The following is a 116306-nucleotide window of genomic DNA, read 5'->3' on the forward strand; positions in this document are numbered from 1 at the left end:
TGAACCAATACTGATACCTGTTCATTAGCTAAAGCACATACTTATTAGGATTTTTTTGGTTTTCACCTAATGTCCTTTTTATGTCCCAGGATCCTGTTCAGGATACCATCTTACAGTTAGTAGTTTTAACTCTAGGTTTAGACTCATCTTGGTTCTGATGGTTTCTCAGGTTTTCCTTATTTTTGATGAAATAAGGAAAGTTTTTAAAAAGTATTGGTATTTTGTGGAATGTCCCTTCATTGGGATTTGTTTGATATTTTTCTCATGACTTGACTGGAATTCCATTATTTTTGGGAAGAAGACCACAGAAGTAAAATGCCATTTTCATCGTATCATATCAAGGATACATGCTATTAACATGACTTACCATTGTTGATATTGATCTTGATCACTTGGCTGACATAGTATTTATCAGATTTCTCCACTATAAAGTTACTCTTTTTTTCCCTCTTCCCCATACTATATTCTTTGGTATCACAAGTTTTATAGGCATCAACCAATAAACCTCTTATACTTCTGTCTTGACATTGGCTTCAGGAGGATCTGAACAGGCACAACTGGTTTCAGTAGTGATCCAATGAAGCAACTAGTAAGAAATCACGATCCTTTGCTTAGTTACTGAAACTGATCCAGTTTTTTTTTTTTTTTTTTTTTTTTTTTTTTTTTTAATTTATGATAGTCACACAGAGAGAGAAAGAGAGGCAGAGACACAGGCAGAGGGAGAAGCAGGCTCCATGCACCGGGAGCCCGATGTGGGATTCGATCCCGGGTCTCCAGGATCGCACCCTGGGCCAAAGGCAGGCACTAAACCGCTGCGCCACCCAGGGATCCCCTGATCCAGTTTTCAAATGGGACTGAAGAGGTGGCTGAGTTCCTAGGAAGCTACTAGCAGGTATTTAAAGTACTTTCCAGAAGGAACCCACAGACATTTACTTGAATGAATATATATTTGAAAGGCGGAATAGCCACACATTTGGGAAAGAGTTGGACACATGGTCTGAGTTGACATTGAACCAAAGTGTCATCGTGGGGTCAAATTCAAGCAGGACCACAGGGCATGAGTGAGCTACATTAGCAGATAACCTACCATTTCACCCACCACAGTGATAGCACCCCGACTCAGTTCATGCTTGTAACTATACTGAGGGGGCTCCTATACCTCTAGGTACCTTTTAAAAACCAGATGTTAATTTATCATTCACTTGGCCCAAAATCTGAGGGCAAGCTGAAAATGGACAGTGATTACATGATAGCCTTGAAAGGCAGCAGTAAGAGAAAATCCTCAGGGTGGGGCTTTGAGCAGTGTTCCTGACTATCCACTTTGCATGGAAGCACATGTGGCTTGAGCTAAGAGTCAATATGGACACATGGGCAGTAGCAAATGTCTAGCCACAGGCTAGGAGTTTGACAGGAAAAGGATTGAAAGGTCAGAAATAAGAGGGTCTGGGGCAGAGGCATGTGAATGGAAGTAAGAGAGTGGGAATGGCATGCAGAAATTTTTTTACAGATTATTGCCCACCAGAGGCATCAAATAACAAAACAGACGAAGTAAATCATCAGTTGACATTAGCTAGGCTTTGTCCCTTGCCCACCCAGAATTAACATGATGGGCAAAGGGGGTGCATGATGCTACACATAATGCAGTTGCATGGACTTCATCACCGTTGATCAGCTACCTCTGTATGTAGAGTCTACCAAAAATGGAGATGAATCCCGAGTCCCTAACATAGTACATGGTTTGAGAAGACCAACTGGCACTTGGTGGCAAGCTGACTACCTTGGGCTCCTTCCACTCTGGGAAAGCCAGTGGTTTATTCTCATTGAAATCAACACCAATTTTGACATCTTTTTCCTGGGTATGGATGTGACTCTCCTGCCCTTAGACTTTAGCCAACACCACTGTGTGTGGGATTCTTGAGTGTCTGATCCACAGGAAGAGAACACTACACGAGCCAGCATCCCATCTGATGTCTCACTTCAATGATGAGGTCTATCAGATCTGCTCAGTATCAATAGTATTCCTCAGATTTTAAATATTTTTAGACATCTTGGCTAATACCACCCATAATCAATCCTTCACTCGGGTGGTACGTTGATTTGGAGTGGTCCTGTGTTTTTGGCAATTCCTTCTGCTAGGGAAGAGAAAGACTGCGGTGTCCAGTGTCTTCCACTGTGCCTTAGTCCACCACCTCTATGGAGCGTTGCGGAAGGGGTTCGTGGCTACGCTGCCTCTTGCACGTCCTGTCCCCTCCGGAGTCACCAAGCCTATGTGACTGTATCTAGTTCCCTCCCCAGCGCTGTGTGTTGTTCCTTGTGAACATTCTGCACTCATTCTTGCTCTGCTCCAGCCTCCCTTTGTGTCATGTCGGTTCCATCCAGCACTATAGTTCATCGCTATGGGGAGTTGAGGAACCTAGAGAGAACCCAACAATCTTTACCTTCATCTGGTTTTAAGAAATAACATCTGATCCTTGACCATTTAAATGAAGGAATCGAGATAGCACTAGATCACTAATATTTCGTCAATATTTATTGACTGAGTGTACTGACTCTTTCACACTTTCTCAAACCCTTACCTAAACCAAGGGCAAGTATATGCTACACACAGTATAGTATGGACACTTGCTGGAGATAATCCCACTAGGGCCAGGAACATTTCGACAGTCCCAGAGTTTTACAATGCAGAATAGAATATACAGTACTTTAAGGAGTGAACCAAATGCTCATTTACCACTCAAAAGACTATTTGGGTCAGAATATCCTGATCAAAATATATTCCTGAAACTCAGTGTTCATGGAAACTGAGTTAAGAGTAATTTTCCCTAACACCTCTGGGATTCATGCTAATCATCCCTTATGCAAGGAGTCAACCTGTAATTTGTGTAATAAAGATAAAAGTAAGTATTCTAAGGACACAGGGTGTATGGTTCTCGGAGAGCTAGAGATAATACCAAGAACCAAGAAGATAATACCAAGAAGTTTTGTTTTAGGAAACAAAACTTTAAAAGACACTGTATTCCTTTGACCACATGATGCTATGAAGGGACCTCTATATATTGATTTTAATGCCATTATTTTCAGACTAATGGACATTTTAATTAAAATAACTTTATAGTAAGAATGTCCTTTCAATTGAATCAGTTACAGAATCCAACTCAAAATAAGAATGAAAGGAAAAAGGAAAACTTATTGGATGGAAATAGGATATATTCTAGGAAAAAAAACAACACGTGTGAAAAGTTGGGATAAAGCTAGGTATCAAGGACTACAGATTTAAACTGCTTGTTTGTATTAATTCATTCTTTCCATGTAGTCTGCTAAACAGCCTCAGAGCTTTACATTTTAAAACTTTCACCAACACGGAGAACCTGTCTTGAATGTCTGTCTGGGTCTCAAGCAAAAAACTATGATGGTGCTCACCTGTGTGGTCAGCAGACCTTCCTCAAACAAAGGAGATAGAATCACAATAACAAAATGACTGTGGATATAAAAAGTGAGGGAAGAAGGGTAGGAAAGAAAATGGGAGAACAATTTTTTTTTTTTTTTTGGGAGAACAATTTTTTAGAAAAATGTGAACTTAAGGAAATAAATAACATATAGAATACATCCGTGATTTACACATGTCCAGGGTGGAAATAAGCCAAGAGGAGAACTTCTCAACCAGGCACTGGGGATATTTTGGACAGGAGAACTCTGCTGTGGCTCTGTCCTAGGCATCGTGAGACTGTTACCAGTATTCATGGCCTCTTCCCACTACATACCAGCAGCACCTTCCTGGTCACGACTTCCACAATGTTTCCAGATTTTGCCAAACGTCCCTGGAAGGGAGGTTTCTGCCCCCAGTTAAGAACCACTGGCTTATTGCAATCATATTCCATAAAATTACCTGGAGCATATCTTGAAGAGTAAAGTTAGATGAGTAGAAGTTAGATGTACAGATATAGAAGTTAGTCATAGTGGGGACGGAATATGGTATCATGAAGAATCGATACTTTTAAAGGCATCAGAATGTCCAGAAAATAATTTTTCATTCCTAGGTTGTAACATTTCACAAATCCAAAGTCAGTCTTCTCATTTTAAAAAGGGAAGCATGGGCAGCCCGGTGGCTCAGCGGTTTAGCGCCGCCTTCAGCCCAGGGCGTGATCCTGGAGACCCGGGACCGGGACCGAGTCCCACATCAGGCTCCCTGAATGGAGCCTGCCTCTCCCTCTGCCTGTGTCTCTGCTTCTCTCTCCTCTCTGTGTATTCTCATGAATAAATAAATAAAATCTTTAAAAAAAATAAAAATAAAAAGGGAAGCAATACCAACTCCGCAGAGTGGCTTTGGGGCACATCATTACATAATGATGTGAAAGCACATTGGATGCTATTTAGTAGTATATAAATATCAGAAAATACTACTAAATAAAAGCACTGTAGAGAACCAACCCTTTCCTCTACCTAAGGCTTTTTCTCAGAAAAGAAGTTGACACAGAAATTATATATATGTAGGGCTTTTTTGTATAATTCTCATCTTGCCCCTTTTAAGAAGACACTTTCAATGTAATAAAGTTAGCAAACATGGAGTTTATACCATTTGTTGTATGCTATGTTAGGTATCTTTATTCAGGTCATTTATTAGTATACAAATGGAAAGTAGTTTATGTTGTTAATTTATGAACTTTTGCTATCATATTAAATAACCACAAGTAAATAACCTCTTTAAATTTTTATTTTATTTTACCACATAAATTTGGAAGCAGCCAAATTGCTCAATAACAAATAATTAAACTTTTGACATTTATTTGTCCTTGGTGGCAACAAATTATACAGCCTAGTAAAGAATTAGAACAAGGCTTTAATAAAATATTAAACATGAAGTAGAAATAAGAATTTGCCTCCTAACAGTATGTGCCAGTACCAGTGAAACTATTTCAAACACACACAATACAAATACACATAATGATATTCAATGCCTTGATACCACATGGTCAGTATCATCACCACCATCATCACCACTATCAGTAACTATAAATAGTAATTAATTGATTTTAAATAGAAAAAAAATAACACTCATAATAGTGATGACAAAAACAAGAAAGCCAAAGGTTATTAAATGGTTATCTTAAGTTGGAATGGTTCTATGCACTTACATGTATAATCTTAATACTTAAGAAACTTATTAACCCTCTTAAGAAATATTTAAAACACAGAGATAGAAACATTCACACAATGGAAATTCCTTCCTTTATAAGGATAACACAGTTAAATCTTAAGACTCATTAGACTGGTCAAATCTTTTGTAGTATTTCTATCATCACGTCTTTACCTATTCTTAGTGTCTAAGAGCTTGCCTTATAATAATTACTATAAAATACAAGTTTTTTGTTTGTTTCTATGTTTTCCAAATTTAAATTTGTTGAAGAAGAAAGAGAATAAAAGGTATCCCAGTAGCGGTTTATATTCTTTTTTGTTAAAGCTCAGTATTTTATTTTTTGCTTATATTGTTTTTTGTATTATGCTTTTGGCCTATGACGGTGGTAAATCTTACTGCTCCTCCACCTTGTCCTCCTCATCCTCCTCCTCCTCATCCTCCTCTTCCTCTTCTTTATCTCCTTCCTCTTCCTTCACTTCCTCTTTCTTCTTTTCCTTGTCTTCTTCCTTCACCTTCCGTAACTTTTCTGGCTGTACCTCAACTACTTCAGAGGCAAACATTATCTCTTCTTCCAACAATATATTTGGAAACCGAGACTGTATTATTAAAACAACTGTGATACATATTGTAAAACACAGCATTCTCAGAAAGAAAATAAATAAGCACAGTGGATCACACACAATTGGCCGGGGAACTTCCCATCTGGGGTACCAAAATCGATAATCTGTAAATAAAGAAGCAGGACTGAAAGCTGGATTTCACATAAAGTAGTTAAGTCGTCCAAGAAATAAAGGACAGCAATACATACATACGGATTGGTCACGATCTGCGTTACCTAAAAAGAAAAAGAAAGTCCATAAGGAATTACGTGAAATTCCTTCTTTCTCTAGAGATAAGATTATTTTTCTAAAAATAATGACAGCATTCTCCCAGTCCTCAGGTATCCAGGTGCCATCTTTGATAGGCCCCTTGCAACCAGTAGCCCATCATAAAATACAGTATATTCTCTTTCAGTAAAAGTCAGCCTCGTCTGCTAGAGAAAACAGAAATATAGGAACGAGGACATGTTGATCCCATTACTAAGTCACCTTGTAGGACGCACTTCACTTCTGTCCATTAAAGATTCTTTCCAGCTTCAATATCCTAGGGTCTTATAGCATCTCTTACTTACATCTCTCTTCCTACCAGATCACTCCAAATAAATATTCTGATTTACCTCACTTTACTCTTTAATTCTTATTTTCAGGAGCTTTTACTTGCCCTTCACTTCCTAGAGGGCAAAGCTAAGTCTGGAGCCTGGTCTTGTTCCTGCTCTCCAGCCCGATGCTATCGTAATACCTGCCAGGAAATACATTTCCTTTCCTCCACATGCTGGGTGGGGAAGATCAGACCATCCTCCCCGGTGCGGTCAGGAGGGAGGCCAGAGGACAAATGCGTCCTTACCCACAGGGAACCCCACGGCAACCAGAGGCTTTGTCTTGCGAGAAAATTCAGAGGTCATTCTTCAGACCATGCTAGAGGTGAACTGACCTGTTGGATCTTTTTTTTTTTTTTTTTTTTTTTTTTTTTGACCTGTTGGATCTTTGAGGATATTTGAGCCTTTTGTGCCTGGTCTTATTTTACTTCATATTTTATGCAAGGATTTCTACTTTAGCCCTCCTTAAAAAAAAAAATCTTTTACCTCATTGTCTGCATTTTCTCTACTTCATTCCATGTATGTGTATCAACTTAGTTGAGCAATGATGTAAATAGCAAGTTTCTTCTTTGTGTTTTCCTTCGTTTGTCATCACTATTCTTCACTGATTACACTCTTCTTTTACTTTTGCACTTGATTGGATATTTAAGTACATTTAAATATACTTACATCTCTACTGTTTGATTTATCAGCTTTCAATATTTTTTGGCCCCTGGCTATGGAAATTAAGCACATTTCTCTCTCTCTCTCTTCTTTTCCCCAATTTTATTAATTATATCATTTACATATTGCTAAAATTTATTATATTTACATTTTGTTTTGTAACTGTAGCCTTCAGAAGTTAGTCTTTGTCTATTAAGTCTCAATGCTTATGGATAGTTTTTTTCAGAGCAGTTTTTCATTTTCCATTCATCTCTTCTTTTTGGTGAAAGCCAACCTCTTGCTTTGTGAGAATTATGTGCCACAAATTTGTGTTTCCACAATATTCGCCTATCTGCTTGTACTTGAATAATAAGTTTGGCTGAATTTACATAAGCATTAAGGACAATATGGGAATCACTCCACTATCTCTTGACACTGACTGTTATTGTGGAAAAGTCTGACACCAGCCAAAGTGTGCAGGACTGCCAACTGCCCACGCAGCACTCTACCCCACTGGTGTCAAGTTGATTCTGCGTTGCAGACCTGAAGCTGGAGCGAACTCCCTTTCTGTGAATCCCTTCCTCTGAATAGCTTCAAGTGAGAGTTTGCCAAAAACAGGAATGCAAGTGAAATTTGGGAGATTTAAGAGAAGTGGAAACCATTATTCTTCAGGGGTGAGTGGTCGCCAGACACAGAGGGGCAGACACACAGGCAGAGGGAGAAGCAGGCTCCCTGCGGGGACACCCCCCCCCAATGTGGGCCGATCCCCGGGACCCCAGGGTCACAACCTGAGCCAAAAGCAGACGCTCAACCACCGAGCCCCCCAGGAGTCCCTGGTATGGATGTTTTTATGTTTATTTTCTTTATCTTACTGCATAGAAGATCTGTGCATTTGTCAAATCTGCTACATTGAGTACAAATTACTCCTTGTTTATAAGGCCTTCTTGACAGAGATCCTCTACAAAAAAGCAAAAAACAGTTAGTTAGAAATTTTTAGTTAGGTTATAAAGGAGATTTAACTAAGAAAATGGACTCTAGGAAGTACTGATATTAGAGATATAATCTTCTCCTTTTATCCCCAAAGAAAATAGTCCCTTCTGAAATGAATTCCCATGTCCTTGAAACAAAGTCTCTAATTTAAATGAGTGAGTTTTAAAGCTACTTTCATTTTAGTTTGTAGCAAAATTTTCCTTCCACAATGATGTTACAGAATGGTTTATAATTAATTGCTTTCTCCTTGGTACAAATGTATTAAAAGTTCTAGAGAAATGATATATTAATTTTCTGAAGACTATGCAAAATCCTGAAATGCCTATTGTCCCAAAGACCCAGCTGCATGACTTACTAGAGGTCTGCCCTAAAAATATGTAAATAGAAAAACATGCAAATAAATTTAAATGGGATTTTACAAATTTTGTTTAATCTGTTGTACAAAACAGAAGAAAGACGTGAGAAATTATTATTATATCAATTGCCCAGAGCTACATAAGAAAAAAAGGCCAAAGTAGATACAAATTGGGAAGCTTATATGAAGGATTTAGGTTAAGGAAGAAGGAAAACAAACAGGGAAATTATAATTTTGAGTGAAAAAAGGGTCATTAATCCTGGTCATTTAAATAGGAATGCTTATTTGCTCAGTGTGTAGTTGGAAACTCTAAAAACTAATGTTAGGTACATAAACCCCTGGTTAGGTCACTCTGGGCCATTTGGAAGGAGGGTGAACACTAAGAAATAAATATTCACAAACTTGCATATCAAATTTCTGAGTCATATTGTATCTAGAATGACTTTGGAAAGGCAAAAAAATTTATCTATATATCTATATCAAAATAAATAAATACACATCACGTGAGAATACAATGGGTCCTCTTTTCCAAAGATTTGAATTTCATATCACTATTTATATCATATAGTCAGAAATGCCAGACTAATACTCTCATGCACACCGATCTTCCTCTTGTTCTGAGTCTGTAAGAAGTTTAACCTAAATGGGGCCCCTGGGGGGCTCAGTGGCTGAGCACCTGCCTTCAGCTCAGGGTGTGACCCAGGGTCCTGGGGGATCGAGTCCCCTGCCGGGCTCCCTGCAGGGAGGCTGCTTCTCCCTCTGCCTGTGTCTCTGCCTCTCTCTGTGTCTCTCATGAATAAATAACATCTTTTTAAAAAAAGTTTAACCTAAATCAAGTTAACTCTGAATCTACAGTACAATTCCACACCTGTAATTGGAATTATTGGGCTGGATGACGAGAAAACAACAGTTAAGCACCTATAACCAGCAATGTCCATTGACATTTCACAGCCACCCTGGCAGTACCTGAAGACACAGACAAATTTCTCTATTTTTAGAGAAATGGGCATTTTAGGCATTTGCTTTTTCCAAGAAGCAGCCCAGTGGTTGGCTGAGACCAAGTCAAGAGTGAACAGTCCTCTAGAACATTCTCTAGACTCATCTCTGTCCATACCTTCAGTGTATTACCACCTGGAGGACGTGTGTCCAGGTCCTGGATAAGGATGTGTTACCTGGTAGGCCTCGTGGGCAACTATACCCATGTCCAAACCCAAGTCCATTAGAAGACCATTATTCACATTTTACAATAGAGCTATACTGTTTCAGACAGAACACAATCCCGGTGGTGACTGAAACTGTCTCTGCCTACGCTAGACTCATACCTGCCACCAGCTTGCTCGTGAAGGAGGTAATCCAGCTCCATGGATTGATAATCTGTAGGCAAATTCTTCTCTTCAAAGTTTTCCCTGTGCAAACCCATCTCGTCTAAACATTGTCCAAAGAACAAGGGCAGAGCACATCAGATAGATGCTCTGATAGATTTTCTTTCCCATCATCAATATTTATTGAGCATTTAGTGCTAGTGCACTAGCACAATAGAACATACAGAAAACATTGTCCCTGCTCTTGAGGAGCTTACACTCTAAAAGAAAATAAATTACATCTCTTTTAAAATGGTATTTTTGTTTGATGTTTTCTGCAAGGTACTGAGGAAACAGTCTGTAGGGTGAGCTTTGGGAATAACTTAGCCCCATCATTATTTAAAGAGAGGAAGAGGAAGGATTTTAAAGGCAGACAATGACAGACCATTCAGGAAGGGTAGGGCTCCATGTCACACACCCAGAATAACCAGAGCACCTGAAGCAGCTCCCTGCACTGTCACTACTTCCATATACCATTGAGGAAAACCACAGCACTGGCTTCTGGCTCATGTCCGAACATCTGTAGGTTTCCCAAGAAGACTTAAAGATCTATCCCAGTGGGCTGGAGAAAAATACAATGTGGTGAGCATCAAGGAAGATTATCTTTTAACAATCCTACCTGGCTCCCCATCTGATACAGCTCCTGTATCTGTCTTTGCTAAAACCCCATGACTACTTCCTGGACCTATTTAATATCAAGGAAAGCATGAATCCTGTTTTTTTTTTTGCTTCAAATTATCCCTGTATGTGCAAAGCACCTTACATTAAAAAAAATTTTTTTTAAAGATTGATGTCTTTATTTTAGACAGAGAACACAAGCTGGGGGAGGGGAGAGGGAAAGGGAGAGAATCTCCAACAGACTCCCCACTGAGCACAGCAACCGACACAGGGCCTATGACCCAGAGATCGTGACCTGAATGGAAACCAAGAGTTGGATACTTAACCGACTAAGACACTAAGGTGCCCCAAAGCTACCTTATTTTTTATTGCTTTTGGTAAAACTCAGTCACATCTCCTTCCTTCACTTTCACATCTTGCACCTATAGGTCTAGGGACCACAGTTAAATACCAGTAAAGCTCCTTTGAGATGGATATTATTTAGCTGCACCATCTTCTAATTCTCCCCAAGATACCATCTTCCTTCATTTTTTTCCTTTTTTTTTTAATAAAGATTTTATTTATTTATTCATGAGAGACACAGAGAGAGAGACCAGCAGAGACACAGGCAGAAGGAGAAGCAGGCTCCGTGCAGGGAGCCCGACGTGGGACTTGATCCGGGTCTCCAGGATCAGACCCTGGGCTGAAGGCGGTGCTAAACCGCTGAGCCACCTGGGCTGCCCAAAATATTTATTTATTCTAGAGAGTGAGAGAGCATGTGTGCAGGTGACAGGAGAGGCAGAGGGAGGGAATCTTCAAGCAGACCCCTCGCTGAGCATGGACCCCAATATGAGGCTGGATCCCATGACACGGAGGTCATGATCCCAGTTGAAATCAAGATCCTGACCCTTAAGGTCTGAACCACCCAGCTGTCCCTCCTCTCTCCCATTACTTAATAAATGACCTGCAAATCCTGTTATTCATTGCCTTCTGAAAATGTCTTATATATTTTTCTGATCTCAATCCAGATATCCTTTGTTGATGTTAAGTAAAAGCAGTGCATGTACAATACTTTAAGGAGATGGTGGAAAGGAGGAAGCAGAAAGGGGCAACCTTAAAGGGGAAAAATGTCTCCATCCTCCACTTTCCCTCTGTCTCCCCAAAGATAGCTTCTGTTTAACAGTTCATGATTTCTACCAGAAGCAAGTTTTTTGTTTTTTTTTTTAATAAAAGTTTCTCAGTACTTCTCTATATGATAGACTCCTAGCTGTCAAGCTAAATATCTCTAAAAATACAGGAATAACAGTATTTTAGCTTGGTACATTGATGGCTAGCCTTGCTGAGTTTCCCAACTTCCCTTGCAACTTCCATGTGGCCACGTGATCCATTTTACATCGGAAACAGCAGTTTATGCACACCAATTCCCACTTTAAGAAATGGCCATGCACCCACACGTTTCTCTTCCCTGACTGTGAGCCTAAGCTAGCCCTTACCTGCCACCTGGACTTGATCTGCGGACAAAGATCCTGCCTCCCAGGAGTGGGGAGGCAGCGAAAAGTGTCCCTGAAAGAACAGTGGCGCAGAGCTACCCACCTCACTGGACTCTTACTGACTCCACTTCTCTCTTACTGAATCACTCAATTTTCTGGTAGCACTAGCTGCTATAACAAAAAGACCCAATCTTATTTATTATTGTTCTGCATCTTACTTTTTCATCTTAACAAGTGAGACTGGTACATAAAGACCAGTATTTTTCATGGTTACACAATAATGCATTGTAAATTGATTGCTCAGTCTGCTATTACTGGAGTCATTAGTTTTTTAAATTTTTTTATTTTATTTATTTTATTTTTTTATGATAGTCACACACACACAGAGAGAGAGAGGCAGAGACATAGGCAGAGGGAGAAGCAGGCTCCATGCACTGGGAGCCCGACGTGGGATTCGATCCTGGGTCTCCAGGATCGCGCCCTGGGCCAAAGGCAGGCGCCAAACCACTGCATCACCCAGGGATCCCTCATTAGTTTTTTTTTTTTTTTTTTTATTTGTTTCATGCTATTAAAACATGCTAAGATGGGTATTCTCGTATATATATCTTGGCCAGTTTTTATGAAGATATTAATAAGATATAATTCTGATAAGGAGATTACAAGATCAAAAGGTAAGTATAGCTTAAATTTCGTTATTCTGTCCTATTCAGGAAAATTGTACCAATTTATTGCCCCATCGCACGTGCAGAGTATCAGTTATGCTTTTCTATGCTTGTCTCAGACAGATGAGTGAAAAGTAGTAACTTATTTTTGTTTTTACTTGAATTACTTCAATTATGAGATTGAATATCTCTTCATAGGATTAATGACTTTTTTCTCTTCAGTAAATGACGTCTTCATATCTTTTGCAAATTATTCTTTTGGGTTCTCTTTTTCTTTATTGTTTGTAAGAATTCTTTGTAAATTAAGGAGATGAACTCTGTCATATATTCCACAAATATATTTTCCAGTATATTATTTTTTCTTTGGCTATATCTATGGTATTTCTTTAGCCACAAATTCATTTTAAATTTTTATATAATCAAGTGAATATATACTTCTTGATTTTTATGTTCTGCTTGGTGAAGCAACTTAACATCAACAAACGCTGGTATTTCCTTTGCTCAGAAAATAACATGGTCTTTGCTTAGATTCTGCTTCTCTGGCTATTGTTTCAAGAATTCCCTCAGAGAGAAAACCAAAGTAAATATAGAGTTCTCAGTAAGTCCTTTTCTATTTGCAAAGATCATAGCTCTGCATTGATTATTTTGTAATGACTAAAAGCAATATTCTTATATGTTTTGCCTGGTCTTTATAGTCATTTTCATCAGGAGACTAATTCTTATACTAGATTACATAATATCCAAAAGCAAAGTGGATCAAATATTTAAAAGTTAAAAACATAAAGAATTACTGGAAAAAAATGTTGAATAATAATACTTTGAGAAGCCTTGCTTGAGGATGACACGCACTTCAAAACCTATGGAAAAAAAATACTGGTACTTTTTCTAATAACAAAATAATTCTTTTTGCAAAATTATATTATAAATAAAGTCAAAGTGAAACATCAAACTGGGAAAATATTTATAAATGACATTGCATGAAAGAATGAATTTTCTTGCTACCTGAACACTCTTACAACTACAAAAAAAAAAAAAAATCCAACAACTTAAGAGAAAAATCGTGAATGTATAGAAACAGGTCCCTGAAACTTACAAAACGATATCTAAACTCATGTAAAATAGGAGATTAAAATTAAAAATATACTGAACTCATAGCAGAATGTTTGAAAATATATTATGTTAGTAAGAGAACTGAAAAGCAATCATATGAGAGGTCATGTGTTAATGTAAAGAATTGTTATTAGAAAAGTAGTATAACTAAGGGGCACCCGGGTGGTGCAGTTGATTAAGCCTCCAACTCTTGGTTTCAGCTCAGGTCATGATCTCAGTATGGTGGGATGGAGCCCTCCATCAGGCTCTGCGCTCAGTACCAAGTCTGCAAGAGTTTCTCTCTCCCTCTCCCTCTGCCCTCACCTCCCCACAACACACTCTATAAAAAATAGAGTATAAAAATAAATAAATGTTTAAAAAAACAGTATGACTAAGATGAATAGATAGTACTAGCTATCCAAATTAAAAGTATATATCCTCTTTAACCTAGTAATTCCATGACTATAAGATCATGTTAGTATGATACTAACTCATGTGAGAACCACAGGTCTACCTGGATAATTATTACTTGAGATAAAGCTAATAAAATATTCTAAATGTACATGAAAAGGAGAGCACTGTTTATTATTTTATTTTTAAAAATTTTTTTAAAGATTTATTTTATTTTATAGAGAAAGAAAGAGAGCATGGGGGAGAGGGGCAGAAAGAGAAGAAGAAACCGCTGAACCACCCGGGGATCCCCTTAAAGTGTTCTTTTCAAAACAGAGATAAGATTATGTCACTCACTTGCTTTAGAACTTTCCATTGGCTTGGCCACTACTTGAAATAAATTCCAAAGTCTTAACACGGCCTATGGTATGTTGTTTGGTGAGGCTGTTGCCTAATTTTCTACCTCAGCTCCTACCTCTAATCAGTTATTCATTTCTTAAACATGCTTAACGCATTCTAAGCTCAAAGGTTTTTTTTTATACATGCTCTTCTATCTGAAATATTTAGTCATTATCACACCAAATGCCACTTTCTCTTATAACTACCCTATCTCTATTCCATACTTGTTATTCCCAATATGCCTATCTTGCTTTAAGTATTATGGCGTATTTTGTTACCTACTTAAATATTATTTATTTATTGTTTGTCTCCCTTCCAAGACTACAAACTAAATAGGGTCACCCATTTTTGGTCTTGTTGGTAGACATAGATCAATGCCTTGTACAGAGTTGCTGAGTGCATAAATGAAGATAGTGCCCCAGAGGAACCTCCTTCCTCTCTTACATCAGTACCAGGTTCTCTGAATTTTCAATACCAGTCAACAGTTAACTTTGAAAAGTTTCAGTACAAAGGTATTGTTCCGATGCTTTCAGTTTGTAGGAATGAAAGGAGGCCTAAAAAGTTTTATGTCTACATCCTGAACTTGTTTTGCATGACTACGTTCAAGGTCACAAAACTTCTATCACGGAAAGGATTTCTGAGGCTAATTTGATTGACATCATAGTTCTCTTATTTTCCCTATCCAGAGGAATACAATCAGTAATCAGTAATCGATGGGATTTGTTTTTTCTTTGTGGTTTAGTCCCAGAGCATTTTATTTGGCAGAAATTCTTAATCCTAGTATGTAGTCAATTTTTTACTGTTTTCCTGGGATCCCTGGGTGGTGCAGCGGTTTAGCGCCTGCCTTTGGCCCAGGGCGCGATCCTGGAGACCCAGGATCGAATCCCACGTCGGGCTCCCGGTGCATGGAGCCTGCTTCTCCCTCTGCCTATGTCTCTGTCTCTCTCTCTCTGTGTGTGACTATCCTAAATAAATAAAAAAAATTAAAAAAAAAAGATTTAATTTTTTACTGTTTTCCTGACATGGTGATTAGGATATTTTCTCATTTGGTTGGACATTAAAAAAAATATTTTATTTATTTATTCATGAGAGACAGAGAGAGAGAGAGACAGAGACACACCAGAGGGAGAAGCAGGTTCCATGTCGGGAGCCCGACGCGGGACTCGATCCTAGGACTCCAAGATCACGCCCTGGGCCAAAGGCAGATGCTCAATCGCTGAGCCACCCAGGCGTCCCTGATTGGACATTTTAATAATATTACTGACAGTATCATCTTGACCTATAAGAAAACTTCAGACTTTCCAACAAAATTCTTCAGAGATGGAGGCTATTCTGGAAGGTAGTTATTTCCTGTCATAGGAAGGTATTCAGGTGTAAGGTAAATAATCACATGGTAAGTAAGTGGAAAGAATTCAATTTTCTTCAAAAGAAGACTCCTGAAGTACTCTTGCCAATTTGAGATATTTGGATTTTTTATATGAGACTAGCCTCAAATAGTAACACAACTTGCAAAGGATGGTCAATTAAGTGTCTTTCAGTTACAAAGCTGATGCACTCCTAAAACAACTCTCACAACATACATTTCAACACATCTAACCTTATTTTTCTTTGACTTTTATTATAAATATGGAAATAAACTATTTTGGAAAATAATTTAAATTCTATGCTACTTAGGCTAGATATTGTGAAATGACACTAAAGTTAAAATTCTTTTAGGCAGTAATACTTGGCTAGTTTGTATGTTAAATCAATATACCCAATAGAACTGAAAATATTTCAATTTAAAATCCTTAATATCTTATATTTAATTCTTTTACAGTTCACAAAGGCTACATTGAAAGACTATATAGAAGACTATATTGAAAGTTAGGAAAAGTTAACCTTGAAAAATTCCCAATTTATTTTTACATTCTTTTTAAAATTTAAGGTAACTTACCCTGGTGCATAGTTGCATATGAAAATTACTGCATATCTAATATGTCCAATCTTTGTACATGGAGTTACGGCACAACCAATTTTGTAAGATGTGTCCCAAACAACCTAAAATACAATTTTCCAAAAAACCCCAAATTTGATTCTAAACATTTACTCAGTCATACTATAAACTATAATATATTCAATTCACAAAGAACCTTTAACCAAACAATTTAAGGAATATGAAGTATTCTTTATTTGGATGCAAGTAGAGAATTGTCACAGATTTCGGGAAGCATTTCCCAAATTGTATTTAGAGAAATATTTGGCAGTTTCTGCCTTAGGATAAAGAGTTTGAGAAACACTGATCCAAAGAATTTTGGAGCCAAAGGAAGGCACACTTGCTGAATCAGTTTCCAAACTCCTGTTGAAGCTGAGAGCTCTAGGTTATTGGGAGAGAGGAAGAGGAAAAAGAAAGGAGAAAAAGATTTGGAAGCCTGGAAGTTGTAACTAGAAAGGAGAAAAATGACATCAAGATTATAAAAGAGAAGGATAAGCAATACAAAAATAAAGGTAGTTGAATGCAATTAGCATTTTTCTTTTTTGTTGAGGAAATTCCATTATAAAATAAAATAAGCGTCTGGACCTGCAATTTTAAAAAAATGAATAAAAAAGCTGGTTTCTATAAAAAGAAAAACAGGTCTTGAATTGGAGTGGCAATATAATAATCATTAAAGATATTCCAGAAAATTCTCTGTATGGCTTTAGTATTTCTAATACTTCTACATAAAACAGTACTTGTATTGTCTTGTTGACATCTGTGGAAGAGAAAAACAGTTTCTGGCTTCCTTTTCTCTTTATTCCAACCTTCAGTAGTTTTAAAAGTGTGATTCTTAAAGAAATAGAGTGATACAGTAAAAGAATAGAGAATAGAATGTCTGCAACAGTTGAAATGGAGTTAAGCAGGTCAAATATGGGAAAACAAAAAGGTCTAGGATACCAAAATTAAAGAGTAAAAATTACCAGAGGAATTGATCATGAAGTAGACTTGGTTAATTTACTGGGATTATTAAAATCATATTCAGTAGACTTGGTTAATTTACTGGGATTATTAAAATCATATTAAGGAATCTGGCTTTGATATGAGTAAAACAATGGAGAGCCACTATAACTTCCCAGAAGAACTAATCAAATGTCTTGAAACACAACTCATTCAATGGAATTTGAACACAAGATTTCAGTATGAAGAAGATCACAAGATTTTAAGTTCTGCATAAAATATGACATCATAGTCTATTGATTGAAAAATAATCATCTCTTAAATCAGCTTGGAAGTTCATCCAATAATTTCTTGATTCCTGATAACAAGTATTTATAGAAGACCAAAATGCTTTGTTCTTGCCGTGAATAAGACAAGCTCTCTGTACCAGTGGAGTATCATATATAAATAGGTGATTATAAATAATATGTGAAATAATAAGTGTATGTAGAGGAAATAACAAGTGGCTCAGTATTGTTGGAGTATAAAGTGTAAAGGTGGATTGTTAGGAGACAGGAAAATAATGCTATTAATTTTCACGTAAAATGTTTTAATCAGTTATATCATAGTATGTGTACTAATCTGTGCAAAAAATATCAAATCTTTTACTTATGTTTATAATTTAAAAATAATTTTTATTTTCTGGTTTCTTCCTTTTCCAGAATGTGTTACTTTTAGAATAGCACCTATCATTTCTGGGTATAGAGATGAAATTTATTACATTTATTTACTTTAAAGATTTTATTTATTTATTCATGAGAGACACAGAGAGAGGCAGAGACACAGGCAGAGGGAGAAGCAGGCTCCCTGCGGGGAGCCCGATGCGGACTCGATCACGACCCCAGGATCACGACCTGAGCTGAAAGTAGATGCTCTACTCCTGAGCCAGCCAGGGGCCCTGAGATTTATTACATTTAAAGGAATGGTTTAACTGTATGCCTCATGTAATACATGGAATCATAGACATTTTGAAGATCTAGGACTGATTAGAATTTTGATTCCATTAGAGGTAATAACTTTGCCATTTAAGTTTATTTATAATATTGAAACATAATAAAAAGCTTGGTAGTAAAGTAATTAAGGAGTCTATTGAATTAATATAAATATTAGATACCTGTTTATAATGAGAACAGTCACTAGAGCAACTGTCATTTTCAAAATGGTACTTTTTTCTCTCTTCATACCAACTTCTGATAGCAATACTTGCAGTGAATTCATTTTCAGGTCCAATCCATATATTTTCACCAATACCATTAAATTTAGGATGGGCCATTTTTAGTTCATCTAAGTGAGTATTATGTTCAGGCACACATTTTTTCCCCCATGCTCTAGCAGTCCGTGACAAAGCTACATCCCAAGTCTGAAAAAAAAGAACGCAAAAAGTAAAGAAAACAAATTAATAATAATTTATTATTATTAAAACGGCGCCCCGGGGCCCATGTTTTTTTTTCTGAACTATTTTCCTTGAGTTCTTATTTGATTTAAGGAAAACAATTCTAACTTTGTGCTTATGGGTCTTGTTTGTGGAATTTCCATGGGAGAAAATGTTTTTGATTAATCATAAATGAAGTAACCATTTCCTGAGGCAAAGGACTATCTATATAATTGTAATTTAAAAATCAGATTGCTAGATGATGCAAATGGTTATAATACTCTTACATGTAGTCTTCAGAATATACACTTCTAATCTTATTCCTTTTATACAGAGTAATATAATAATTTAAAATATTCATCTAAAACCGTTTATTGAATACTAAGTATATGTAAACTATTGTAATGTGGGGAATAAAATGCAAAGTCATGAATAAATTTTGTCTTCTATAGTTTATAAATATAAAATTTTAATACATAGTGGTACTTGGTAAATACTATAAAAGAGGCACATGTAAAGTTCTATGGATAGTCTCAGAAAGTAAAAAAAAAAAAAAAAAATCACAAGATACTGTTCCCTGGCTAGCTATCTGGAAATATCCAGAAAAGTGTAATTTTATCATTATTTAGACTCATTAAGTTCACTGTTTACTTAAGGACAAGAACAAAAATACACATAGATAAATCAGCAAAATAGTTGTAAAATCAACATGCTTTGTACATGTTACAGTGTATCTGAAAACCAATACTAAGATTTTCTTGGCATTTTCTCAATTTCATAGATTACACATAATTATAGAATATTAGAAAATAAATATCCCTTTAGAATACTAATCGTTAAAAAAATAACTTTTGTATACATGTCTCTCTCTATACACATACAAACAAGACCTAAATGGGCATGTTTTAGGTCGGGATTGCATGATTCAGTCTTTGCAGCCCTGCAATCAGACCACACACGAGGTAGTCGGCCTCCACTTGGCAGTTTTCCCCTGGAGACTGTCCATTCGGCCCAGACTTCACAAGGTCAACAGCAGCATTCAGGGGCAGCGCTTAGTAAACGTCCCAGCCCAGCCTCAACGACCTTTACGTGGATTTAGACCCACGCGGAAAGCGCGGTCCCGGCGATCCATCAGCCTCAGGGTAGCAGCCCCGGGGTCAGGGTCGTGGGGCCGCGGGGGTGGGGGGGCGCGAGCTGGACGTGGTTCTGCCTTAGAGCCCCGCCCCGGGGCCCAGGTTAGAGCCTCACCACGAAGCACTAAGAGCCTCACCATGAAGCGCAAGTTAGAGCCTCGGGGGAGGACGTTGCCCCGGAGCTCATTGTGCAGGTTCACGTACTCATTGATAAAGTATACGTCCTCTTCGTGAGGCAGCTTCGCGTCCAGACGGGAAGGCAGCAGCAGCAGCCCCAGCGCCCAGAGCCACACGGTCAGGAGGCCCCCTCGCCTCGGCAGCAGCGACCGGCCGCGCCACCCCCACGGCGGGGGCCTCAGGGCCTCCATTGTCCGCCGGGCGAGCAGGCCACTGCGCATGCGCCCGGGCCGCCTCTGCGCTTGCGCCTGCCCACGGGCCCCACGACGCATGCGCTCGCCGGGTTCTGTCTGAGGAGCCGAGGGAGCGGCGGAAACGGAAGTCAAGGGTCGGTGACCCGGTGTGCAGCGCTGTGTCTGCGGAGCTGCGGGAGGGGGGCGGGGAGGCCGGGTGTGCAGAGCTGGGAGAGGGAGGCGGGGAGGCCGGGTGTGCAGGCCTACGAGAGAGGTAAGGGACTACAGGCCTTTCACTCATGTAGGTAACTATTATCCCGAGTTGATTTCTGGCGCCACATGACGTGTCATCGTTTGTCGATGAGCCACTGGTACCCTGGATGTCAACTGCTGCGTAAGGAACGTGCCTGAGGAACCTGTGAATCCCGCAGTGGGGTGAGCGGAGCATCATTCCTCTGTGATATGGATAAAAGTTGTTGATCTTATTCTTTTCTTCCCTCTTGAGTTGAAAATTTAGTGTAGGACGCATCCTTTATTATCCTCATGAACAAAAGTATTTCCCCTTTAATTTGGGCTTCCTCCCTGAGATTTTCTCCCAGCGTTTTAATAATCTTTTGTGAGGAACCATAGAATAAATGGAAGAGTGGGAGGCTCAGCTTTTAGAATCATCAAATTCTGGTAAGATTAAAGTAGTTCTCTTTCATCTCATCAGCACTGTATAGATAGCTTGGATAGCAGAATTCGTCATCCTCGACGACTTGTCTTATTCACGGTCTCATCTAGGTAAGAATTAGGTTTTTGGGTTTTTTGTTTTTTAAATTTCTGTCAGGCAAAGTGGCTAATGTCTTAGTGGGTTTTGGTTTGGTCTTTTTGCCTTCAAACATTTTGCTAAAGAAAACTTACCATCAGAAATGCAAGTCCATCAAATGCATTGCCATCAAGAAATGCACAAAGTAAAAGCACATGGTCGTTTTGGGGTACATGTTCACATATAAAATTGTACTTATTAGCATTAAAGGGGTATTTGAAATCACTAACACTGGGATAGAATTTTGCTACAAAGAAAGCATTGCAACTGGTTGGTTAAAATATTTTTTTTAAAAAGTGCTTGAAAAAATCATGGGGCTCCTGGGTGGCTCAGTCAGTTCACCTGCCTTGGGCTCAGGTCGTGAGCTCAAGAATCCTGGGATAGAGCCTGGAGTGGGGGCTCCCTGCTGCGGGGCAGTCTGCGTCTCCCTCTGTCTCCCCCACCGCCCCCTCCCACTCTTTCAAATGAAATATTTTTAAAAATATTATGAGGTATAGAGGCACTTGGGTGGCTCAGTGGGTTAAGCCTCTGAGTCTTCGTTTTTGCTCAGGTCATGATCTCAGGTGGTGAGATCTAGCCTCACCTGGAGCTACCTACTCAGTGGGGAGTCTGCTTGAGATTCTCTTCCTCTCCCTCTCCCTCTCCCCCTCCTAGCTTGTGCTCCCACCCTTTCTCTCTAAAATAAATCAATAAATCTTCAAAAAAAATTATGATGTACACAATTGAAAGCAGTAGAGCTCACAAGATAATTTCATTCATGGCATCAGACTTTTAATAAATACTTATTACCAGGCAATGTGTTAGATAGTTGAGAGAGACCTAGACTCTGCTTCCAAATAGACTGTAGTTTAGAGAACTAGCAAACTGCTAACTCTTATACCATGTGATAAAAACAACCAAAATGCTATTGAGCATGTATAGGACAGTGAACACCCCTTTTAAGGACCATGGAAGCCTTTCTAGAGAATGTGACCTCAAGAAAGTGAAGCGTACAGGTGACAGAGCAGACTCTAAACAAAAAAGAAAAAAGGATGTGAATATGCCAGGAGATCTGAAAAGGTTAAAAGGTGTTTTAGCACCAGCAGAGCATATTATAGGGATGATGGTGGCAAGTGGTATAAGATGGAATTCCTTTATTATGTTTGTACTGTTAGATTCTGAAAATTGCTGTATCAAAGCACAAGGTAAATAGTATAATGCAATCTTAGGAAGAAATTTTAATTCCATTGCTGGACACCATACTTAGTCATAAGTATTTCTTTAGGACCTCCCATGTGTTTCAGTCCATGAGAGGTGTTAGTCTATCTACATAAAGCTTTTAGTTAAAGGTGACATAGACAAGTCATCAAATAATGCAGAGTAGCACATGCTATTTTTAAAAAGAGTTTATTTTTTTTGAGAAAAAGAAAGCGAGCATGAGCAGGGGGAGGGGCAGAAAGAGAGGGAGAAGGAGAAATGGGCTCCGTACTGAGTGTGGAGCCGGACACTGGCTAGATCTCAGGACCCCGAGATCATGACCCCAGCTGAAGTCAGATGCTCAACCTACTAAGCCACCTTGATGCCCCAGTGCATCGATGCCCTCGATGCCCTATTTCTAGTTTATATTAAAAATTCTTATGTGTCAGGCACTACTTATTTTACTTTTGATTTTTTTACTGCAGTAAAATACACATTAATATGAAATTTACCATTTTAACCATTTTTAGTGTAAAATTCAGTGGCAGTTGCATTCACAGTATTGTAGAATTGTCACGACTGTTTGCATAAGTGACACCATTGTAAATGCTTGGAAAATATTAACTCATTTAAATCATAAACACCTTAAGAAACAGACACTATGATTATCTCTGTTTTACAGATGGAAAACTCAGAAAAAGAAGTCACATAATTTGTCTAAAGTCACCAGCTAGTATGAGGTAGAGCTAGTTTTTGAACCCAAGTGACTAAAATGGAAGTACAGAGAAAGAGCATGTGAAGGCATCTGGTTTGGTTTGTGTAGGAAGAGGTTGGATTTGCTGAAAAGGTTCTGCAAATATTCAGTTCTTGAGATATGTCACTGAATTGGTCCACGTCATGTACTTCATAAAGAAACATTTAAAATGCATTACTTTGTAAAATATATTTATTTATTTTTAAAAGATTTTATTTATTTATTCATGAGAGACACAGAGAGAAGCAGAGACACGGGCAGAGGGAGAAGCAGGCCTCATGCAGGGAGCTTGACGTGGGACTCGATCCCGGGTCTTCAGGATCAGGCCCTGGGCTGAAGGCGGCGCTAAACCGCTGAGCCACCTGGGCTGCCCTTGTCAAGTATATTTAAAAAAAAAATTTTTTTAAAGAAGCATGTAATATTTGAGGATTATTTAATCATTGTTTAACTTTTTATGTATTAAAAATCATAGATTCTATGTCAGTACTGTAGGGCCCAAGAGCAGGCTGCCTCAAGATGTGCCACTTTGGCATGAAGACTATTTTGAGTTAAAAAGCAATCAAAAGGGATCCCTGGGTGGCGCAGCGGTTTGGCGCCTGCCTTTGGCCCAGGGCGCGATCCTGGAGACCCGGGATCGAATCCCACGTCGGGCTCCCGGTGCATGGAGCCTGCTTCTCCCTCCGCCTGTGTCTCTGCCTCTCTCTCTCTCTGTGACTATCATAAATAAATTAAAAAAAAAAAAAACTTTAAAAAAAAAAAAAAAAGCAATCAAAACCCAGCAGATTCAGGAAAAACTCTTTACCACCCCACAACTAGGAGGTATCTAAAAATAGTGTAGACAGAAGACTGCTCCAGGAAGAGAATTACTGCCATAGATTAGTAAGATTATCACATTATAATACGAACTAGTTTTAATGGAGAGGGAGGGACGTAGCAAGGTCTCCTTGGTCAGTCTTCTATGTTGTCCCATTGTTCCTGAAAGGGCCAGCAAACATTTATCAAACATTTACTCTTTTTCATTGTCCTGCGAATTGCATTCCTTCTCTTTGAGATCCCAGATTTCTGTCTCCTTCAGCTTAGTTCGGAATGACATATATACCTCATTTTGCTTGACTGTCTTTGGAATTTCCATATCTGTTTAGATTCCCCATACATGAAAAATTAAGTTTGTCTCCTCTTGAAAGACTATCCAGTGGGGAAAAAAACAATCTCTTCAATAAATGGTGCTTGGAAAATTGGGCAGCCACGTGCAAAAGAATTAAGCTGGACCATTCTCTTACACCATATACAAAGATAAAGTCAAGGGGGATCCCCAGGTGGCTCAGCGGCTTAGCGCCTGCCTTTGGCCCAGGGCACAATCCTGGAGTCCTGGGATCGAGTCCCACGTCGGGCTCCTGTCATGGAGCCTGCTTCTCCCTCTGCCTGTGTCTCTCTGCCTCTCTCTTTCTCTCTCTCTGTGTCTATCATAAATAAATAAATCTTAAAAAAAAAAAAAAAAGATAAAATCAAAATGGGAGAAAGTCAAAATGTGAGACAAGAATCCATCAAAATCCTAGAGGAGACCACAGGCAACACCCTGTTTGAACTTGGCCACAGCAACTTCTTGCAAGAGGCATCCAGGAAGGCAGGGGAAACAAAAGCAAAAATGAACTATTGGGACTTGATCAAGATAAAAAGCTTCTGCACAGCTAAAGAAACAGTCAACAAAACTAAAAGACAACCTACAGAATGGGAGACGGTATTTGCAAATGACCAATCAGATAAAGGGCTAGTTTCCAAGATCTATAAAAGAACTTATCAAACTTAACGGCAAAGAAACAAACAATCCAATCATGAAATGGGCAAAAGCCATGAACAGAGATCTCACAGAGGAAGACCTAGACGTGGCCAACAAGCACATGAGAAAATGCTGTGCATCATTTGCCATCAGGGAAATACAAATCCAAACCACCATGAGATACCACCTCACACCAGTGAGAATGGGGAAAGTTAACAAGACGGGAAACAACAAATGTTGGAGAGGATGTGGAGAAAGGGAACCCTCTTGCACTGATGGTGGGAATGTGAACTGGTGCAGCCACTCTGGAAAACTGTGTGGAGGTTCCTCAAAGAGTTAAAAATAGATCTGCCTTACAACCCAGCAATTGCACTGCTGGGGATTTACCCCAAAGATACAAATGTAGGGAAACGCCGGGCACCTGCACCCCCATGTTTCTAGCAGCAATGTCCACAGTAGCTCCTGTGGAAGGAGCCTCGGTGTCCATCAACAGAAGAATAAAGAAGATGTGGTCTATGTGTACAATGGAATATTCCTCAGCCATTAGAAACGACAAATACCCACCACTTGCTTCGACGTGGATGAACTGGAGGGTATTATGCTGAGTGAAGTAGGTCAATCAGAGAAGGACAAAAATTATATGGTTTTATTCATATGGGGAATGTAAAAAATAGTGAAAGGGATTAAAGGGGAAAGGAGAGAAATGAGTGGGAAATATCAGGGAGGGAGACAGAGCATTGGCAAGTGGCATTTGGCTTTCCTGAGGAAAAATGGGAATTGTACAGGGAGTGATGATTATGGGATTTGTTTTTTTCTTTTGCTGCCATGTATGAACTTGCATAGATTTAATTCCAGAATATATTACCTGGTTTTGACTAAGGCAACCATTACAAAATGATCATATGTCTTGCTGACAGGAAATTGCAGATTAATTATAGTTGTAAAGACACAAGTACAAACAAACAGCAGCAGTTGATTCTTACCATCTTCTTGGCATAAACCTCTCTTTAGCACTTATTTTTTTTAGTTTATTATTATGTCACCTCTTTCAGGTTCAATTTTTGTGTATTTAAAATATATATTGCTCTATGAGAAGTATACATAATACATGTAATTAAATGACACATGTATACTTTTGATTCACGTATAGGGTCACCAGCTTCTGGATTTGTTAGGGAATGCCCTGTTATTGTGTTTAGTGTGCTTTTCTATGTCCTGGAAAACTCCTCAGTCCCAGGCAAACCAGGACTGTTGACCACCCTACAATATATATATTTTTTTATGGTCGGGATGCATAATCAAAAAACTATAGAGACTACGGTTTAAACCATCTGTTCATGATCCTTCCCAGGGGGTAAGAATGAGATAAACCTGGCCCAGATAAGACTGATACATCTGATCACTTTACCTCCAAGTGATTAACCAAATTTGTGGAAATTTCAAACATAGCCTAGTAAGACGAGAGGATCCCCCCCAAAACAATGCATTGTTTAAATCCTGAGTTAACTGCCCTTAGTGATTTGAAAAGGCCAAACCCAGAGCAGTTTGTGTCGGAATTGCAAACTGAATGAAATAGGAGGGTTACTTAAGATCTCTCTTGTTTTTACAAGATCTTCTCAGAGTAAAAGAATTGCTAGTAATGTCAGGCCTCCCAACATGCCCTAGGAAGAGTCTGTTATTTATGATCATAGGAATAGAAAAGACAACCCCCTGACCCAGAAGTTTTTCTTCTTGCCAATGAGGGGACCCTACAAAATAAGGCCGAGGTAGGCACTTCACCCACCTAGCCTCCTCCATTCACAACTTCAGCAGAGAGAATTCTGTAAATAGAGACCCCCTTTTCTGAGAACTACAACTACGTGAGAGTTCCCACAGTAGTGCCGATTTAAAATGCTGAGAAAGGGATCCCTGGGTGGCGCAGCGGTTTGGCGCCTGCCTTTGGCCCAGGGCGCGATCCTGGAGACCTGGGATTGAATCCCACATCGGGCTCCCAGTGCATGGAGTCTGCTTCTCCCTCTGCCTATGTCTCTGCCTCTCTCTCTTTCTCTCTCTGTGACTATCATAAATAAATAAAAATTTAAAAAAATAAAAAAAAAATAAAAAAAAAGGCTGAGAAATATTTCTTCAAAATCAGAGGATAGAATCCTATAAAAATTCATTTTTTATGTGTTCTGTAGAATTTAAGTTAATCTGATTTAAGGAAACATGCTTTTGGATGAATAAGGTGTCTGAAGAAGATAAGGAGGTGATTATATTAAAAATCAGGATATTTTAATTATTCATGAAAAAGTGTGATTTAAAAAAATCTTGTGAAGACAACACAATAGTAAAAAATACAAAGTGTATGTATATATGTGTCAGTTTACCTTTAGCCTGTTTCAAACTGCAAGCTAAGGAGTAATGAATTATGGATTTGAATTTTTTTAAATATTTTATTTATTCATGATAGAGAGAGAGAGAGGCAGAGACATAGGCAGAGGGAGAAGCAGGCTCCATGCAGGGAGCCCGACATGGGATTCGATCCCTGGTCTCCAGGATCGCGCCCTGGGCCAAAGGCAGGCGCTAAACTGCTGCGCCACCCAGGGATCCCTGGATTTGAATTTTTACAGTGCAATAGTTAAATAGCAATAGTTTACTAAAAATATAACAGTTCCACATACATGACGGCACATAGTGTGATGGTTAATTTTATGTGTCACTGTAGCTAGACTATGGTGGCAAGTGTTTTATGAAACACTAATCTAGCTTTTGTTGTGAAGGTGTTTAGATATTGTTAAATTTACCATCAGTTGACTTCAAGGCAGATTGCCCTCCATAATGCAGGTGGGTTGCATCTAATCAGTTGAAGGCATTTGGAGCAAAGACTGCCATTTCCTGAAGAAGGAAATCCGAATGCAAAATAGAAATGCCGCCTCATTTCCAAGACTGCAAACTCAAGGCTGCAACAGCAATTCTTACTTGAATCTCTACCCTGCCAGATGCAGACTTGCCAGCTTACAACTGTGTGAGCCAGTTCCTTAAAACCTCCTCTCTCTCTGTCTCTGTCTGTGTCTCTCTTTTTGTTGGTGCTTTTCTGGAGAATCCTGACTGATAAAAACAGATTTGAAATATAAAATCACTTGGCTTTTTTTTTTTTTTTTTTTTAAAGAATAGCAACAATCATCCAGCTATTGTGGACATTCTTAGGTATTTGGCAATATAAACAAAACAACTCTTATTCATGAAAAAATACATTTAGGGGCACCTGGGGGGCTCCATCAGTTAAGTGTCCGACTCTTGGCCCTACTCAGGGTCATGAGATCAAGCCCTGCGTCAGACCCTGTGCTGAGCATGGAGCCTGCTTAAGATTCTCTCCCTCTGCCCCTCCCCTGTTTGCTCTCTCTCTTATAAAAAAAACTCTGTTTAAAAATACATTTTAAGGGCAGCCTGAGTGGCTCAGTGGTTTAGCGCCGCCTTCAGCCCAGGGCCTGATCCTGGAGACCCAGGGTCGAGTCCCGTGTCAGGCTCCCTGCATGGAGCCTGCTTCTCTCTCTGCCTGCGTCTCTACCTCTCTCTCTGTAGCTGTCATGACTAAATAAATCTTTAAAAAGTACATTTAAAATGGTTTTTAATATTTATAGCTGAGGAAGTTGGTGATTATTTTAGTTGAGAAGCAAAAGATCTACGTAGTTTAGCCCATGGAAGTCAACAATTCAACATAACTGATTGTTAAAACTGAATTGAATAATGTGGGTTTTTGTTTTTGTTTTTTGTCTTCAGATGAAAGAAATGCCAGAATTGGCTGGCTCTCTGGTTTGTAGAGGTGTTGACTATACTACAGTTGTATAGGTTTTAAAAGTCATACCATCTGTATCCTGTTATTTTATACACAGCACATTTTAAAATAAAATTTCCTAATAGAGGGGACGCCTGGGTGGCTCAGTGGTTTAGCACCTGCCTCAGCCCAGGGTGTGATCCTGGAGACCCGGGATCGAGTTCCGCGTCGGGCTCCCTGCATGGAGCCTGTTTCTCCCTCCTTCTCTCTCTCTCTCATGAATAAATGAGGTCTTTAAGGAAAGAAGAAAAAAAAAAATCCCCTAAAAGAGCATACATTTACCTTTCAAAGATTTAAAATTTAATTGATTTCCCTTTTGGTTTAATCTGTTCCCATCCATTTCCTCAACTGTTGACATGACATTACACGATATCCAAAACTTTCCTTAATAATAACATTTTACCTCTGAATAATGTTGATGGTTTCCATAAAGGAACCTGTGGCATATAAGGAAAATATCCAGTATCTGAAATGTTCTTTATGTCTACTGTAACTAAAATATCAATCTAGAAAATTAGAGAATGAGACTCTATTTTTTTTTTTGACATTTTATTTATTTATTTGACAGAGAGGGAGAGAGAGAGTGCGCACAAGCAGGGGAGCGGCGGGCATGGGGGGAGAAGCAGCCCAGGGCCCTCAGCAGGGACCCGTTCAGGGCTCCGGCCCAGGCCCTGGGATCACCACCGAGCCAAGGCCTGAGCTTAACCTTAACCGGCTGAGCCACCCTGAGACCCCGAGTGTGAGACTCTTGATACAATGTAAAATTATAGTTAAAAAAAGAAAACAAACCTTAATTTTTTTTCCTTTTTTTTACTGCTACCCTCCTGTACTATAATACACCTTTTGTTAAAATCAGATATTAAATTTAAATAATAGACAAGAGTGAAGAAGCTTTAAGAATTAAACCAATGAAAAAAAAAAAAAAGAATTAAACCAATGAGAGTTACGTTTAGCAATAAACTATTTGTTTATTGTCATGCCTTAGAACTTTTCTGTATGTAAATGGTAATTAAAATAGTCTCAGAAGAACCAATACTAGGCACAGTGGATTACATGATATGTGCTGAGGCGCCATCCCCTGTGGATTCCAATCTGGATATTCTGACAATAAAACACAACAGTTAGAAGCTCCCCAAAGTTACAAGGGGAGGAAGTAATTGAATCAATATTGAGATAGTTTGACACTTACTTTCAGATTTTTCAAGTTTTTTATTTCCTAAGGTAGACAAAAAAATTATAGAATTAAAGGCATTCGCTTGCTTTTCTGGCTTTCTAAATAAGATAATAAACTTAGGAAACTTAGTTTGGCTTTAAACTTGGTTTAACTTAAGAAAATGAAAGCTTCCTCCCCAAATCCCACAGCGGCTTAACGATCTTCCAATGCCCCTGCCAACGAAGTCACGTCACCAGGTATTCCTAAGGCAGCTTTTATGCTAAAGGCAAAAAAGCCTAAAGTTGACAGAACTATACGGGGTAGTTAACGTTGCGGTGGCCCCGTGCCATCCCGCTTAAATTCCCTGGAAGACGACGTATTGCCTCGTGTCGACTCTGGGACTCGTATCTCATGCATCTCTGGTGTGGCTCCTGCTTCAAATTTTGCTCTGTGTCCTTCCCTCATCAATTTTTTTCCCCTCTATTTAGCACGATCCTGCCGTTTGTTAGGAATTCATTTGTTTAACTTCTCTCATTCATTTATGCCCTTTTTGAGTGTTGTACTCTGTATTGAACATAATTCTAGGCTTCCGGTAAATAGATATCAGGAGAAAATAGAGCTTCCTTACAGAAAAGTAGGGGGAGGAAATCTATCATTAATTTGCTCTCATCTCTCAGAAAATAAGTCAACAAAACTAAAAATTGGCTTTATATAAACAATAATCAACATAAAAAAAATACAAATCGAAAGTCATAGGATTTAATTAAGTGGAACATACCAGAGCAAAGTTGTTAATTCTTTCCAAGTTTATGTATAGATTCAGTGTAATCCCAACCAAAATTCCACAGTCTTCTGTGAATTAATAAGCTTATCCTAATGTTAATTTGCAAGAGCAAAGGTCGAGGAAGAGCCAGGTAATTTCTGAACAATTTAGAAAAGAAACAAGTTGGGAGAACAGCGGTCAGGTAGCAAAGCTTATTGCAGCCTTTGCCGCTTGCACGCGGCCTTGGAGACCCGCGGTGATAACTGTTTGAATCTTGGGGTGGAGAAGCTCGTGACGGACAAAGTCCTCATTAAATAAAACTAGAAAATCCAGACAAAGTAAAACAAAACAATGTTTAGGGCCTCCGAGATTTGCTAGGGCGACAAAGACCGAAGGGTCAGGACTTAAGAGCTGGGGAGCCACAGAGAATGGGCTGCGATTAGGAAAGCTGTTTTTTCCCTGGAGCCGTTTGTTCATCTTGGGCCCAGGTCTGGGACTGAAAATCTGGGCTTTGCTCAGGCAGGGGCTGATTTTTGGGAAACAGAAACCATTGGAGCTTTTGTTGGCCCTGTAGGACTAGAGAGAGAAAATTGGAGAATTGAGCATTTCAAGATCCTGGTAAAAAGTCAAGGTGGTGGAAGGAGCCCACCTGATGGCCATTTTGTACTCAAAGTATTTGTTTGATTTTGAAGCTGTGAGGAACGGGAGGCTAAAATCCTAGGCTGAAGGCTTCTGGAAAGCAAAGCAGATTTTTTTCCCAGTAATTTCAGAGTGCTGAACCTATAACGATTAGAATTCAGAACCCATTACGGAAAGGCAATGGGGAATGCCCAAGTTTCTCAGTGGAAAGCCCTGGAGTCTGAGCCCTTGGAACAGAGACAGAGGCGGACATGTCTTGCACGAGTCCTAATCCACTGTTGACGAAGCTGCGTTTGGATCAAGGCGAACAGCAGCCCTGACGCTAGCTGCTCAGCAGGAAAAGCCAGGACTCTGCATTTTTGTTCTCTGCATGTTAAGATGTTTGATGGAAACTCACTAGCACACACCACGTGTTTGGGCGACGTGCGAGGCTTAACACAAGAACTGTTAGTGTTATTGCAGTGAGCTGGATTGGCTACCTCTACTAGACAGTCGCTCTGCGTGTCATTGGGACTCAGTGGCAGTCGCATGTAGCGGGAGCTCGGTTGGGGGTGAAGCAGGGATGAGCTCTCCTGCTCTGAGGCCTTTCTCCAGCGACCTCTTCAGCAGGAGACCCTGGGCCTGGAATTCTGGGGCTCCCAACTGAGCAAGAGCGCAGCTGCCGAGCTAGCAAAGCAGAGGCGGGGATGGGCCCAGCATCAAGGCCTCGTTTAAGAGCATGGAAATAGTGTCCACAGTTTTGGGAGGAGCAGCATATGTGTGAAGGAGGGGAGGACTCATTAATGCCGGCTTTGAAGATCATTCACCACACCCAGAACCACCGCAGGTTACCAAAACCAAGAGGAAACAAAACAATCTTGAAACCAGGAACAGACCCAGAGGTGACCGAGATGCTGGGGATTTTAGGAGGAAGTCGGAGTGTTAAGGCTGGTGATCATGGAGCTCAGTGTGTCAAAGGGAGGATAAGGACACCAGTGGTAGCGGAGAGAAGCGGAAGTCACACTGGCCATACCTGGGCTTACTGGCCCGGGAATAGGGCCTTATTTTTCCTTTAATTGGAGTGAGAAGCAATTGAGGAATTGTAAGAAAAGGATTTGACCTGGATTTTCCTTTTATAAAACAGTTTGGAGGAGGAAGAGAAGTGGGAGATTACTGGCTCAGGTGAGAAATGACAGGGGCTTGGATACCGGGAGGGAAGGGGAAGTAGAGAAAATAAAGTCTACCATTGTTATTTGTATGACCCTTTAACTAGAAAACATTTAGTTTGCAGACTGGAGATATACAATGAATTTATTTTTTAAACTGCTTTGAATGAAATTTAAAATTGGACCATACTTCTAATTCATTGTGTAACTGAAGTATAATATGAATATGGAAGTATGCACGCCTCGTAAATGGAAAGACTGATGAATTATTACAAAGTGAACACATGAAAAAAAACAAAACAAAAAAAGCAAAGTGAACACATGCAGGAAAAAGTAGCACAGATCTAGAAGGTCCCTGTGTCCTTTCCTATTTGACGAACTCCTCTTTGCTCTCTAAAAGTAACCACTAGCCCGACTCCAAACACAAATTAGTTTTGCATGATATTTGAACCTTATATAAATGAAATCATTTATCATGCATTCATTTTGTGTCTGTCCTCTTTCATGGCACCAAATCTTCCTTTTTTTTTTATTTTTAAAATTTTTCACATCATCTCCTCTCTTCACCTATTTCACTGAAAATTCTTTTCTAATCAAAAATTTATTCACTTACCTTTAAAAAAATCTTTTCTGAGAACCAAAAGACTGATAATGGAAGGGAAACATATTAGCTTTAAATCACAATTAATTTGGATGTTGATTAATGTATTACTTCTGCATGAAATATTTTGATAAAAACTAATAAGTGGAGGTGATTGGAAGCAAATACAAATAAGAAATGTTTCAATGAACAGTTACTTTGAGTATAGTAGCAAACTAGGTCATGGTTGTACCTTATTTCTGTTCTTTAGCTGGAGAGGAAAAATAATCAGTGAAGAAGGGGGGGACAATCTGAGTTTAAATATGATCATTTATGACAAATGATTTATATCATCATATAGCAGCAATCAAATATTGTCAATAATTCCTTAAACATTTCATGATCCGAATTTTAAAATATTAAATATTAAATATTTAAAATTTATGGAAATTGCTCTCTAAATAGAATGTCGTGATAACTTTTTTTTTTTCTTTTTTGCTTACGGCAGAGATTGTTTGTGCAAGTTTCTTCTTCGGTACACAAAGAGCAGGGTACTCCTCTAGTGTAAGGGGGCCTATTCGGATAATTTCCTCTGTAAGAAAAGAATTTTTGATTAGCCACATGGCTATTAATATCTCTAATTTTGTGCATGAAATTATGCAAATTGTTTTGGTCACTCACTCATGAATAACGACTTTTGTTCTAATTTTATGCTCCTTTCTTTTGTGAAAAGAAACCGTTAAAACTGTTTACAAGATGTCCCTAATCCACATGGCAGTTATGCTCTTGAATATTCTATAGAATACAAATTAGATGTGAACCCAGGGTAATTATGCAGGCTGACAGCCACAGAGCTTTTGCTGTAAACACTATGATTATCTCTTGATTTGGTAAATACAATAAATAAAATTTAAATTGCAGGTGGAAACATAGGCTTTATTTCAACACCAAGGTTCTTATCTAGTTCTATTTGGTGATGTATCAAAAAGGTTTCGCAGCTATTATGCCTGCTTTTCAATAAAATAAGTTGATGCATTTTAACCTGTTTACCCCCATCTCTGTATCTGTGGAAACTTAAAAAGTGTTACTTACCTAGAGTACACAAAGAAAAACGTTAGTAATATAAGTAGTATTCCATTAAAAAATATGCCACAATGATTTATCTATTCATTTGTTGATGGACGTTGGGGTTATTCCAAATAAAGTTACTGTGGACATTTTGAACATTCATATACATTTCCTTGTATAAAAGAAATGAATAGATCATCTGGTAGTCTGGTAGGTACATATTTGACTTTTTAAGTAACTACCACACAGGTTTTTTTTTTTTTTTTTTAATTTATGACAGTCACACACACAGAGAGAGAGAGAGAGAGAGAGAGAGAGAGAGAGGCAGAGACACAGGCAGAGGGAGAAGCAGGCTCCATGCACCGGGAGCCCGATGTGGGATTCGATCCCGGGTCTCCAGGATCGCGCCCTGGGCCAAAGGCAGGCGCCAAACCGCTGCGCCACCCAGGGATCCCAACCACACAGGTTTTACAAAGTAGTTGTAATACTTTATATTTCTACCATCAGTGTTGAGAATTTGAGTTGCTTCACTTCCTTGTCAGGACTCGGATTGGCCAGTCTTTGGCCATTCTAATTGCGTAGTGGTATTTATTGTGGTTTTAATTTGTGTTTCCCTAATGATTAATGACGTTGAGCATTTTTTCATGTGCTTACTTGCCATCTGCATATCTTCTTTGTTAATCTTTTATCCACCTAAAAACAATTGAGTTTTAAGTTTTTCTAATACTGAATTGTGAGAGTTCATCCTGTATTCTCCTGTATTGCCATATGGCTTATTTTTGAGAAAGAGTCGTCTAATATATTAGCTATGAAGAAGACTCTTCCTGCCCGTGGCGTGTCTTTTCATTCTCTTACCAGGGTCTTTGAATAGCATTGATTTTAAATTTTAATGGAATCCAACTTATCCATTTGTTCTTTTATGGATCATGGTTTTGATATGGTAGCTAAAAAAAATCTTTGGCTATTTTCAGGTCACAAAGGTTTCGTCTGTGTTTTCTTCCAACAGTTTTACAGTTTGGTGTTTACATTTAGGTTTATGATCCATTTTGAGTTAATTATTATAGGTTGTGTGTTGTTTAGATCTGAGTTTACTTTTGTTTTTTATATATGAATGACAAACAGTACTAGCACCACTTACTAAAAAATCTTTTTTTTTCCACTGCATTGCCTTTGTGCATTTTTAGAAAATTAGTTGGACATACGTAAATCACTGTGTATGGGTTTATTTTTGGACTCCACATTCTGTTCCACTGATCTATTTGTTTACAAATATTACTTTACATCAATTGTTGTGATTATTCTAGCTTTCATAATTCTTGAAAACAATAATGTTAGTTCTTCCGGGGGGTGGCTCAGTTGGTTAAGCGTCTGCCTTTGGCTCAAGGCATGATCTCAGGGCCCTGGGATTGGGCCTCACCCGGGAGTTGGCTTCTCCCTCTCCCTCTGCTCCTCCCCCTATTCTCTTTCTCTCTCTCTCAAACAAATAAATATATAAATTAATATCTTAAAAAAAATAGCTCTTCAAATTTTTTTCAGAGTTGATTTGGCTATTAAGAGTCCTTTGCATTTTCATATGAATTTTATGATCAGTTTGTCAATTTCTACAATAAAAATCTGGAATGTTTTATTAGGATTATATTGAATCTATAGATCAATTCAGTGAAAATTACATCTTAATATTGAGTCTTTTAATCCATTACAAGGTATAATCTATCCAATTATTTGTATCTTTGTTAATTTCTGTCATGAATATTGTGTAGTTTTCAGTGGAGAGGTCTTTTATTTCTTCTACCAGATTTATTCCTGATAATTTATGTTTTTTGATGTTATAAATGTTATAAAATAATAGAATGATTATTATTTTAATTTAATTTGATTATTTACTGGTGGTATTTGGACCTGTAATTGAGTTTTGTATATTGATCTTGTATCCTGAACAGTTAACAAGTTTACTTACTAGTTTCAGAAGAATTTTCAGATTTCATTGCACTTTTTTTTATATAGACCAGAAGTCAGCAAAGTATGATCTGTTTTTGTACAATTTGCACACAAAGAATTATTATTTTTAAAAAAAAAAAATAAAAAAAATAAAAAATAAAAAAAAAAAAAAGAATTATTATTTTTAATGAGTTCTTTAAAAAAAAGAAACAAAGACGAAGGTAACAATATATATGGTATGCAAAACCTAATATATTTATTCTGTTATTTTACAGAAAATGTTTTTGCTATTGTAATAATATTACATATAGGTTTTTCACAGATGCCCTTATTAGGTTTAGGAAGTTCCCTTCTATTTCCATTTTGCTGAGAGCTTTTACCAGGAATGGATGTCTAGCTTTTTCTCAATCTATTGAGATAATCATGTGTTCTTTATTTTTAGGTTGATTAATATGGTGAATTACATTGATTGATGTATTTACAATGTTAAACCACTTCTATGTTCCTGGAATAAACTTCATTTGGATAAGGAGTATTAATTAGGCTTTTACTGTATTGATGGATTCCAATGCTAAATTTTTGTGCCTATATTAACAGTAGATATTGTTCTGTGGTTTTTGTTTATTTCGTTTACCCTTTGCAATTTGTGTTCTTGGGGGAATGTTTCCATTTCATCCAGTTGCTTCTTGATTGATTAACCCCACTGTCATTTTTTTTTTTTTTTGAAAGAGAGAGAGAAAGCACACATGAGTCCATGTGGGAGTAGTTGGGGAGAGGCAGAGAGAGAGAGGGAGAAAGAGAATCTTAAGCAGGCTCCATGCTCAGTGTGGACCCTGATGCTGGTCTCAACCTCGTGGCCCTGGGATTATAACCTGAGCCAAAATCAAAAGCCAGAGGCTTAAGTGACCGAGCCACTCATGTGCCCCAACCTCACTGTTGTTTTGAAATGGGCTTATTTATTTCTAGTATTATTCTTTGCTCTAAAACATTATCTGTTTTTAGTGTAGACCCTGTTGCTTTCTTTTGACTAATGTAAGCATAATAATAAAACTTTTTCCATTCTTGTACTTTTAATCTACTTGTTTATTTATTTATTTATTTGCTTATTTATTTAAATTCCAGTAGAGTTAACACACAGTGTTATATTAGTTTCAGGTGTACAGAATAGTGATTCAATAATTCTGTACATTATTCAGTACTTATCATAGTCGTGTACTCTTTAATCCCTGTCACCTATTTCATCCATTTCCCCACCTACCTCCCCTCTGGTAACCATCAGTTTGTTCTCCATAGTTAAATGTCTGTTTTTTGATTTTGTCTCCTTTTTAATTTGTTCATTTGTTTCTTAGGGTCCACGTATGAGTGAAATGATATTTGTCTTTCTCTTCTTTCATTTAACATTATATTCTCTAGATCCATCTATGTTGTTGCAGATGGCAAGATTCCATTCTTTTTAATGGCTGAGTAAAATTCCATTGTATATACATACTACTTCTTTATCCATCCACCAATCGATGGACACTTGGGTTGTTTCCATAATTTGGCTATGGTAAATAAAGCTGCAATAAACAGAAGAGTGCATGTATCTTCAAATTAGTGTTTACATATTCTTTGGGTAAAGACCTAGTAGTGGAATTACTGGATCATATGGTAATTCTATTTTTAATTTTTTGAATAACCTCCATAATGTTTTCTGCAGTGGCTACACCAGCTTGCACTCCTACCAACAGTGCGTGAGGGTTCCTTTTTCTCCACATTCTAACCAATACTTGCTGCTTCGTGAGTTTTTGATTTTAGTCATTCTGACACGTGTCAGGTGATATCTCGTGGTTTTGATTTGCATTTCCCTGATGATAAGTGATGTTGATCTTTCACGTATCTTTTGGCCACATGTATGTCTTCTTTGGAGAAATGCCTGTCTTTGGCCCATTTTAGTTGGATGATTTGTGTTTTTGTATGTGTTGAGTTGTATAAGTTCTTTATACAACTATCAGTTGTATTAGTTGATAGTTTATTTTACTATCTTTGGATAGTAATCCTTTATTAGACATGTCATTTGCAAAATAGCTTCTCCCATTCAGTAGATTGCCTTTTAGTTTTGTTCTTTGTTTCCTTGACTGTGCTGAAGCTTCTTATTTTTATATAGTCCCAATAGTTTATTTTTATTTTTGCTTGCCTTAGGAAACATATCTAGAACAATGGTGCTATGACTGATGTCAGGAAAATTACTGCCTGTTCTCCCTTCTATGATTTTTATGGTTTCAGGACTTACATTTAGGTCCTTAATTCATTTTGAGTTTATTTTTGTGCATGGTGTAAGAAAGAAGTCCAGTTTCATTCTTTTACATGTTGCTGTCCAGTTTTCCCAGCACCATTTGTTGAAGACACTGTCTTTTCCCCATTGCATATTTTTGCTTCTTTGTCAAAGATTAATTGGACATATAATTGTGGGTTTATTTTTGGGCTCCCTATTCTGTTCTACTGACCTATGTGTCTGTTTTTGTGCCAGTACTGTACTGTTTTGGTTACTACAGATTGGTAGTAGATCTTAAAATCTGGTATTGTGATACTTCCAGTTTTGTTCCTGTTTTTCAAGATTGCCTTGGCTATTTGAGGTCTTGTCATTCCATAAAAACTTTAGGGTTATTTGTTCTAGTTCTGTTGGTATTTTGATAGTGACTGCCTTAAATCTGTAGATTGATTTGGGTAGTATAGACACTTTAGCAATATTTATTCTTTCAATCCATGAAATGGAATATCTTTCCATTTCTTTGTGTTGTCTTCAGTTTCTTTCATCAATATATTACAGTCTTTCACCTTAGTTAAGTTTGTTCCTAGGTATTTTTATTTTTATTTATTTATTTATTATTATTATTTTTAAGCCCAACACAGGGTTGAACTCATGACCCTGAGAATGTGACCTGAGCTGAGATCAAGAGTCAGACACTTAACTGACTGAGCCACTCAGGCTGCCCCGTATTATTTTTGGTGCAACTCTAAATGGGATTGTTGTAAATGTTCATTTCTGTATACTATACACTTTTCATTATGTTTTAGTCAAAAATGTTTAGTAACACAGGAAAGCCCAGAAAATGCATATCATTGTAAATGATAATAAAGTTTCCAGTTCGGCTGGAACTCTAAATGGGATTGTTGTAAATGTTAATTTCTATATACTATGTTATAAATGTTAATTTCTCTTTCTGTTACTTCATTATTAGTATATAGAAATGCAGTGGATTTTATTTATTTATTCATGAGAGACACAGAGAGAGAGGCAGAGGCACAGGCAGAGGGAGAAGCAGGCTCCATGCAGGGAGCCTGATGCGGGACTGGATCCAAGGACTCCAGGATCATGCCCTGGGCTGAACGCAGATGCTAAAACCACTGAGCCACCCAGGGAATCCCGTGAAGCTATCATATTATTTATTTTCTTCATCTCATCTGTTCTTTGTTCCCCTTTTCCTCTTTTTCTGTCTTTCTTTGGGTTGAATATTGAATATTTTTGAAAATCTAATTTTACCTGCTTTGTTGGTTCCTTTGCTATAACTGTTTTCTTATTTAAGTGTTAGAGTTTGTAGTATGCATCTTTTACTTATTACAGTCAAGTTAAATTATTGCACTTAACAGAGTGGAAGAACTTTAATACAGATTTTTCTCTTTTAGCCTTTATGCTGTAGTTATCACGTATTAATTTATGTAGTTGTGACTCTTACAGTGCATTGCTATTACCTTTGATTAAACAATTCTCCTTGAAAGAGGATTACATAACAAGGAGAACATCCTATATCTTACCCATGTAGTTACCATTGCTGGTAGTTTGAAAAAAAATCTTTTTTTCACTTTTAATTTCCACTAAGAAATCTCCTGTCATCCTTATCTTTGTCCCTCTGTATGTAACATGTCTTAGTTCTCTGGTTGCTTTTAAGATTTTCTCTTTATTACTGGTTTTGAAATTTCTTATTATAAAGTGGGTTAGTATAGTTTTCTTCATGTTTCTTGTAACTTGGAATTTATTAGCCATCTTGCTTCTGTGAATTTATAATTTTCCTTAAGCTTGGAGAGTTTTGGACCATATTTCTAAAAATATTTTTCTGTCCCAGTCCTCTTTTTAGGAAATCAGTTCTCCCTAAAATTATCTCACAGATTAATGATGCTTTTTAAAAAAATCTTTTTCAGATTCTTTTTTCTCTAGATATTCTATAAAAATAAATAATTTATAATAAGTGTTCAGTAGTTCTACAATTTCTCTGGTATTTATAAAAACTGCACTCTGCCCTAGGTTTTAAGGCTATGTATCTGTCATTCTTGTTTTTGCTTCTGAGAGGTAACCAAAGTAATTACAGAGATACACACATTTGTACTTCTCTGTTGCAATTTTGGCATATCTCTGAGCCATTATGCAAATTATGTATATTTATTCTTTGTCTATGTTTTCATTTTTTATACATTTCAAAAAAATTTGGTTGTTAAAAGAGTTGGACTATAAACTGATTTTTATCTTCTTCCTTGTACAGATCTATTGGGATTAGAGTTCCAGAATTTCATTTTTGGGCACTCTCATTAGGCTAATGTTATTTGTCCATTTAGATATGCAATTATCAGCAAGGCAATTAAAAATGATGGTATTCTTTTCTTCGGAGAATGTGCATTTCACTTCCATTCCCAATCATTTACTCATCCCAGTTGTTAAGGTAGAGAAGCATCTGCCAAAACCTATTTTGTATTCCAAGTATTCAGATATTACTGTGGCAATGTATTTTTACATTCTTCTTAAAAAACTTAAAGTTCCCATAATTTTTATTCTCAAGATTAAATATTTCATAACAGATATAGGTTTTTACATAAGGTAATATTCTCTCACCACCTTCTATTTTAATATTTTTATTTTGAGTAGCACTATAGAGGGAGACTTCACGTATTAAAAATATACTTGCCTCTTTAGTATATGGTTCTGTTTTAGGAACAATTCTTAACATATTTTAATTTAAAATACTTTTAATAGCAGAAGAACTTACGCAGGTCCATAGTTGCATACAAATATTACAGTTTCATATCCTCCGAGTTTAGGACACATTGTCACTGCACAACCAACTTTATATGAATTGGCCCAAACTACCTATAAGGGAAGGAATTTAAAAATAAAATATGCAAAACAACTTCATGCAAACAGCGCATTGTAGGAGCAATAATCTTTGTTATGCTGCCAAAGATGAACGCACATGGCTATTTACTCTCTTTATTAATTTTTAGTATTGACTTTAAAACAATTATTTTGTTAAGGCTACTTCCCTGAGGGCTATCTAACTAGTTTTCCTCACTGTTAATGCTCATAAGTTAAAAGGAGAATATAATGTAAAGACAAAGCTAAATTTTTTCTAGATGACTTATGAAATATATTAAAATTGACTCCATGTGGATATTATAAAAATGATATTAAAATGAAACTATAAATGAAAACAATAATAAACTTTTATTTCTTTTTCTCAGAAAAATTTTACTTCATTTGTGATCACATTTTAAATTTTGTGGTCTTAACCATATTCTTACCTTTATCAAGTCACAAGAGACAGATAAGGATAGAAATTAAGAATATAATGAGTCTTCTGCAAAAGATGCCTGCCACAGAGATGGTGAATCTTTATTTTTGTCTACTTGCTAAGAATAAGCAAAGTTTATTCAAAAGGAAGATGACTTCTATGGAAAACTAGACATGGAGAGAGAGAGAGAAAAAAGTGAAGAAGATTACTATTTCTTTAGTAATAGTAAGGGATGAGAGAAGAGTAAGAGAGAAGTAAGAGATTTTGCTTCTAACCATATGTGTGGCTTTGGAGACTGACATCAATTCTGAGCTAGTTTCCTATTTAATAAAATGAGATTAAGCTTGATCCTTAAACAATCCTTTTCCTTTTGAATGTTCCAAAAAGTTAATAACCATACAAATGCAAGTATATATGCAAGAAATCATGTTTAAGAATTTAGTTCATGAATATGTGGCTACTCCATGAAATTCTACTTGGTTAATGTATTTAAGTCATGATTCTGTTTGGCTTTGGGAATGATAAAAGTAAATATTGACCATGTGTAGATTTAAAATGTATTGTTTTCATTAAAGAGATTAGATGTGACAATATGAACATTTGTTGTAACTTCAGTATGAATATCTGCAGAGACTTAATGTAGGACATTTTTAGCTCATTTTGCTTAGAACATTAATAAGCAAGATATAGTTGCTGAGTAAGTAGGAAGGATGCAACCATTCCTAATTATTTAAGCATATGTGGAAATAAGCCAGTGGGGAATGAACTTCTAATTCTGATGTAGCAATGATAGGGGAGAAGGGTATTTGGAACAGGTTCCTTTTGACTTGAATCAGAAGAGAGAGACAAAGGATTACATAAAGGCTGTGAGTTAGTCTTCATGCCATGTTAGGGATATTGCATCCTTTCCGGACAATTTGTTTGGTGCTCCTCTGATAAAAATGACTTGCTTTATGTCACTATATACTATTACATCTTATACAGATAAGTAAATTTGGAGAAGAAAGTTATCCCCTGTTATTGCTTAAATGGGGCTTCCTAGGAGTTCAGTGCCATTTTTAGAATTGGTTTAGCTTAAAAATGACTTCTACTTTTCACCAAAAATTCCCACTGAAATATCCAGAATACTAGGAAAATAATGAGAAAGTAGGCATGGGACAATCAGTATCTTGAAAAGGATAATGCCCCCTGTGAATTGAGGGGAAAGGACTCAGGCTGTACATTTGTCTCAGATTATTGCTTTGAGTTTCCAGGCCATGGCTAGGGGGTTGGGATTTGGGAAGCCAGTAAAAGCTTGATGGATGCACACAGCTGAGCAGCAAAGCTGACTGAGGAGACCAAGGAAGCAGGAGTTTAGATAATATAGTCCTGGAGAGGTGAGAACCTTACAGTGATACAACTGTGGAGATCAGCGGGGAATCCTCATTACCAATTCAGCAGAGCATTAATCAGCACATAAGCCAAGAAACTACCCTAGGCCTGGGAAAGAACCACCTATAAAAACTAGAGGAAAGGATGCTAAAACTTACACAGGGCCAGGAGTAGAGACTGTTCCTACTAGCCACACTGGAAAATACCAATTTCTGGGGCATTGGTAGAGTATGCACAAGAGTCTTGATTTGCATAGATACGATTAAAAAACTAAGTGAAAGATTAAACATATTAGATATAGTCATTTATGAACAAAAAGAGGAAAAGATTAGTGAACTTAAACATAAAGCGATAAAACTTTCTGAAATTAATCACAGAAGAAAAAAATCAGGGAAAAAGAGAAGAGAACATCAGTCAAGTGTGGAAAAACTTCAAGTAATGACTTGAAGTTGCTCGAGCAATTATGAAATTGCTTGAGACTTGTGATAAAGGAAGAATTGTAAAAGTTAGACCAAAGAGATACATAAAGTACATAAAGAAAAGGTTAGAGTAGACTTTTGTTGGAAACAGTGCAATGAGATGACAGTGAAGTAAGATTTTTAAAGTCCAGAAGAATAAGACAAACAAAAGAAATTTTAAAAATTCCAATACATAGAATTCTATTCCCAGTATAAATGTCTTCCAAATGAAGGTGTCCTTTTTAGATACTCAAAAGAAACTCACAAGAAAATGCTAGAAAAGTTATCTTTTGATTGAAATATGCATAAATAAATAAAATGTCAAAAATTTACCTGTGTATAATGGCCACAAACTTTGGTACATGATAGGGTATCATAATCATAATATTCAGTTTCATTAAACCAAGCATCAACAGCAGATTTTGGTGAAAATATGCTTAATCCACCTAACCAGATATTTTCTCCAATATATTGAAAAGTTGGATGGCATTCATATGATTTTGATAAACAGGAATTGTGTTCGAATCTACACGTGTTTACCCATGCTTTAGCAGTCTTCGCTAAACCATCGTCCCAACTCTGAAAGATAAAATAATGTAAACTGAATTGTGCATATTTGCTTGGATTAAAGCTATTCTTATAATTATAATCCATTTTGTTTATTTTAATAAAATATAGATTTTTTTTGGTATTATGTTTACAGTGAGTCTTTTTTATTTTTTTTTTAAGTTCTACTTAAGAAACATTTAGTACCTACTCTGTGACAGTTTATCTTTGTATTTCCAATACTTTGTAGATGTCCTGGTACAGTAGAGGCACTCATCACATATACTTGAATTTGATTTAAGTAAGGCAAGAGTTCACAGTCTAGTAATTCAGGTCATGGAAATATATCATAAGTGAAAAATGAGTACCCGGGGGCACCTGGGTGGCTCAGTAGTTGAGCGTCTGCCTTCAGCTCAGGTGGTGACCTGGGGTCCTGAGATCAAGTCCTGCATTGGGCTCCTGCATGGAGCCTGCTTCCCCCTCTGCCTGGGTCTCTGCCTCTCTCTGTGTCTCTCATGAATAAATAAATAAAACCTTTAAAAAATGTGTACCCATTTATAAGTAAAAAGAGAAAATGCCTCTTAACCCATTGGCAGTAGAATTTCCTTAATTTGATCAAGAGTATCTACCAAAACCAAAAAACAAACAAAACATTTCAATAGGCATCAATATATAATGGTGAGATATTGAAAGCTTTCCCCCAACATTGGGAATGAAACAAGATGTCTCATTATTTCTATTTAAAATAATACAGGAAGTTAGATGGTATAATAAATACATAAAAAAACATAAAATGTATAATAACTGGAATCTTCATTATTTGTAGATAACAAGACTGGATACATAGAAAATTCAGTGAATACACAAAACTATAGGAAAAAAGTGAAATTTTCAGTTTCTGGTATCAGGAAAATATACAACATTCTATTTCCATATATACTTCAGAAACAACTTCAAGGCAACAAGTATATAAAAATAAATCCAATAAATGATATAAAAAAGCTCTATACTGAAAAACTACAAAACATCACTAAGATTAATTTGTAAAGACTTAAATAGATAAGAAATGTTTATAAACTGGAAGATTTAATATTGTAAATGTTTGGTTATTGACATTTAATCAATTTCTAAAGAAAATCCAAGTAGCTTTTTTTTTTTTACGGAAATTGATTTCAAAGTTTATGTGGAAATTCAGAGAACAAATTCTAAGACAATTGTTAAAAAATAAAACAGAAGGGGATCCCTGGGTGGCTCAGCAGTTTAGCACCTGCCTTCGGCCCAGGGTGTGACCCGGGATCGAGTCCCCGTCGGGCTCCCTGCAGGGAGGCTGCTTCTCCCTCTGCCTGTGTCTCTGCCTCTCTCTCTCTCTATCATGAATAAATAAATAAATCTTTAAAAAATAAAACAGAAGACCTACTGTACAAGATCCCAAGACATCATAATCTTGGTATTTGTGTAAGACGTGGATAGACAGATATCCCAATGGAACAGAATAAGGTCTATTGTCAATTTTTGACAAAAGTGACAAGGTCTTAATGTAACTTTAATGGCAAGATGATTTTATTTAAGTGAGCTCTATGCCCAATGTGGGGCTTGAACTTACAAGCCCAAGATCAGAGTCACATGTTTTACCAACTGAGTCAGTCCCTGGCAAGATGCTTTTTAGAAATATTTTTATTTTAATTTGATTGTAGATCTACAATAAATTACAACATATAGTACATAGAGGTCCTGTGCGAGCTTTGCCTGGTTTCCTGTTGATAGTGTTTTATGTAACTAAAAAACAATATCAAAATGAAGAAATTGACATAGGTACAATTAACAGACCTTAAGATTTCAATAGTTTTACATGCATTTGTTCTTGCGTGTGTAGTTTTATTACATTTTTATCACGAGTAAATTGAAGTAACTACCTCCAGCAATCAAGATACATAACTATTTTTTTTTTTTTTTAGTATTTTATTTATTTTTTAACAGTGGGGTGGGGGAAGAAGCAGAGGGAGTGGCAGGTAGAGGGAAAGGGAGAAGCAAGCCTGGAGGCCGATGCAGGACTCGATCCCAGGACCCCGAGGTCATGACCTGAGCCAAAGGCGGACCTCATCCACTGAGCCACCAGGGGCCCCCACTGGCCCGTGCTATCCCTAATTCCTGGTGGTCACCAGTGTGTTCACCACCTCGATGATTTGGTCATTTCAAGAAAGTTATTTATTTTTTTAAAAGATTTTATTTATTCATGAGAGACAGAGACACAGGCAGAGGGAGAAGCAGGCTCCATGCAGGGAGCCTGAAGTGGGACTGGATCCCGGGACTCCAGGATCACGCCCTGGGCTGAAGGCGACACTAAACCACTGAGCCACCTGGGCTGCCCTCAAGAAAGTTATATAAACAGTCACAACATGTAACCATTTTGAGATTGGCTTTTTGTTGTTGTTCAGCATGTTTCCCTTGAGCTCCATCTCTAATGTTTCACGGGCTCCTAGTTTAATCCTTACTGCTGAGTGGTAGTCCACCCAAGAGATACACCACAGTTTGTTTAGCCTTCACCTATCCACAGAAATTTTGATGTTTACAGGTTTGGATGATTATAAATTAAGCTGCAATGAACATAAGTGATCAGGTTTTTATGTAGCAGTTGAGTTTTCCTTTTTCAGGGGAAAGAGGAAAAGGAAAAAGAGCCCCAAGGGGGCAATCTTGGGTCATATGGTAAATATACACATAGTTTTTTTAGACTAAAAGAGCCAAACTATTTTCTCAAGTGGCTGTAACATTTTCCGTTTTACATTCCCACCAGCAGAGTATGACACGTAGTTTTTCTACATCCTCTTCAGTATTTGGTGCTGTCACTGTTTTTTATTTTAGTTTTTCTGATTGGTGTGTATTAATACCGCATTGTGGTTTTAATTTGTATTTCCCTAATGGCTAATGTGTAGAAAGCGTTTTTATGTGCTTATTTTCCATTTGTGTAACCTTGTAGTGAAATGTCTCTTCAGCCTTTGGTTCATTTTCTTACCGACTTTTTTTTTTAACTATTGAGTTTTGAGAGTTCTTTATATATTCTAGACAACAGTTCTTTGTGAGGTAAGTGGTTTGTGTATATTTTCTCCTAGTCTACAGCTTGGCTTTTTATGTATTAACAAGTTTTTTAAAGAGCAAAATTTTAAAATTTTGATGGGGTTTAAATGGAAATTGTTGTTTTCCTTAGGTAATGCATTGTTTTTTTTCCCCACTGCTTTTAAATTTCTTTCCTTGTCTTACATTTTCTGAATTTTGATTATGATGTACCTTGGCATGAATTTCTCTGGGCTTATCATATTTGGACTTCACTATTTGTTCTTCATGTCTTTACTCAAATTTTGTAAGTTCTCAGCCACTATTTCTTAGGATATTTTTTCTGCCCCTCCCCATTTTTCTCCATTCCTTCTGGGACTCCAGTGACATGAATAAATATTTTGTTCTTGCTGTATAGATCCCTGACTTTTTTCCTTTGGTTCATTTTCTCTCTGCTCAGATTCAGTAATTTCTATTATTCAATTTTCTTTTTTTTTTTAATTTTTTAAAATTTATTTATGATAGAGAGAGAGAGAGAGAGGCACAGACACAGGCAGAGGGAGAAGCAGGCTCCATGCACCGGGGGCCCGACGTGGGACCCGATCTCGGGTCCCCAGGATCACGCCCTGGGCCAAAGGCAGGCGCCAAACCGCTGCGCCACCCAGGGATCCCCTCAATTTTCAAGTTTACTAATTTTTTCTTTTGTCATATTCACTCAGCTACTGGGCCCATCCAGTGAGGTTTTTTTTTAATTTTAATTTTTTAATTTTTTAAAGTAATCTCTAAAAATAATAATAAAAAAAATAATCTCTACACCCAACATGGGGCTCAAACGCATGACTCCAAGATTAAGAATCTCATGCTCTACTGAATGAGCCAGTCAGTTGTCTCCATCCAGTGAATTGTTATTACATTTTCCAGGTGTAAACTGTCCATTTAAATATTCTTTATAGCTTCCATTTCCTTGCTGAAACTTTCTATTTTTCATTTGTTTTAGACATTTTTATAATTGCTCTTTGAAGCATTTTATGATGAATCCTTTAAAACTTTTGTCAGGTAATTCTAATATCTGTGTCATCTGGGCATTGGCATCTGTTGTGTTTTCTCATTGATGTGGAGATTTTTCTGGTTTTTGGTAGGATGAGTGATTTTTTTTACTTGTATGCTTGACATTTTGAGTTTTACATTATGAGACTCTAGATTTTATTTAATCCTTGTATTTAAGGAGGATTTCACTAACACTGTTCTAATGGGGGAAAGGAGACACAACTTCTTTATCACTTGATTGGTGGGTGAAAGTCTAGGCTTCCCACTCTTACTATCCCTGTGGAAAGGATAACTAGTTCCACTGGGAAGAGATAGACATCCAGGTTACACTCTTGCTTTGGCTGACGTCATCATCCCACTGGGAGAGTAAGAATCGCCTTTTTATCAAGGTATGAAAATCCAAGCTCCCTACTTGGCCTCTGCCAATACCACAGGAGAGGAAGGGGTACCTCGGTATTTTGTGGGACTGGGAATCCTGACATGGTCTCCACTGACACCATGGGAGGTTGCTATGAGGGCCACTTCATTACTGGTTGGTGGTAGTAGTAAAAGTCCGGATTCCATGATTGTCTTCTTCTGATACCACGCTGGCTGGGAGGGGAAGGGGCACCATATTCCTGCTTCATGAGGGCCAGAAGCCTCCTCATTTAGCCTCCTCTGGCACAACACTGCTAGACAGGTGGTAAGAGGGGTGCCTCACTAGCATCAGTCAAGGACGATAGTCTAGACTCTCCACTTAGCCTTTGCTAAAAAAAGATAGGAGGCTTGTTGCTTCCCCACCCCACCCCCCATGTTATTTGTCCAGAATAGGATGGTTATTGTTTAAAAAAAAAAAAAAAAAGATTCCTTCCTTATTAGACTACCTTTTTGTCAAGAGAGAGTGGATTTTTTCTTGGAGTTTTTTCTTCTTTCTTTTATTTTCTGTATTTGTTGGCTTTTCTGGGTTTCAGGCTTCTTTCATATCTAGTCTAGCAAATACAGGAGTCAAAAAGGAAATATGTGAGGCTCACCCTGTGTCATTCTTTGAGTCTTGAGTCTCTAGCTATTTAGTCTTTTTTTCTTTCTAACTTTATTTTTTTAAAGATTTATTTATTTATTCATGAGAGATACAGACAGAGAGAGAGGCAGAGTGATAGGCAGAGGGGAGAAGCAGGTTCCATGCAGGGAGCCCGATGTGGGACTCGATCCCGGGACTTCAGGATTGCGCCCTTGGGCCAAAGGCAGGGGCTAAACTGCTGAGCCACCCAGGCATCCCTAGTCTTTTTTTTAAAATAAAGATCTTATTTATTTGAGAGAGTGAGCGAGCAATCAAGAGAGAGACCGTGAGTAGGGGGAGAGGAGAAGCAGGCCCCCCACCGAGCAGGGAGCCTGATGTGGGGCTGGATCCCAGGAGCCAAGGATCATGACCAGAGCAGAAGACAGATGCTTTAACCAGCTGAGCCACCCAGGCGCCCCAGGATCTAGTCTTAATATACAAATGAACATAGAGACTTTGAAAGAGTAGGAACTAATATCTGATAGCTAAGGAATTACATGCATTTAAAACATGCATTTCAAGCCAGTTCAAACACATATGATATGTGTAAATTATAATTATCGAGGTGTATGTATACCTCTGAAAATGTTTGCATTTTAGAAACCCAGGGACTCTATAAAGCTCATTCCCCTCCCCCGACTGAATAACGACATCTTTCTGGAAAAAATATTTTAATGTCCCCTTAGATCTGGCAATGCTTTCACCTAAAACTTAAATGTTATTAAGTCTCTAGCTGTTCAGGAAAAAATTTATTGAGTAATATTCTGACTTAACTTATAAATAGAAGAATTTGGCATCCTTACTGATGTAAATTTTTAAAAGCCCAATCACTTGGCCTCTGTGTAACCTAAACTCGGATATACCCTGCAAGCTCTTCTGACCTAAAGTCCTCATAATGAATTACATCCAGTCACTGAAGCTCCTCTGCACAAGAAGGATTAAGAGAACCTCCTAAGAAATGCATCAGAATATAAACTAAAAACAAAGAGAATTGCAATAGCTTCATATGATGGAGAGTTGCCACACTATCTTTCAAAAATATGCTTAAATAATCATGATGCTTCTACTTGTGCTCTGGCAAGAAACAGTATAGTGTGCACAGGGTTGCGGGCAAGAGGATGCGGGGTACGTCGGTATGCTGCTGCAGGGTTGATGCTACATGTGGATGATACAACAAGAATGATGCTGAGTATAAAAGCAGTATAAACATCAATGTTCAAAATTCCTGAAAGGATCATAAGACATGGTACAAATAACAAAAATCATGCTTTAAAAAATCAGATTTATTGAGGTATCACTGATAAAGAGCTTTACGTATTTAATGTGTACAATTTGATTAATTTGGACATATGCAAATATCCACGACACCATCACCATAATCCAGGTGACAGACTTGACCAATACCTCCTAGCGGTTCCTTGGGTTCCAGTTTATAAGATAAATAAGTTCTCTACAATAAGTGCAGCAGGACTGATGAGGAGAATGATGGCACAGGAAATGTGGATAAAATTAAATTTCCTTACAACCTGCAGCCCAATGACAAATACTTGAGATAGGTCGAGTAGGACATTCCTCAAAGAACTCACAACTGTTTTAACCTTAATACTTAGATAGAGGCAAAAAGTAACCTTAGCTTGCCCTCCAGGATCCTGTGAGTCTTCTTTAACATATGCAAATCGTTTTGGAAACTTCCTTTGTCTCTTACCTCCCCCCCCCCCGCCCCCCCCAATTTAAAAGTCTAAAATCAATTGCTCCTCACAATCCCAGTACAGCGTTTTCTGCCCAGGGGGCCTGGCTGGCCCTGTATTTTAAGAATAACCCCTTTTTGTGTGAGCAAGCCCTCGTGATGTATGCCGATTATTTCTCAGTTCCACTGGAAAAAAATATACAGTTAAATAGAACCGTGTGACAGAGAAAAATTAAGGAGAAACAAAGACTTTTATAATATAAAAAGTTGATCGGATTAAAATCAACAAACCAAAGTGTAAGAAATGTTAATGTCATTTAGGCAGAAGTAAAATGATACCCGGTGGAAATAGCGGAAGAAATGAACAGCACCAGAAAACGTAAAGGGCGAAAATAACAGAAACTTCTACACGTTTACAAACTCAAAACTATAAAATAAGGTAAATGCAAAGAAGGCTTGTTTCTATTCGTGTCTTCTGCACCCCATTCCTTTCTTCCTTCTCCTTCAGCTAGCTATTTAAATTTAAATGAATATTAGGTATATCTTTTTATTGCTTCCTTCGGGAAAACATAGCATATATAGGTGTTTGTATAGAATGTGTAGATGTTTACATATATTTATAGAATGTATATATTTACAAACACACACACAAATAGGTGTGTCTATAAGTTAAATAGCAATTTAGCGACATAAGATAGTCCTTAAAAAAAGAAATTCAAATTAAGTATGGAGGAAATACTGTATGGCAAATCCATGTCATCGGCCACCCTAACCCACTGTATATTAAAGTGCATTTTACACATTAACTTATTTTAACAATTCTGCATTTAGGAGATCAGCTTAGGTTTGTTTAATCCAGTGTTTCCGAATCATATTTGAAACCTCTTCCCCCTCAAAAAGTCCTTCCCCCAGAGCAGAATAGTGCAGTTTTGACCTTTAGTGTCTGAATTGTGATTTTATACTATTTCCGTTTTATTTTCTGTTGGGTAGAAAGGAAGAGACCTAGAAGAGATGTTTTACAGAGTAGGTACATCTGCACAGCACATAAGCTATGTTATTAACATCACGTTCCTAATTTTATAACGCTGTCCTATCTACATGAAAGAAAAATATACTGCAAGGGGAATTTCTAGCGATAAAATTTATACTCAAGCATTTATTTAAAAATTATAAATGCTACGAATTATTTTAATAATCCAGTGTTTTTTATGCTCATTTTTCAATGGAGTATTCTTTTTGTCCTAATGCCTATAGGATGGAAGTCTACAAAAGACATCTTCAGTATTTGGAGTTAAATCTCACATATTCATTATTTCTCATGGAAATCACAGTTTGATGTCGTTCAAGCATTGGTCTCAGTATTACCTCCTTGGAACGTTTCTTAAAAAGGAATAGGGTCTATGTGGTGCTGCTCAGCCTGGAGGTCATCAGGTGCACCAACAGGGGAAGGACGAGAGCTCTCCCTCCCCTGCTACTCCTTTTACAGGAGGTGTTTTGGTTGTGCTGTTAGGGGTCCGCTCGGCGGGGCTGGGAGACCCGGGGCCTCGGGGACCAAGACCAGGGAGCGCCACGCGGCCTTCCCCCGCCCCCACCCTCCCGCCCATCGTCGTCCCTGTGACCCCTCCCCATCCCCCACCGCACCCTCGGGCCCATCTCAGTCCTCCCTGGTCCCCCACCGCCCCTCCCTCCTCCAACCCCCATCCTCCCCCCTCCCGCCCTTCTCCGTCCTCCCCAGTCTCCCCTCCCCTCCCGCCTATCCCCATCCCCCACCCCCACCTTCCCCGCCCATCTGAGTCCTCCCTGGTCCCCCACCCTCCCTACCCCCTCCCATCCCCATCTTCCCACCTTCCACCCTCCCTTTCCCCTCCCTCCTGTCCCATTCTCCCCACTCCCACCCTCCCTCCCATCTTCGTCCTCCCTGGCCCCCTCCCCCCTCCTATCCTCATCCTCCACCCCCACCTTTCCCGGCCATTTCCCTCCTCCCTGGTCCCCCCTCCTCCCTCCTATCTCCATCCCCCACCGTCACCCTCCCGCCCATCCCCATCCTCCCATCCTCCCCCCCTCCCTTCCTTCCTCCCGTCTCCCCATCCCCCCTTAAAGGCACCTGCGCTGCGGCCAGACAGTCTCGGGGGTGGCAGCTCCCCGGGCCCGGGTTAGGGAGGTCAGGGCAGGTCAGGACGGGGGGGGGGGGGTTGGGGGGTGGTGTCAGGACGGGGGGAGGGTCACGGGGGTCGGGGCGGGGGTGGGGCGGGCTGACCCGCTCTCACCAAGCGCCTCATGTCGGCGGCGGGCGGCAACACCCGGGCACGCAGTGAGTTGTGGGCGTCGAGGCAGCGCTCCCGGAACCTGCGGTCGGTGCCCGGGGCCCTCGCGGGGGACCTGCCGGCCACCAGGCACAGGCCCAGCGTCCAGAGGCAGCGGAGCTCCTCGGTCAGCGCCATGGCTGGGCCGCTAACAGCAGGGGGTGGGGGGCCTCGCGCTCCCGCCCCTCCCCCGCTGCGGCACGGGCTGGGCCCGAGGGGGCCGGTGGGGATCGCCCCGGCTCCGATGGCCAGTCCCAGGGCGCCCTAACTGCGGCCCGAGGCCCTGACCGTGGAGCCCCCGGCCATCCCTCCTGCAGGCACGCGGCCCGTCGCCACTGCTTAAGGAACCAGAGGCGCTGCGGCCTCAGGGCATTGGCTCGTCCCCCTAGAAAGCTACAGGGCTGCTTCGGAATCTGCTTGCCATCTCCTGCGAGCGTCTGCTCACACTTCATCTTTTCAGAATACCTCACAGTAGCATTTTACATTTTCCATCCTACACCTATGGCTTGCTGTGGGCTTTCTTTCTTTCTTATTTTCTCTTTCTCTCTTTTTTCTTTCTTTCTTTTTCTTTTCTTTCTTTTTCTCTTTTCTCTTTCTTTTTTCTTTCTTCCTTCTTTCTTTCTCTTTCTCTTTTCTTTCTTTTTCTCTTTCTTTCTCTTTCTTTTTTCTTTCTTTTTCTTTTCTTTATTTCTTTTTCTCTTTTCTTTCTTCTTTCTTTCTTCTTTTCTTTTGCCTTCCTTTCTTTGTTTCTTTCTTTTCTTTTCTTTCTTTCTTCTATTTTATTTATTTATTCATGAGAGACAGAGAGAGAGGCAGAGGGAGAAGCAGGCTCCGTGCAGGGAGCCTGATGTGGGACTCAATCCCTGGACCCCAGGATCAGGCCCTGGGCCACAGGTGGCGCTAAACTGCTGAGCCACCCAAGCTGCCCTGTTGGCCTGTTTCTACTCTATTATTTCCCCATAACCCTTATCTTCATATCATATGCAATTTACTTATTTACATTACTATTTCTCCCCTCAATTGAATGTAAGCCCCATGAGGCAGGGATTCCTTATCATTTTCACTACTGTATCCCCAGCATCTCAAAAGAGTTCAATATTTGATGAACAAATGAATCTTAAGACTGCAATCATTAGTTCCTTTTATGAAGTCCTCCAATTAGAATCTTCTGTCATTAAATCAGCTCATAATCCTGTATCTTATTACTTTCTTTTTTCCTTTCTCTGCATATTAGAGTTTCTCAAAGAAACAGGACTAATGGACACCTACTTCCACCCCTCTCCCTTTTATATACATGTGTACCTACACACAGATCTTAAAGGAAGTGGCTCCCACAATTATGAGGGCTGGCAAGCTGAAAATCTGTAGGGGCAGCTGAGGGGTGACAGTTGATGTGGTGTCTTGAGTCTGAAAAAACTCAGACAGAACTTCCATGTTGCATCTGGAAACGCACTCCCTGGGAGCCCCAGCCTCTGGGGTCCTAGCTCCAGAGCTAGGGACAGCTAATCCAACTTCCAACCTCCTAAGGAGGCCTGAGGGTGGGGCTGAAACTCTAATCACAGGCTTGGCTCCACAGGCAGCCAGCCTCTGTCCTTAGGTGCTTTCCAAGAGTCACTTCATTAAAATAACAAAAGGTTCCTTGCTCTGAGGGTTTTAGGAGCTCTGTGCCCCAAAACAGGAAGGTCAAGTATGTTTTTTACAATGAATCACAGCATCACAGCCTCCCCTCTTTTCAAAACCCTCTGATAACTTCATGTCATACCCATTAAATCCAAAATCCTAGTTGGGCCCACAGGGCGTGATTCAATCTGACCCAGCTAATCCCTGCATCCTCCACTGGTTCGCTTTGCTCCAGCACAGGCCGCGGCCTGACAAGGGTGCACAGGCCGCGGCCTGGGTGCTCTATCCCCAGCCCTTGGCCCTGGCTACTCCCTTGTCTGCAGAACTGGGCCTGCAACCCATGCTGTGCTTGTCTATCCTGCTGTGGTTTTCTTCATCACATTAACTGCTACCTGAGATGACATTATTTATTTAACATTTGTCGCCTTAGATTTTAATCTGTCTGAAACTGGTTTTACTTGCTTTATTGCACCCAGAGCAGTTACTGAACACTTCTGTCCTCAGTAACTACTTACTGACTGAATTGATGAGGCAATGAGCGCTCCTTAACTTTCTAATAATGTTGCATACAATTGTAAGCTTCTTTAGCAACGATCTCATTCATCATATACATACCAGAGCCTCAAAAAGTATTTTAGACTCAATTTAAAAGGCAATGTTAGGGACGCCTGGGTGGCTCAGCGGTTGAGTGTCTGCCTTTGGTTCAGGGTGTGATCCAGGGGGTCCTGGGATGAAGTCCCACGTCAGGCTTCCTGCGTGGAGCCTGCTTCTCCCTCTGCCTGTCTCCCTGTGTCTCTGATGAATAAATAAAATATTTAAAAAAGGGGGGGGGAGGGGCAAGATGGCGGCAGAGTAGGGTCTCCAAGTCACCTGTCCTCAACAAATTACCTAGAAAACCATCCAATCATCCTGAAAATCTACGAATTCGGCCTGAGATTTAAAGAGAGACCAGCTGGAACGCTACAGTGAGAAGAGTTCGCGCTTCTATCAAGGTAGGAAGACGGGGAAAAAGAAATAAAGACACAAAAGGCCTCCGAGGGGGAGGGGCCCCGCGAGGAGCCGGGCTGAGGCCGGGGCAAGTGTCCCCAGGACAGGAGAGCCCCGTCCCGGAGGAGCAGGAGCTGCACCAACCTTCCCTGCGGAAAGGGGCTCCCGGGGAATTGGAGCAGGATCCCCAGAAAGGCGGGGACGCCCTCGGGCTCCCTGGGACAGTAACAGAGGAACTGCGCCCCGGGAGATGCGCCGAGCTCCCTAAGGGCTGCAGCGCTCGGCGGGACCCGGAGCAGCTCGGAGGGGCTCGGGCGGCGGCTCCGCGGAGGGGGCTGCGGGGCTCCGGGAACAGCTCGGCGGCGGCGGCGGCTCGGGCGGAGAAAGAAGCTCCGCGGAGGGGGCGGCGCGGCTCCGGGAACAGCTCGGAGGGCTCGGGCGGCGGCTCCGCGGAGGGGGCTGCACCGCCGGGAGCGCGAATCCAACAGCGCAGGCCGCGGAGCACAGGGCGCCGGGACACAGCCCAGGATCCGGCCTCCCCCGGGACAGGCAGAGGCCGGGAGGGCCCAGGACAGCGAGGACGCTCCTGCCCCGAGCTGAGCAGATCAGCGGCCCCGCCCGGGAGCCCCCAGGCCCTGCAGACGGAGAGCCCCGGAGTTACTGCGGGGGCTGACTTCAGGGTCCCAGAGCTGCCCCCGCCACTGTGGCTTCCTCCCGGGGCCTCACGGGGTGAACAACCCCCACTGAGCCCTGCACCAGGCAGGGGCAGAGCAGCTCCCCCAAGTGCTCACACTGAGAATCAGCACATCAGGCCCCTCCCCCAGAAGACCAGCGACACGGACCAGTTCCAGGGGAAGTCAAGGGACTTAAAGTACACAGAATCGGAAGATACTCCCCCGTGTTTGTTTTTGTTTGTTTGTTTTTTGTTTTTTTTGTTTTGTTTTTGTTTTGTTTTGTGCTTTTTTTTCTTTCTTTCTTCTTGATTTCGGATTGCTTCCCCCACCCCACCCCACCCTTTTTTTCTCCTTTCTTTCTTTTTCTTTCTCTTTTTCTTCTCTTTTTCCCCCTTTTTTTCTTCTTTCTCTTTTTTCTTTTTCTCTTTTCTTTCCTTCTCTCTCTTTTTCTCCTTTTCCCAATACAACTCGTTTTTGGCTACTCTGCACTGAGCAAAATGACTAGAAGGAAAACCTCACCTCAAAAAAAAGAATCAGAAACAGCCCACTCTCCCACAGAGTTACAAAATATGGATTACAATTCAATGTCAGAAAGCCAATTCAGAAGCACTATTTTACAGCTACTGGTGGCTCTAGAAAAAACCATAAAGGACTCAAGAGACTTCATGACTGCAGAATTTAGATCCAATCAGGCAGAAATTAAAAATCAATTAAATGAGATGCAATCCAAGCTAGAAGTCCTAACGACGAGGCTTGACGAGGTGGAAGAACGAGTGAGTGACATAGAAGACAAGTTGATGGCAAAGAGGGAAACTGAGGAAAAAAGAGACAGGCAATTAAAAGACCATGGGGATAGATTAAGGGAAATAAATGATAGCCTGAGGAAGAAAAACCTACGTTTAATTGGGGTTCCTGAGGGCGCCGAAAGCGACAGAGGGCCAGAATATGTATTTGAACAAATCCTAGCTGAAAACTTTCCTAATCTGAGAAGGGAAACAGGCATTCAGATCCAGGAAATAGAGAGATCCCCCCCTAAAATCAACAAAAACCGTTCAACACCTCAACATTTAATAGTGAAGCTTGCAAATTCCAAAGATAAGGAGAAGATCCTTAAAGCAGCAAGAGAAAAAAAGTCCCTGACTTTTATGGGGAGGAATATTAGGGTAACAGCAGACCTCTCCACAGAGACCTGGCAGGCCAGAAAGGGCTGGCAGGATATATTCAGGGTCCTAAATGAAAAGAACATGCAACCAAGAATACTTTACCCATCAAGGCTTTCATTCAAAATGGAAGGAGAGATAAAGAGCTTCCAAGACAGGCAGGAACTGAAAGAATATGTAACCTCCAAACCAGCTCTGCAAGAAATTTTAAGGGGGACTCTTAAAATTCCCCTTTAAGAAGAAGTTCAGTGGAACAATCCACAAAAACAAGGACTGAATAGATATGATGACACTAAACTCATATCTATCAATAGTAACTCTGAATGTGAATGGGCTTAATGACCCCATCAAAAGGCGCAGGGTTTCAGACTGGATAAAAAAGCAGGACCCATCTATTTGCTGTCTACAAGAGACTCATTTTAGACAGAAGGACACCTACAACCTGAAAATAAAAGGTTGGAGAACCATTTACCATTCAAATGGTCCTCAAAAGAAAGCAGGGGTTGCCATCCTTATATCAGATAAATTAAAATTTACCCCGAAGACATAGTGAGAGATGAAGAGGGACACTATCTCATACTCAAAGGGTCTATCCAACAAGAGGACTTAACAATCCTCAATATATATGCCCCGAATGTGGGAGCTGCCAAATATTTAAACCAATTAATAACCAAACTCAAGAAATACCTTGATAATAATACACTTATACTTGGTGACTTCAATCTAGCTCTTTCTACCCTGGATAGGTCTTCTAAGCACAACATCTCCAAAGAAACGAGAGCTTTAAATGATACACTGGACCAGATGGATTTCACAGATATCTACAGAACTTTACATCCAAACTCAACTGAATACACATTCTTCTCAAGTGCACATGGAACTTTCTCCAGAATAGACCACATACTGGGTCACAAATCGGGTCTGAACCGATACCAAAAGATCGGGATAGTCCCCTGTGTATTCTCAGACCATAATGCCTTGAAATTAGAACTTAATCACAACAAGAAGTATCGAAGGACCACAAACACGTGGAGGTTAAGGACCATCCTGCTAAAAGATGAAAAGGTCAACCAGGAAATTAAGGAAGAATTAAAAAGATTCATGGAAACTAATGAGAATGAAGATACAACCGTTCAAAATCTTTGGGATGCAGCAAAAGCAGTCCTGAGGGGGAAATACATCGCAATACAAGCATCCATTCAAAAACTGGAAAGATCTCAAATTCAAAAGCTCACCTTACACCTAAAGGAACTAGAGAAAAAGCAAAAAATAGACCCCACCCCCAGCAGAAGAAGAGAGTTAATTAAAATTCGAGCAGAACTCAATGATATCGAGACCAAAAGAACTGTGGAACAGATCAACAGAACCAGGAGTTGGTTCTTTGAAAGAATTAATAAGATAGATAAACCATTAGCCAACCTTATTAAAAAGAAGAGAGAGAAGACTCAAATTAATAAAATCATGAATGAGAAAGGGGATATCACTACCAACACCAAGGAAATACAAACGATTTTAAAAACATATTATGAACAGCTGTACGCCAATAAATTAGGAAATCTAGAAGAAATGGACGCATTCCTGGAAAGCCACAAACTACCAAAACTGGAGCAGGAAGAAATAGAAAACCTGAACAGGCCAATAACCAGGGAGGAAATTGAAGCAGTCATCAAAAACCTCCCAAGACACAAGAGTCCAGGGCCAGATGGCTTCCCAGGGGAATTCTATCAAACGTTTAAAGAAGAAATCATACCTATTCTACTAAAGCTGTTTGGAAAGATAGAAAGAGATGGAGTACTTCCAAATTCGTTCTATGAGGCCAGCATCACCTTAATTCCGAAACCAGACAAAGACCCCACCAAAAAGGAGAATTACAGACCAATATCCCTGATGAACATGGATGCAAAAATTCTCAACAAGATACTAGCCAATAGGATCCAACAACACATTAAGAAAATTATTCACCATGACCAAGTAGGATTTATCCCTGGGACACAAGGCTGGTTCAACACTCGTAAAACCATCAATGTGATTCATCATATCAACAAGAGAAAAACCAAGAACCATATGATACTCTCATTAGATGCAGAGAAAGCATTTGACAAAATACAGCATCCATTCCTGATCAAAACCCTTCAGAGTGTTGGGATAGAGGGAACTTTCCTCGACATCTTAAAAGCCATTTACGAAAAGCCCACAGCAAATATCATTCTCAATGGGGAAGCACTGGGAGCCTTTCCCCTAAGATCAGGAACAAGACAGGGATGTCCACTCTCACCACTGCTGTTCAACATAGTTCTGGAAGTCCTCGCCTCAGCAATCAGACAACAAAAAGACATTAAAGGCATTCAAATTGGCAAAGAAGAAGTCAAACTCTCCCTCTTCGCCGATGACATGATACTCTACATAGAAAACCCAAAAGCCTCCACCCCAAGATTGCTAGAACTCATACAGCAATTTGGTAGCGTGGCAGGATACAAAATCAATGCCCAGAAATCAATGGCCTTTCTATACACTAACAATGAGACTGAAGAAAGAGAAATTAAGGAGTCAATCCCATTTACAATTGCACCCAAAAGCATAAGATACCTAGGAATAAACCTAACCAAAGAGGTAAAAGATCTATACCCTAAAAACTATAGAACACTTCTGAAAGAAATTGAGGAAGACACAAAGAGATGGAAAAATATTCCATGCTCATGGATTGGCAGAATTAATATTGTAAAAATGTCAATGTTACCCAGGGCAATTTATACGTTTAATGCAATCCCTATCAAAATACCATGGACTTTCTTCAGAGAGTTAGAACAAATTATTTTAAGATTTGTGTGGAATCAGAAAAGACCCCGAATAGCCAGGGGAATTTTAAAAAAGAAAACCATAGCTGGGGGCATCACAATGCCAGATTTCAGGTTGTACTACAAAGCTGTGGTCATCAAGACAGTGTGGTACTGGCACAAAAACAGACACATAGATCAATGGAACAGAATAGAGAACCCAGAAGTGGACCCTGAAATGTACGGTCATCTAATATTCGATAAAGGAGGAAAGACTATCCATTGGAAGAAAGACAGTCTCTTTAATAAATGGTGTTGGGAAAATTGGACATCCACATGCAGAAGAATGAAACTGGACCACTCTCTTTCACCATACACAAAGATAAACTCAAAATGGATGAGAGATCTAAATGTGAGACAAGATTCCATCAAAATCCTAGAGGAGAACACAGGCAACACCCTTTTTGAACTCAGCCACAGTAACTTCTTGCAAGATACATCCACAAAGGCAAAAGAAACAAAAGCAAAAATGAACTATTGGGACTTCATCAAGATAAGAAGCTTTTGCACAGCAAAGGATACAGTCAACAAAACTAAAAGACAACCTACAGAATGGGAGAAGATATTTGCAAATGACATATCAGATAAAGGGCTAGTTTCCAAAATCTATAAAGAACTTCTTAAACTCAACACCAAAGAAACAAACAATCCAATCATGAAATGGGCAAAAGACATGAAGAGAAATCTCACAGAGGAAGACATGGACATGGCCAACAAGCACATGAGAAAATGCTCTGCATCACTTGCCATCAGGGAAATACAAATCAAAACCACAATGAGATACCACCTCACACCAGTGAGAATGGGGAAAATTAAGAAGGCAGGAAACAACAAATGTTGGAGAGGATGCGGAGAAAAGGGAACCCTCTTACACTGTTGGTGGGAATGTGAACTGGTGCAGCCACTCTGGAAAACTGTGTGGAGGTTCCTCAAAGAGTTAAAAATAGACCTGCCCTACGACCCAGCAATTGCACTGTTGGGGATTTACCCCAAAGATTCAGATGCAATGAAACGTCGGGACACCTGCACCCCGATGTTTCTATCAGCAATGGCCACAATAGCCAAACTGTGGAAGGAGCCTCGGTGTCCATCGAAAGATGAATGGATAAAGAAGATGTGGTTTATGTATACAATGGAATATTACTCAGCAATTAGAAACGACAAATACCCACCATTTGCTTCAACGTGGATGGAACTGGAGGGTATTATGCTGAGTGAAATAAGTCAATCGGAGAAGGACAAACAGTGTATGTTCTCATTCATTTGGGGAATATGAATGATAGTGAAAGGGAATATAAAGGAAGGGAAAAGAAATGTTGGGAAATATCAGGAAGGGAGACAGAACATAAAGACTCCTAACTCGGGGAAACGAACTAGGGGTGGTGGAAGGGGAGGAGGATGGGTGTTGGAGGGGAATGGGTGACGGGCACTGAGGTGGACACTTGACGGGATGAGCACTGGGTGTTTTTCTGTATGTTGGTAAATTGAACACCAATAAAAGTTAATTAAAAAAAAAAAGGGAATGCTAGGTTTTTATACTTTATATAACACTTATTTGTTTATATACTTACATATATATTGTTTTTTCTAGTTTATATTTGTCTTTCCTCCTGTGTGTAGGGGGGAGGGGAATGCATAGATGAATTTTTATAGGGAAGAAGCAGGAGTCATTACCATATACCCATTGCAAATATATTTGTATTTTACTCTGAAAGTGACTCCAACCTGCAAAGTCAGATACATCTATTCTGAGGGGGGCTAACTTTGAAAAGACACTTGATTTCGTGGTTAAGACCTGGATTAGATTTCAGATCTTAGTTCTACTTGAGCATCCGACACCGGCTGTGTAAAGCAGGAAGGCTACAGGCACAGTACAGGGGAGCGGAGCCTCTGAAATAGCTCAACCCCGACCTTTCCTTTCACCGAAGAGTTGGCCACCGGGACATTGTGAGACGGACACTCCTGGTTCCTGGGCTTTGTCCCCTTCCCCGTGTTAGTGTTTTCTCCCTACACATGCATGTACCTGGGTACCTGCCTCTGGGTACCGCTCTGGAAGGCGGCGAGGCAGTCTCGTCTTTTCCAACAATTGCAAGGGTCCCGCCAGTGGACCTCACAGCCTAATTGTTTCCTCTTAGGATCTGAGCTCTCGGTGGAGGCGCGTGTAGGATGCTAAGGGGCGCCGGGTGGCTCAGCCGGTTGGGCATCTGGTCGACCTAGGCATCTGGCCAGGGCCCAGCCCGCTCCCTGCTGGGGGAGCCCGTTCTACCCTCACCTCCTGCCCGTCCCACCGCTCGGGCGCACGCGCGCTCCTCTCTCTGTAAAAGGAATACATAAAATCTTAAAAAAAAAAAAAATCTACGCTCAACGGAAAGCACTCACCGCACTATTCTACGAGAGCCGCGCGGATCCGGGCCGGGCTTTGGCACTGTCTACCAGCAGGAGCCCCCGGCCGGGGGGGGGGGGGGGGGGGGGGGGGGGGGGGGGGGGTGTGGTGGAGTCCGCGTCCAGATCCCTGCCAGGAGTAGAGCTGCCCCAGGGCTGGGCCCGGAGGACGCCCCGCCCCGCCCCGCCGCGGGGACGCAGCGCAGCCCTCAGGTGAGGACCCCGCGGACAGGGCGGACGGGGGGGGGGGCGGGGCGGCGGGGCCTGGGGGCGGGGTCGGCGGGGGGCGGGCTCAGGGTGGCCGGCGGGGCGTGGGCGGGGTCGCCAGAGGGGACGGGGTCAGCGTGGCCCGGGGGGGTGGGGCGGAGCGTGGTCAGGGTGGCCAGAGGGGGCGGGGTCAGCGACGGAGGCGTGGCTGGGGCGTGGCCAGAGGAGGGCGGTTCGGGTAGGGGCGTGGTGTGGCCGGGGGCGTGGCCGGGGGCGTGGTCAGGGCGGGCCGGGCCGGGCCAAGGCGGGCTTGGGGTGTCGGCCCGCGCGCCTGCGGCGGGAGGAAGCCTGGAGGGGCCGGAGCTTTGGGAGGAGGATCTTGCGTCCCCTGGGACGGGCACGGCCGGGGAGGCGCTGCGAGTGCCTTGTTGCTAGGGCCCTGTTGCTAGGCCCTGTTGCTAGGGTCCTGTTGCTAGGGCCCTGTTGCTAGGCTCTGTTGCTAGGCCCTGTTGCTAGGCACTGTTGCTAGGCTCTGTTGCTTGGTCCTGTTGCTAGGGTCCTGTTGCTAGTGTCCTGTTGCTAGGGCTCTGTTGCTACGTCCTGTTGCTAGGCTCTGTTGCTAGGCCCTGTTTCTGGGCCCTGTTGCTAGGGCCCTTTTGTTAGGCCCTGTTGCTAGGCCCTGTTGCTAGGCAGCCTGCCGCCGCGGGCCTGGGCCTGCTGGAGCCAGGGCCAGGCCCTTCCCGCCGTGCGTGGAGTGGAGTCGGGGCTCGGGGGCGCCCGCGGCTCCCTTCCCGTCCGTCCCGCCGGGGAGCTGCCTCCAGCGGCTTGCTGGGTGCGGTGCGGCGTCCCCCCAGCGCGAAGCTCCGGAGAAAGGCAGGGTGCTGGTCCTGGACCTTCGCAGGTCCGTCCACGGAAAGCAGCAGCTTCGGGAGGATGATGGACACACGGTCACTATGAAGTAGGAGTGACGCCCGGTTCGTTCAAATACTTGGGTCTGCGGACGCGGGGGCCCCAGCGGTGGAGCACCTGCCGGCGGCCCAGGGCGTGACCCCGGGGTCCTGGACCGCGTCCCCATCGGGTCCCCGCGGGAGCCTGCTTCCCCCTGTGCCCGCGGCTCTGCCTCTTTCTCTGTGTCTCATGAGTAAATAAATAAAATCTTAAAACAAAACAAATACCTGGGTCTGTTACCACCTGGGCCCCAAGATAAATTTGATCCTCACCTGCATGGAGGTTAAATAATCTTTTTCCTCTTTGCTTGATTATGGAATGGAATTGATCAATTTATTCTTCTCTCTCGCTTATGTTCTGATTTAGTGTAAGCAAATCATAGCCACTGATATCCCTCACCAAGAGAGCAGTGGTGATAATTGAGATTGGAAATAATCATCTTTAAAAAATGAGGGAAGGGGGAGGTGAGTTCAGTTCTCTGGTAGCAGGGAAGGTAGTACCTAGGATCTGAGTGTGTTAGCCGGCGCTGTTCAGCTCAGGCGAGATGTAGTCTCCATCCAGTTTGAGTGCAGACAGCCATTCCCAAGCGTTTCTCTGCGGCCACCACCCCTCATCCCCAGCTGCACCTCCTGTGCTATAGGACAGGGACAGACTTCCATATGCTTTCCAAAGGTCCCTTCCCATGCTATTCATTGGAAATTCTGATTCTTTTGCCACCAAGTTTAGGTTTCTGGTGCCCTTGAGTCTCTGCAGCTCCTTCTCTTTCTTCTGACCCGTGCAAGCAAGGGTGTAGGATTACAAAGAGGTCTGAAAGTGGTATAAATCCATGCTCAGTAATAACTAGCAAATAACTTGGCAGAGCAAATGGCCCTGGTTTTGCTTCTCAGATTCCTCAGTTTGAAAATCAGAAGGTTGAGCTGTTTAATCTCTGCAGGCCCGTCCAGATTTTAAGATTCTTTGACATAAGGGTACACACGTCGTCAGTAGCCTGACCGTTCTGATTCTGTAGATCCTGGAGTGTTCCACGGGCGATGGTTGCCCTGTGAAGACTCTGGTTCTATCCGAGTAAGCCCACTTGCACGCTGCATAGTTCTGAAATAGCTCATATCTGAATTGACTGAATTCACTTATTTAACAAATGTTTATTAAGTTCTAACTGTTTTCTAGGCTCTCTGCTAGGAGCTGAGATACAAGGTGAGCAAAGCCACACTCATTGCCTTTAGGAGGCTTGCAGTAGTGTGAGGAATAGTAGCCACCCCTTATGCTTCGAATGCCTGCGCTGTTGTTTGAAGACAGAATTTATATGCGGCATTGGGATCCTGTCATATTTAGGTTCAGAGAAAGGAAACAAAGAATATGTTCATGAAGTTTACAGGAACTTGACTGTGCATTACTTTCTTTATGGACTAAAAGCCATTTCTGAAGTATCTGCTATATTAAGGAAAAGAGATACCAGCCCTCATGGCCTTGCCATTTGTTAGGGGCACGAAAAGAGTAATTACAAGTGGAGAGGTACGATTGTCAAGCTTGCAGAAGTACAGGGACTAGGAGGTCCTGGAAAGGGGATTTACGTTTTGTTGAATTTTGTTGTTTGCAAATGAATGATGGGGATTTACAGTGACTTAACATGGTTTGAAATGTGTACGATGGTTTCTAAGGTATAAAGAACCGTGTGGCTGGTGTGTGAAGAAAATCACTTGCTGATTCCTCAGTTTGTTGGCGGCCATCCGACATGGCAAATACAGCAGCTTTTATGATGTGATTAAAAGCGAGTAATAGGGCAGCCGGGTGGTTCAGTGGTTTAGGGCCGCCTTCGGCCCAGGGCGTGATCCTGGGGACCCAGGATCGAGTCCCCATTGGGCTCCCTGCGTGAAGCCGGCTTCTCCCTCTGCCTGTGTCTCTGCCTCTCTCTCTCTCTCTCTGTGTGTGTCTCTCATGAATAAATAAATGAAATCTTAAAAAAAGGAAGTAACAACTTTAAAAGTTGCTTCTTTGTGAAGGATAACTCAGAAAAAAGTCAAATTATTTTTGAATCTGATGATTTGTGATGTTTTCAGGATATGTCTACTTTTGGTTGCTAAGGCTTCCTGACATTACTCTTAGAATAGAAATCTAAGCTTGGGGCATGGAGTTTTAGGGGAGGGGGCTATGGAAATGGGGTAAGGGGAGCCATACAGATAAATTACCAAAGAGCTGGCATATCTTTCAGATATGCCATGCTCTTTCCTTAAAAAGTAAAAAAAAAAAAAAAAAATCACTACTAAAATAAATCCAAGTCTAATAACAGAAATATGAATCATTAAACAACATATCCTCAGTAATATAAAGTTAAAGTGTAAAATAAAATATTCAAAATTTGCATGACTGAGATATTCATCTGATTTCTGTTTTGTACACTTTTGCAAGTTGATCATTCTCAGCATTCTCTTACATGCACTTTTACCTGTCGCCTCATAATTGCCGGTTGGACTACCCACTGTATTTTATTCTTTGTATCAAAGAATACTGTTAGCATAACACATTTTTTTATTAGCTTACTCTAGCAAAATCAAAACTCATAAAGGTTTAGGAAAAAGAGTAAAGAAAATATAAATGTACAACACTTTGTGGTAGAGAAGTACAAGCATTCATTTCCTATTGCTGCTGTAAAAAATTACCACGAACTTAGTGGTCTGTAACAACTTAAATTCATTATTTTACATTTTGAGGTCAGAAGCACCAGATGAGTCCTACAGGGCTAACCTCAAGCTGTCAGCAGGACTGGTTCCTCTGGAGGCTCCAGGGGAAAATTCATTCCTTGCCTCCTCTAACTTGCAGAGACTGCTCATTCTCCACCCCCCCCCCACCCCCGTTTTCAAAGCCCACTGTATAGTATCCTAACTCCCTCTGACCCGTGCCTTCGGTCTTAACATCTCTTTCTTACCCTGATCATGTTGCCTCCCTTTTATCAGGACCCTGGTGATGACATGGGGCCCTCCAGATAATCCAATATAGTTTGCACACCTCAAATCCTTTACCGAGTCACATCTGAAAAGTCCTCTTGGTCATTACACGACCAAGGTAAGCCTATCCCCAGGGTCCAGTTATTAGGACATAGACATCTTTGGAAGAACATGGTTCAGATTAGTGTTTGCCCTGTAGGTATTGCCCCACATAATGTAATTGGCCCACAAAAAGTTGATTTTGGTTGAAAGGAGCAAGAATAATTAACCATATGATTTCTTTCCATGAAGTAGTGTTACGTAGTTTGTATGACTTGTTTAAAATTAGAGTGAAAGTTACCATTTTTATGATTTTTACCCTTTTCAAAATATACTGCAGGATAAATACGTGAACTTACATGGATTTAGAGGTTAAAGGGATTGCTGCTTCTCCTACCAGTCAAGCTCAGCCATTCTCTGGAAGAAAGAAGCTGCTGCAAGTATGTGTGCTATTTCATTTTCTTCTTGTAGGATGATTCATTAAATAATTTTCTGACTCCTTTCTTCATGTTTTTATGACAACTTATATGCACAAGTATTTAGGATCTATATTTCCTAGATTTGAAGAGTTAAGTGGCCAGAATTGAAGATAATCATTATTTGAAAGTTTGAAAGTGGGTCATTGCTTGAATTAGTTTCATTTTTATTTTATTATTATTATTATTATTATTATTATTATTATTTTGTTTTTTACAGACTTTATTTATTCATGAGAGACACAGAGAGAGAGGCAGAGACACAGGCAGAGGGAGAAGCAGGCTCCATGCAGGGAACCCGATGCAGGACTCAATCCCAGGACCCCGGGGTCACGCCTTGGGCCGAAGGCAGACGCTCAACTGCTGAGCCACCCGGGCGTCCCATAAGTTTCATTTTTAAAAATCAAGTTTATTATTATTGCTTTCATATTCTTATTTAAAAAATTTTCTGTGTATATCTGCAGAAAATGTAAGAAAGAGGGATAGTAGAAAAAATAAGAGACTATCAGTGTACATTTTGTGTTAGCTACGTAAGAAATGAATCTGAAAAAAAAATGAATCTGAGCTTTTATTGTTAGGCCTTTCATTCTTCATAACCTTCATAATATCACCATTGTGCGTACGTATCATTGATTAAGCACAAGTTTACAGCTGCTTTGTCCTTGTTTCCACCATAGAATTGAGTGTATATACATTTTAGTTTAGAGAAACATAAAAGTGATGTATATTTCCTGCTGTTATTATTCTAAACATTGAATGCCTACCGCTTGGCAGAGACCGCGATAAATGTTTCATCAACTTATGTCACTTATTTCTTAAAACAAACCTTTGAGGTAGGTATTATTATTATTAACCTGCTTTTAGAAATGGAAGAACTGAGGCTCCTGGAGATGAAGTTACTTGCCCAGATTTTGAACTCCAGTTCTAACCTCACCATCTGTGCTCATTACCCTGTGTTCTGCTGTCTCCCTTCTAGGAATGAGTCAGTGCTTTGGGGTTCCTATGGTTCATAATATTATGAGTTAAATCTGAATTATTTGATAATTTGAATAAAGCAGCCCTTCTTGTCAAATGCCAAGTACAAAATATCAAGTATTTCAGCCTTACCCACTGATTGTTTGATTATCATATTGTGGAGGCTTCAGCTTTTTTCCTAGTTGTTAAGACAGCGCATGATTTAAGTTCTTAAAAAAAGGCTTTCTGTTACTAAACTTTTTCTCCCCATATAATACCCTCCTTTGATCTTTTTATTAGGAAGGTCCAGCTAGAAAAAAAAAAAAAAAAAAGAGGAAGGTCCAGCTAGTGGTGGGTGAGGGAACAAGTTTATATTATCTTAGAACCCTTGTTCCTGGGTGCCTAGGTGGCTCAGTGGATAAGTATCTGCCTCTGGCTCAGGTCATGATCTCAGTCCTGGCAGTGAGCCCCACACTGGGCTCCCTGCTCAGCGGGAAGTCTGCTTCTCCTTCTCCCTCTGTGATTGCTCTAACTTTCACTGTCTTGCAAATAAATAAATAAAATCTATCAAAAAAAAAAAAAGAACTCTTGTTCCTGAAGGAAAATGCGATCCTAGATATCCAGGTTATTGTCTCTTCAAGATTATCAGCCTAGTTTAAATGTTGTAGTTACCACTACCGTTTTGGGGGTATCTAAAAGCTAGAATTAAAAATGAGAAATGACACATAATCTTTTTTTAAAAAATGGTCCTTGATGTTTCAAATCATTATAAGCACCAACAACTGATAAATATGTGTAGCAGATAAGAATATAAAAACTTGTTCAGCCCCACTGATAATCAAGAGAATGAAAATGAACAGTGTGATACACTTTTATGCCTCTGTTAAATTAGCAGAAAAATGTAATATTGAAATACTCTGATGTAGAGTTAGTGCGTTATAAACTGGTACCACAGGGGAAGTGGGTGGGGAGTTGGCTGAAACAGGTGATGGGGATTAAGGAGCCCAGGGGGAGGTATGGAATTGTTCCACCTCTTTGCAAAACTTTTAGGAGTTGAGTTTCTGGAATGCAGGGGCATTTGACTGTAATGTTAATATTATGTTCTTTAGAAAATGCCTAGTCTAAATTAAAATACTGTAGAATCGGGGATCCCTGGGTGGCGCAGCGGTTTGGCGCCTGCCTTTGGCCCAGGGCGCGATCCTGGAGACCCGGGATCGAATCCCACATCAGGCTTCCGGTGCATGGAGCCTGCTTCTCCCTCCGCCTGTGTCTCTGCCTCTCTCTTTCTCTCTGTATGACTATCATAAAAAAAAAAAAAAAAAAAAAATACTGTAGAATCAAACTCGAAAACAAATAAAAAATAAACGAAAGTGGTACTGCATTTTTGGAAACAAGATTTAGCTATAAAATTTTTCAAATGATTTCATGCAAATAATACCATTCCTGGAATCTGTTCTAAGGAAATATTCTAAAGCATAGAACAAAGCTACTTGAAAAGAAAGGTATTTTTTGAAGTATGTTTTTTTGAAATAATGAAAAAATATGTAGCAATCGAAAAATACATAAATTATGGCTCGACCTTTAGATGGGCTATTATATAGACATAAACATGATTTTAAGGGGTGACATAGAAGTAGCTTAAAATAAAAGGTGAGAAGGACAATTGACTTTATGTTACCAGTCAACAGTAGGCCAGTAGGAGTTAAATTTTTGCCGAGTCAAAAGTTACACGTGGATTTTTGACCATATGGGGGGAGGTAGTTGGTACCCTTAGCTCCAGCATTGCTCAAGGGCCAACTTAGTATAAATAGATTATGTATATGTATTATGTTATCATATGTATTATATTTATTATTATATATATTCCAATTAATTGATCATTTTGATTTTACATTTCTACATTTTAACTTTTTATTAGGATTGTATTGAAAACAATGCCATATTAAAGCTTATACTGAATTGAATTTGTTTTCTCTCTCATGGTCAATTAGAGTGATGAAGCTCAGTCTTGAATGTAATTTCTATACTTGCTATCGGTATCACAAAAATGACCAGTTAAATAACGTTTTAGAAGTTAGCCAGAAGAGTTGATGGATGCGTTGTTTCCTCCCTTCATTACCTTGAATTTTCTCTATGATTCATATGTTTCTTATTCCATGGTGGCTCACTGTATTTTCATCTCTTTTGGACAGTTTTTTGGAAATAAGCTTGAACATCTACAAATGTATGTAAAAGTATATACTTATCACTTCTTTGCACAAATCCTGCAGTTTTCCCCTTTCCTTTAGGACGAGGTCTTCGACTTGTGTTGTTTTGCGACGGCTCTGGCCCCACTACCCTGTCCCCCCTGGAGTGCAGCCCCTTCTAGGGCTGGTACAGGATGAGTGTTGTTTCTCCTGGCTAAAGCAGTTTTCTCCCTTCTATCTTTATCTGGCTACTACTCATCCTTCAGAGTTCCGTTTAAATGTCACTGTTCTTTTTGTTTTCGAAAAAGCTTCCTCAATTTCCAAGACTTGAGTAAAATGCTCTATGTAGCTGCTCTGTCATAGCCCGTGTTATTTCACATTATGGTTTGTTGAGTGAATGTCATCCCCAGCAGACAGAGCACCATGAGGGTAAGGATTATTTTTGTTGCTTATCATCCTATCTCTGTGTCTCAAGCACGGTAGGAAGAGGCTTAGGCTTAATAAGTATTTCTTCTATGAAGTTTACTGAGAAAACTATAATCAGCTTTATTGCATTGACTTATTGCTTATCTTTTAAAGTATACAGAAGGGGCATATACACACTGATTTTTTTTCTTTTTTTAATTAAAGCAAGGACAGACTTCCAAATCATGGGCAATCCAGAATCCTCGCCTACCAGTGTAAGTCACATTTCTTCACACTTGAGATATTTAATGGGCAAATATTTATAATATATTAACAAGTAAAAAAAAAGAGAACGGAATTTTATATGTAGCTATGATTGTGAACCACAGAAAAATTGGTATCCATGTGAATGGCCTGAAAATTGCTATGCCAAAATTAAGTAGGATACTGAGGGAAATACTTCTCTTGTTTTTTTTTTTTTTTAAGACTTTATTTATTTGACAGAGAAAGAGAGTGAGAGCACAAGTAGGCAGAGTGGCAGGCAGAGGGAGAGGGAGAAGCAGGCAGGCTCTGTGCAGAGAGTGATGCAGGACTCGATCCCAGGACCCCAGGATCAGGACTTGAGCTGAAGGTAGAAGCTTAACTGACTGAGCCACAGGTGCCCTTATACTTCTCCTGTTTTTACATTTTCTTTAATATTCTTACATTTTCCTGAAAAAGTTTAACTATTGTTTTATTTAGAAAATTCGGATAAATGAATTTATTAAAGAAATTATACAATTTTGAATTTTATAACTGGGATAGTCAAAATGAATTTAATAGGAAGTATCTGTGGCTTTAATCTTATCATGAGGAATATGACAATTTTATCAATCTTATTTAAATTATCTTATTTTTGGATTAGACTATATTAACTTATGTTTTATCTTACATCTTTCCAAAATTTGGAAATATAGGATTTTTATATTCTTTCAAGTATTTTAGATACAGTTTATTAGAAAATAGAATTTAAAAGCCTAATAATTTTTAGTCTAAACCATATGAAGTTGACATTTTTATAGATGAAAAATGGGCAAGTATCAGCAATTTCATGTGGCTCTACATAACAGATAACTGTATGCTCATCTAGATAAAGAATCGAGGGGATCCCCAGGTGGCTCAGCGATTGAGCATCTGCCTTCAGCTCAGGGTGTGACCCTTGGGGTCCCGGGATCTAGTCCCACGTTGGGCTCCCTGCATGGAGCCTGCTTCTCCCTCTGCCTGTGTCTTGGCCTCTTTCTCTGTCTCTCATGAATAAATAAATAAAATCTTTAAAACAAAACAAAACAAAACAAAAAAACCAGCTCAAAAACTACTGAACATTTAACAAAAGCCTTTCACCGCTGGTAGGTATAGGCACCATTGACTTTAGCATACCTTTTTTTAAAAATAAGATGTAGCATATATAATTTGCAACTGTTAAAGCCTCATTTAAAAAACTTACGGGATGTATAAATTATTTCTTTCAGGGTTCCACCACTTGATTTGCAAAGCCTCATTGACTCTGATGAGGAGGTAATTTTTACTTGGTATTTGCTATAATAAACATTTGAACACAATATCATATATACTGTATAATAGTATTTTTATTTTAGGATGATTTTTCACACATCCCACTTAGTGCTGTGCATATTCATTTTAACCCACCAAATTCATCTTCTGCTCTTAGTTGCATCACACCATTTCAAATATCACATACTCAGCTTAATGAAAATGAACCAGTTAGTATTTATTTCTTATTATCAACTTTCAGAATTAGATTATGCTATATTTAGTCCAGAAATTTCATTATATTCTGTCTTATGTTTTGTCCAGGTTAGTAGTTTCTATATTAACATCCCAAATGATCATGTCGGTGAAATAGTTTTACTTTGTTTTCCGTTTTTCACATAGGAATAGTATTTTAAACATGTCTTATAAAATTGGAAAAGTACTGGTGTACCCTAAGAGGGAATCCAGGAATTTAAAAAATACGGTAGAGTGTTAGGTCAGATCCTGCTAGTTTCACAATGTGGTTTATCTCTTAGAAATTAACTCCTACTTTGGGCTACTCGGATGCTCATACTTATTACTATACTTATTTCAAGCTATTTCCTTGGGACTTATTTATACTTCAAACAGTATTTAGTGTCTTATTTTGTGTTAGGAACAAAAGTTCTGACTAGCACTCTGAGGAGGGCTTGCTTTTCTGTCTTTGTTATTGTTTCTTCTGTCACTGGTTCTATTCTTTTTTTTAAGAGACAGTGTGGGGGCCTCTGGGGGCTCAGTGGTTGAGCATCTGCCTTGGGCCAGTCCTGGGATCGAGTCCCCGTCGGGTCCCTGCAGGGAGCCTGCTCCTCCCTCTGCCTGTGTCTCTGCCTCTCTCTGTGTCTCATGAATAAGTAAATAACATCTTAAAAACAAAAACAACCCGAGGGACTTAGCAGACTGAGCCCGGTGCCCTTGGCTGGTGCTGTTCGTATTCTCCTCCGTCTCTGGACGGCTGCACACTGGTGCCCTGTTGTGTGTCAGCTCCAGTTTTCACCCTGAAACTTCTGTTTTCTCCTTCTTTAGGTTAGACGTGGATGTTACCAACACTTTCCTAGGGCCTTGCAGGCTTTATCCTCCTTTTAGGCTGGCTGTCCCTCTTGGGCCAACGTATACGCCATTGTGTTTGCTTAGCGCTCCTTCCAGATTTCTCTGTTCACTGGCTGTTGCCTCTCAGCCCTGTTCATTCGGCAGAGGCCTGGGTCACAGCAGAGGCAGGCAGCCGCCTTAGTGACCTCTGATTGCTGTAACAACTCAGAAAGTAGTGCTTGTCAGTAGAGTTTTGCTGGGGCAGGAATAAAAGGCCGATCTAAAGCACCTGAGAAGAAAGAAAAGTTAACTTTTGTCTTCTCAAATTTTTTTGGCACCAGCACTGTTCTTCTGCAGGGAGACCAGGTACAGGCTTCCTGGTGTTTCAGGTGTTTCAGATCCTAGCAGCTCCATCTGCTTGGCGGTTCAGCAATGTCACACCAGCTAAACGTTCCAGATGTCACCTCTGGTTGGCACACAGATCATAACGATCCGTTTCTTAGGCATAAATGTTAAGATCAATGGTAAACCTGTTAACATTAATTTGGAAAATTAATAATCATTTTTTTTCTGGTAGATGACATACTTTTAATTTTTTAATTTTTATATCCAGGAGCAAGACATAACACCTGAAAACTTGCCAGCACCAACAAGCAAATATAAACTAAAATATCAGCAATATGAAACCGAAATGAAAGAGGGGTATAAACAGTATAGCCAGAGAAATGCAGAAAAGACTAAATCAAAGATTATGCAACAGTCTCCAAGAAACAAGATAGATGACAAGGTAACATATGAGACTTTATGAAGTTCTGATGAAATTTTTTTTTTCTGATAAAAATTAAAAAAAAACTGCATGTATTATAGAAATCCTTTTGTTTGATATTTCTTACTGTTAGTCATAGTACATGTATAGCTAGCACTTAGTTCTGTGTGCTAGGGACTATTTTAAGTATTTGCATTAACTAGTTTACTCTTAATAGCTCTAAAAGTTTATTACTGTCATTTTCAAATGTGAAAACTCTAGTCATATGACCTAGTCATCTTTTCTGTGTTAAAAGATTTTCATTTGCCTTGGGATTGGAAACAAGACTGTATTATAAAGCTGGGTTTTTTTCCCCTTAAATATTTTATTTATTTATTCATGAGAGACACAGAGAGAGGCAGAGACCCAGGCAGAGGGAGGAGTAGGCTCCCTGCAAGGACCCATTGGGAGGCTTGGTCTCATGACCCCAAGATCATGACCCGGGCAGAAATCAAGAAGAGCTGGAGGCTTAACTAACTGAGTCACCAAGGCGCCCCTAAAATTTCTTTTAAAGTAAAACTGATTTCCTTGAACATATGTTCATTCAAATGAAGGCATTTGTTTATTTTCAGTTAAGGGAGGAACAAATACTGCTTGTGAAGCTTCCCATATGGTTGGTAAATACTTGTAAGATATGAACAGAGTTTTCTTTTGGGAAAAATTCTGTTTTGCTTTGATTTTTAAAATCTACATATAAATGCATATAATTATTATTTCATATGTTTTTGGTAGGTAGTCTTACAAAAAGTCTTGGTTTCTGTACATAATAATTTTGTACTTAATGGATTTAAGCAACTTTTTTGATGTTTTTTTAGGTGTATACTGTTATGAAAATCAACACTGCTATCTAAATGGGCTATTAGTAAATCCTATTACAATTACATTAATTAACACTGGAATAGTAATCTCTGGAAATAGAATTGCTTCCTGATATCAGAAACGTAAGCTCCTCAGTAAAGCAGGGAACAACATAACATGTAAATTGATTCTTTTTTATTGATTAAAAAGCTGAAGTTAAACATATTTAAGATCTAGGACAATAACTTATGGTCATAACCATGAACTAGTCAAACTGATATATCAGTCAACAGAAAATCAAACAGTAAAAGTTCCTCTCTGCTTGTTTAATGGCAAACTTCCTTTGTTGAGTTTTCCTTCCATTTAGTATAAAATGTTGATGAATCTCTTGGTGTCAAATCATTACCTAAAATGTAAACTTATATTTTAAATGGTGGAACATATTTAAATGAAGCCTGAAAGTCATTAAACTTCAATTTTGCAGAAAACACTAAGTCAGTGAATAAAACAGACAAATATTTTTGCCCTTACAGAGTGCATATCATAATGGAAGGATTTAGCAAGAAAAAAAATGAATGAATGAATGAATGAATGAATGAATGAATGACTCAATCAGTCACCCCATCTAGTCTGACACTAGGTGATTAATGCTGTGGATGGAAGGGCACTGGGAAGACCAGGGCTCAAGGTTGGGGTCACTATTCATGCAGGACCACCAGGAAAGATCTTTCCCATAAGGTAGCATTTCAGCAGGCATCTGACAAGGGTGACACGCAAGCCACCCAGGATATACTCTCACGTGTCATGAAGTAGCAGGTGGCGTGGAGTGTTTTAAGAAATATCAGGGAAGATGGTGTGGTCGGAGGGCGAAGGGCAAGGGAGGGCTGGGAGGCAGATCTGTGAGCCCTGTGCACTACCCAGGGTTTGGCCTTTCACTCTGAGGCTGAAAGCCATTTTTCTGCTTTGAGGGCAGGTTTTACTGAGAATAGAGTGAAGCTGGAAGCGAAAATGTCTGAGGAGGCTGTCACAATAATCCCAACAAGAGATGAGGACGGAGGCATGGACCCAGGCTGCCCACTTGGATAAGAAGTGGTCATGATTAGAAGCCAGATTCTGGATAGATTCTGAGTATTTGAGAGTATCTGCTGATGGATTGATTGTAGGCTTAGGAGAAAGGGACGATGAAGGATGACCCAAGGTGTTGGACCGGAGCAATTGGAAGGGTGGGGAGGACCATCAGGAAGTCTGGTTTGGGGAGGTTAAATTTGACATATCAAGTGGAAATGTCACTATTTAGGATAAACACAAACTGAAACAAAATAAAATTCTTTTGAAAATTTCTTCCAACCTGAACATAGTTCAGAACTTTGCTTCTACTTAAACATATCTATTAATTTAATCTGCCTAATTTACCTTATATAATGTTAAACATCTTTTTGATGTCTCCTAAAATGAGTCACTATGCAAGAAAAACAAATATATTAGTACGTAAATGAATAAACTTATGACGTATCTTCGTAAATTGATTTCCCAGTAGTTAATACTTTTTGCAAGACACGTTATTCATTTGTTGAATAAGGATTTATGAAATGCTCACTATGTGTGGTCCTGTTCTGGCATCAGGGACACTGCAAGAAAAAATGGCAGACAAAGTTCCAGCCCTCATGGAGCTTGCAGCAGGAGAGGCAGGCAACAATTCAGACAGCAAATGTATAATAGGATTTCCTGTAGCAGTCAAGGGTCGGAGAGAGTAGGGTATGAATATGGAGTGTGACCTTTCAAGAAAGGTAAGAACAAACCCTGGAGGAAAAGCTTGAAATCTATGATGTTTTGGCAGCTGCTATCCTACCGGGACGTTGTTTGTTGTTGTTGTTGTTAGGGGAATATAAGTACATCTCATAGAGAAAAATTCAGCGTTTATCCTTAGGATCCCAGAGGATCCTTACGTCAAGGGGTACATCCCACCTCTTAGTACTTCTGAATCCCACCTCTTAGTACTTCCCACCTCTTAGTACTTCATTTTACAAAGGAAATCCCCCTTTTTGTTAACTACAAAGACTCAAGTGGAAGGTAATGGTCATGGTACTTGCTACCTTTTATCTGATGCTTACCTTATGTCAGATACTCTTATAAGTGCTGGACATTTCATCTTCGCGTGTGTGAAGTAGTTACTGTTAATTCCCATTTTAATTCCATTACTATGAGTAAACTGAGGCACAAGAGGTCCTCTAGCTAAAAGATGGAGACCTGTGTTCAAATAGGCATTCTGATCGTCCGTCCATACTGTCATCGCTACACAGTGACTATCGACATGTTCAGAGGGTATTTAACACACTATTTTGTTAAAAACGAGTATGCTAAGTATGTGAACTAAGTGTAAACTGTCGTGAGCTCATTTATTGCTTTCGCTTACAGTGTGTGCAAGGTGAAGAAGCCATCATAGATACTCTCACAACTCTGGATAGGAAAGCCCTCTTGCAGCAGGGTTATGCAGAAATCCCTTATAATGCACAAAGGAGCACGAGAAGATCTGATGCTGTAAGTTACTTGTTGAGCCATTCGGGTAATTTGCCCTCCCAAGATTTTGCAGCCTTAAAATTAAGTAAATAATTGCAACAATTGAATTAGGACTGCGGTGGATGTTCACAAATGTGTAAATTGAGTTCTCGTTTTTACAAATGGTTGAGGTTTGGTGTATTTACCGTGGAGAAACGGTCTTGAATCTTTGAGAGTTTGTAAAAATTTAGTTTATACTATTAAAAATGTTAATTGGGGATCCCTGGGTGGCGCAGCGGTTTGGCGCCTGCCTTTGGCCCAGGGCGCGATCCTGGAGACCCGGGATCGAATCCCACATCAGGCTCCCGGTGCATGGAGCCTGCTTCTCCCTCTGCCTGTGTCTCTGCCTCTCTCTCTCTCTCTGTGACTATCATAAATAAATAAAAAATTTTTAAAAAAATGTTAATCGGTTGCTATTTTTGTCAGTGGGTTTATTTGACATCACCCCCTACCCCCAAAGTAACCTAATTTTTTTTTTAAGATTTTATTGATTTGAGAGAGAGATCATGAGCAGGAGGAAAGGGCAGAGGGAGAAGCAGACTCCCTGCTGAGCAGGAGGCCCGACACAGGACTCGATCCCAGGACTCGATCATGACCGAAGGCAGATGCTTAACTGACTGAGCCACCCAGATGCCCTTGACCTAGTTGTTTTTTAGAAGTGATAAGCTAATAAGACTAGAGAAATTCCAGCAAGTTAAGGAAAAGGGCAAGAATAATTTTATTTTTAGGAAAAGGGAAGCAAAACTGTAGACTCTCAATTTTAACTTTAAATGGTGTCTTTTACAAAATCAATTATGTCTCTGCCTCTCTCTCTCTCTCTCTGTGTGTGTGTGACTATCATAAATAAAAAAAAAAAAACAACAAAAACCCAAAATCAATTAGATTGTTGGATGAGTATGGCTTAGGCCAGGTCTGGTGCAAATAGATAATTACATTTTTATAGTGTCCTGGGGTGATCAGACCAAGCTGTTTTAGGTCGGAGTCCACTGGCCACCCCAGACACCCCCAGGTGACTAATCCCCTAGACGTCCTTGTAACGGATTCATGAAATATCAGTGTGTGGTGGTTCAAAAGTTGGGAGAGCTCTGGTTTAGATATGGTTTTAGGCAGTTATATAATCGTTATCACTGAGAGGAAAGTCGATATATATATTTTATTTGGATTACAGTCACCCAGAATTAATATGTTCTCAGTTGGCAGCAATATGCAATCAGTGTCCGGACCACGGCCGGATGTTCTCTGGGCGTTTCAAGCTGCTAGTTTGTTGTAGTTTTTGTACTAAATAAAACAACATGAACATCATCTTCTATGCCTACTATTTAGATATTTATGTTTGATAGAATAAGGAATATTGCCAGGATTATCCTAAAATTTAAAAAGCTACTTGACAAGGCACGATAGTATCCCAGACCAGGCTTACTTTGATATGTTCCTGAAGTTGTACTTGAAATGGGTGCTACTGACGCGTAAGGCCCGCTGGGTGTTGTTCTTGGTGTCACCCAAAGCCATCCAGGTGTTAGCGTTTTTGTTTTTTTTTGTTGTTGTTTTTTTTTACTTACAGCTGCTTTCATTCAGCAAGTTCAGCATCGAGTATTTTACTTTATTGTGGTGGCACGCATTTATCAGTTTTTCCCCCCAAGGATATGTTTGTGTGGATGCATTTGAAATTGGTACTGGTTTATTTTCAAAATCTAGGTAGAAACTTTTTAATTTTTAGCTACTTAATCGAATACCAGAAGTGGTGAACCTGTGGTTTTTGTATCCATCTCTTCTAGTTTGCTTCTCACTTTTCAACATTATTAGATCCTTTGCATCAGAGTGACTTCTGCTTCTAATCTGCTTTATGTTTACACAGACCTCAAAATCAGTGTGCCTGGGGGTGGTTCCAACCTTTCCTGCAAAAAGCCACCATAAATGTCAACTCCCAAGGTGGGCTTTCTGCACGGGCTCCCTATTCGTTAATCTCCCCTCTTTCGCTTGCCGCTGGGTTTTACACCTATGTTCCGGTTGACCTTTTCTGTAAATAATTTCATATTTTAGTCAGTGTTCACCTTCATCACCCTTAGACATAAAACACACTTTTCTGTGCCTGTAGTTACTATACACTTTCTAACTTTTTAATTGCCATTTTAAATCTATTACTAAATAAAAGTCATTATAAAGTTATAAAGTGTCATGAACCGAGGGGACACCAGATGCAGTCAAATGTTAAATGACGTGAACTTTATATGGGGCATATTTGGCTGTAAACTGTACCTTAATTTCTATGAAACTAAAAAAAAAGACCAAATTCAATTATAGACTAACATTTAAGTAATTGCACCCAAATTTTCAAGTTTCTCAGGAGTTTCTATGACATAACTTTAGTCATTCTTATTTGAATTTTGTGCTCATTTTGAATAGAACACTCTCCCTAATGCCACTGAGCCTCAATCGTAAGCTATATTATTGTAGTTGATTTCATTTCCCGGGTTGATCTATGGAAATGACAGTAATTTACAGTGTAGAAGTACAACAGGCTTTATTGTGACTCCTAAATTTTTGAACATCTTTTATTTACTCTTCAAAAGAAACATTTTAGTAAATATAGTTACATTATAATCTAATTAGAACTGAATGATTGCTAATCTTTCAATTTGATATAACCTAAAATGTAGTAAAACTGTTCTCAAATGAGTTAGAAAAGCAAAAACTAGTGGGAAGGTAGTTTAATCAAACCAGTAATTGAGATAAGTTGATCAAGTGTTAATGGATTATATGCAGAGAAATTGTTATTCTTTTAATGATGGGAGGCATTTGGAAGATTTTTATTCTTAGATTTTTGATAAAGGATTGAATGACTCCAGTTCCGTTTTAGCTTCATCTACTATGAATAGTTTTAGAACAAACTCTGAATGTGTCAACGTTGGTATTCTTCTCGGAGCAGGTTAAAGTGCCTTTTACGGGGCGTCTGTCAAGGAGAGGGGCATCGTAGCCTCCTCCTCCTTCATTCTGGCTCCGTGAAATTCAGGGGCAGGTATGGAACTCTCTGATGATTTCTACCGAAATGTAAGTGTATTACTTTTGTTCAGATTAAGTAATTGGAATTTGTTTTTATTAATGATGGATATAGTAATCCATATTTAAGCAGAAAGTTGGAAATTTAACATCTAGTTAAATCTAAAAAAAATGACATCTAGTTAAATCTAGTTAGGGTTCTTGTGTTAACTCTAGGGTCGTTCTGTTTTATGGATAATGAAATTTTAAAAATTTTCGATTCTTCTCAGGAAATTGTGGCTGCAGAGAGGAAGAAACAGACTGTTGCCGAGCAAGTGATAACAGACCACTTATCTAGGTGAGAGTTAGTAATAATGAGAAGCAGAAATCCATTCAGAAAGTTTTCATCAATTTTTTTTTTCAGTCAATCAACAAGTGGCCAACTCAGAAGCTCCCAAATGTTCTCTGTTCACTGCCCTCACAGTGTTATAGTGACGTTTCCTACAGCATTTCTAGGCCAGTAGAAATCCTCAACAGTTCTGTTTGTCAAGTACTTTTGTCTAAGTAACAATTATATACAAATAAAGAAGTATCTATTTCATGACAACTTAATGGCTGTTTCAAAAAAAATAATGCACATAAATTAAACAAAAGATATTTGTATTTCATTCTTAAATAGCCACAGTTGCTTAGCACAATCTCGCAAACCTTAGACCTCTTTGGGATGCCATCACTTTCACTTCCAATTCCACATGGCACTTGCTAGTTATCATGGTGACTGTAGAAAACCCAGCTCTGTAAAGGTTGGTGAAAAAGTGAAAGAGTGAGAGAGTGAAAGAGTGTAGCATAATACCCTGTTGAAACTGTGAACTACCTTGAGCTAGTAGTTCATGTAGTTGCCAACAAATATCGAGTATCATTGCATTTCCCTCACAAATTAAAAATATCCAAAAAAAAAAGCCCCTAAAAATATCCCACATCCTCCCTATGGATTCCCTGTGGCACCCTGGGGTGCCTTGGTGCACAGTTTGGGAACTGTGGGCCTGTTAATTTAAAACTCAATCTAAAGTTTCATGACTCTTAGAAAAGTGTGTAAAGCTTAAGTATCTGCTGTGCTAAACATTCATGATGATATGGAAATATCATAAGATTTCAGAAAAGGCTGGAGTAGTCTAGGCATCTTCCAGGAAGATGCAAGGCGTATGGTTACCTTTGAAAAGAATGATGGGAAAGAAAAGAAAAGAAAAGAAAAGGAAAGAAAAGAAAAGAAAAGAAAAGAAAAGAAGAAAAGAAGAAAAGAATGATGGTTTGTTTAGGTGGCAGAGAAAAGGGTGTTCTACATGCGTGTTTTCCAGTAACTGTCTTGAAATAATTAATTATTAATAATTAATTAATTATACTCCTGGTTCTTCCTTCTGCTATGTCTTGAACTCACTTTGATGATGTTTTCACGCACACCGTCCACCGTATCGTGTCCTCGTAAGATGACTGGTGACATCTGCGTTCCTTGCCTAATGGTGACTTCTCATTTCTTGTCAGCGACCTCTGTCTCCGTTGAAAACTCTCCTCTCCAAAATACTTTTCTCTCTCCCGTTTGGTTCCTTACACACAACACGTAGCTGGGTTTCCTCTTCCCTCCTGTCCCTCAGTCTCTTCCCTGCTTCCTTTCTGTCAACCCCGTCCTTATACCCGGGAGCTCCCTGGGCTCCATTCGTAGGCTTTTCTACACTGACTTCCCGAGTGATCTCATCCGGTGTCATGCCTTTAAAAGCTACTTATACGCTGATGCTTCCCTAATCGAAGGTTCCAGTATAGCCTTTGCTGCTCCGGGTTCCTGGGCGTTCTTTCCTCCTTCCCCATGACCAAGTCCTCTGTAATTTTTCTTCATTCTTTAGGTTATTTAGATCTACAATCTTGGTGCTGCTTTTGATGCCTCTCTTTTTCTCAGATCCTATATTAGTTTATCAGCAAAGCCTCTGAGTTCTACCAACAAAATAAATTTACCCCTTCTGCTGCCATCACCCCTGTTGACAGTATAATCTTCCTTCTCCTGGATTATTTCAGTCACTTTCTACCAGGACTTGTGTTTGCGTTTGCCCCTTGTTAGTCTGCTATTAACCCAGCAACCCGAATAAGTTTATGAGCCAGTCAGCCAGACCAGACCCTCCAGTGATTTCCCATCTCAGGGTACAATCTACGTGTGGGTTACATCTCACCACAAATCCTAGTAGCGTAAAGCGACAGTAATTAATTAGGGCTTGTGCATCTTCAGACCAGCTGTGCAGGCTAGGCTCGGCCAAGTGGCTCTTGCCTTGTTACCCACTTTGGCCAAAAGCAGTGGTCTCAGTTCTTAGCTTAGGCCTTAAGAAGCCGTGTGTGTTTCCACTTGCCTTTTTGAGCTTTTGCCATATTTGTGAGAAGAACACAGCTTGGCCAACCCACTGATCTCAAGAAGAGCATGACTCTGAAAATGCAGCTGGGCCACCTAGCCAAGATTATGCTGGATGAGCAGATCCCCAGCCGAGCCATCCTTACACGAGTTAGTTTAATCGACATCAGAGCCATCCAGCTGTATATAATTGGCCAAAGTAAGTCAAATGGCTGAACTCAAGGCTGAAGGGTGAGACATTAGTACAGGACACCTACAATGAGGCCAGGGTGAGGATGTGAATCAGGAGTCTTAAAAAACTGTGGCCAGCGATATAGTTCACCCCAGCCCTCATGACCTGCCCACCCCCACCCTGGACCGCTTTTCCTACTTCTCACCTTCTCGTCTTTTCTGCTTTAGCCATTAAGCCTGAGACATACCAGGTTCTCTCCTGTGTTAGATATTTTGCATTTATTTTCTCCTCTGCTTGGGATACTTTCCCCCCAGAAATCCATATGGTCATTTAATTATTTTGCTTTATGTTTTTTACTCAGAAGTCACCAGCTCAGTGTCTGTTTGTTTAAAGAATAATAAGACATGGAGCTCAGAGTTCTCTCTAAAATTTCAGTTTCTATTTAGATAACACCTGTGGAGAAAGAGATAGGAATATCCACCTTTTTATGGCTGGTATCTTTTATTAAATTCATTCATTTGGTATCTGGAAAATATATAATTCTGACCCTAGTGTAACTTTGCATTTGTAGATGGGGTGCCTGTGAATATGTGAGCGCTAGAGTAGTACATTGATTATTATACTGGGTTGTCAGACTTTGTATTTTCCTGCATAGGGCTGTAATCAGTGATCCGGAACAAAACCTAACCACTGCGAGGGAAGACGGTGCTCGTGTCTTTCCAGATTCCAGGATAGCACCTCTTCGATTTAGGAAAAGAACACTGCATGAAACTAAGTAAGAAAATTTTACTTAATCAAATTAAGATATAGTATGTTAGCAATGAATTTTTAAAAATGTATCTTGTGTCCAACTGAAAAGATATTTTTGGCTAGTTTTTCCTTTTTTCTATTTAAAGAGAAGTGGAATTTTCAGAGTTCAAATCCCAGTTCCACCATTTTAAGATAGAGGAGTAGACTTTGCCCTCCAGGTTTTTTTTTTATTAGTAATTTAGGAATAACAGTTACAACCTAGGAGAATATATATGTGAAAATAGAGTAACTGAGACATCTCGCCAATATAGTACTTTCAAAATTAGTATTGCTTACAAGTCCTTCTTATTATTTTGCCTTTTACTTTGCAATTTATAGAATCTTTGGGCTTCTCACAGTTTTCAGGCGCTGTCCACTTAAATCTCTCAAAACTTCGCTGGCAGTTGGCGGATAGCCTCAGCCTTAGGAGACTAAGAAAATCCACCAGTTCCCACATCAGTTCTTTCATGTTTTCAGACTGCGTAAAGGTCTGAAAGTTCTTAGAACTGTTACCTTTTTGGCTTATTCTTATTTTCTGGAAGACTCTGTTTCCATACCTTTAAGTATTCAGAGTTACCGGGTATTAATTTCCTGTGGTTGCTGCAACAAATGAGCACAGACAACAACGCAGGTTTATTCTCTTACGGTCTGGAGGTCAGAAGCCTGAGATCCCACCGACATTCCTTCTGGAGGCTTCTGGGGAGGCTCCACTTCCTCACCCCTTTCAGCCTCTGGAGGCCTTTATTCCTTGGCTCTGGCCCCTTCCTCCATGTGCAAAATCAGCAGCGGGTATGTTATCACCCCGACACTCTCTGTGCCCACATACCCCTCTGCCTTCCCGTAGAGACGCGTGTGGCTGTTGACTGCAGCTGGGTGAGCCCGCCCCTCCCTCACCTCAAGGCCCCGACTCCCACGTGCCGGGTGCCCCCCATGTCATGGCATCCCAACGGGTTGGCGTGTTCAGAGGCGGAGGCTATGAAACACTCTGGAGGGTCATTTCGCTGACACGTCTAAGCTTCTCTCTCTTTTTTTTTAAGTAAGCTTTTATTGAAATAAAATACATATACATCCACGAAGTGTACACATTTTAAGTGTACACAGCATAGGAATTTCCACAAACTGAACGATACTCATGCACCGAGTTCCTGGATCAAGAAACAGAGCGTTGCTAGGACCCCAGAATCTCCCCACCTGCACCCCCACGACTGTGCAGGTGCGTTGCAGGGCAGCCCCTGTCCTGGTGCCAGGGACGTCGGCTGCCTCCTGATGAACTTACCGAAATCACCTCATTTGGACTCTGTGACCGGCTGCTTTTACTCAACACGGTTGTCAGTGTATCCGCGACGTCATGTGCAGTTGTTTCCCACCCGCCTGTAGGGCATTGCATGGCCACGTGCGGATTGTGCGAGCACGCAGTGTGTCCACCGATGCTCACGGGCCTGTGCTGTGACGATGGGTGATTCGGTAACCCGTGGCACCCGGTCTCGTGGATGTCGAGGTCTCGAGGATGTCCCTCCTGCTCAGCGTAGACACGGACTGTCTGGCCCATCGAGTACGCGTGTGTTCAACTTCAAAAAATCCCACCCTGCAGTTTTTGAGAGGGCTGTTGCAGTCAGCACTCCCGCCAGGAGCACAAAGACATGCTAGTTGATAGCATCTCTGCCGGCGCTCCGTTCGGCCCGGGTTTTTCATCTTCGCTCTTCTTACAAATCCACACCGGTACCCTCTTATGGGAAATAGACATCCTCCTATCCGAAATTTCCCGGCAGGTGGGTTGGGTTATCGTTCCCATGTTGACTTGCGGGACTTACTTATACTCTTTCAGTTATGTTTGCTCTCCATGTCTTCTCCCACTCTGTGGTTACCTTTTCATTCTCTTGATCATGTCTTTTGCTGAATAGGAGTTCCTAATTTTGATGCAGACCTGTTCTCCAGTCTTTCCATTTATTGTTAGTGCCCCGTGTATCTTTACAAAATCTCTGCCTCCCGCAGACTCATTGTCCCTCCGACTTGTAATGCACTTACATCATAATATATCAAATTGTTATAAATGTATAGCTGGTTTCTAGGCTTTTCCTTCAGTCTTGTCTCCTCGTTCTGTATCCCACCACCAATACTATCCTGTCTTAATTGCTATTGCTTTATATTAAATACCTGTAGCTTTATTATCTTCAATATTATCTTGATATACCATGCTGTTTCCTCTTCAATATAAATTTTAGATTTAGCTACCCTAGTTTAATGAAAAACCCTAAGGGGGTATTAATTAGATTTATTGAACTTATGGATTTTACCCCCCTTATTCATTCTTCCTGGAGAGGGAGAAGAGGATTTTGCTTCACAGAGTCGGAAGCAGGAACAGCACAGCCCTCCTCTCCTCTTTCCTTGGGAGCCCGCTGGCTGCAGAAGCTGCTGCATGCACGGTTTCACAGAGTCCCTTCCAATGGGAATGAGTGGGTTAGTCTGTGTAATCCTAGGGTCACTTCATTCCTAAGCCATGGCTTCCAATAGCTTTGTCACTAATAAAATTCATATTTTGGTCTCATCTGCCTGTTTCTTATTCCCATGTTGGTTAAGACCTTGGATGGAGAGAAGTGGTTGTTACTACTTACTGGATACCTAACACCTTAACACAGAACTTTCCATTTATAATATAAATGTCCTATTTATGTCTTTTATCTTTTCAAGGAGACTGTAGACTTTAGACTTCAGCCTATCGCTGTTAAATTGAATTCTATTCACCTTTGAGAAGCAATATAACCTAGCAGTTATGATAAGCAAGGTTGGGCTGTCATGCACTAATTACATAATGAAAATTTATTTGTAAGAAGGGATAATAGTACTTACTTCATAGAGTTATTGCAAGCATTGAATGAACCAGTGTGCATTTAAGTTATTTTAATAACGACTGGTGTCCAGGGAGTTCTTAATAAATAGTAGCTGTTATTATTGCTATTGTTTTCTTGGCATTTAGAATTTTCTCAGGCAGGTAGTGAGCATTCAATAGACACATTGATATTAATGGATTAAACTGAAGTGAGAAGACCAGTCTTTCAGGGCTCCACCCTGTGTTCACCAGCTCCTTTGGACCACAGACTCTTCCTGTCTACATGCTGCTTATTTTTCAGAGACCTAGACTTTATAGAGGTTTTACTTTTCAAGATCCCAGTGACCCATACACTTACTTACTATTTACATTATTGCAGTTTCATTAGACCTGCAGTAGTTTTATTTGAGTGCCATATAGTTATTTAGAAAGGAACGTAAAGATACGTTACCAAATCTTCAGATTTCTTATTATAAAGGAGACTAGTAGTAGTAGGGTGCTAATGTGTGGACATTTGGGTTTTGCTTCATATTATTAAACAGAATTTCAGGACCGTCAATCTTTGTGAGATCATTTAGTGCCATCTGAAGGCCATAAACATCAAACAGCAGATCTGAGGTCCTGCCACCAGACCTATTCCAAGGCTGGAGCTCCATCTAGCACGTCTTCCACTATTCTGTTATTTTGGTAAGAAAAACCTGACTGATAGTGACTTAAACAAGTCATGATTCATTTTCCTATAAAACCAGCTGCCTGGAAGCGACAGTTGGTTTTAGTTCAGTGGCTCAGTGACGACACAGCTCTGGGCTGGCTTCCTCAAGATCTTACTGGCCTTTCTGACTTGGTTGCCTGATGGCGACAGGGGCTCCTAGCATCATATTCCTGTCACGTCCACAGGCAGGAACTGTTCTCGTGTCCGTCTCTTATTAGGACGAGAGAAAGTCTTTTCTGGAAGACCATTGACAGAACTTTGTCCCTTCGTCACCTCTACTGCTAGAAAAGCAAATTAGATGGTTGGAGAAAGGCGAAGGAGAACAGGGTTAGAAATGGCAGCCAGCGAACCCTGTAGCAGGACCAGTTAGAATATAGCACTTTGGTACGTACGTCGTAACACAGAAGTCATGCATGTATTATGCACTATATCTCAGGGCTATTTTCTCTGAGTCCGCTTCAGTTAGCACTTTCTTTTTTTTTTTTTAATAATAAACTTTTTTTTATTGGTGTTCAATTTGCCAACATACAGAATAACACCCAGTGCTCATCCCCTCAAGTAAAAAACAAGAGAGGTCTATGACATCTTCGTTCTGTGCATTTCGAAATATCAACATAATTTTTTTTGTACTTTATCATTTACATCAAGTATTGGAGACTTTAAAATAATTACTGACAAATGTATTTCTTAACAGGATAAGAACCCATTCCACATTAACTGAAAATATGCTTTCTCATAAAGTACAGTTTGATGGTAGGATCATATCAAGGTAATTGTGATTTTATTAAACTTTTAATCCTATGGTCATAAAACAATAATCTCTTCAAATAGAGATAACAATAATGAGATTATTTAAGTTTGTCCCATATAAGTGCCAAGTGGTAAATTTAGAATGAACATTTTAAGGTAGTATGTATTAATACATTACAAAAATGATGGAGACTATGAGCCTATCAATAAGACATTTTATTTTATTTTTTTTCAAAAGACATTTTAATTAGAAGTTATTTAAAAAAGTAATTTTAAAATGGCTTTCGAAAGAAACTTAGAAGTGAATTTTCATTTTTTTATTTTTTATTTTTATTTATTTATTTATTTATTTTTTAGAAGTGAATTTTTTAAAGATATATACTATTACTAGAAGATGGTAAAGCATTTAAAAATTAACCTTTATGTAAACGGCTATCTTTGATTTTCTTGCAATGGCTTAAATTAATAGTAGATTATTGATAGATGTCGGTCAGTGGGAAACTATCTCTTACAAACTTCTGATCATACACCATGCTGATATTCTTTGTGTATATTAGAGGTGAAGTATGTTTGTAAAAATTATCAAGTCTCTTCAGCGATTTTAAACTTTCTGTAGCAAAGTTGGTAAGTGTCTATCCTTGAGTGACTTCTTACAAGGTCAGCATTTTTAAAGATCTTCCATTTTATCTTAAAACTCTGTCATAACAGTAATCTACATTATAATATATCTATATCATATCAGCATAAGATAAAGCCTTTTTCTCCACCCAAATCTTCCTTAAACTGACACTTCAGCAAGCCGTGCCGCGTTTCCTGTAACTTCCCATAGGCCTTGCTCGCTGCTGCACATTCAAGACATGTAGGCCCACTTTTTGACATAACACAATTCTGGCTTATTATTTAATTTGAAAATTATCCTGTGTGAGAATCTTTTTTTTTTTTCTGTGGGAGAATTTTTAACATCCTTCTACCTTTCTAGAAATGGACATGATGCTTGCAGAGAGCTGATTGGATTCTTTTTCATTCATGACCAGTCCCTAACAATTTATGAGTATCGGCAATTTGGGAAAAACAGGTATGTGGTAAAGCGTTGTTGCAGTTGGCAAGATGATCACTTCTAAGGGAAGCTGAATGACTTCACATTTTTATCATTTACCTTCTAGGACAAACGTGCTTCCTTTTATTCAAAAAAACATTTATAGTCATCAGTATGGACGAAGAAAAGGGAAGCAGTACCAACTCGGTGATTTTTATGTCGTAAGTGGGGTGTGTGTGTGCAGACGTGTTAATGCCAGTGGCTGAATTGGGTAGGATCCTGCTGGGGAGCAGGACCAGGGTTTCTGAGTTTTCTATTTATTCTCCCTCCTTGTAGAGCAGGGGCCGGTGACTGATCTTTCCCCAGGAGGTCCCTCCTCTCGGGTGCAGGTGCGAGTGAGCTTCCCTCACGAAGCTATGGTATAAGCTTGGGAGAGCGTGTCCCTTGGTACTCCCAAAGGCCCTACAAGGCTGTGCCAGTGTTAAGGGGCTATGTCAGTGGCCCCAGGGGTAACGGTCCTGTGATGCAGGCTAGCCTCCTGAAGGTGCCTGTTCTCTGCACGGAGGGATGCGGGGCCTCTGCAGCTGTCAGGCCTGGTAGTCGGCTTCTCCACCTGTGGTTCCCTACCTCACATGACCCTACCTTACGGTGTGTGGCAGAGGTTCCCTAGAATGGGTCGGTCATAGGTAATATTACAGTTTGTATTGCACTCGTCAATTTTGAATTATGTCCACATTATCTCAAGAGTAAACCTTAGCAGTGTCCACGGTGACCACCCACATAATGAACATACAGTCTCAGTCCAAGCTCTGGAGACAGAACAGGGAGTAGGTCAAGTCAGTTCCCTACTTTTGTGGAGCCTATGGGCAATACAGCTGGATAGGAGGGGCAACAAGTCAGTCTTGTTGGGTCGGAGAACACTTCCTAGGGAGAGTGCCGTCCATACTGATCTAGAAAGGGGGTTAGCTGGGGTGGGATAGGTGGACAGGAGAGGGTAGGACGGGCTTCCAGAGGCGGAGACAGCTGGTGCAAGGAGCAAGGACGTGAAAGAGCGTGGCTTATGCGGAGGCCTGGGAGGCGCTTGGTTTAGCTGAAGGTAGGAGTTGGCAAGAGACGAGTCGGAGCTTATTTAGAGGAGCCTTATGTCAAAAAATTCTCTAAAATGTATTGGGGAGTCACTGAGAGATGAGAGGTGGGTGGACTGAGGGGGACTGACATCGGGTTTGGGATTTAGAAGGAAGATCTCTCTGGTTACAGTATGGGGAGGCCTCGATGGCTAGTGGAAGGAACCAGATTGGACTTAATTCTGTTAAGCGGGAAGATGGTTAGAGCAGCCTCCACTCGCGGGTGGCCAGGTGGCCGGGTGGCTGGGTGGCTGGGTGGCTGGGTGGCCGGGGCTACGAAGCTAACTAGAAACGACTTTTCAAGTCTCCAGGAGGCAGAGGCAGTAGGAGGTGTGACTGCCGCGGGGGGAGCTGGGTGAGGAAGACCCTCGCGCCTTCAACTGGGTTAAGTGCCCGGGCCGCCCGGCCGCCCCTTGGGGTCCTGGGGTCAGCCCCAGATCCCATTGACAGCCTGCGGCAGGAGGGTCAGGGTCGGCTCTCAACTCCTGCTCCAGAATCTACTGCAGTTGATGGTTCCTTCTTCGCATCCCTCTCCTGTTTTGCTTGAGCCCGATGCGAACTCGGCTCCCTTTTAGGATTTCCCAGAGAGAAACGGGTGGAGGGGAGACGGGAGAAAGAGAAAGGAAGGAAGAGTGGAGGGAGCGGAATGGAGGGATGAAGGGAGAAAGGTTGAAGGACAGAGGGGGAACCACGCAGACCACACGTGGGAGCTTTGAGCAGCACACCTGTGAAGGGAATGTGGACAGGAGTGTACACCGCAGCAGGGGGAGCGACTTCTGCTTTGTCATTAGACATTCTTATTCTTAAAAATATGTCCCTTAGACATTCCCGCAGTCTAGGTCCTCCCCTCCACCTTCTGACGTCCTCCATCTCTTGCTCTTGCCACAATCTTCAGTTTCTTTATGCAGAAATATTCGGCTTATTTTCCTTTCTTCGTGGAAGTGGGGGCTGGTCTCGTCTGCCTTCCAGGGGTCACTCTGGAACTCACCTTTTACTTCAGTGTGCCCCCGCCCCCCGAGGACGTTTACCCGACACACCTGGAAAGAAACCTCAGTGCAGGCTGCTGAGGTGACACCAGAAACAGGTGCCTGTGTGACAGACGCGGCCGAGAGGCTCACCTGCAGGCTCCCTAGCATCTTGCTATGGATGCGCACGAGCTGGGCAGGGCCCCGCTCCTCCTTCGCCCAGGCTCTCATCGAGTCCTGCCGTCATTTCAACAGAACTGATACACATTTTAAAGAACGGAGAAAGTCCTGTAGTTACAAGTTTTTTTTTTTTTTTTTTTAAAGTAAATGCTTCAGGAAAAAGGAGAGGACAGAGATCTATCCCCTTATTTTCAAGAGAGAAAATTAAGCCCCTAGTTTAAATTTGTGTTTGTCCATATTGGACCATATTTATTTGAGCAACTCAGGAATTAAAATAATAACAATTTTCTAAGTTTGGATTAGGGATTTTTGATAGGAATCTTTTCAAAACCTTGCTGCTCCAGTTAGGTTATAGTTAGTTTCACATTTAGTTGATGTTTGTTGGCAAAAGACCAGGTGAGAGGATGAGGAACCCATCAGAGCTCAGCAGTGTGCACTACATCTTTCTGTGAATCAATAGTTCTATTTCTGAGCTTAGGGAGGTCATAATTTCAGTTAAAATAACTTGCCCTTTCTTCCTTTGGCTCTTATAAACAGTTGGAGTTCCTATTTCTTGATATCAATTGTTAAATCTAACATAGTTCTGGACAGCTGGGTGACTCAGTGGTTGGAAAGATTGGGAAATTATTTCCTTTATTTTCTAATATTATTAGCTGAAGCCTGTGTGGTTTCTAAATATTCTCTAAATACACTTTTTAAAGATCAGTATAAAAGTAGACCATGTCACATATAATCAGACTTATTTAAAATTAGTATTAGTTGTATTTTACTTCTTAGATACTTTCTAGCTTTAAGGAATTTATCTGTTAATTTCTTTAGGGTGGAAACTTGACATTTTTGAGTTCTGATCATCCCAGACTTCCAGAAAGCATAAAGGAAAACAAATTACTTATACTTCGAATCACTAATATTGATCAGATAGCTCTGTATTCTCTCAAGTAAGTCAAATACATGTATCATTTGGAAAGTAAGTGAAAACACCATTTTTTATTAAGATGATATTCCATCCTAAAGGATTTTGACTTTAGAGTTTATATTTTTGAAAGACAAAGCATAACTATATGTGTCTACTTTATGTGCTGTATTGTACTCAAATACACATTATGTGTGGGAATAGTTATATAAAGATCAAAAGTGTCCCATTTTATGTTAAAGATACTTTATTAATTGGTCTGTGTTATAGCAGATAATTTGGTATTTTACCAGATACTACCAAGCAGTCAATTTTAAAAGGTAGGGGTGCCTGGGGGCTCAGTGGTTGAGCATCTGCCTTCGGCTCAGGGCTTGACCCCAGGGTCCTGGGATCAAGTCCTGCGTCAGGTTCCCAGCAGGACCCTGCTTCTCCCTCTGCATGTGTCTCTGCCTCTTTTTGTCTCTCATGAACCAATAAATAAAATCTTTAAAAATAAAAAAATAAAAAAGACAAAAGGTAGGCTACAGTACAGTACTATAACATTTCCCACATTTTTAGTGTAATGCTTTTTTTTAGCACTTAAAGAATGTCTTGAGTTTCACATGATTAATGATATGCATAATGAAGAAATAATGCTGTGAATCAAAAGTGCTTTTAAATGAATTTGAGTTTTTTAATCACAGAATACATATTATATAAAACATTATATGTTATCACATATATGTATGAACATGTCAGTTACAATCTATATTATTTGAGTATATAATATATATATTCTGTGATTTAAAAAAATCCAAATTCATTTAAAAACAGTTTTGATTCATAGCATTCATGGCATTATACATAAACAATATACATTTTATATACATATTTGTGTATAAGTTACATAAGTAAAATATAAAATATATATGATAATAGAATATATATTAAAATACATATTTTTAAATAACAAAATATACATGGATTTATCCTCTTTCGAGCGTTTCTTGGTGCTGAATCCATGTCAAAATGACAATAATTGGCATACTGTATGTGCATTAGAAGCCACATCCCCTGAATTAGCTAAAGGACATCTGTTTCTTTGTCATTTACTGTATTGTTCAAATGAATACAGTTTTTTTTGCTATTTATTTATTTATTTACTTACTTACTTACTTATATATATATTTTTAAAGATTTTATTTATTCATGAGAGACAGTGAGAGAGAGAAGCAGAGACACAGGCAGAAGCAGGCTCCACGCAGGAAACCTGACTCAGGACTCGATCCCAGGACCCTGGGATCACACCCTGAGCCAAAGGCAGACGCTCAACCACTGAGCCACCCAGGCGTCCCAATTTTTTGGCTTTTTAAAATAATGTGTTTACATTTTGTACTTTGAAAATTAGAAATGCTTTTAAATTTTATCGTTTTAATTATTTTAAAAGAACATCGATATAGCTACCAAATGAATATAATGTTTAAAGGTACTTCTAGGAAGGCTTAAGGATTTTAGCTCGATTTAGCATATTTAATCTTTCTGGGGATTATGGCAGCAAGCCAGCTGGGACTTGAGAAATCTCTAAGCGCTCTTCCAATTCGGAGAGTTTCTTTGAATCTGGAACAGAGAAGAGCTTAGTAAAGTTTTTGTACTGAAGATCGCAAAACAATAGATTTTTATCTGCTGTGAACATATCAATTGCAGAACTGATTCTGTGGAACATGAAGATGATATAACCAGTCAAGAAGCCAATGATAGGCTTGTCCTAGAGGCTGTTCAAGGTATGGATCGTGACTATAGTCTCAAGTAGTTCTAATTGCAATGATATAGTTTTATAGTTTTAGTTTTATAACAAAGGCACTTTGTTTATATTTCTTATTTGCTTATCTTTTTAGGAATTTATATATTTAAAAATATTTTATAAAGTTGGTAGATTTGAAAAAACATTTTTAGGATTTTTTCCATTTTAATGATCTTGTTTAACTGAATAACTAGTATTGTATGAATTATGAATTTAAGAGTATTAGAAAGCACTAGATAGTATGGGTTTTCTCCATGAAATGAATGAATGTAAGTGATTTTTGTAATATAATACTTGTTTTATGCATGAGATGATATCCTAAAGAGATTTATGGCAGCCTCTTATAAAAGAAAAATGCTAGACTGGGAGCCAGGTTGGTGTTTGGACTCTGCCATTTGGTAGACATATTATATTGTGTAAACCTCTTACAATTTTTTCTTCATCTCTGAAATGGGGATAACCAGTTTTATTAACTTTCCAGAGTTGTAGTAATAAATGAGATATGTGCAGGCTTCGGACATGAAAAGACGTTACAGATTTTGTTTGTAGGGTCCAGTCTTGTAACCGCTGGAATATACTAGGCTCAGATAGACAGCTCCTTTGGTGATTCTCATGGTCAAGGAGAAGACATTAGACAAGTAATCACAGAAATCAACCTATAATTTATGAAGTTCGATAAATCCTATTTGTCACTTAAAAATGATACGAGAGTAGTAAGAAGGCTAGAAACAGATTTAAAAGTTGTCTGGGGTTGGTGATGGAACTCCCCCGAGATTCCTGATGTCATTGTCAGGAAACCATTTTCTCTGTTCTGTCCTGGGCAGCACAGGATTTGTCACTGTTGAATCCGTGATATCTGTTCTTTATGAATTTAATAACTGCTTTGTAAAGTGAACTATGTTTTCTTAAGTAAAGATGGTGCAAACTGTATTAAATGTGATCACTGGCCTGCAAAGAGAATGCTAAAAGCTTGAGAATATAACTAAAAATTCCTAGAAGAAAGCGTTACTTTAAGTGTGCAAGTAGAAGAAAGCACTCCAGAGCCTTGATGTCGTTCATATGGAGGTTACGATGTGAAGATTCCAAACTATTTTAGAGACTTTGAGCTTGTTATTTCTGAGTGACTTGCCTGGCATCAATTTTGTAATTATGGCAAAGAGGAACGAGGTGTGAGGTCATTAGATGAAGAGGAAGCCTGGAAAGTAAAAACTAAGATTTTATTTGGGACACGTAAATTATTTTCATGCTGAGGAAGTGATCCCTTACTTTTCCATATAACACTTTGACCACACAGTGGTGCTATAGTTCTAGTGTATTTATGCTGAACACTCTTCTGAAAGCTTCCAGGCTCCCGGAGTCTTGCCAGTCCTACATGCCCCCCGGGTGCATATTCACATCCCTTACACCACTCACATCAGCTTTAATTTTCCTACAAGAGACAAGTGGAAAAAACAAAAAGTGGAAAAAAAAAAAAAAGAGAGACAAGTGGTACCTTGTGTATGGGAATAATTGGTTTCTCGCTCTCTCTTCTTCCTAAACAGATGTGCTAAAAGAACAGCTACTCAAAAGGGGTGTTCGTATTTTGACCAGATTGGGAAAATACCTTAAACAATTGGACAAGGAAGGAACTGGACTTTTGGACAAGGCAGCTGTCAAGCAAGCTCTGCAAGAGTTTCACTTGCAAGTGTCTGAAGACGTATGTACTGCGATGAAGGACATTGCTTACTTTCCTTCTGAGATTTTAGTAGTTCATATGTGTCTCCTCGGTTTTGGGAGGATTTTATTATTTATTTATTTATTTATTTATTTATTTATTTATTTATTTATTTAGAGCATGAGTTGAGTCAGGGCAGACGAAGAGGAAGACAGAAGCAGACTCTGTGCTGAGCCCTGAACCCCAGACCCTGAACCCCATCCAGGGCTCGATTGCACAACCCTGAGATCATGAACTGAGCCCAGATCTCGATTTGGATGCTTCACCGACGGAGCCACCAGGGGCCCCCATGTGTCTCTTTATGCCTCATAATCAGTGTTAGCCTCCAGGCAACAAGTACTGTTAACTTTAAAATTCCAATATTCATTCCTCCCTCATACACCTGCTAAGAACCTAGTACGTAGGCACTTCTCTAAGCTCTGAGAAGACACACTCTGTCCTCTTAAGGTCTTTATAATCAAAGGAAAAGAAAGATAGGAAGAATTTAAACACCATATGTGCTAAATAGAGAACCAGGCCAGGTTACCGGGAAGAGGAGGATTCCCAGGGGAGGCTGTGGCTCAGCTGAGTTGTGAAAGATGAGGAGGAGTTAAACAGACAAGACGGGAGGAGGAATATGGATCACACAGTGATGCTTCACATGAAAGGAGAAGCACGTGTGAAGGCACGAAGGCGAGGGCGTGTGTTGCCTGTTCTAGGAATTGCAGAACCTCAGCCTCACTCCCCCGGCCCCTGAGCTTCCACACATCCCGTTCCTTACGCTGTGAACAACCTCCGACTAGACCTTTGAGTGGCTGGATTTCCCATCCTGCAGGCTTTCCCTGCCTGGGGCTCTACAGTGATGTGTCCAATGCTGCACATGATCCCTGGTCCTCTCTATACCATTTGCAATTTTATTTTCTTCATGCCACTTTGCAAGGGTTTTCTGGCTTTTCTGGCAAGTAGAGTGTAAGCTCCATCAGGACAGGGCCCAAGGTGCTCTGACTTCCTGCTCTGTATCTAACACCTCAGACGGAACCTAGCATAGGGCAGGTGCTGAATGAACAGCGTCAGTTTATGTGGGTGGATGCATGAGATGGGGAAAGAGAAGACCCCGGGGGAAGTAAGCCTGGCAGGGTCCACTGCCCGGAAGCCTTGCGTGCTGTGCTAAGAAGGTTGGGCTGTATTCTAAAAGCACATTTGGAACACATCTGCCTCAAGGATGAGATGAGATGAGAGAGTCTCTTGCTTCAAATGGTCTTGTCACAAGACCTAGTGTATTCTGTGGGAAGAACACTGGGAATTGAACTTAGGAGATGGAGATTCAAGCTCTAGACTTACTACTTCAAGTGTGTGGTCTTAAATAGGTCTTTTACCTTTTCTGATTGCCAGGCTCTACGTGGGCAATCCACAGATGATACCTGTGGCCAGAGTTACTTTGAACCTCAGATAAGAAGATGACGCAGGAATGTACCTTTCCAGCTAAAATCCTGTGCCCGTTTGATGTGCTTATCACTGTGACACACTGTGTGTGTGTGTGTGTTTATTTATTATTTGAGAGAGAGAGAGAGAGAGAGAGAGAGAGAGAAAACAAGCAGGGAGATGCAGAGCAGAGGGAGAAGCCGGCTCCCCACGGAGCAGGGGGCCAGAACCCCGGATCATGACCTGAGCCAGAGGCTCAACCGACGGAGCCACCTAGGCGCTCCTTCTTTTGTGTTTTTTACCAAATTTAACTTTGTGGCCCACCTAGTGAAGCATACCAGAAATCATCTAACTTTAACTCTTCCTCTCAAGAATAAAAAAATAATGGTAACAGTAAAAACAGCAGCATTAAATTAGAACGCCTTGGTGTCTTCATCCACAATCACACAGGTAATTCCACTTGGAACCCAGATACTCTAGGCCAGTCTGGCATTTTGCATCAACCAGTAGTACTTCTCTTCTTGGTTGATTGCTAAATTTTTATCACTGGAGTCAGGAATAAAAACTAAAATAATTATATAAGACTTCTAACATATACTTGGAAAATATAAGCTTCCCTTTTTCTTATTTAAAAAATAATATCCCCTCCTTTTGCCCCTTTAATACCATTAAGGAACCCTGCAATGATAAGCAAAAATAAGAAATCAAGAATCACCATCTGGGTCTAATTGTGGAACTAGTTTGGGGAAGACATAGTCATTTTTCCCTGATCTGAAATGTAAAAAATTGATATGCATCCTAAGTAGCCTAATTTATTAGAGATACTATAATAAATTTAAGCTCAGTTTTTTTTTCAACTAAGTTATTTTCCATTCTCTACCGTATCTTAGAAAGACTTCCATGGATTTGTTGCCACTTTTGGTAAATTATTCCATTTTTGAAAATTATTTATTTTAAGCTTCAAGCAGTATCTTTTAATTCTAGTCCATGAACAGAGCATGCAAATTCATCTTTTATCCGTATTATGTATGATTTTAAAGGTCAAGCTCATTTTTAAATTTAAGAGCAATTTTACAGACTCTTAAAGTCAGTCATGTATTGGGCATTGTAACAGACAAATTAGGGGTCATTGAAAATAGGAGGTAGTAGCAGAGAACTTTTATTCGTACCCATCGTTTGTCAGCACCTTGCTAGCTATCTTATTTACATTCTCATTGAAAGCTAGCAGCCTGACTGAAACACTGAAAATATATTGATTTACTGGAGTAGAAGAAAACCCCATGCTGTGATTCTTTTTGTTATTAGGAACTTTATGAGTAGAACATTCTATGAAATTATGCATTTGCAAAGAAGTAAGTGGCAATGGTGCAAGGAACAAACTGGCATGAGGATTTACTCAAAATAACACCTTTGGGTGTGAACTGTGGAATGATGTTGGAGCTGTTCCGACGTCCTGAGCCGTCAAATGTGAGGGCCAGCAGGCAGGCTGTTAGGAAGCCTCGCGGAACCTGAGGGACTTTGTTGTTGCCATGTGTTTAATACTCAGAGATAATTCCATGTTCAAATTCGATAGGTGGTAAGCATTTTTGTATAGAAAGGAATCAAACTTAAAATACGAATTTGTGAAACTGCCCCTCCTACGTGACCCTTAACTGTAGGGCACTGTCACCACCACGGGGTTCCTGCAAGTAGCTCTCTTAGCACCTTTGTTTGGGTTTACATGCAAGTTTTTGGAATTGCCTTGAGTCCGCCACCCGGTTGGGGCTACAAAAGTAGTAACAAAACATTGTTGAGAGGAGTTCAGTTGTGGTGCTGCCTACCGTGCACCGAATCTGCTCTCTGAACGCTTCTAGGCCCTGGAGTCTGCGTGGCAAGTTCTGGAGGGCCACGCGGGTGGCAAGGCCGACTATGGAGAGTTCACACGCGCCATCATTGGGGAAATGAATGAGTACAGGAAATCGTTTGTCCGGAAGGTAACTTCGTCAAGTGATCTTTGAAAGTCGCCTTTAAGAGTGTCGGGCTCACCATTTCAAAACTGTATTGAATTACCTTTGCACATGTCTTCAGTCCTTTTAGCCGTAATGTCTTTTGGGTTTAGTAAACAGAGGCAAACACGTACACGTACAGATCTTCCAGGACAAAGCAAAATAATTTGAGGGTGTGTTTTAGAAACAGATTTTTTAAAAAAATTTTTATTTATTTATGATAGTCACACACACACACACACACACACAGAGGCAGAGACACAGGCAGAGGGAGAAGCAGGCTCCATGCACCGGGAGCCCGACGTGGGATTCGATCCCAGGTCTCCAGGATCGTGCCCTGGGCCAAAGGCAGGCGCCAAACCGCTGCGCCACCCAGGGATCCCTAGAAACAGATTTTAAAAGGAAAATAAAATCTGAAATCAAATTTTGGGTTCACAGGTGACTAGTTCCATAAATTGCTGGCTCCATAAATGACCAGTTATATGACTATTTATTATTAAATATCTCTGATCTTAGTTTCTTGTCTCATAGAGTTGGTACAAGGATTCAACAGGTAAAATTCTTAACATTATGGCTGTTCCAGGGTCGAGGCTCAATCTTAGGACCATGACTAAGAGCTGTTTCTCTGGGTTTTATAATATGCATGTTAGCGAGCTGTTCAAATGATGATTAAAATGACCTTATTAGATTAGAATGAAAAACAGGACCCCTGATTTTTTTTCTAAACATTCATGAATTTATTTATTTTGGAGGGTGAGAGAGAGAGTGTGTGCTCAAGATGCAGGGTGGGCTGAGGAGGAGAGAGGATCCCACGCAGGCTCCACCCCCAGTGGGAACCCAACACCGGCTCCTTCTCACCCCCCGATCATGACCTGAACCCAAATCAAGGGTTGAGGCTTAACCGACTGAGCCACCCAGGTGCCTCCAGGAGCCTCGATTTTTTTTTTTTTTTTTAATTTTTTTTTTTTTTTTTTTGAAGAGACCCTTACATTTTTTTTTTTAATTTTTTTTATTTATTTATGATAGTCACAGAGAGATAGAGAGAGAGGCAGAGACACAGGCAGAGGGAGAAGCAGGCTCCATGCACCGGGAGCCCGACGTGGGATTCGATCCCGGGTCTCCAGGATCGCGCCCTGGGCCAAAGGCAGGCGCCAAACCGCTGCGCCACCCAGGGATCCCAGGAGCCTCGATTTTTATAGGAAAGTACGTATTACTCAGGTTCTGAGGGCCATTTTCAGAGCATACTTTTGAGCGACGTAGTTTCCTTCTTTTTTGGACGGGCACCTGATATAAGATGTAGATGTGTCTAATACTGAGGCAAAGCTTTTGTGCATGAAAAGTATAAACCACTACACGAGGTGTAAATCTCAAATAGAAAACATCAAATTTTTTATCTTTCCCAGCCAAAAGACGCAATAAAAACTTTATGTTGAACGAATTCACCACATAATAATTTATAAATTTGAATTTATTTGTACTTCAGGTGTCCTGGTGACAGATTTGAGTTTCCGAAGTAGAAGCTGGAGGGTTATCTCCTTCATGAATCTTGGTACTGGGACTAGGGGCCGAAGTAGAGTTACAGAGTACCTTTCCCAGGGCTGCCCTAGCAAATTCTGCAGACTGGCTGATTTAAATAACATAAATTTATCGCCTCACAGTCCTGGAGGCTAGAAGGCCAAGGCCAAGATGTCGGCAGGTCTGTTGTTTCCTGAGGCGTTTCCCCTTGGCCTGTGACTGGCCGCCTTTCCCTCTGTGCTCACGTGGTCATCCCTGTCTGGTTGTCTGTGTCCCCGTCTCCTGTCCTTATAGACCAGTCACACTGGATTGGAGTCTACCCTAGTCATTCCATGTTAACCTCATTACCCCCATCTCCAAATAACAGTCACATTCTGAGGTGGGGGAGGGGCAGGGGTTAGGGTTTCAGCGCATGATGGGGGTTCAGCCCATATCAGGTACCATATTTCTGTGAACACACTGTGAATTAACAAACTTGATTGTAGTTTTGACTCTTCTGCGAGTGGGGCTGTGGCTTTGGGGTGGCTGTGTGTTTCTATATGCCCCATTCCTCTTCCCCTTCCCCATAAAATATTTTTTATTTTATGATACTAAAAATTGCATTGAGTAAGAGGAGCAGTAAAACAACTGGCATATAGAAAGTAGTGCTAAGTTTAAGGAAATAGAGTCAAGTCACTTAAAAAATATTGTACTTTCTCACTGATTTTAGTTATGAGTATTTGCATGTTCACTTTTTGAGTCAAAACAGTCCTGGTAGTTTGTCTTGGCCATTTATCAGTTTCCTATAACTCCTAGTGCTGGAAGTTACCAGAAGGTCTTTTGGCCAAGTCTTCAGCACCAGAGGTCAGGTTACCCTGTCAAGGTCACGGGGCCAGAAAGTACAGAATAAGTGTGGTGCAGATTGCCCAACATTTTGCTCTAGTATCTTCCTGTATTCATGATGTTCCCTTCATATATCAGTTTATATATGGCAGAGTACTGTGGGTTTTTTTGTTTTGTTTTGTTTTGTTTTTTGGAAGATTTTATTTATTTATTTGAAAGAAAGAAAGAGAGAACAGAGAGAGAGAGGGAGAGGGAGAGGGAGAAGCGGGCTCCCCACTGGGCAGGGGGCCCCCATGCAGGTCTCGATCCCAGGACCCAGAGATCGTGACCGGAGCAGAAGGCAAATGCCTTCCTGACTGAGCCCCACAGGGGCCCCGAGTTTAGTACTTTTAAACTGGCTCAAAAAGAACTTCCTATAGAATAGAGAATTAGGTTCTCATGTTTAATGATTTCACAGAAAAAAAAAATAACATTTCTCTCTTCAGGCCTTCATGAAACTGGATTTCAACAAAACTGGCTGTGTGCCTCTTACAGACATAAGAAAATGTTACTGTGCAAAGAAGCATCCTCAAGTCATTTCAGGTAATTATCAGGAGCCAAAATGCATTAGATTTCTAAAATGTCATTAATAAAAGTAATATCCTTAAATCATATTAACTTACAGTGTGGACCTGAGGCCATTAAGGGAGGAAATAAACAATTATTTTTAAAACCAGAAACATAAGAGCCATTGATCTTCTTCATTTAAAAATTCCTAGGTCTATTGTCTGTGTTTATTTTTTTTCTTTGATGTTTATAAAATGAGATGGAACTTTTACTTTGTACAGAGGAGATTATGAGGAATTTGAGTTAGAACAGAGTAGATTTAGAGGACGGACGATTACACGTGCAAGTTCTCTGAGTTACCCATGTGGCCGTTCTGTTTTCCACTTTCAGTGCAAGTATTCCAAAACTTACGTGAGGTAGTCAGCGCTGTGTTAGGAGCTCGGCTTTGCATCAGGTGCTCTGCCCAAGTGTAGGTGATTGCAAGTGTCCTGAGCACTGATAGGGTAGGCTGGTGGTCAGTAGCAAGGCGAGCAAATGATGTTCGGCTCAGCACAGTTTCAGTGTACAATGGGTTTATCAGATGTAACTTTGTCACGAGTCAGGGAAGAGCTGTGATTTTAGGGATTCATTCTCTACTATATTTCTTCTGACTTTAATTTTTACGTAATTGATTTGTAAATTTTCAGTATAAGGAAAGCACTTGGCCATGGTAACTCTCCTCTTTTCATTACACTTTCCTTCATAGAGGTAGCAGACATTATCATTTAACCATTTCAGTCCTTACTCTATGAATTTTCATAGTTGTGTCTGTACTATAAATATCTACTACTTCTTGAAGTGTTTTTTTTTTTTTTTCTAACGTGACAGGTACAAAGAACACACTGCTATGTAGTTTACTTTTTACACTCAAAAATACATTTTGGAGCTCTTACCATATTAATAATCCACAATGAGTGACCTTATTTTTATCTGCTACGTTTATTCTTTTTAAAAATCAATACACTGCAGTTTACCTAGCTAGTCTCCTACTGGCAGACTTTTAATTTCTAAGCAGTGAAGCAATGAACATGCTTATTTGTGACTCCTTAAGCTCATTGTCTGCTGTTTCCTATGCAGGAGGGGTAGTTTCAATACCTACAATGTCTACATTTTGAATTTTAATTGATACTTCCAAATTGCATTGTAAAATGACTAAGCCAGATTATATTGCCATTAGTTGGAGAATTTATTTCTCTATCATGCCAACACCATAGAATATTGCCAATCCAGTAGACTATAAAGAATGATTATTTGCATTTCCCTGGTTATTTGGAAGGTTAAACATATGTTTGTATATTTTTTGAACATTTTTAATTTATATTTTATGAAGTTTTTTCTAATTTATGATTTTAATCATATACTGTTAAATATTATAGAATACTATTGTTCTAGAATTTTCCTTTAATATTTTTATTATTAAAAGAAGATATACTATAATTACTTCAGTTTATTATCATCATTAACCCTTATAAGTGGTTTATTTATTACTTTTAATTATGAAGTGAAAAAACTAACAGTTTGTTATGAAGATTAAAGCTAATCATCACTGGCTTCCCAATTTCTAATAATCTATTTCAGGTCTGAATAATTTGCTTATCAGTGTCTTTAAATGAACTGCAGTTGCCATAAGAAAATTTCTAGCATTATTTAATTGGATTTAGCATATCTTTTCCTTTAAACCTATGTCATTCTAGTCTTGCTAAATATAGGAACAAGATGGTTTACTTATTTCAAAATTAGGTGATTTCAACACCCCTATGTTGTTCTTCTCTTTAATCTTTTTTTCCCCACTCTAATAATCTTAATTAAATTGCTAAAGTAGCTTTAGTTTTGCTAGATGTCATTGAATTGTTGGTGAGGGTTTTGTTCTTGTTGGAGAAGCCTTCATTAGCTTGAGAAATTCCATACCTCATCTTCACATTCACATTAAGGAAGAGAAGCTAGCAGACATAAACACTCTGAAAAAGAGGAACACCAATTACAGTTTTTTAAAATTTAAAAATTATTATTATCTATCATTACAAGTTATAATCTATTCACATACCCACCTCTGGAATATAGATTATTTATAATTTTTAAAAAAGATTTATTTACTTATTTATTTATTTATTTGAGAAGGAGAGTGAGTGTGTATGTGAGCAGGGGGTGGGGCCGATGGAGAGGGAGGGAGGGAGGGAGAGAAGCAGACTTCCCACGGAGCACAGAGCCCAATGCAAGGCTTGATCTTACGACCCTGAGCCTGTGACCTGAGCTGAAATCTAGACTTGGACGCTCAACCGACTAAACCACCTAGGTGTCCCTAGATTATTTACAATTAATTTCAAATTAAGGCTTTTGTTGTATAATTTAACTGTAGGAAATACTTTTTTACTTAAATAATTTATTAGAAAAGTATTTTCAGCTTTAATAGGAATGAGATATCTCAAATGTATTTCTGTGTAGATATTAGAAATTTAACATTGTTTATTAAACACTTCATGGTATCTAAGAGGAGAGAAAGAAAGGTTAGTTACAAATGGTAAAAGATATGTATTTCTTGGGTGGGGATACAGAGGAGGTCTAAAATTCTTGAGCATTTGAAACACAAATTTAAATTAAAAATGTTTTCATTACAAAAATAATGTTAAAACTCATTTGTTCAAAAGTATGGATGGTAAAGAGAGGAGGAGATCTCTTCTGCCAACAGGTCTATATTTTTATATAGATCAGATCTTGATTAATTTTAATCCTTGACTAACACTCAATAACAAATCTACTCTATTGTTCTATTTTACTATTTCTGCAGAACGTTAAGTAGTCAGTCCTTGTTTATTCAGTCTTTTTTTATACATAGAATCATCACTTATTCTCTATTTTTGTATGCATGTTTTAAAAGACAGCAAACATCTTGTTGTCTGAAGCGTTTTTTAGTTTGAAAGGCACTTTACAATGAGTTGTTTTTTTTTTTAAGATTTTATTTATTCATGAGAGACTCAGAGAGAGAGGCAGAGACACAGGCAGAGGGAGAAGCAGGCCCCACGCAGGGAGCCCGATGCGGGACTGGATCCCGGGACCCTGGGGTCATGCCCTGGGCCAAAGGCAGGTGCTCACCCGCTGAGCCCCCAGGGATCCCCGTACAATGAGTTATTATCTAAGTCCAGGAGAGAACCTCTGGTTTTTGGAAAAGATCCAACTCTTATCCTGTTTTTGCCCATCCCATTAGACTATTAAGGTGGTATTCCCAATTTAAGTTTGTTATTTCAAAATGCAACATGACTTCAAAATGATTTAGAGGGTCATTTAAATTTTTCTTACCCTCTTTTGCCTTTATATATGTGTCTCTACTTTCTTTGAGTATCATCTATCATATTCTGTAGCTTCCTTTCATCTTTTAATTCCTTTTAACAAAACCTTAATGAGAGTCTTTTCCTGTTCTGTGCTAGGATCCTGGGAGTAGATCTGTGTGAGGAGGGTCGCACCTGAGATTGTTCCTTCCCTTTAACTGATCAAATATAATCCAAGCTACCTAAATAGCTTATTGTTCTCTTTCTGAATTAAAAAAAAAATCAAATGAGGGGGCCCCTGGGTGACTTAGTCAGTTAGGCATCTGCTTTCGGTTGAGTCACTATCCTGGGGTCCTGGGAGGGACCCACATCAGGCTCCGGCTCCCCTGCTTCTCTCCCTCCCCCTGCTTTTGCACGCTCTCTCTCTCTGTCAAATAAAAATCTTTAAAAAAATCAAATGAATTAAAAGACTGAATCAGATATTTTATGTTCCCTCTTTCTTTTTTATAACTTTATAGTATTTTAATTAAATTTAAGCAGCTGTGAGAGGGCAATTCTAGGGATATAAACATTCCAGGTTTATTTATTTATTTATTTATTTATTTATTTATTTATTTATTTATTTATTTATATCAACAAAAGCTTTTTAACGAAGCACCATGGTGCTAAAATTTCCAGGTTTAATATATTTTTCCTGATTTACTAAAATCGACCTGCTTCTCCTAAGTTAAACTCTGCAGAGTATTCTTTTTAGGAGTGGTTTTCAGTCCCAATCCGTGGATGGAGACTGCAGCGTCCGTCATCTCAGGGATACGCAGGGTTAGGAATCATTGTCAAAGGAATGGTTTTCTTAGATTTCATTTATTATTTATTTACTTACTTAATTGAAATTGAAGTTAGTTAACATATAGCATTAGTTTCAGGACAGATCACTGACTCCTGAGTTGCGTACAACACCCAAGGCACCATCATGTGGCTCCTTCAGCTGGTCACCCAGTCACCCCCCACTTCCCTCCAAGAAACCCTCATTTTGAGTCTCTTATGGGTTGCCTCCCTCTCTGTTTTCATCTTATTTTACTTTTCTTTTCCTTCCCCTACATTCATCTGTTTTGTTTCTTAAATTCCACATAATGAATGAAGTCATAGGATGTTTGTCTTTCTCTGACTTAGTTTGCTTAGTAGTCATGTTCTCTCTTTAAATAATGAACTGAAGAATTATAATTATTTTTTACATATGTGACTCTCAGTAGCATCTTCTTATAGAATGAAATTAATCATATTTAGTATAACCTAGTGAAAATAGCCTACTTAATGTTACAGATTAAAATAGAATGATTTAATCCAGTGACAATTCTTCTGGCAAAGATTTTCATAGGCCTCTGAATCCTGTTCACAGTAATATTTTCTAGCTTCAGTTATGAGTAACTGATCCATAAAATAAGTAATGCCTGAATGTAGATAGGGATGTTTTTTCACACGTTACATTACTGCGTTAATAGCCTATAAATATTTGAAATTATTTGTTTTCTTCTTTCCTCATTTCTAATGGGAATAAAGCCGAGTCCTCTAAAACATTAAGAAATATAAGAATATCTACAGTAGTGACTGTTGTTTTGCTTATATGTATAGGACACATCTGGTCAGAAGCTTAAAAGATGCCTCAAATGTGTGTAAAAGTCATCACCATTAAATTCTGATTAGTGCAAGAAAATGTTTAAATAAATTAGAGCATAGTTTGACATAAGATTTGAAATGGTTGAAAAGATTCCATAAGGTGATTTAGTATTTCTTTATTGTCATCAGTCATTTTACTGGTATTTTAAGGAGATTGTTTCACAGTCGGTACTATCTTACAGGCCATTCCACAGAGGAAGAAATCAAATTATCTTTCCTAGAAACATTAAAAGGTGCCTGCAGCAAGTCTGATGAAGTGTCCTATGGTGAATTTGAGGATTACTATGAAGGTCTAAGTATAGGGATAGTAAATGATGAAGATTTTGTTAATATCGTACGTACTCCGTGGGGGATTTAGTTTTTTCAAAATGAGTGTGTCTTCAGCACTAAGCATTTTAAAGGAGCGATGAATTGAATGTAAAATAAGGTCAAACCCTGGAATATATTTTTCTAGGACTTCTTTTTTCGTTTGTTTTTTGTTTTTCTCAAAAAGGTTGAGTCTGGAAAGAGAAATCAGAGAGAGATAAAGAAGGGGGAATGTGTATGTGCAGGTGCATGTCTGAGTGCTTCCTGTCTAAGTTTGTAAAGCTCTATCTTGAGGATTTATTATTTATCTTGAATATATTTTAAAGGTCATTTTTAAAATTAGCCTTTGTAGGAAAGTTACATCTGTATTAAACTATATGAAAGCTTCTATAAAGTAAGCAAGTCACTTGTCCATTGTTTTTTTGCTACTCATTCCCCCAAAATAGGATTGCCACCATTCTCAATTTAATGAACTGGAATTGGGCCCAAAACCTGTAAGACTTCCAATAGTTCAGCTTGTTTCAAACACATGAAAATGTTAGAGGAATTAAAGGACACGCAAGAGCAATTTTCCATGCAGTGTAGATGTTTTCTGTAATATAAATATTTAGAATGATGGAGGCTTACACCTAAAATGCTACTTAGACACTGACTTATCTTGTAGATTCTCCTAAATCATGTGCTGTTGTTTGTCCAATAGAGCACAATGTAATTTTTCAAGTGATCAGCTCTGTTTGTTCTTTTATTCTATTTTTAACTGCAGTCCTTATTACCTACACAGAATTACTGTTTAGCTAGAAATGATATGAAATGTGAGGGGAAATATTTTCTTACATTTTTATTTTTATTTTTATTTTTTCTTAATTTTTAAATAGAGATCTCAAAAAGTGCTTTATCATATATATGGACTAAGGAATAATTTAGTAATTCTTAATAAAATGTAAAAGGTTTGTTTCCTAAAATGAACATACGTTATTCTAAACATCTCTTTTTGTTATACTAAGTAACTAAAACATTTCCTTCTAAATAGATATTATTTAGTGGTTAGATGTAATCATCCTTTCTAAATTCTTCTTCACTTCTCCTCACTTCTCCTTGGAAATATGGAGAAAAGAGATAACTTTCCAGAGTTGTTTCCAAGTTCATAATTTTAAATGTTATATATTAAGATAACATAAATTAGAAAGGAATGGCGTTGAGCAAAATAAATTGTTAAAAAATGAAAATATATACTTTGTAGAATGTGACTTTGGCATATAATTTTATTCATCAATACCGTTAGCAACATCAGATATAGGATATGTGTGAACACAATAAATTCAAAGTAGTACTTTTTCAAGATTTGAGTAGATACTAAAACTCACTATTAAAGTATCAGAAAGAACATGTTACGAACACTGTAGTGCTATTTTTGCTAGCTAAATTCTTTATTGCTTGGAGTTTTGTTTTTCCAATTAGGATATGGTAATTAAAACAATATGCTGGAAGACATTTTGGCAGAAATAAATCTGTAATACCATTTTTGGATCACATTCTTTTTCTTGGAAAAAATTATCCAGTGATAGTCATTTTAAAGCTTACAAATTGTACTCATATTGAAATGACTTAATTCTGTGGGTGCTCGATAGGTATGTACTATTTTTCATTGATAAGTTTTTATTTATTCATAACAAATCTGTTCTTATGTTGTTAAGTCCTATTTTCTTGTGAATATAATCAGAAAATGTATAGGCTGTCATACTGTGAAAAAAGGGAAGATTCTTCTGGGAGTTAACATGTTGATGTCACAGCATACTCTTAAATAAGCCTCCATCCTCTTAATATAAATATTCATATGTGTTTGCAAAAAGTTCTCTATTTAGGAGTTTAGGAATAGTTAATTTCTTATTATTTTATGCTGCTATTTCAATGTAGAGTTAGAAAATACATATTCAATATGTTATTTGTGTATTTTATTAAATTAAAATTGGTGGCACAATAAATCATTCTGCATTTGCCTTATTGTCTGCATTCTTTGATTTTGGTATAATAAAATGTATTATTTAGTATTCAGTTTAATAGAAGAGCATTTAATTATGTAGTTACATTTTCAAACAACCACAATATAATAACTGACTTTTGAAAAAAAAACCTGACTTTTGAAATTCTATGCATAACAATCTTCAAGAGTCTAAAATATCTTGATTAACTTTAAAATATTAAATATGAAATTATATGTTTTATTGATGTTACATGAATTTTGTAGTTAAGTATATTTCATCATTGTCTAGATCTTTAAAAGTTCTTTATTTGTGGAATAGAATTGCAAGCAGGCTCCATGCAGGGAGCCCGACATGGGACTCGATCCTGGGACTCCAGGATTGCGCCCTGGGCCAAAGGCAGGCGCCAAACCGCTGAGCCACCCAGGGATCCCCTAGTGTCTCAATTCTTATAAAATAATGTTTTACAGAATTTTTTTGAAAACTCACATGTTATTAGAAGGGATACTGTTTAGGAATTTTGAGCTACATTTTAATTAAGAAAGAATATACATTTTAAAATATACATTTTAATGATGGAGCAACTAGAGCATAATATAGATAATATAGCTTACTGTTGACCAGAACCCTTATCAATAACATAGTCGACTAACACGTATTTTCTATGTTACATACTGCATTCTTAAAGTAAGCTAGAGGAAAGAGAATGTTATTAAAATCATTTTCAGTACTGTGTTTATAAAAAAAAAAAAAAAAGATTTCCAGTGTAGGTGGACCTGCACAGATCAAACCCACATTGCTCAGGGGTCAGCTGTATTTACTGTGCAGCATATTCCATGCAATTTCCAAGGCTCTCAGATAGTCTGGATTTTTCTCACACTCTGTATATTCACTTTGTCTCAGGGCCTTTGGTTTCTTACTTCTGAATCCATCCCTTCACTGTTCTCAATGCCTGTTCCTTTGCCCAAGCACTTACCAGCTTTTGCGTGTACTCTCCCCGTATCAGCTCTGCCCCCATCCTGCTTTAACCCACCCTACACATTGCTACTAGAATGATCTTTCTAGAATGTCCTTCCATGATCTCAGTCCTGTCTTGGCATCCCATACCTTTAAGAAAAGTTCAAACTCCTCACCCAACCAACCTCGTAAAAGCTCACCTCCCTCCCCAGTTCACACCCCTAGTTCACGACTGTTGTAACAGGTATAAAGGAGACACTGGATGGAAGGACTTTTTGAGTCATCTCAGGGAGGCAGTAATAATTCATCCTTCCAAAACCACAGGATTTGTTAAGGTATTATTGAGATGGCATTTCAAGTGTTCTGTAAAAAAAAGCTGAAACAGTAAAAATTTTGGAGGTTTGATCATATAGTTATAAACATATATTAGTGGATACACATTTTCAGATTTCATCAGTAACCTGTGTTAGCTTATTTGTGTAGCTTTTGGATATCTAAGCAAGGCAAAGTTATTTGGAAAGATTTGAATAAAAAATACCTATCTGGTGACTAATTTTATGCAAGGAGAAAACAATCATGGTCTCTGTTGTGTGTTGAGTATTCTTTTCATCAAGTTAGGATGAGATTTCTGAGCTATGGCTGAATAAGTTTAGATATAAATGAAAAGAGTCTTACCTTTACAACTGTATGTTGAGGTTCCTGGGAATTTCAGATGGTGAGAAGGCCAGTGTGGAACAGGTGACTGCAATTCAAGGAAATCACTGTTGCCTCAGAAAGTAGCAAACTTATCTAGTCGTCGAGGAGATTCGTATAGGAGAACCCTGATTAATCCCAAATGGCAATCGTAAGAACCATTCCTTTATTTATTTTTAAAGATTTTATTTATTTATTTGAGAGAGAGAGCGAGCAGCAGAGGGAGAAGCAGACTCCCCACCGAGCTGGGAGCCCAACGCAGGGCTCAGTCCCAGGGCCCGAGGACTGTGACCCAAGCCGAAGGCAGACACTTTGCTGACGGAGGCACCCAGGCACCCCAAGAACCATTCTTTTAGAGAGAGGTCAGTTCTCTTCCTTCATCAGAGCCCATGCAGGAAAATCAAGTTCTTATATTAGAGCTACCAGGTCTTTCCCTTCAAAGCATGTAGCAAGGTGACAGGTTGCAAGAGCAATCAGTAAGAAAATTTGTAACTGGAATTAATGGGAAGAGAATCCCGGTGGAAGACTACTTTCAGACCCGAGATGTAAGGCCGCGTTCCTAGCACCTTCGGTGTGTATACTAAGACTGTCCGTTGCCTCGAGTCCATAAGAAATTGTGTTTCCCAAGGGTGACCGGAGCAGTGTGTCATCTCATAACGTACTCTCACCTGGCAAACTTGACCTCCCATCAAGGGGCAAGGTGTGTGTCTTCTCCGGGTGACCCTAGTGCCTGGATTGTAACGACACCTTGTGGCTGCAGCAATGGCCTGTGGCTTCTCAGACTAGGCAAGAACAAGCCACACTGTCATCACTGCTTGTGGCAAGACTTGAGCCGTGACTGAGAAGGCAGAGCCTGTGAGACTGCCAGACCCGGGGTCCGCGCAGGGTGCCCTGGGCAACGCCAGGTGAGCTCTGGGCGGACAGCTGGGTGTGGCTGTCCGCCGCGTGGGGCAGTCATCTTGAGTGATTCCAGCCCCAGCTAACATCTCACCATATTCACATGATGGACTCCATGTGGGAACCACCCAGTTGCGCTTTTATACACACACACACACACACACACACACAGACACACACACACACACATATATATATATATATATATATATATATATATTTTAAATTTCAGGTTAATTGAGGTTTAATTGACCCATAACTTTGTGAGCAAAGTAAAATGGTTGCTTTAGGCTGCTAAGTTTTGGGGTTATTTTTTAATATAAATATGGTGAGTATAGCAAATCCTTAATTAGGATTTGAATAAAGCAAGGATATTAAAAATGTTTTGTCAAATACTCAGGAGATTTAGTAAACATGGCCCACAGCTTATAAGATTCTTTAGAGACATTAAAGGTAGGAGGCACAAGAAGTCTGCATGATCTCAGTTGGGTGGAAGGAAGTGATGTGATGGAATGAGTGCTACACAGAATCCAAAAATTATACTTAATTAAAGATAAGTGAAGTTGAACTGTCATATAAAGTCAGAGCTCTGCAGGACATTTATTTTACCCTCTTGCAACAGTTACTCATGATATTGTATCAGTTCAGGCAATCGGTTTATTTATCACCATCTTAGATGAAATATCCTATAATTTTCTTGTTGAAAAAAATTCATTCATTCTGTTTCCCCAAGGACTCTAATAAATAATAGATAAGAGATAATCTGTAGAGATGATCATTTATGTTTGGTCCTATTGCTGTAAGAACCAGAAGAGAATCCATGATCCCTCTGGCCTCATTCCAAAAGGGCAGGCCTGCTTTTATTTTGACCTTCCCAGGGTTGGAAGCAGAGGCGCCAGTGTGAACCTCCCGCACCCTTGAGGGGTGTGTGCGTGCGTGAGGGAGTTGAGGTGGATCCTAATGGGTGTAGGTCACCCGAAGTGGAAAAGGGAACTTTTGAGAGTTTCTACTGAGACGGAGGAGAAAGCAGTTTTCTGAGGCCCCAAGGGTCGAGTAGAATGAAACACGCTTTCTGTTCTCAGGAAGCCTCATGGGTCTCAGGAGGTGCAGCTGAAGAAGTCAGCACCTGCTAAGGAGGCGAAGTGATGGGCGCCCCATAAACCATGGTGCTGGAGGGGGGTGTGCCTAAGGTGTGTCTGTGCCTGTGCCACTGAGCGAGGGGAGGGGCGGGGGTGCAGTCGGGGCAGCCGTCTGGGAGCGGCCCCAGGATGGGGGTGGGGTGTGGGGTGTGGGGTGTGGTGTGGTGGGGGGAGGGTGCCATCGGGGTGAGGCCCCAGTACTGGGGCGGGGGGGGGAAGAGGGTGGGAGCCGTCGGGGTGAGGCCCCAGGATGGGGGTGGGGGGACGGTGCCATAGGGGTGCAGCCTCACGGAGCGGCCCCAGGCGGGGCAGGCCCAGGACAGGGGTGGAGATGACCCGGGGCCTCTCCCACTGCGGCCTCCCCGTGGACCTCGGTGTCGTTCCGGGGCACTGTTGCACTTCTGAAGGTCGTGAACAGTGCAAAGCACACTGCAGGCTTCACGCGCCATCGCGGGAGCGCCGGGTCCCGTGTGGAGTCACTGCACCGCCAGCGGGCAGACAGCCTTGTGGTCGACGTCGCTCCGCTCTCGTGAGCGGTTCAGTCCCAGGCTGTGCGTCTGGCGCGTAAACACTCAGCACATAATTGTTGCCTGGTGTAACTAGAGCTGTATCCCCTCGGCCTCCGGGTACATCTGGGCCGGGACCAAATCCAATGTCTTCTGTGTCCATATTTTCCCTTTCTGTGCTGTCACATTTATGATCGGTGCAGGAAGAACTGACATTTGTTAAAGTGTGAGCTTGTTCCAAGAATTACTGGAGTCATGAAAATCCACGTCCAGTGCTTTCCTCGCCCGTTTGTGTCTTACGCCGTTCAAGATCCATTTACTTATTTTCGGGGCAGGGAGTGGACACGAGTGGGCCGGGGGGGGCGGTTTCCACGGACGCCATGAGGTCGCAGCTCCGAGGTCACAGCCTTCAGGTCGCAGCCCCACGTTGCAGCCCTGACGTCGCAGCCCCGAGGTCGCATCCCCGAGCACAGACCCTGCTGACCCGGCGGGCCCCGAGCCGCACGTCGCCGGCGAAGGGTCCGGGCTGCATGCGTGGCGGCCGCGACAAGGCGGGCGGTGTGGAACGGAACGGGGGCCGCCCCCAAGGGCAAGGGCCGGGCTCCAGGGGTCGCCCTGGGGGCGCGGGCCGGGTGGTTAAGACGGAAGGACGTCGGGGTCAGCAATGCCAGCATCACCCAGGCAGCCTGCGCGGGAACCTTCATCCTCGCCGCGGGGTGTGGGTTCGGGCCTGGGATGTGCCCCCGCAAGGCCCTGAGGTCATCCAGCCGCGCCCGTGTCGGGGCACCGCTCTGACAGACCCTGAAGGGACGCGCGGTTTTGGGGGAGAAATCTGCCGCTGGGAAACGGGGGACCTGCCGCCGTCTCCGCCTCGCTCCTATTTTTTTTTTTTTTTTTTTTTTGCCTCGCTCCTATTTTTACACGAAGCTGTCGCGCTTCCCGTTTCCGAAACGCAAGGAGGAGTGGGCCTCGGCGAGCCCTACGCTGGGCCGGAACCGGAAGCTCGGCCGGAACCGGAAACTTGGCCGGAAGCGTGAGGCTGGCGACTGGTCTCCTCAGCTAACAGCCGGCGGCCTTAGCTTGGGGCGTCGTCGGCCGGAGGTCCAAGCGCGGTGCCCGCGAGCCCCTCAAGTCCTCCTGCTCTGGGAAAGCTGAGGGTCGGGGACATGTGCTCTTTTATTTTGTTTATTTATATTTTTTAAATTTAAGATTTTATGTGTTGATTCCTGAGACACGCAGAGAGAGGCCGAGACACAGGCCCCACGCAGGGAGTCCGCCGCGGGCCTCGATCCCGGGACCCGGGGTCACGCGCTGGGCCGCAGGTGACGCTCCGCCGCGGAGCCCCCGGGGGCGCGGTAGAAACGAGCTTTTGTCCATGTGGGTCAATGTGGATGAGCCACCCGGGGAGGAGGGATGCAGGGTTTGCGGGAAGAACCCGTCTCGGGGTCAGGTATGAAGCAGAGGCTGAGGTCGGCGGATGGCGAGAGGGGAGCCAGGGCGGCGGGGTCGCGGGCAGCCGCAGGGCAGGTGAGGGGCCTGTAGGGCCGCGGCAGACACGGCGACGGACACCGTGATGGACACCACAATGGACACGGCGACGGACACCACAATGGACACGGCGACGGACACCACGACGGCCATGGCGGCCACTGCGGGCGCGGGTCAGAGCTGGGCTTCCCCACCGTGGGGCCGGGCTGGCAGGTGCTGCAGCTGATGGCGTCGGGAGGAAGGCCTTGTAGTGGGAAGGATGGTGAGTTCCAAGACGGACCGCAGGTGGTTCGTGGGCCCCGCGGGGGCAGGGTGGCGCGAGCCAGCAGAGGACTGAGAACTGGCCCAAGATGTCTGCCAAACAGGACGCGGGGGCTGGAGCAGTCTCGGGGCGGGCGCCCTGGGAGAGGCCTTCAGTGCTCGGGAGCAGACGGCGAGGCGGGCGGCCTCTGAGGAGTTCAGAATCAGGATGCGATTTTTTTTTTTTTTTAATTTATGTGCACACTGAAATCTCCTAGAATTGTAGAAGTATGGCAGGAAAAGACGCGGGGCCACGTCAGAAAGTCTGCACTGAAGGAGCGTGAGGTGAGATAAACAGATTTCATAGGCCGATGTAAAAGGAAAGATTAGGAGGCAGGATTAGGAGGCTCGGGGAGCGTCAGCCCCACCATCCCTTAGGGTGCACACGTTCCCGTGGGCGTGAGGAAGGAAGAGCCTCCAGGAGCAAGCTGGTGGGGACACCGGAGGGTGTGGGGTCATGGCCTGTCTTCCATAGCATCAACCTCTGACCTCCGGAAGGTGGCAGGCAGGTGCATGCGTCCTGGGGTCACACGAACTCAGACGACGGAAGTTGGATGAGAGGTCTCCATGCATGTCAGCGGTGACATGGCCAAGGTGGGAGAGGGCTGACACTCTCCACCACTGCTGGGGCTGGTCCTCGGGGCCCTGGGAGACCGCCTGCCCCCGTCCTCATGTGCCACCGTGAGGGAGAGCTCACACTCAGCCCCGCTTTATTTTTTTTATTTTATTTTTTTTAATAAATTAATTTTTATTGGTGTTCAATTTACCAACATACAGAATAACACCCAGTGCTCATCCCGTCAAGTGTCCCCCTCAGTGCTCGTCACCCATTCACCCCCATCCCCCGCCCTCCTCCCCTTCCACCACCCCTAGTTCATTTCCCAGAGTTAAGAGTCTTTATGTTCTGTCTCCCTTCCTGATATTTCCCACACATTTCTTCTCCCTTCCCTTATATTCCCTTTCACTATTATTTATATTCCCCAAATGAATGAGAACATACACTGTTTGTCCTTCTCCGATTGACTTACTTCACTCAGTATAATACCCTCCAGTTCCATCCACGTTGAAGCAAATGGTGGGTATTTGTCGTTTCTAATGTCAGCCCCGCTTTAATACAGCATTCTCAACTTCCAAAATG

At 40.2% G+C, this 116306-nt stretch overlaps 3 protein-coding genes across 5 annotated transcripts; 1 reads left to right on the forward strand and 2 right to left on the reverse strand.

The window, feature by feature from the left end:
* Positions 1 to 4702: 4702 nt before the first annotated feature.
* On the reverse strand, positions 4703 to 20165 carry GLIPR1L2 (GLIPR1 like 2). Its single transcript, XM_041755325.1, has 6 exons — positions 19900 to 20165; positions 18372 to 18617; positions 16241 to 16344; positions 7844 to 7929; positions 5943 to 5969; positions 4703 to 5858 (listed from the first exon to the last, which is right to left on the reverse strand). The coding sequence occupies exons 1-6, from the start codon at positions 20158 to 20160 to the stop codon at positions 5527 to 5529; spliced, it is 1056 nt and encodes a 351-aa protein (XP_041611259.1). The 5' UTR covers positions 20161 to 20165; the 3' UTR covers positions 4703 to 5526.
* Positions 20166 to 20330: 165 nt separating this feature from the next.
* On the forward strand, positions 20331 to 108262 carry CAPS2 (calcyphosine 2). Of its 3 annotated transcripts, XM_041755323.1 has the most exons (17): positions 20331 to 20547; positions 50782 to 50899; positions 66897 to 66996; positions 70803 to 70852; positions 72086 to 72131; positions 73786 to 73959; positions 77191 to 77313; positions 80598 to 80665; positions 87891 to 87965; positions 88926 to 89021; positions 89110 to 89203; positions 92071 to 92189; positions 93848 to 93924; positions 95486 to 95640; positions 98913 to 99032; positions 101867 to 101963; positions 107086 to 108262. In XM_041755323.1, the coding sequence occupies exons 3-17, from the start codon at positions 66916 to 66918 to the stop codon at positions 107259 to 107261; spliced, it is 1551 nt and encodes a 516-aa protein (XP_041611257.1). In that variant the 5' UTR covers positions 20331 to 20547; positions 50782 to 50899; positions 66897 to 66915; the 3' UTR covers positions 107262 to 108262. The 3 variants fall into 3 exon arrangements, with proteins under 3 accessions (XP_041611257.1, XP_041611256.1, XP_041611258.1); XM_041755322.1 differs by lacking the exon at positions 50782 to 50899; XM_041755324.1 differs by lacking the exons at positions 20331 to 20547; positions 50782 to 50899; positions 70803 to 70852 and having other exon boundaries at positions 66987 to 66996.
* Positions 29451 to 53247, reverse strand: GLIPR1L1 (GLIPR1 like 1). The gene is made up of 6 exons (XM_041755328.1): positions 52728 to 53247; positions 43430 to 43675; positions 40746 to 40846; positions 33225 to 33313; positions 29631 to 29657; positions 29451 to 29542 (listed from the first exon to the last, which is right to left on the reverse strand). The coding sequence occupies exons 1-6, from the start codon at positions 52899 to 52901 to the stop codon at positions 29451 to 29453; spliced, it is 729 nt and encodes a 242-aa protein (XP_041611262.1). The 5' UTR covers positions 52902 to 53247.
* Positions 108263 to 116306: the final 8044 nt, after the last annotated feature.

Source organism: Vulpes lagopus, chromosome 5 (genome assembly GCF_018345385.1).
Source record: "Vulpes lagopus strain Blue_001 chromosome 5, ASM1834538v1, whole genome shotgun sequence".
In the NCBI taxonomy this organism is placed as follows: Eukaryota; Metazoa; Chordata; class Mammalia; order Carnivora; family Canidae; genus Vulpes; species Vulpes lagopus.

What these genes read in the sequence shown, in the direction of transcription:
- GLIPR1L2 (XM_041755325.1), bottom strand. Translation starts at nt 20,160, where the DNA reads ATGCGCAGTGGCCTGCTCGCCCGGCGGACAATGGAGGCCCTGAGGCCC. An exon ending in ATGCACAGATCTTCTATGCA is followed by an intron (nt 5,970 to 7,843) that starts GTAAGATAAAGA and finishes TTTTCTTTTTAG; the next exon opens with GTAACGCAGATCGTGACCAA. An exon ending in AGATCGTGACCAATCCGTAT is followed by an intron (nt 5,859 to 5,942) that starts GTATGTATTGCT and finishes CTTTATTTACAG; the next exon opens with ATTATCGATTTTGGTACCCC.
- GLIPR1L1 (XM_041755328.1), bottom strand. Translation starts at nt 52,901, where the DNA reads ATGGCGCTGACCGAGGAGCTCCGCTGCCTCTGGACGCTGGGCCTGTGC. An exon ending in GTATGCAACTATGGACCTGC is followed by an intron (nt 33,314 to 40,745) that starts GTAAGTTCTTCT and finishes CTTTTCTTACAG; the next exon opens with AGGAAATTATCCGAATAGGC. An exon ending in TTGCACAAACAATCTCTGCC is followed by an intron (nt 29,658 to 33,224) that starts GTAAGCAAAAAA and finishes TGTCTACCTTAG; the next exon opens with GAAATAAAAAACTTGAAAAA.
- CAPS2 (XM_041755323.1), top strand. Translation starts at nt 66,916, where the DNA reads ATGGATTTAGAGGTTAAAGGGATTGCTGCTTCTCCTACCAGTCAAGCT. An exon ending in GATGGTAGGATCATATCAAG is followed by an intron (nt 87,966 to 88,925) that starts GTAATTGTGATT and finishes CTACCTTTCTAG; the next exon opens with AAATGGACATGATGCTTGCA. An exon ending in GGAAATCGTTTGTCCGGAAG is followed by an intron (nt 99,033 to 101,866) that starts GTAACTTCGTCA and finishes TTCTCTCTTCAG; the next exon opens with GCCTTCATGAAACTGGATTT.